This window comes from Vigna umbellata, chromosome 9 (genome assembly GCF_029865625.1).
Source record: "Vigna umbellata cultivar VRB3 chromosome 9, Vumbellata_1.0, whole genome shotgun sequence".
Taxonomy (NCBI): domain Eukaryota; kingdom Viridiplantae; phylum Streptophyta; class Magnoliopsida; order Fabales; family Fabaceae; genus Vigna; species Vigna umbellata.
The window spans coordinates 29,763,425-29,907,603 of NC_142173.1; the positions used below are offsets into that span (position 1 = coordinate 29,763,425).

Consider the following 144,179-nt stretch of genomic DNA (forward strand, 5'->3'; position numbering starts at 1 on the left):
ATTTGAAATAATGGATAAGGAAGAAGCAGTCAAAGCACAGACACCAGAATTAAAAAGATTGCCATCACACCTGAAATATGTTTTTCTAGAAGAAGATGGAACAAAGCCAGTCATCATAAATAACTCTTTATCTCTACAAGAAGAAGAACAGTTGATAGAAATTCTGAAAGCCAACAAAGAAGCAATTGGGTGGTCAATATCAGATCTCAAAGGTATTAGCCCAACTTATTGCATGCACAAGATTTTTATGGAAGAAGATTATAAACCAAGTGCTCAACCACAGAGAAGGTTAAATCCTGTTATGAAAGAGGTGGTCAGAAAAGAAGTGTTGAAACTGCTAGAAGCTGGTATCATCTATCCAATCTCTGACAGTGAATGGGTGAGTCCAGTGCAGGTGGTTCGAAAGAAAGGTGGGATGACAGTAATTTATAATGATAAGAATGAACTAATTCCTACTCGGACAGTTACTGGCTGGCGTATGTGCATTGATTACAGGAAGCTGAATAAAGCTACTAGGAAAGATCATTTTCCTCTTCCTTTCATGGATCAGATGTTAGAAAGGTTATCAGGTCAGGCTTTCTATTGTTTTCTAGATGGATATTCTGGATACAATCAAATTGTGTAGATCCAAAAGATCAGGAGAAGACGGCCTTTACTTGTCCTTTTGGTATCTTTGCATATAGAAAGATGCCATTTGGATTGTGTAATGCCCCAGCTACATTTCAAAGGTGTATGCAGGCAATTTTTGCGGATCTCTTGGAAAAATGCATTGAAGTATTCATGGATGATTTCTCAGTTTTTGGAAATTATTTCCAAAGATGTTTGGCTAATCTGAATATTGTTCTCAAAAGATGTGTTCAGACAAATCTTGTTCTTAACTGGGAGAAATGTCATTTCATGGTAACTGAAGGAATTGTACTGGGGCATAAAATCTCTGCTAAAGGAATTGAGGTGGATAAAGCCAAAGTAGAAGTCATTGAGAAACTGCCTCCACCAACAAATGTAAGGGGGATTAGGAGTTTTCTTGGTCATGCTGGGTTCTATAGAAGATTCATCAAAGATTTCTCAAAAATTGCTAAACCATTGAGTAATCTTTTGATGAAGGATGCTCCTTTTGTGATGAATGAAGATTGTTTGAAAGCTTTTGACACATTGAAGAATAAGCTAGTGTCAGCTCCAATAATTGTAGCGCCAGATTGGACTCAGAATTTTGAATTAATGTGTGATGCAAGTGATTATGCAATAGGAGTTGTCCTTGGCCAGAGAAAAGAACAAAAGTTTCACCCAATTTATTATGCTAGCAAAGTTCTGAATGATGCTCAATTGAATTATGCTACCACAGAGAAAGAATTTCTGGCCATTGTATATGCTCTAGAGAAATTTAGACCTTATCTTATTGGGTCTAAGGTGACTGTCTATACAGATCATGCAGCTATCAAATATTTGTTGACAAAACCAGATTCTAAGCCACGTCTGATTAGATGGGTATTACTGTTGCAAGAATTTGATGTAGAAATCCGTGATAAGAAAGGAAGTGAGAACTTGATTGCTGATCATTTGTCACGGTTAGTCAACAATGAGGTCACTAGCAAGGAGTCTGAAATCTGGGAATCTTTTTCAGATGAATCACTCATGTATATTCAGCAGAGGCCCTGGTTTGCTGATATGGCTAATTTCAAAGCTGCAAGGGTCATGCCGGAAGACTTAACTTGGCAACAAGGAAAGAAATTTTTGCATGATGCCAAGCAGTTTGTTTGGGATGATCCTTATTTGTTCAAGATTGGAGCAGATAATCTTCTGAGGAGATGCGTTACGAATGAAGAAGCAGAAGGAATTCTCTGGCATTGTCATGATTCACCTTATGGAGGACATTTTAATGGAGAAAGAACAGCAGCAAAAGTCCTTCAATTAGGGTTTTATTGGCCAACTTTATTTAAAGATGCCGATAATCATGCTAGAAATCGTGATAAATGTCAAAGAGCAGGGACAATCACTAAACGTCATGAGATGCCTTTACAAGGTATTTTAGAGGTTGAGGTTTTTGATTGTTGGGGTATTGACTTTGTTACACCCTTCCCTCCATCTTTCAACAATGAATATATTCTGGTAGCAGTGGATTATGTGAGTAAATGGGTGGAAGCATTAGCTTGTCCTAAAAATGATGCTAGCACGGTAATTAAATTCCTGAAGAGGCAGATATTCTCACGTTTTGGCACTCCAAGAGTGTTGATCAGTGATGGAGGATCTCATTTTTGCAATTATCAGCTAGAGAAAGTACTCAAACACTATGGAGTAAAACATAAGGTAGCTGCACCTTATCATCCACAAACCAATGGACAAGCTGAGGTATCTAATAGAGAGATAAAAAGAATCCTGGAAAAAACAGTGACTTCATCAAGAAAGGATTGGTCTCTCAAATTAGATGATGCTCTTTGGGCTTATAGGACAGCAATGAAGGCGTCTATGGGATTATCACCATTTCAATTAGTCTATGGGAAAACATGCCATTTGCCAGTGGAATTGGAGCATAGAGCATTATGGGCTTTGAAATTCTTGAATTTTGATCCTTATGAAACTCAATGCACACACAGAAGGCAGATTTTGGAGCTTGAAGAAATGCGGTTACATGCGTATGATTCATCCAAGGCTTACAAAGACAAGATTAAATTTTATCATGACAGGAAGTTGGTGAATAGAGTTTTTAATCCAGGACAACAGGTACTATTGTTCAATTCAAGATTGAAGATATTTCCTGGGAAGCTGAAGTCAAAATGGACAGGACCATTTGTGATAAAAGAAGTGCATCCGCATGGAGCAATTGAAATATTTAATCCATCTGCTGATGATCCACAGAGAAGTTGGGTTGTAAATGGTCAACGTCTCAAGCCCTATCTAGGGGGAGAGGTGCAACAATTTTCCATAATGATGTTGTTGGTTGATCCTTGAAAGTTTGGGTCAGGCTCGTGACGTTAAACAAGCGCTTACTGGGAGGCAACCCAGTATCTTGTAAGTATTTTATGTTTTTAGATTAGGGTTTGATGTACTCTATTGGAAATCTGGTTTGATGATGGTTTGCTATTAACTGTGATTGTTTGATAAGTAATGCTTGATGATGCTTATTGATTGATTGATGTTGAGATGATGTGCATATTAAAATGCTTATAAATGTGATTCACAAGCTTTGTGAACAAATGCAGGATATCATGATTGTGATTGTGAAATTAAGCAGGATGTGTATGACAAATGTGAATGAGCTTATATGTGAGGTTTTGAGCTCCAGAGTTTTTGGTATAATTGAATGCTATTACTTTGAAAGCATGAATGACTTTGCCCACTAAAAGAGAACACTTTGGAACCCTTTTTATTGGCCAAATTCATAAAGTTAGCCCACTAAAAGAGAACACTTTGTGTTCTATCCTTTGAACCCTTAGCCTTGAACATACACTGAAAACCCTTGATTGAAAATCTTTACCTTGAGTTAAGTAGAAGATCTTGTGTGGTATTGTTAAATGTTCAAGTTTGGGGTTGTTGGGAAAACATGAAAAAGGAAAAGCATTGAGCTAAGAGCTAAAAAAGTAAGAATATGCAAAGAAAAAGAGAAAGAAAAGAAAAAAAAAAGAAGCAAAGCTCAATGCAAATGCAAAGGCAAGTTGGGAAGAATAAGAAAAATTGTGTTGTTATGATTCTCTTAACTCAAGGATTTTGTGATCCAGAAAAACCAATTTTCTTGTTAGCCCAACCACATTATAAGCCATTGAAAAGTCCTTGTGATGATGCATGCTTGTGAATGTTTTTGATTGTGGTAAAATGAAAGGCAAAGTTGATTGATGAGAGGGTCGCACCTCCCAACAAAAGTTGTGCATAAAAGAATGCAGTATAGTACTAGGAAGTGACTCCTAGGTCGTCTCTCAAGGACCAAATTTGGTTCAAGTCTCAGGTCAAACACGCAGTGGGGGGGTTTGAAAATGTTTTTGTGATTTGAAATAAACTAAATTAAAAACTGGAAATTAACTTCATCCAAAATAATTGAAAACATTGAAATAAATTAACAAAGCATGAAGACCAAACGATCCTAAAACAAGGTGTGTGGAGTAATTTAAATGCACTAGAGAAATCTAAACACTCATTTAACACTATTGAATTGCAAAGCATCACCCTTTGAAGCCCAATGCAACTGAAATAAGATAGAATGCATATTTATGCGGAAGAAGTACTAGAATAAATGCGTGAACAGTAAGTTGAAGTAAAAATGATGCTTCCAAGCTAAATGCATATAATATAAAAGGACTGAACCAAAGTTTCCCAGTGCAATATGGGCCTCCCCTGAATCAACGTGTGAATGCATCACAATGCAAATCAGCGTGGGCCACCTCTTCCTTCACGTGAATCAACTTTCACGGTTCTCCAAAATGAAGAAAATGAATCAATGATGTGAATGCGTGCTCTCTGCTTCCAATTACCGTGCACACACCTTTCTTCTCAAATGCAAAAGAGTTCATTTTCTTCTTCCAAAATAAAGACCACCGTGTACCTCTTTGACGTGGCTTCCCCCCTTTGCTGGACGTGACTACATCTACCACCTAATCTTCCTCTCAAATAAATAAAAGACTTGCATTTATACTACTGCCAAACGTCCCATCATCCTATACTTTATCCTAATCCACTCTTCTTATCCTCTGAATAAAAATAAAGACACCATCCACCTACCTTTCAATCAGCGTTCCAGCATGGCCCCTACCACCGTGACCAAGTGTTTCTCTTTCTCCCAATTAATCAAAGCCTTCCAGCCGTAACCGTGCACACCGAGACACATCCAACTCAATCAACATTTCCCTAGGCTTAGACCATTACGCGTGCTGTTCCTCCTTCCAGTCGTAACACCACATTCCAGCACCGTTCCCGTACGCTCCCTTCATTCCAACCCTCATCTCAAAATGAAAAGAAAGAACGCTCGTTCACGGAACGAGCACACCATTCCAGCCGTCCGCGTGCATTCTCAAATCCGTGACGCAACCCATCTAATCACCTTGTCACCACTTCGCTGGACACCATGCACACCGCATCTTTGCTACAGCTTTCTCTTGTACTCGGTCCCACAAGCTCGTACACGCTGCCAGCCAGAAGAATTAAAGGCCCTAATATATACCTTGGACGTGACTTCTACCTGCCTTCTTAAATCACCGCATTCTATTCCTTAAAAAAAATGAGATGAAAGCATTGTTCTTTTTCAATTGAAATCAGGACATGTGTCTCTGTGCAAGCATTAAAAAGAAAACGAGAGCTTCTATTCTTCTATGAAAAATGAATGGACAGTGATAGCTTTGGAATCAAGAAAACAAAAGAGTGCTCAATGCAAAAGTGCTCAATCCATTTCTAGAGAAGACAGCGTGAATACACTCTACCGTTCTCACAATCCCCAAAGACGTTCAAAGCAAAAACCAAAAAAACAAAACCAAGAGCTTCTCTGAGTGGCGGCTGGGCTCCCTCTTCTAAGACCGTGTGCCCCTTTTTTTAGGGTAGGGTCCACACACATAAAACCTAGGGTGCCAAGTCATTAATTTCTAATTTTGGGTCTAATCTAATTTACCAAAAATTGACCCAAAATATAAGAGTTGATACAGAAATTCTAAACTACTGAATTACAATTTAATTAATTCTAAAATGTCCGTGTGGAGAGTCTTGAATTTATTTGGCATTCATCCTGATGTCCCAAAATGTATTTCCGAAATTTTTCTGCACTGGAAAAATGCACTTAATCAGCTCAGAAAACCCAAATTAGCGCAATTACAAATTTCCGACCAAATTAAGCACAATTCGGAAAACGGGGAAATAACAAACAATTAAACACAATTCCCTGGTTTATTTAAGTGCAATAAACTAAATATAATTCAAGAATTAACGACTCATCAAAATAGACCACACTTAGTCTTTTGCACTCCTGGGCAAAACCAAAACGAAAACCAGGGAACACTCAAACATCAAGGAGCTGATGCAGACTCAACAGACAGACAACAAAGACTCCAAAACAGAAACACAGTTGCACAATTCTCACAAAATCTGGACGGTAAAAGGTATAGGCAGAATCCCACACAGAGTCAATGAAAGCAAATACTCAAAGAATCATCCAAACAGTTCAGTACAAAGAAAACAGCCAATCAGTTCAAGAGATGAATCAAAAGCAACAGAGCCTCACAGATGCACACAATTAGTGTTTCTCTCAAGTGTTTAAGGTAAATCAATGTCACTCAATGCACTCAAGAAGGCAATCACAAACAGACTTGGCAAGCCTCTAATATCAACACTCAAACACATACGCATGTTCAAATCAAAAGGTCTTTTCATGGTTGTAATGGGGCCAAGGACAAGGGAGGATATATATGGATAAGAAGCTACAAACCATAAGGAACAGAGGAGCAATGGGGAACAAGTGTAAACACATTCAAACACACCCACAACCTCTAATTCCATCCTCTTCTTGACTCCATTATTCACAATTATTCACTATTTTTTTTTATTTTTTTTTCTGCTCTTCTTTTTTTTTCATCTTGTCTCTTTTCTTTTCTCTCTTTTCAAAACAAAACTGTAAAAGACAAGATACACATATATTTACCAAAACAAAACAAGAAGAGGAACCAACTAGCCAACTCATCAGAAACCCCCAAGAGACCACACTTGTTCCCAAAACACTTCCAAAGCTCCAAAATTCCCTAAGGTTAAGGTAATCATTGTTTTTCACTGAGGGCTAGTGTATGAGCTTCAAAACAAGGAAATGGTGGAAAGTATAGGCTAAAAGGGTTTTCAAAGGATTAGAACAAGGTGAGCTTATTTGGCTAGAGAGGCTCAAGAACAAAACTGCCTTTATCACTTCCAAACATGCATATCAATCAAGAATTATCAACAAGAGTCAAGCCAAGGCATATGTGCAAGCAATCAAGAGACATATCACACACAAGAAAGAACATAAAGTGGCTCAAATTCTCACACAGGGCATTTGTGTCACAATCAATTCAACTCTCAAACATCATGATCATCTCCCAAGCAAAGAAAAGCAAGGAATCCAACATCTCAGAGTATCAATGAAGTGAAGGAAAACTGACAACCTAACCACAATCCAGAATTTACGAAAAGCATGCAAAACTGTACACAAGACACAACAAACTACATAAAAACTGAAACATGAACAAAGAAACAACCTCCCCTAATAGACCACACTTAAACGACACAATGTCCTCAGTGTGTCACAATCAGTAGATCAAACAATCAGAACAATCATCAGATATCGACAAAGTGCAATAAAAGTGAGAAGGGAAGGAGAAAAGAAACTCCCTGAGTCAGATGGGAGGATAGGTGGGGTGGACCAAAGACGTCTCCTCCACCACTACATCCACTAAAGAAGGGTTGCTGAGGAAAGGCTTCAATCTATGCCCGTTCACCTTGAAGCTTTTAGCTGTAGATGGACCTTGGATCTCTACTGCACCATAAGGGTAAACATTAGTCACAACAAAAGGTCCAGTCCATTTTGATCTCAACTTACCACCCATGAGGCCGAGTCTAGAGTTATACAACAAAACCTGTTGGCCAACCTCGAAGTCCTTTCTAACAATAGAACTATCATGGAACTTCTTTGTCCTTTCCTTGTAGAACTTCGAGTTTTCATATGCCTCCAATCGGATCTCATCCAATTCATTCAGTTGCAACTTTCTTTCCTCTCCAGCTTGATCCATGGAGAAGTTGCAAATCTTCACAGCCCAATATGCCCGATGCTCAATCTCGACCGGTAGGTGACATGCTTTTCCGAAGACAACCCGGTAGGGAGACATCCCTATCGGTGCTTTGTAAGCTGTCCTGTGAGCCCACAGAGCATCGTCCAACCTAGTGCTCCAATCTTTCCTGTTGGGCTGGACAATCTTCTCCAAAATCCTCTTAATCTCCCTGTTGGAGATCTCAGCCTGCCCATTTGTTTGGGGGTGGTAAGGTGTAGAAACTTTGTGCGTCACCCCATATTTCTTGAGCAAAGCTTGCATGGATCTGTTGCAAAAATGGGTTCCTTGATCACTAACAATTGCTCTAGGTACTCCAACCCTGCAAAAGAGGTGAGATCTAACAAAATCTACAACAACCTGAGCATCATTAGTCCTGGTGGCTCTAGCTTCCACCCATTTTGAAACATAATCCACAGTGATGAGAGGGTCGCACCTCCCAACAAAAGTTGTGCATAAAAGAATGCAGTATAGACTAGGAAGTGACTCCTAGGTCGTCTCTCAAGGACCAATTTGGGTTCAGTCTCAGATCAAACACGTAGTGGGGGGTTTGTGATTTTTTTGGTTGCGGTAAAATTTAAAAGCGTTGAAATAAAATTCAAAACAGTAAAACGAAATTTAAAACAGTAAAATGAAATTGGTACAGTAAAAAAAAACGAAAATACAGAAAAACATAAAATACAGAAAATAGTAAATGCAGAAAACAGTAAAACATCAAAAACAAAAATATGAAATTACAGCAGTAAACAATAACAGTAAGAACAGTGAATACAGAATTTCAAAATCAGTAAAACAGTAAAAGCAAAATACAGAAAACGAAAATACAGAAAACAGTAAATACAGAAAACAGTAAATTTAGAAAACAGTAAAAACAGAATCAAAATCACTGCAGTAAAATACAGAAAATAAAATTATAGTAAATGATCAACATGCAAAAATAAAGAAGAGCAGAAATTAAATTGCAGAAAACAACAACTGAAATTAAATTACAACAGAAATTAAATTGCAGCAGTAACAAGAGACAGTAAAATCTGGAAATTTAGAAACAGAATTTGAAACCAAACTTTGCTTAGAAATTAAATTGTGCATGAAATTATTACAACAAAGAGCAAGAAAGCTAAATTGAAAATTAAACATTACAGCAAAGAAGATGAGTGCATCAACCGTAAACCTCCATTTTCTGTACTGTGATTCTTCTTTCTACAGCCGTGACTATTCAGCACAAATGAAAAGAAATGAAACACTCACTGCCCTCTCTACTCTTCCAGCTCAACCGTAACCCTCCATTTTTCCAGTCCCCCCCTTTTTTCTAAGTGAAAGATGATGCCTTTTAAGGGTGGCGGCTGCTCTTTTTTTTAATGAAGAACGATTGCCCTGCTGGATGCCTTCTTCATGTGGTTGAATGTGCTGGAAGCCAAACCCAATTCAAATTGCTGGAGCTGCTGGATGCACCCTTCTGGACCAGCCCGTGCACACCCCAAGCTGCTGGGTGGAAGCTGCTGCCAAGTGTGGGCCAGGTGATGCTGGAGCGTGGATGGATTTCTGTGTGCACCTCCTAGCTTGCTGGACCGGTGGAAAGGCTCAAAAGCTGCTGGACCGTGTACCTTTTGCTTTTGCTGGAATGTGATTGTTAATTGCCTTTTGCACATGGGCTGCACCTCCTAATCTCTCTCGGTGCCTTTCTTTCTAATCACCATGCACCAAATTTTTACCACTTCTTGTCTTTTTCCCAAAAAGCAATTGGCATTTACTTCTCCTGCAAACCCCTTCCAATTGAACATATAATAAAATATTCCAAAGTTGATCTATCATTCTCGTAACTCATGCAGAAAATGAATTTGGAATTTCTTCTACCATGTAAACCGTGTCTCCTTCTTTTAGGTGTCTAATCCAAAGAAAAATGGGTAGCTTTCTACGTGGCCTTCCCTTTGTCAATCAATACACCTCCTTTCCTTACTTCACTAAAACAAATCCACCTTCTCCACTTGTTTTTTATTCCAGCCGTGGCTTCTCTATAGTGCTGGATGTGCATGTGGCTGCTTTCTTTTTTTTTCTTTGCTATTCAATAAAGCCAAGTTGTTGTATGCCTTGTTTAAGAGTGTTGGGAGGTTTTAGCACTGTCCAATTATCAATTCTAGCCACCACAATTACTAAACAGCAAGCAAACAATGCAAACAGATTAGAAATCACTCAAACAGTAATCACTGGACTGACATATGAGAGTAAAATAAATACTGGGAACAGCACAGAACGAATTTGAACAAAGTAAAAACTATACGTTAAAATAGACATCTAGACGAAACTATGAAAAAAAATTGCATGGAAAACGGATAAGAATTGAACTCAAACGAAGACACACAAGTTGACACAAACAGCAGTAATCACTGGACTGACATATGAGAGTAAAATAAATACTGGGAACAGCACAGAATGAATTTGAACAAAGTAAAAACTATATGTTAAAATAGACATCCAGACGAAACTATGAAAAAAAACTGCATGGAAAACGGATAAGAATTGAACTCAAACGAGGTCACACAAGTTGACACAACATTCACGCGGCAGCCAGCGAAAATAAAAATGGCTAAGATGCATTGGCTCAATTGCCATTTCTCATTTAGCTTTCAAATGTCCCAAAAAGTTATCCAAAATTTTCCCGTAATTAATAATGCAAAATAATAAGCTCAGATAATTCAAATTAGTTAAAATAAGAATTTCCGATCAAATTAAGCACAATTAGGAAAAACAGGAAAATACCGGACGTTTAAGCATAATTCCCCGACTAATTCTAGCACATTAAACTAAGTGAAGTGAGGAAAATATTGGTTCATCACACAGCAAGGAGAATATAACAGAAACCAAAAGAAACAGGAAAAGGACCCATGAAATCTATACCCCATACATCAAATACCTCGCAGAACAACATAGGTTGTTGAGGCATCTCTTGTCTCTGTGAAATTGATCCTCCTGTTCTCTGACAAGGCTCACAAGTGCTGCAGATCTTCTCCGCATCTTTGAAGATGGAAGGCCAATAAAAACCACAGTCCAGCACCCTGCGAGCTGTTCTCTGTATCCCCAGATGACCACCAGGTGAGGAGGCATGACAAAATTGCAGGACCGAGTCAATCTCATGGTCCGGAATCCATCTCCTAGTAACCTGGTCACTGCACAACTTCCACAGATATGGGTCATCCCAAACATAATACTTAGCATCACTCTTAATTTTAGCAATCTGAGCACGTGATGCTAAGGGAGGAAAAACAGAAGCAACCAAATAATTTACAATGTGTTCAAACCAAGGAGTGGGGTGAGAGTAAGAAATCATCAACAAACTCTCGTCAGGAAAGGTATCCTGTATGGGCAACACATCAGCTTCATTCTCAGCTTTTTCAATCCGGCTTAGGTGGTCTGCAACCAAATTTCGTGCTCCACTCCGGTCTTCAATTTGCAAGTCAAACTCTTGGAGCAGTAGCATCCACCTGATCAATCTAGGCTTTGACTCCGCCTTTTTCAACAGAAACTTTAGAGCTGCATGGTCAGTATGACCTAAACTTATCAAGGGCAAAAACAATTGCCAACAACTCTTTTTCAGTGGTGGTATAATTTGCCTGGGCAACATCCAAAGTGCGTGAAGCATAGTAGATCACTCTCGGCAGCTTGTCAATTTTCTGTGTCAAGACAGCCCCTAATGCATAATTAGACGCATCACACATGAGCTCAAATGGGGCTGTCCAATCTGGTGCCTGAATGATAGGGGCGGTAGTCAAAGCTTCCTTCAGGCAATCAAACGCCTGCTTGCATCTTTCATCAAAAGAAAAGTCAATATCTTTCTGCAGCAATCTGGACAAGGGAAGCGCCTTCTTGCTGAAATCTTTGATGAAACGCCTGTAGAAACCTGCATGTCCAAGAAAAGATCGCACCTCTCGCACGCAAGAGGGGTAAGGCAACTGCGAAATCACAGATATCTTAGCAGGGTCAACCTCCATTCCCTTTTCAGAAATGATATGCCCTAGAACCAAACCTTGTTCAACCATGAAGTGACATTTCTCAAAATTGAGAACAAGGTTTGTTTCTATGCATCTTTTCAAAACTTTTTCCAGACTGTCTAAACATGCATCAAAGGAGGATCCATACACAGTAAAATCATCCATAAACACCTCTATGCAATTCTCAAGAAAGTCGCTAAAAATGCTAAGCATGCACCGCTGGAAGGTACCAGGGGCGTTGCAGAGACCAAAGGGCATCCTCCTATAGGCAAAAGTGCCAAAGGGGCAGGTGAATGTGGTTTTTTCTTGATCCTCAGGTGCAATATTTATTTGAAAGTAACCAGAAAAACCATCAAGAAAACAATAATGAGATTTACCTGCCAGGCGCTCCAGCATCTGATCAATGAATGGCAGGGGGAAATGATCTTTCCTGGTTGCTTGGTTGAGCCTCCTATAGTCAATGCAGACTCTCCAACTGTTCTGCACTCTAGCTGGGATAAGCTCATCCCTCTCATTCTTCACCACAGTGAGGCCAGTTTTCTTGGGCACAACATGGATGGGGCTAACCCACTGACTGTCTGAAATAGGGTAGATGATCCCAGCTTGCAAAAGCTTCGTCACCTCCTTCTTGATGACGTCCATGATCACGGGGTTTTGCCTTCTTTGTGGCTGTCTCACTGGCCTTGCCCCATCTTCCAAAAGAATTCTATGCATGCATGTGGATGGGCTAATACCAGGTATGTCAGCCAAACTCCAACCAATGGCCTTCTTGTGCTTCCTCAACACACCAAGCAACTTCTCCTCTTGAACAGAATCAAGGGAGGTGGAAATGATCACCGGTTTCTTCTCATCATCCTCCAAGTACACGTACTTGAGGTTATCTGGGAGCTGTTTCAACTCAAGAGTAGGTGCCTGCAAGTCAGATTCATTTGTGCTTCCTACAAAGTGGTTAGTGCATTCTGACTCCAAAGAATTCACAGGTAAAGGCGGAACACCTATCTCATCACGCTCCAAATCCATATCCATGACAATTACATTATCAACATCATCCATATCAAAAACATCATCAACATCATGGATATCAAAATTCTCTTCAAAATCAACCTCATTCTCAAATTCAGATTCAATGCATGTATGTAGAGAAGATAGAAAAGAATGCTCTTCATTATGCAAAGAATCAAAATCATCAACAACATATCTATCAATAATGTCATCCAATGCATCGATCCTAAACAGAGAATGGTCCTCAGCTGGAAATTTCATTGCATCAAGGATATTAAAATGAACAACAATATCAGCAAATTCCATAGACAAAGTTCCAGCATACACATCAATCTTAGTTCGGGCAGTTTTCAAGAATGGCCTGCCTAAGATAATGGGAGCGGATCCATGAGAGAATCCCTCCTCCATTTCCAAAACATAAAAGTCAGCAGGAAAAATCAATTCACCAACCCTAACCAAGACATCCTCTATGAAACCTGCTGGGTGGGTAACACTCCTATTAGCCAACTGAATGACCACACCCGTGGTTTGCAAAGGACCCAGAGACAAAGATGCATATATAGATAAAGGCATGACATTAACAGAAGCACCCAAATCAAGCATGGCATTTTCAAATTTATTGTTTCCAATCACACAAGGAATGCAAAATATACCTGGGTCCTTGCACTTTTCAGGGATGTGCGGGACCGACTTACCAATAAGCGCAGATACATTCCTTCCCATGCTTATCCTCTCATTTCCCTTCATCTTTCTCTTGTGTGTGCACAGCTCCTTCAAGAATTTGGCATACTTCGGTATCTGCTTGATGGCCTCAAGTAGAGGTATGTTCACCTCTACCTTCCTGAAGGTCTCCAGAATTTCCTTATCTACATCTTCCATCTTTTTGCTAGGAAATGCCCGTGAAGGGAATGGTAGAGGGATAGGTCGGTCAACCAATGGAGAAGGTGCGACAGTGGTGGTGGTGGAAGAGGGAGAAGATCCACCTGAAGAAGAACTACCGGCTGGAGAAGAAGATTCACCCACCTCAAATGCCTTGCTCGGACCGTCATGGTCGTTCTTTCTAGGACAAGTAGCAGGCATGGGTGTAGGTGTAGAAGCTGGCTCTAAAGGCACAAAAATCTGCTTCCCTGATCTAAGGGTTATGGCACTCACATTCCTTGGGTTCTGCACAGTCTGGGATGGTAACTTATCCGAATTCTGAGACTGCGCCTGGTTTATCTGAGTAGCCATCTGACCCATCTGGTTAGTGAGACTCTGTATGGAAGCTCTAGTCTCCTGTTGAAATTGCATGTTATCTTTCTGAAACTACAGGTTTTGCATAGTCATTTATCTCACTAACTCTTCCAATGAAGGTTCAGACGAAGTGGAAGGGTGGGCAGCTGGTTGGGCAGGTGCCTCTTGCTGTTGTTGTTGCCTCTGGTGTTGTTGCATAGGTGGAGGCACATATCTGTTAGGTGCTCCAGCATTCTGGAAAGGTGGTGCCTGCTGTTGATGCTGTGGCGCATTGTTCCATCTCAGATTGGGGTGATTCCTCCACCCTGGGTTGTACCTGTTGCTGGATAAGTCATGATTTTGCTGTTGTTGCTGCCTATTGTTGTAGATGTTCGTAGCATAAGCCTGAGGCGCATCAGAGGCAGCAGATTGATGCAAAGAAGGACAAGCATCTGTATAGTGGTCACTGGAAGGACAAATAGCACATAGCCGTGCAACAGATGCAGATGGAGCTGCAGATCTCTGGTTGGTAGTCAACTGTGTCACCAACTTTGTGAGAGAGTCAATCTTTCCTTCCAACTTGCTTTCAACAGCTGATAAAGACTGGGCAACAACATCATGTACGCCCCTCACCACAATGGTATCATTCCTGGTGCTAAACTGCTGGGAGTTGGAGGCCATCTTCTCAATCAATTGCCTGGCCTCAGCAGGTATGGTGTCTCCAATAGCTCCACCACTGGCAGCATCAATCATACCACGGTCCATGTTGTTCAAACCCTCATAGAAATACTGGACAAGGAGATGCTCAGGTATCTGATGGTGGGGACAACTAGCACAAAGTGTCTTGAATCTCTCCCAATACTCATATAAGTTCTCTCCACCAAGCTGCCTAATCCCAGTTATGTCTTTTCTGATAGCTGTGGTCCGGGTTGCTGGAAAAAATTTATCTAAGAACAGCCTCTTCAGATCATCCCAGCTAGTGACGGATCTAGGCGCCAAACCATACAACCAATCCTTAGCAACATTTTCCAATGAATGAGGGAATGCCTTCAAGAAGAGGTGCTGATAACAGTTGAAAAACTGTTATTTTCATACTTAAAGTTGATACTAAAAGCAACCTTTAGACTTAGAAACTAGCTTGAAATCATGCCTTTTGTGTATATTTTCAGAAATAAGAGAGCTGGACAGGTTTATGCTTGATTTAAGTGTTTTTGTGCAGGTTTTGAGGTGAATTTGGTGCAAGAAGTGAAGAATAAGAGAGAGGACATTAGAAAAGACAAGAAAGAGTGCAAAAAGGAGAAGTCGAAGGCACCGCTCAGCAGCAAACTACCGCTGAGCGGCACTCAAGAGGTGGCGTTGGAACCGCTGAGGGGCAAATGGCCGCTGAGGGGAAGAAAGAAGACGCGTAACCATCGCTGAGCGGTAAATGGCGCTGAGCGGCACTTTTTGGGCTTGGGCTTTTGTAATCTTTTGTAACTCTAGATTAGTATATAAGGGCTTGCACGTCCTTTAGTTAGAGATCTTTGGCAGAAACGAGGCAAACACTCTCTCTTTCACCCCTTTGAAGGAGGATCTTGGATGCTCAGGCTACCTCTTCCACTTTATTGGGTTTATTCTTTCATACTTTCATTGTTATTCATCTAGGTTCACCATGAATATGGTGAACTAAACCTTGTATGTTTGTTGGGGAATCAAAGTAATCTCTTGAAGCTCTCATATATGGATTTGTTGAGTACATCTTTGAATTAAGACATATGCTTTCTTTCATCATTAGTTAGGGTTTTTCCTCTTTGCTCAATGCTTGCATTGTTTAACTCATTCTAATGCATGATTATTGGTTTTGTTGATACGGACACGTACGGGGAAATCTAGATCCGGGGAATTTCTCCCAATATTATACTGACAATATTATATTGGTTGCCTTTAAGCTCCTGCACTCATGAACTAATCATTAGGAATGCTAGGAATTGTATGAACTATTTGATTAGGGAGAAGCCATCTAGAATGGTACATTAGAGAGTGGCATTAACAATGATGATTTGAATGTTGAATTCCTAAAATATATGAGAGTGGATGAGATGAAATTGACCCCCAACAACATATTCATTCATATATTTCCTTGAAAGTGTTTATCTTTTGTCTTTGTCATTGATCAATTCATGCATACATATTTAATTTTCGTCTTTGCATATTAAACTTCAATTATTGTGTTCTTAAGTCTTAGCTAATCAACAAATCACATAACTAAACTAGGCCGTGAGTCCTTTGGGAGAACGATACTTGGTCTTACCAAGTTTATTACTTGAAACGATTCGGTCATACTTGCCGATTGTGAAACAAGTTTGTGACATCATATTTTGGTGCTTACAAATTTGTCCATCAAGTTTTTGGCGCCGTTGCCGGGGACTCATGGTTTAACTGGTTAATTTGTGTGATTATTGATTACCTTTGACTTTAATTTTGAATTTCTGTTTTTATTTTTTCTGTTTTTATTTTTTTTATCTTTTTAGATTTGATTTTTATCTTTTTAGATTAGATTTTATTTTAATTTCGAATTTTTATTTTATTTTTCTGTTTTCTGTTTTTCTGTTTTCTGTTTTTTATTTTTCGGTTTTTATTTGATTTTATTTTATCTTTTTAGATTAGATTTTATTTTATTTTATTAGATTTTATTTTTTTAGGTTAGATTTTATTTTATTTTATTAGATTTTATTTTTTTTATCTTTTTAGGTTAGATTTTATTTTATTCTTATTCTATCTTTTAGGTTAGGTTAGATTTTATTTTATTTTATCTTTTAGATTAGATTTTATTTATTAGATTAGGTTTTATTCTATTTTATTTGATTCTATCTTCTAAATCTTTTATCTTCTTATATCTTTTCAATCTTTATTTTCTTCTATATCTTTTTGTGCTAACAAATCTGTTCTAGGGTTTTGTTTTCTTGTGCATGCAGAAGGCAATTCGAACTAGAAGTAAGAAAACAACAGAACCACTACTTGAAGGGCTAGACGAGAGTAGAAGGAGGAGAAGAATCAGAACGTCCAGAGAACTTTTCCCTTCTCCTGAAACTCTCCTACAATCATCACCACAAGGTTCTGTTCATAGCACAGGGAGTATGGAGAACAATAATAATGCTAGAAGAACTCTTGCAGATTACACTAATCTTGCTGGACCTCAGCACTTCAATAGCATAGCTCGGCCTAGAGTCAATGCAGCCAACATGGAGGTCAAACCAGCATTAATTCAACTGGTAAAGAGTAATCAATTTAATGGGTTATCACATGAAAGCCCATATGAGCACCTTACAACATTTAATGAGATCTGTAACACGGTCAAGATTAATGGGGTGCCAGACGAAGCTATCAAACTTAGCTTGTTTCCTTTCTCATTGGGAGGCAATGCTAAGCTTTGGTTGAACTCTTTTCCAGAAGAAAGTTTCACGGAATGGGAAGCAGTGGTTGCAAAGTTTTTGAATAAATACTTCCCACAATCTAAAGTGACTAAGGGAAAGCAAGGGATATCTTCATTCAAGCAGGGCATGGAAGAATCACTTGGACATGCATGGGATAGGTATAAAAGCTTGTTACGTAAAACTCCCACGCATGGCTTTGAAGATCAAGAAGTAGTCCTAACTTTCCTTGGAGGGCTTGGTTCACAAACCAAGATGATGCTAGATGCCTCAGCTGGAGGCAATATCAAATGGAAGACTCCAGAGGAAGCAACTGAAATCATTGAAAATATGGCTACAAGTGATAATGAGCTGCACAATGAAAGAGGAGCTCCTATGCCACAGAAAGGGGTTCTACAATTACAAACGCATGATGCTCTGCTAGCACAGAATAAAATTCTAACTCAACAGCTAGAGACTCTGACAAAAACTTTGGCTCAATTACCTAAAGAGTTGAAGTCTGCTGCCCAGATACAAACCCAGTTGTGCGAACTATGTGGAGGTGATCACATAAATGGCCAGTGTGCTTTTCCAGTGGAGGCCTTGGAGGATGTTAACTTCATGGCTAATCAGTTTCCATACCGTCAAGGGAATTATAATCAGGGTTGGAAACCACATCCAAGCATTGGCCAAGGACAAACTGGGCAGGCTAATCAGTTTAATAAGCAGCAGCAGCAACCAACCTTGTGGCAACAATTATCTATGCTTAATGACAGATCAACAAAGTTGGAAGAAACTCTTCAGCAATTCATCCAGAAAACTGAATCTTCTCAAAAGAGCACTGAAGCTGCTATAAAGAATCTGGAGATTCAGATGGGTCAGATCACCAAGCAATTGGAAGAAAGACCCAACAGAAACTTTGGGGCTAATACTGAGGTTAACCCCAGAGAAGAGTGCAAAGTGGTCAAGAGTGTAAATGAAGAGATCATTGAGTTGGAAGAAGATGAAACAGAAGAGAGAAGAGAAGAAGAAAGAAAGGACACTTTTCCTTTTCTAACAAATCAGGAGAAACCAATGGATTTCACAGATTTATTCAAAATGGTTGATAATGAAGCTCCTTGGGAACAAATTCTACAGAAAATAGCAGTTTACACCAAATCAGATGAAGGAACCTCTACAAAAAGAAGACGTAGAGAGGATGAGGAAGAAAAGTGTATAACTGTTAAGAAAGAATCATTCCCACCAAAAGCAGCAGATCCAGGCAGTTTTTCTATCCCTTGCATTATAGGGAAGAAAAAGGTAAAGAAAGCTCTCCTTGATTTAGGCTCAAGTGTTAACTTGATGCCTTATTCTCTATTGGAGCAAATTGGCCATGTTGAAATAAAACCTGTAAAGGTTAATCTTGTAATGGCTGATGGATCTTCAAAGGAGCTATGTGGGATTGCAGAAGACATTGTAGTTTGTGTTGGCAAACTTCAGTTCTTGGCAGACTTTGTGGTGATGAAGATGGAAACTGAGAAAATACCTTTCATACTTGGAAGGCCGTTTATGAAAACGGCTAGGGCTATCATTGATGTGAATGAAGGTATAGTGGTTCTCCAAGACAGAGAGGAGAGAGTGGTGGTGGATGTGTTCAAAGATGAGATACAAGCAAAGGAGGAAGAAGCCAGTTATAAAGCTGCATTTCGAGATGCACCCATAACTAGAGGTAAAAATAAAAATCTTAAGGTTTCTGATAACCATTGTTTGTATTTTCAGGCACCCAAGGTAGAAGAATTTGGAAAAGGAGAAGAAGTTCCTAGAGACTGGAAAAAATTAAGACTCCAACTTGGCACACCTGTAAGACTCAAGAACAAGTTGTGGGTTATTAAAGGCTTTAAAGAGAAGGAGATGATAGAGATAGAGTCTCCATATTCTAGAGAGTCCAAAACAGTCCAAAGGAAGCAGTTGAAAGGTTGGTGGAAGGACTACATCAATTATAAAGAAGATGGAACGTGAGCTTTAACAGGGTCAAGCTAGTGACGTTAAAGAAGCGCTTGCTGGGAGGCAACCCAGTAGATTTACAAACTTTTGATTTGGTTTTATAATTTGTAATTTGTGAACATTATTCTGGACATTATTTTGTTGGATTTAGCATCTACTGAAGGATGCTAGGTGGTTAAGTATCTACTGAAGGATACTAAGTTTGTAACACCTACTGATGGGTGTTGGTGAGAATATTTTGCACCTACTGATGGGTGCTGGTAAGTTTGAAACACCTACTGATGGGTGTTGGTGGATTTTGGGTCAGGCTCGTGACGTTAAACAAGCGCTACCTGGGAGGCAACCCAGTTGATTGATTGTTTTCTGTTTGTTTATTTTAGTTAGGGTTTGCATAAGCATTTTTAACATTGAATTGCAGGGAACCAGTGAGGGGTATGTCTAGGAGGCACGTAGGTAAAGAAAAGAAGGAGAAGAGCACATCACGCAAGTACCGCTGAGCGGTATTTTACCGCTGAGCGGTACTCTCGCAGAATGGGCTTTAGTTCCCCTTAGCGGGACCCGAGCCCATTAGGGTATTTTTATACCCTAAGCTGCGCATAAGCTTCTATTTTCAGGCTCTTCTCTGCACACACACTCCCACATACCTTTTCCAAGGTTCTCCACATCTTTTCCCTATTCCCTCTTAAGAAAATCTCCCTTTCACTCACTTTCTCACTAGTTTTCCATCTAAGTTTGGGGTTGGGAGAGAGCATCATTGAAGGGGATGATTTCTTCATTGTGGTTTACTAATGCTTAACAATGTATCTGTTGGTTTTGTGAATTATGTTTGATGCAGGGATGGCCTCCTCATCGGGCAAAAAGAATCAAGACTATAAGATTCAAGAAGAGGAAGATACAGAGAGCTCGGACTGATGAGGAGCTGAGATAGCATTTACTGATGAATGCTATCATATGATTATGCTTTTGTGGTTTAAGTTTTCTGAACTTATTTGTTTTTGTTTTTAGATTAGGGTTCGATGTACTCTATGTGAAACCTGGTTTCTTGTGATGGTTTGCTATTAACTGTGATTGTGTGATAAGTAATGCTGAATGATGCTTATGATTAATTGATGTTGAGATGATGTGCACATTAAAATGCTTATATAGGTGATTCACAAGCTTTGTGAACAAATGTGTAATATCATGATTGTGATTGTGAAATTAAGCAGGATGTGCATGTCAAATGTGAATGAGCTTATATGTGAGGTTTTAAGCTCCAGAGTTGTTATTGTTGAATGCTATTACTTTGAAAGCATGAATGACTTTGCCCAGGTTTTCTATGATTGAATCAATTGCTTGTTTTGCATCATATGATCAAAGGCCGTGTTTTTGAAACCCTTTTTATTGGCCAAATTCATAAAGTTAGCCTTCTAAAAGAGAACACGTTGTGTTCTATCCTTTGAACCCTTAGCCTTAAATATACACTGGACACCCTTGATTGAAAATCTTTACCTTGAGTTAAGTAGAAGATCTTGTGTGGTATTGTTAAATGTTCAAGTTTGGGGTTATTGGGGAAACATGAAAAAGGAAAAAGCATTGAGCTAAGAGCTAAAAAGTAAGAATATGCAAAGAAAAGAAAAGAAAAAGAAGCAAAGCTCAATGCAAATGCAAAAGCAAAGGCAAAAGAAAGTTGGGAATGAATAAGAAGATTGTGTTGTTATTCTCTTAACTCAAGGATTTTGTGATCCAGAAAAACCAATTTTCTTGTTAGCCCAGCCACATTATAAGCCATTGAAAAGTCCTTGTGATGATGCATGCTTGTGAATGTATTTGATTGTGGTTAAATGAAAGGCAAAGTTGATTCAGGTGACATTGTGATAGTGGAGTGAATGAGTGAAACACTTTACCTCTTATACACTTGTGTGTTGAGTGAAACACTTTACCTAGTGAGGAAATATTCCATAAGCACATGAACATCCATGCTTAATTGATTGATCATTCATGAAAAATAGCATTTGTTGGAATTTAAATGACTTTCTGAACACTAAAGCATGTGCACATCTTGATTGAACTCTTGGTCTTAAGTTTGAGTGAAGTTATTACTTATCTTGAAAAGAGGATTTTGAATGAGTAAACCATCATATGAATTGGTTGGAGATGGAGTTACATTTTATTTGCTTGAGGACAAGCAAAGTTCTAAGTTTGGGGTTGTGATAACAGTTGAAAAACTGTTATTTTCATGCTTAAAGTTGATACTAAAAGCAACCTTTAGACTTAGAAACTAGCTTGAAATCATGCCTTTTGTGTATATTTTCAGAAATAAGAGAGCTGGACAGGTTTATGCTTGATTTAAGTGTTTTTGTGCAGGTTTTGAGGTGAATTTGGTGAAAGAAGTGAAGAATAAGAGAGAGGACATTAGAAAAGACAAGAAAGAGTGCAAAAAGGAGAAGTCGAAGGCACCGCTCAGCGGCAAACTACCGCTGAGCGGCACTCAAGAGGTGGCGTTGGAACCGCTGAGGGGCAAATGGCCGCTGAGGGGAAGAAAGAAGACGCGTAACCACCGCTGAGCGGTAAATGGCGCTGAGCGGCACTTTTTGGGCTTGGGCTTTTGTAATCTTTTGTAACTCTAGATTAGTATATAAGGGCTTGCACGTCCTTTAGTTAGAGATCTTTGGCAGAAACGAGGCAAACACTCTCTCTTTCACCCCTTTGAAGGAGGATCTTGGATGCTCAGGCTACCTCTTCCACTTTATTGGGTTTATTCTTTCATACTTTCATTGTTATTCATCTAGGTTCACCATGAATATGGTGAACTAAACCTTGTATGTTTGTTGGGGAATCAAAGTAATCTCTTGAAGCTCTCATATATGGATTTGTTGAGTACATCTTTGAATTAAGACATATGCTTTCTTTCATCATTAGTTAGGGTTTTTCCTCTTTGCTCAATGCTTGCATTGTTTAACTCATTCTAATGCATGATTATTGGTTTTGTTGATACGGACACGTACGGGGAAATCTAGATCCGGGGAATTTCTCCCAATATTATACTGACAATATTATATTGGTTGCCTTTAAGCTCCTGCACTCATGAACTAATCATTAGGAATGCTAGGAATTGTATGAACTATTTGATTAGGGAGAAGCCATCTAGAATGGTACATTAGAGAGTGGCATTAACAATGATGATTTGAATGTTGAATTCCTAAAATATATGAGAGTGGATGAGATGAAATTGACCCCCAACAACATATTCATTCATATATTTCCTTGAAAGTGTTTATCTTTTGTCTTTGTCATTGATCAATTCATGCATACATATTTAATTTTCGTCTTTGCATATTAAACTTCAATTATTGTGTTCTTAAGTCTTAGCTAATCAACAAATCACATAACTAAACTAGGCCGTGAGTCCTTTGGGAGAACGATACTTGGTCTTACCAAGTTTATTACTTGAAACGATTCGGTCATACTTGCCGATTGTGAAACAAGTTTGTGACATCATATTTTGGTGCTTACAAATTTGTCCATCAGGTGCTCTTCAGGAACATCATGTGGTTTCATACTAGAACAGACAATGTGGAATTCCTTCAAATGCTTATGAGGACTCTCACCTGCAAGACCGTGAAACTTGGGCAACAAATGGATCAGTCCAGTCTTGAGAACAAATGGAACGTCCTCATCAGGATATTGGATGCACAAGCTTTCGATATCGAAATCAGGTGCAGCCATCTCCCTAAAGGTCCTCCCACGAGGTGGAGGTTGTGCCATATTGTTCTCAGTGTGAAAAACAACAGAATCAGAATCAGAATCACGTGCAGATGCAACAGATGCAGTAGATGCAGTATGCACAAAGTACTCAGCAGTGGGATGCACAGTATCCGATGGAACAGACTAAAAAACAGACTCTAAAGATAAATTTCTAGAATGCCTAGCTAACCTATGAAAAGTTCTATCAATCTCAGGATCAAAGGGTGGTATAGGCCCAGGATTTCCCCTAGTCATGCACTAAGTCACAACACCCTAAAATCATGAAACGATATCACAAAAATTTTGAACACACAAAACAACCTAATCAAACAAATCACGCACACTCAAACATACAAGACAAAACACAACACACACAAACACAACAAAAACCTAAGACCGAACCATTGGTCCCCGGCAACGGCGCCATTTTGATGAGAGGGTCGCACCTCCCAACAAAAGTTGTGCATAAAAGAATGCAGTATAGTACTAGGAAGTGACTCCTAGGTCGTCTCTCAAGGACCAAATTTGGTTCAAGTCTCAGGTCAAACACGCAGTGGGGGGGTTTGAAAATGTTTTTGTGATTTGAAATAAACTAAATTAAAAACTGGAAATTAACTTCATCCAAAATAATTGAAAACATTGAAATAAATTAACAAAGCATGAAGACCAAACGATCCTAAAACAAGGTGTGTGGAGTAATTTAAATGCACTAGAGAAATCTAAACACTCATTTAACACTATTGAATTGCAAAGCGTCACCCTTTGAAGCCCAATGCAACTGAAATAAGATAGAATGCATATTTATGCGGAAGAAGTACTAGAATAAATGCGTGAACAGTAAGTTGAAGTAAAAATGATGCTTCCAAGCTAAATGCATATAATATAAAAGGACTGAACCAAAGTTTCCCAGTGCAATATGGGCCTCCCCTGAATCAACGTGTGAATGCATCACAATGCAAATCAGCGTGGGCCACCTCTTCCTTCACGTGAATCAACTTTCACGGTTCTCCAAAATGAAGAAAATGAATCAATGATGTGAATGCTTGCTCTCTGCTTCCAATTACCGTGCACACACCTTTCTTCTCAAATGCAAAAGAGTTCATTTTCTTCTTCCAAAATAAAGACCACCGTGTACCTCTTTGACGTGGCTTCCCCCCTTTGCTGGACGTGACTACATCTACCACCTAATCTTCCTCTCAAATAAATAAAAGACTTGCATTTATACTACTGCCAAACGTCCCATCATCCTATACTTTATCCTAATCCACTCTTCTTATCCTCTAAATAAAAATAAAGACACCATCCACCTACCTTTCAATCAGCGTTCCAGCATGGCCCCTACCACCGTGACCAAGTGTTTCTCTTTCTCCCAATTAATCAAAGCCTTCCAGCCGTAACCGTGCACACCGAGACACATCCAACTCAATCAACATTTCCCTAGGCTTAGACCATTACGCGTGTTGTTCCTCCTTCCAGCCGTAACACCACATTCCAGCACCGTTCCCGTACGCTCCCTTCATTCCAACCCTCATCTCAAAATGAAAAGAAAGAACGCTCGTTCACGGAACGAGCACACCATTCCAGCCGTCCGCGTGCATTCTCAAATCCGTGACGCAACCCATCTAATCACCTTGTCACCACTTCGCTGGACACCATGCACACCGCATCTTTGCTACAGCTTTCTCTTGTACTCGGTTCCACAAGCTCGTACACGCTGCCAGCCAGAAGAATTAAAGGCCCTAATATATACCTTGGACGTGACTTCTACCTGCCTTCTTAAATCACCGCATTCTATTCCTTAAAAAAAATGAGATGAAAGCATTGTTCTTTTTCAATTGAAATCAGGACATGTGTCTCTGTGCAAGCATTAAAAAGAAAACGAGAGCTTCTATTCTTCTATGAAAAATGAATGGACAGTGATAGCTTTGGAATCAAGAAAACAAAAGAGTGCTCAATGCAAAAGTGCTCAATCCATTTCTAGAGAAGACAGCGTGAATACACTCTACCGTTCTCACAATCCCCAAAGACATTCAAAGCAAAAACCAAAAAAACAAAACCGAGAGCTTCTCTGAGTGGCGGCTGGGCTCCCTCTTCTAAGACCGTGTGCCCCTTTTTTTAGGGTAGGGTCCACACACATAAAACCTAGGGTGCCAAGTCATTAATTTCTAATTTTGGGTCTAATCTAATTTACCAAAAATTGACCCAAAATATAAGAGTTGATACAGAAATTCTAAACTACTGAATTACAATTTAATTAATTCTAAAATGTCCGTGTGGAGAGTCTTGAATTTATTTGGCATTCATCCTGATGTCCCAAAATGTATTTCCGAAATTTTTCTGCACTGGAAAAATGCACTTAATCAGCTCAGAAAACCCAAATTAGCGCAATTACAAATTTCCGACCAAATTAAGCACAATTCGGAAAACGGGGAAATAACAAACAATTAAACACAATTCCCTGGTTTATTTAAGTGCAATAAACTAAATATAATTCAAGAATTAACGACTCATCATTGATTCATGTAACATTGTGATAGTGGAGTGAATGAGTGAAACACTTTACCTCTTATACACTTGTGTGTTGAGTGAAACACTTTACCTAGTGAGGAAATATTCCATAAGCACATGAACATCCATGCTTAATTGATTGATCATTCATGAAAAATAGCATTTGTTGGAATTTAAATGACTTTGTGAACAATAAAGCATGTGCACATCTTGATTGAACTCTTGGTCATAAGTTTGAGTGAAGTTGTTACTTATCTTGAAAAAGAGGATTTTTGAATGAGTGAACCATCATATGAATTGGTTGAAGATTGAGTTACATCTTGTTTGCTTGAGGACAAGCAAAGTTCTAAGTTTGGGGTTGTGATAACAGTTGAAAAACTGTTATTTTCATGCTTAAAATTGACACAAAAAGCAACCTTTACACTTAGAAACTAGCTTGAAATCATGCTTTCATCCATATTTTCATAAATAAGAGAGCTGGACAGGTTTATGCTTGATTTCAGTGTTTTTGTGCAGATTTTAAGGTGAATTTAGTGAAAGAAGTGAATAAGGAGAGAGTTGAAAGTGAATTTAATGGTTTTGTGCAAGATTCCCTTGATTTTGTAGGCTAATTGAATGATTTGAAAGAAGAATTGAAGTACCGAATGATTGGAATGCTGAAAAGTCAATCAGAAACCAGAAAAGTCAACTACTCAACCAGAAAAGTCAACCAGTCAACCAGAATACGAAAAAGTCAACCAGACGAGTTTTAGGCCAGTTTTATGCGATTTTATGATCTGTTTGGGCCTGGACCCGTTTTCTATTATTTTTATGTCCTATTTAAAGACCTAGATGTCTTAGGGTTGGTATCTTTGGCAAAAACGAAGCAAACACTCTCTCTTCCACCCCTTTGAAGGAGGATCTTGGATGCTCAGGCTACCTCTCCACCTTTCTAGGGTTTTATCCTTCATTCTTTCATTGTTGTTCATCTAGGTTCACCATGAATATGGTGAACTAAACCTTGTATGTTTGTTGGGGAATCAATGTAATCTTTTGAAGCTCTCATATATGGAATTTGTACTTGCATCTTAATCTAAGATTTATGCTTTCTTTCATCATTAGTTAGGGTTTTTCCTCTTTGCTTAATGCTTGCTTTGTTTAACTCATTCAATGCATGATTATTGATTTTGTCGATACGGGAACGTACGGGGAAGTCTAGATCCGGGGAATTACTCCCAATATTATATTGGTTGTCGTTAAGCTCCTGTGCTAAGAGAACTAATTATTAGGAATGCTAGGAATCGTATGGACTCGTAATTAGGGATAGGCCTTCTTGACAAGGTAATTTAGAGAGTGGCATTAACAATGATGATTTGAATGTTGAATTCCTAAAATATATGAGAGTGGATAAGATGAAATTGACCCCCAACAACATATTCATATATATATTTCATTGAAAGTGCTTGTCTTTTGCTTTTGCCATTGATCAAAACCTCATGCATACATGTTTATTTTCGTCTTTGCATAGTATAATCCAATTATTTCGTTTTTAAGTCTTAGCTAATCAACAAACCACACAACTAAACTAGGCCGTGAGTCCTTTGGGAGAACGATACTTGGTCTTACCAAGTTTATTACTTGAACGATTCGGTCATACTTGCCGATTGTAAAACAAGTTTGTGACATCATATTTTGGTGATCATAAATTTGTCCATCAACAAGCAGCAGCAGCAACCAACCTTATGGCAGCAGATTTCTATGCTTAATGAGAGGTCCATGAGGATGGAAGAAACTCTCACTAATTTCATACAGAAAATTGAGTCTACCCAAAAGAGCACTGAAGCTGCTATCAAGAATTTGGAGATTCAGATGGGGCAATCACCAAGCAGGTGGAAGAGAGGCCAAATAGAAATTTTGGGGCTAATACTGAGGTTAACCCTAGAGAAGAATGCAAGGTTGTAGAGAGTGCTAAAGATGAGATAGTTGAGTTAGAAACAGATGATAAAAGAGAAATAGAGAGCAAAAATACTTCTCCTTTTCCAATAAATCAAGGGAAACAACTGAATTTCACAAAATTATTCAAGATGGTGGATAATGATGCACCTTGGGAGCAGATTCTACAAAAAATTACGGTTTACACTAAATCTGATGAAGATGTCTCTGCAAAGAAAAGACGTAGAGATGATGAGGCAAAGGAGTGTAAAACTGTTAAAAAAGAGCCATTCCCTCCAAAAGTGACAGATCCAGGAGGCTTTTCTATCCCTTGTACCATAGGGAAGAAAAGGATTAAAAAAGCTCTTCTTGATTTAGGTTAAAGTGTTAACTTGATACCTTACTCTTTACTGGAGCAGATCGGTAATGTTAATGTGAAACCTGTAAAGGTTAACTTAGTAATGGCTGATGGATCTTCAAAGGAACCATGTGGGATTGCGGAGGACATTATAGTTTGTGTTGCCAAACTCCAGTTCTTGGCAGACTTTGTGGTGATGAAGATGGAGACAGAAAAGATACCTATCATTCTTGGAAGACCGTTTATGAAAACGGCCAAAGTTATCATTGATGTGAATGAAGATATAGTGGTGCTCCAGGACCGAGAGGAGAGAGTTGTTGTAGATGTCTTCAAAGATGAGACGCAAACACAGGAGGAAGAAGCTAGTTATAAAGCTGCATTTCAAGATGCACACATGACTAGCCATCAAGATGAAGAGCCCAAGGTTACAGGTAACCATTATTTGTTATTTCAGGTGCATAAAGGAAAAAAGATTGGAAGAGGAGGAAAAATTCCTGATGATTGGAAGAAAGGAAGACCCCAACTTGGTACACCAGTGAGAATGAAAAACAAGTTGTGGGTTGTGAAAGGCTATAAAGAGAAGGAGATGATAGAGATAGAGTCTCCACATTTTAGAAGAATCAAAACAGTGCACAGGAAACAACTGAGGAGTTGGTGGGATGACAACATCAACTATGAAGAAGGAACTTGAGCTTTACTGGGTTAAGCTAATGACGTTAAAAGAGCGCTTGCTGGGAGGCAACCCAGTGATTTAAAAACTTTTGATTTGGTTTTGTAATTTTTAATTTGTGGACATTATTTTGTAAATATTTTGTTGGATAGAGCATCTACTGAAGGATGCTAGGTGGTTAAGTATCTACTGAAGGATACTAAGTGTGTAACACCTACTGATGGGTGTTGGTGAGAAAATTTTGCACCTACTGATGGGTGTTGGTAAGTTTGTAACACCTACTAATGGGTGTTGGTAAGATTTTAACACCTACAGATGGGTGTTGGTGGATTTTGGGTCAGGCTCGTGACGTTAAACCAGCGCTACCTGGGAGGCAACCCAGTTGATTGATTGTTTTTGTTTGTTCCATTTTAGTTGCATAATAGGGTTTGCATAAGTATTCTAAACATTGAATTGCAGGGAACCAGTGAGGGGCATGTCTAGGAGGCACGTAGGTTAAGAAAAGAAGGAGAAGAGCACTTCACGAATGTGCCGCTGAGCGGCAACTTACCGCTGAGCGGTACTCTCGTAGAATGGGCTTTAGTTCCCCTTAGCGGGACCCGAGCCCATTAGGGTATTTTTATACCCCAAGCTGCGTTTTAGGTTTTCTTTCCAGGCTCTTCTCTGCACAAACACTCCCACATACCTTTTCCAAGGTTTTTCACATCTTTTCCCTCTTCCCTCTTAAGAAAATTTCTCTTCCACTCACTTTTTCACTATTGTGCCATCTAAGTTTGGGGTTCGAAGAGAGCATCTTAGCTTGGAAGCATTCTCATTGCATCTAGTATCTCCACCCAAGTAAGTAAAAAGCATTTGTTCATTCTAGGGTTCTTGATTTTGAATGTGATTGTAAAAGCATGAATATTTAGGGGTTTTGGTTTCTATGCATGATTTGATGATTAAATTGATGATTGAACCGATTAAACTGCATGATTGTGATCTGGAAAACTGAAAATTGCATTTGGGTGGAGTTAGGACAGCTTAAAAAGAGGTTTTTCAAAATTCTGCAGAGTTACCGCGCAGGGGTAAACTGCCGCTGAGCGACATTCTGCCAGACTTGATCTTTTTTGAATTGTTGCGTTCTGGAATGTGGCACTGGTGGCGCTGAGGGGAAATTCTGACCCTCAGCGGTGGTTTAGCTTTGAAAAGAGGTGTGTTCTGTGTTCTACTAATGCTTAACATCATGTTCTGTGGCTTTGTATCTGTGTTGATTGTAGGAATGGCATCCTCTTCAGGAAAAAGATTGAAGACCATGCCAACCAAGAGAAAGGAAAAGGAACCAGAACAACCCCATTCTAGTAGGTTCCTCTCTCGGAAGCATGAGAAGCACTTCAAGGTGGTTCATAACAGCAGACTCCTTATGGAAAGAAAGGTTGGAATGATACCTAACTTTGCTCCTCAATTTGGAGAGCAATTGTTAGGGAATGACTGAGGAAAGCTAGCCACATATCCTGCACCTGCAAACATAGCTGTGGTAAAAGAGTTCTACACCAATGCAAAGAAGATTGGTGATTATCTAGCTGAGAATTACTTGGGGTATGTCAGAGGCCATGCTATCAGGTATGATCCTGATTATATGAATAACTTCCTGGATACTGTGTGGGCTGGTGAGTAGTGCCAGTTTCCTCTTTGCATCGAGGAAGGGGCTGATTTTGAGGATGTAGAGAGAGTACTATGTATATCTGGAGGACACTTCCAAAGGAATAGATCTGGCTCAGTGGTAAACATTAGGAGGACTGATCTGACTCCTCTTGCAAAGTATTAGATGGCATTTTCCCATGCCAACTGATTAGCTAAGACTTAACATCAAAATAATTGGAGTTTAATTTGCAAAACAGAAAATAAACATGTATGCATGAGGTTTTGATCAATGGCAAAAGCAAAAGACAAACACTTTCAATGAAATATATATATGAATATGTTGTTGGGGGTCAATTTCATCTCATCCACTCTCATATATTTTAGGAATTCAACATTCAAATCATCATTGTTAATACCACTCTCTAAATTACCTTGTCAAGAAGGCCTATCCCTAATTACGAGTGATGAGTCGATATTTTCTTCACTTCACCTAGTTTATTGCGCTAGATTTAATTAGGGAATTGTGCATAATTGACCAATATTTTCCTATTTTTACTAATTGTACTTAAATTGACTAGAAATTCAAATTTTAATTAATTTGAATTATTTGAGTTAATTATTTGCATTAGTGATTGCAAGGGAAATTTTTGGAAATATAATTTGGGACATTTGGAGGTAAAATGAGTGAAGAGCTGTGAATTTCATATTTAAGAGTGCACTGGAAGAAGAGGTTGTTGATTTCACGTGGAGTCTTGCCCACACAAATTCAATTTGAATTTTAATAGCATAATGACCATAGTTGTCACATCCAAAAGTTGAATGCTTTTACTATTCAAGCTTTTATTATTGAAATGTGCTTTCACGTATTCCTTTTCTTTCTTTCTTTAAGGAAAATTGACTATTAATTGGTGAATGGAAAAGCACGGCCCACACGCTGAAAAATTGGTGAGCCAACTTTGGAAGCACATTCCATCCTTTTAATTGAAGCTGCACGTGACCAAGCTCAAGGTACGCGTCCAGGGAACACAGAACACGGTACTTGGAAGGATGCAGAATGATTAATGCTGGATGGTCCATGGTGATTAATTTAAAAATAAATTAAAAACAAGGAGGGCTGGTTCACGTAGGCAGCAGTCACCAACATCAGTTCCTATCTCAGATTTTCCAGTCCAACAAAGGTGGTATTTCCAGCAACCACATCCAGCAGCTTGGACTTTGCTTGTACACATTCATTCACCAAGAAGGAACACTTCAGGCACGCAGCAAGGCTTTGTCCAGCAGTCGCACGCCTTGAAGAAGCAAGCATCCAGGAGCAAACATCCAGCCAAGAGGAGTCTCACGGTCCAATCCAGTAGTGCACTTCCAGCAGCCATCCACACGCAGGGAGAGAAAGCTGTGGCGGGAAATGAAGAATGGATGACGTCCCAACTGTTCCAGCAACGTCCAGACAGTAGTGGCTTCTCGGACAGTAGCAAGCTCAGCACATCCAACAAAGAAGGGGGTCTCTCGTGGTTTGCATTCCAGCAGCCACACGGAAAGAGAAGCTCATGGCATGGGGTCCATCCACTACAAAGAAAGTCATCTTCCTCAAGAGAAGCAACTGTCGGCCTGGAGCTGTAACAGCCACGGTCCAGCACGCTCATCTTCCAGGAGGATCACGGCTGGAGCAGCAGCAAACGCTCCAGCTTCAACGAAGTCCAGCAGCAGCTTGAATGAAGGGTGAGGCACACAGCACACATGAAGAATGAAGTTGGAGAAGAAGAAGCCAGCAAGCACACCAGAGAAAGAAAGAAACTCACGATCAATGGAGGAAGCAGAGAGTTACGTTCCAGCACGGTGAAAAACTTAGCAGTAGAGAGCGTGTCTCGGCCTTGAAGAGTACACCAATTTCAAGCAACCTAGAGAAAAGCAAATGTTTCTAAAATGGTGCACTGACAAGTAAAAGTGGGGTGCAACTTTCCCTTATTGAGACTCCCTCCTACATACGGGAGCACAGCACGTGGAAGAGAAGTGTTGAGGTGGCAAAAGAAGAGGTGTCCAGCAACACTTGGGCTTCATGCGGAGAAAAAGAGGTGTGCTGATTCACAGAGAGCAGGGGGTGTCCAAAGAAGAAGCGGCACACGCGGCCTTGGTCCAACAAAGAAGGGGTTAGGAAAAGAAGAAAAGCACACGTGAAAGGTTGCATTGAAATGGCAGCACGTTGATTCACTTGGGCTGGAGACGCTGTCCTGGTCTTGAGGAGGTGGCGTCCAGATTGCTGCATCCAGCAAGGCATATGTGGGAATTAAAGTGTGCTCCAGCCGCCACCGAAAAAGTAGGGTTTTTTGGTTTTAAAAATATGTAGTCACGGAAGGAGCAGCTTGGGGGGCAGCAGAGTTCCAGCCGCCACCTATTAGTTTGGTTTTCTTTGCTTTAAAGAAAGGAAGAAGGGAGACAGTGAGCACACATGGAGGGCTACGGTTGAGGAGAGAAGGTAGTGCACGGGAGGATGATTTTATTCTATTAGAAGGCACACGGTGCATTTCATTTCGGAGAAAGAGGTTAACACGTTTTGCTGGAAGAAGCGGTACTCCAAAGTCTTCATTTCAAAGCATTGTTTTATTTATGGAGCTATACGGTGATTAAGCACGGATGAAGTTTTATTTTCTTTCTTTTAGAGAACTCTCGGTTTTCATTTTCTTAGAGAATAGGATGTTGTTTTAATTAGAAGAAAAGGTGGCCCACGCTGATTTGCATTGTAGCCCCTAAAGAAACTTTTGGTTCAATCCTTTTATATTATATGCATTTAGCTTGGAAGCATCATTTATATTTCAACTTACTGTTCACGCATTTATTCTAGTACTTCTTCCGCATAAATATGCATTCCATCTTATTTCAGTTGCATTGGGCTTCAAAGGGTGACGCTTTGCAATTCAATAGTGTTAAATGAGTGTTCAGATTTCTCTAATGCATTTAAATTAGTTTTGGCGTTAGGAATGTTTAATTTACTGTTATCATGTTGTCTGTTCTGTTCAGTTTATTTATCTTCTTGCATTTCCAATTTCCTCACTTATTTTAGAAACCGTTCGGTATTCACGCTTTGTTAATTCATTTCACTGTTTTCAATTAAGTTTGGTTGTATTTAATTTCCAGTCTTAATTTACATCATTTTCGAATCACAAAAACACTTTCAAAACCCCCCACTTCGTGTTTGACCTAGGTCTCGAATCACATTTGGTCCCTGAGAGACGACCTAGGAGTCACTTCCTAGCACTATACTGCATTCTTTAATGCACAACTTTTGTGGGAGGTGCGACCCTCTCATCAACGAGTTCATACGATTCCTAGCATTCCTAATAATTAGTTCTCTTAGCACAGGAGCTTAACGACAACCAATATAATATTGGGAGTAATTCCCCGGATCTAGACTTCCCCGTACGTTCCCGTATCGACAAAATCAATAATCATGCATTGAATGAGTTAAACAAAGCAAGCCTTAAGCAAAGAGGAAAAACCCTAACTAATGATGAAAGAAAGCATAAGTCTTAGATTAAGATGCAAGCACAAATTCCATATATGAGAGCTTCAAAAGATTACATTGATTCCCCAACAAACATACAAGGTTTAGTTCACCATATTCATGGTGAACCTAGATGAACAACAATGAAAGAATGAAGGATAAAACCCTAGAAAGGTGAAGAGGTAGGCTGAGCATCCAAGATCCTCCTTCAAAGGGGTGGAAGAGAGAGTGTTTGCTTCGTTTTTGCCAAAGATACCAACCCTAAGACATCTAGGTCTTTAAATAGGACATAAAAAAAATAGAAAACGGGTCCAGGCCCAAACAGATCATAAAATCGCATAAAACTGGCCCAAAACTCGTCTGGTTGACTTTTTTCGTATTCTGGTTGACTTGTTGACTTTTTTGGTTGACTGTTGACTTTTCTGGTTGACTGGTTGACTTTTCAGCATTCCAATCATTCGGTACTTCAATTCTTCTTTCAAATCAATTAATTAGCCTACAAAATCAAGGGAATCTTGCACAAAACCATTAAATTCACTTTCAACTCTCTCCTTCTTCACTTCTTTCACTAAATTCACCTTAAAACCTGCACAAAAACACTGAAATCAAGCATAAACATGTCCAGCTCTCTTATTTATGAAAATATGGATAAAAGCATGATTTCAAGCTAGTTTCTAAGTGTAAAGGTTGCTTTTTGTGTCAATTTTAAGCATGAAAATAACAGTTTTTCAACTGTTATCACTTGTTAAGTTGACCAGCTTGCCCAGTTTGCCCTTGACCAATGCTTGGGTGTGGTTTCCACCCTTGATTGTAGTTTCCTTGACGGTATTGATTGGCCATGTAATTCACATCCTCTACGGCTTCTGCTGGAAAGGCACATTGACCATTGATATGGTCGCCTCCACATAATTAGCACAACTGAGATTGTATCTGTGCAGCAGTCTTCAACTCTTTAGGTAATTGTGCAAGTGTTTTAGTAAGAGTCTCCAGCGTTGAGTTAGAATTTTATTTTGTGCTAGCAAGGCATCATGTGTTTGTAATTGGAGAACTCCTTTCTGTTGCATAGGAGCTCCTCTTTCACTGTTAAGCTCATTATCACTAGTAGCCATATTTTCTATAATTTCTGTTGCTTCCTTTGGAGTTTTCCATTTAATGTTTCCTCCTGCTAAGGCATCAAGCATCATCTTGGTTTGTGAACCAAGACCTCCAAGTAAAGTTCAGACTACTTCCTCTTCTTCAAAACCATGCGTGGGAGTTTTTCGTAACAAGCTCTTATATCTGTCCCATGCATGCCCCAGTGATTCTTCCATGCCTTGCCTAAATGAAGAAATCTCTTGCTTGCCTTTAGTCACCTTTGATTGTGGGAAGTACTTGTTTAAAAACTTTGTTACCACTGCTTCCCACTCTGTGAAACTTCCTTCTGGGAAAGAATTTAACCAAAGCTTAGCATTGCCTCCTAATGAGAAAGGAAACAAGCTAAGTTTGATCGCTTCATCTGGCACCCCATTAATTTTTACTGTGTTGCAGATCTCATTAAATGTAGTGAGGTGCTCATATGGGCTTTCATGAGATAACCCATTGAATTGGTTGCTTTTCACCAGTTGGATCAACGTTGGTTTGACCTCCATATTAGCTGCATTGATTCTAGGTCTAGCTATACTGTTAAAGTGCTGAGGTCCAGCTATATTGGTGTAATCAGCAAGAGTTCTTCTGATATTATTGTTCTCCATATTTTCTGTGCTTTGGTCAGAACCTTGTGGTGATGGTTGCAATAGAGTTTCCAGAGGAGGGAAAAGTTCTCTAGATGTTCGGATTCTTCTCCTCCATCTACTTTCGTCTAAACCTTCAAGAAGAGGTTCTGCTGTTTTCTTGCTCCTTGTTCTAATTGCTTCCTGCATACACAAGAAAACAAAACCCTAGAAAATTGGTTAGCACAAAAAGATATAGGAGAAGATATAAGATTCGGAGAATAAAATAAAATAAAATAAAATAAAACAAAAACCGAAAAATAGAAACAGAAAATAAAAACATAAATTCAAAATTAAAGTCAAAGATAATCAATAATCACACAAATTAACCAGTTAAACCACGAGTCCCCGGCAACGGCGCCAAAAACTTGATGACAAATTTATGAACACCGAAATACAGCGCCACAAACTTGTTGAACAATCGGCAAGTGTAACCGAATCGTTTCAAGTAATAAACTCGGTAAGACCAAGTATCGTTCTTCCAAAGGACTCACGGCCTAGTTTAGTTATGTGATTCGTTGATTATTTAAGACTTAAGACCGAAATAAGTGGAGTTTAATAAGCAAAACAGAAAATAAACATGTATGCATGAATTTGATCAATGGCTAAAACAAAATACAAACACTTCAATGGAATATATGGATGAGTATGTTGTTGGGGTTATCAATTTCATCTTATCCACTCTCATATACTTTAGGAATTCAACATTCTATTCATCATTGTTAATGCCACTCTCTAAATCACCTTGACAAGAAGGCCTATGCTTAATTACAAGTTCATACAATTCCTAGCATTCCTAGTAATTAGTTCTTAAGTGCAGGAGCTTAACGACAACCAATATACTATTGGGAGAAATTCCCCGGATCTAGATTTCCCCGTACGGTCCCGTATCGACAAAATCAATAATCATGCATTGAATGAGTTAAACAAAGCATGCATTGAGCAAAGAGGAAAAACCCTAACTAATGATGAAAGAAAGCATAGGTCTTAAAATAAGATGTAAAAACAAATTCCATATATGAGAGTTTCACAAGACTACATTGATTCCCCAACAAACATACAAGGTTTAGTTCACCATATTCATGGTGAAACTAGATGAATAATAATGGAAGAATGAAAGATAAAACCCTAGAAAGGTGAAGAGGTAGCTTGAGCATCCAAGATCCTCCTTCAAATGGGTGGAAGAGAAAGTGTTTGCTTCGTTTCTGCCAAAGATACAAACCCTAGGACGTCCTAAAGCTTATATACTATTCTAAAATTACAGAAAATTTAGGCCCAAGCCCATAAGTGTGCCGCTCAGCGGTAAAGTGCCGCTCAGCGGTAAGTGCGTGAGTTGGTTTCTTCCCCCTCAGCGCCATTTTGCCCCTCAGCGGATCTCCCGTGAACTCCTGAGTGCCGCTCAACGGTAAACTGCCGGTGGTTGCAGCTTCTCCTTTTGCACTTTTTGATGTCTTTTCTGATTCCATCTCTCTCCTTCTTCACTTCTTTCACCAAATTCACCTTAAAACCTGCACAAAAACACTGAAATCAAGCATAAACCTGTCCAGCTCTCTTATTTCTAAAAATATAACGAAAAGCATGATTTCAAGCTAGTTTCTAAGTGTTAAAGGTTGCTTTTAGTATCAATTTTAAGCATGAAATAACAGTTTTTCAACTGTTATCACCCCACTACGTGTCCGACCTATTACCTGAACCACATTTGGTCCTTGAGAGACGACCTAGGAGTCACTTCCTAGCACTATACTGCATTTTTAATGCACATCAAATTTGTATGGGCCGTGATAGCCCCTTTCCTGCACAATAGTTAAAAGGTTTTGACGCTGGTACCCATTTGTACTTGGGTCCTGTCTTATTAGTAGCAGGAGATTGTTCCTTGGGAACCAATTTGTATTTTCCCTTTGGAACACCAACATTTCTAAAACAACAATTTTTAACATTATGACCAATTGTGTTGCAGTAAAAGCATGCATTAGTAGTAGGTTTACTCATATCAATAAATTTCTTTGAGTTTATCCTATTACTTTTAGCCTTATAACCAATACCTTGTCTATAGATAGCTCTTCCAGATGATCTTAACACAACATCAAGATTTTCTTTGCCTTGAGTAAATTTGGCTAATGTGCTGGTTAAATAGTCAATTTTCTTAATGTGTATAAGACAGTTACCACATTCTTTCTCAACAACTTGTATTTCAGTCTTGACTGTCTTTGCAGATTTCAAAGCTTCTTAAAGATCTTTTTTTAGCTTTTCATTATCCTGTACTAGATTATCAATTATGTATTCATAGTCTCTTCTCTCAGACGATAATCGATTCACCTTATATTGAAGTCGCATGGCTTTTGCATGTATCTTCTGAAATGCATCCAATAGCATGTGGTACTTGACCTCTATTGGTTCATTCTCAAATTCACGATCATTGTCATCATCAGATTGTGAAGAGCCTGCCATGAAGCATAAATTTAACTCCTCTTCAGCACTGTAATCATCATCACTTGAAGAGTCTCCATCACTATTTTCCCAAGCAATATAAGCTTTCCTTTGCTTCCTGTTCTTGTCCTGAGGATACTTGGTGAATTCTTTCTGCTTGTTCTTCAAGTCTGGACAGTTAGGCTTGATATGACCATCCTTTACACATTCATAGCATTGTACATCGTTGCTTCTTGAGCTCTTCTTTCCTCCTCTTCAAAAACATGCATTGTTAGTTGCAAAATTTTTATTCTTCATGATTCTGTTAAATTTTCTCACCATTCACTAATCATAATTCATAAGAAAAGAAATATTTATTCACAAGAATTATTCCTACCTCATTCTCACTTGAATCAAAAACATCACTCACATCAATCTAAAACAAAGAAAGAAAGAGTAAACCCAGAAACTGAACTAGTCGCTCCGCGCACACACTCGCTGAGCGAATCCACTGACAATAACCCCAGCCTCCAAACCACTCGCTCAGCGACCCAGTTCGCTGAGCGAATACAACTCCCAGTGATACCAGACCCCAACCTCTCGCTCAGCGACCCCACTTGTTGTGCGAAAATTCAGACAGTGGTCTAGACCCTTAACTCACTCGTTGAGCGAACCCATTCGCTGATCGAATAAAATTGAAAGTGCTCCTAAACCTCAACCACTCGTTCAACGCACCTTGTCTATATGTGAATCATCAAACAGTGAGTCAACCTTCACAACCACTCGTTGAGCGACTCCACTCGCTCAGCGAGTCTGCAATAATTTGCAACACAAATTTGCATAATTCCCCAACCTACCCAAAATTTACCAATTCCAAAGACTTTGTCCAACTTTTAATGCTCCTAAATTATGTTATATACCGAATTAGACTTGAACAAGTGTTTCTAGACCTTACTACCACCATGCTAAAGTGTTTCCTAAGCAATTCACTCTTTAAAACTTACAAATCATCAACCTATGGACCCAATTCATGTCTACCACATTTGACACATTTTTAAGCAATTTAGGGACTCAAACAAGTCAACTTTGACTTACCAAAGTCGTCCCAACAAACCCATTGAGCATCTAACCTCTAATTCTCATTTTCACTACTCCACTTCCTCAAAACTTACTCTAAGCCACTACAATGTGACTCTATTCATAACCAATCAACCTTAATACGAATTTCTAACCTTTTATACACCCAAAAGTAGGACAAACATCATCCAATTAAGTTTCTTATCACAATCCATCAATGTACATTCATAACAATCAAATTTCACACAATATCATTTACTCAAAAACCTAAATTTAGTTCTATCAATACAATAAACGTAGAATTATCATACATACTCACTAAACCACTAAATTAAAGTAATAATCTAACTTTCCTTACCTTAAAGAAATTTGGATAACTCAATAAAACCCCGACAGTTGCTTGCATTGCAAGAAAATTCTAGAAAAACCTACAACTCACTAATTTGTGATAGAAAACCAACCTTAGAACCTAAATTGGGCTAGGATTCAAGAAAGAGAGACACCTATCTCATACAAAGACGGATTTATTTGCATGATTACAGATTCAAGAAAACCTAGAAAAGACGAATGAAACTTACTTGCCCAAATCAAGAAAGTGATTGGTGGAAAAGGTAGCTCTCGACGCCAGGATCACCTAGACACTTCCTGATCGTCGAACAGATGATCCAAGAGTGAGAAAGAGTAGAGAGAAGTGAAAGAAAGCAAGGAGGATAGTGTTTTAGAGAGATAGAGGTATTTTAGATAATGAACCGAGCTTTAGAAAATACTATTTATATTATAAGATTATTTTAAAATAAAATAATTGATCTCATCATTTTAATACATCTATCTACTCTAATACTCTATTTTTTAGGTTCTTACATTATAGAATATTCTAATTATATATATATATATATGAAAGTTTTTATTTTCTTAAACTTTAATTTACTCTTATTTATATGATTATGTTACTTATCAATTACTTATGATATTTCACGCAAGTAGTTAACGTGATGGAGGACAATCTTAACTAAAGTTAATAGAAGATAAAAGAGGATTATATTTTATATATTTCGTTTCAAACATGTGCTTCTTAACATATAATTTTTATTTATTATTAAAAGATAAGTTTTGTTTTTAAAAGTTTATATATATATATATATATATATATATATATATATATATATATATATATATATATATATATATATATTACTATTATAATTATTTGCTGTCTCAAAAAATTAAAAAAAAAAAAAAAGAGGATGAGGCAAGGAGTGGGAGAAAGAGGCCATGGCTTCTGACGATTGATTCATTATTTATAGCTTTGGCGACGCCGAAGGAGGAATATTTTGCAGACAGATAGATGCCTGTGTCGATAACGGTACCGAGTACTCAGCACCGCGTGTTCGCTTCACTCTTTGCCATCGCCAAGGCCAACAAAACCACCATGGCCAGCACCAGCAGTTCTGTTGGAGCCTTCACCACAATCCAAGAGAAGGTTACTTTCGAGAAAGAGATCAAGAAAAGCAAGTTCATTGCCATTGCTGGCCCCATCGCCGATGAAAAATCCGTCATGTCTTTCCTTTCTCAGGTTCATTTCCCTTCACTTTTTTCCGCTTATTTTACTCTCTTTTTTGTTTCACATTGCTTTTAAGTTTTTGGCTTCGTTTATTATTAGGTCCGGGATCCACGTGCCACCCACAATTGCTGGGCTTACAAGGTACAGTAAAGGATTGCTTTCTTACTTTGATGAAACAATCAATAATGTTTGCTTGTATTTTTGCCACTGCATTATGTTTTGGGGGTCTCTGAATATTTAGCATTTTTCTATTGCCTTCCATTTTTGTCAATATTTCACTCAAAAGGTATGGTATGTGTGGGAAATGATTTCTCTGTTGCCTGACTTATAGTTGGAGATTTATACTTTCTGGTCCTAACAGCATGCATTGAGGTATCATTTTTCATTGTGCCAGTTATAGTTCATTCATCAGTTTCAACCTAAAGGTGTCATCATACTTTGCTCATTAGCTAATTGATTTACATACATATTAAGGGTTTTGATTGGACTTTGAGAACATAAAAAAGAAGATCATAAGTGAAGATAGAAACCAAAATGACACATTTGCATAAAGTAGGAGGTAATGTGTTGCTACTCGTCTACACTTTACTATCTTCTGCTCATATGTGTTTTTTTATTTTTATTTTTTGTATGACAGGTGGGAGATCAATGCCGGTCCAATGATGACGGTGAGCCATCAGGAACAGCTGGGAAACCAATACAAACTGCTATTGATTCTTCAGGAATAGACAGAGTAATGGTAGTGGTGATCAGGTTAATCTTTACCTTATAATTCGCATTTGCATATTAATGTCCACAACTTTGAATCAGTTAAATGTTTCGGTTTGCATATATTTGATGTCTACCATCGCCCCCACCCCATTTCGTGAAGAAAAAAGCAAAAGAAAATTGTTTTTTTGACACCTTGATGAAATGTTACAACCTTCAGGTGATCAAAATTAAGGATATTCTTTTCCCTTTACGAAGTTCTTCTATAATTGTGGGGTAATCTGTGTATAAAGGTAAGTTCAAAATATAGAATCCATTTTGTGCTTTAGCCTTCCCAGTCTTCCTCATAGTTCAGTTAATGATAAGATAATCATTAGAAGAAAAAATCAAAGTGCAAGGTAGAGAGGAAGTGAGTTTGTTAACACATTAAAATGGAATAAGTTAAAATTATAAAGAACATTATGAAGAGAGAAAGTAGGGGATAAAATCTCATTACCAGCAAAGTTAGCCATAGAATGTTGACCATTTGGAAGAGAAACATGTATAGGTTGGATTTTTTTTTAAAGGAAAAGAAACATAACGAGGATGTTATATGGTTAGTATATCCTGAGTCTAAAGTTCACTGGGCTAGGAGAGGTATTGGGAATCTAAGTGTGAGTCTAAGTCCCACATTGAATAGAAATGAGAAAGTAGAGCACTCATTATATAAATGTGTAAGACTCATTAACCCATTGCCTTAAAGTTTTTGGTAGAGAGTGATGTCAATCCCTTATATGGTTGGGCTCATATCTCATAGGTGTTTGTATCTCTTTGGTGAACGTCCTCCTTAATAGACCCAACAAGAGGTACCTGAAGGTTGAGGTGAAGTGTTAACACCATGGCTGCTAACCAAGTTGGAAGTAAATATTGTAGGGTCATCAGGAGAAGATATAGTCATGTTAGAGGCAGATTTTGTGGTTCAATAACCTTGGGGAAACCATGCTTAAAGATTCATGTTTTGACGGTATGATTGGTCTTTTTGTAGTGAATGTGTTGCTTCTTTGATTTTTTTTCTTGGAATTGGATCAATCCCTTCCTAAAGAGTTTGATGAAGGTAGAATTTGGGTTGCCAAAAGCTAAAGTTTCATCTAAAATCCCAACATTCAGTTGACATTCTTGTTGGACCACCATAGAAAAATCATTAGTAGCAAAAAGGATTGAGAAGGAAGATTTGAGATTGGACTGTAGAATAGTTGTTATCGAACCCTTGAAGAAAGTACAAAACAAAATCATTGTACCTTTGTTCTTTGACACCATATATGTGTTGTGCAAGAATTAGAGTCACATAGAGTTAGTGGGTGAACGCTAAAGTTGTGATATTGTTCCGGAATGATCTTGCATTTGGTGAAGTAAGTGGTATTAGAGGAATCACCTTATTAGAACAAAAAGAAGTTTAGTTCGGTTCGTCTAAACTAATTTTATATTTAGTTTAGTTCAAACAAACTATTTTTAGTTTAGTGCAATTAATTTTTCCCACTCCTAATTAGAGGCGATATCAATGTACATATACTGTGAGCAATTTTTGGGGAAACTAAATGGAGGAGCCATGATAGAACTAGGGTATTGCAATGTTTCTGCAATGCAAGCTGGAAATAATTTGAAGTGGGTTTTTTGAAAGTTCCACCTACAAAAGAGAATTTGTTTTTCATCTCCAATGTTGTCACCAATAATAGGACCAGTTATGATAATTGGTTTTGTCAAGGACGAGGGAAACAATATTGTGGGATGAGTTTTCATCAAGATGTATGTAGTTTTGGATGGTAGCATAAAGAGAGGCAGTGGTGACTGTCATGTTGCAGAACAACCAATAAGGAGAAGGAGAAGAAAATGAAGAAGGGTAAAAAAGTAGCTTATTAGAAACTCTATTAGTATAAGAGGATTTCTCCAAAAGAGAAACTGAATTGCATTCAAAAGTAGAGGGACATGTATAAAGTTTTGATTACAAGATAAAAGCAAATAAATACACACACACACATATAACAACTATAAAAACTATTAACAAACTTAAAACAGAAAGCTAACTCTTATACATTCACCAAAAACTTTAAGACTATCATTTGCATGTTCTTTTTGATGGTTTTGTACATAAGCATATGTTATGTGTAAAAGCACTAAACTGTTTTATTTTGATGATGGATTTGGAATATAATTTGTATTGTGATCTATATTAAATTTCAGGCATTTTGGGGGTATCAAATTAGGAACTGGGGGATTGGTCAGAGCTTATGGAGGAGTTGCATCAGAATGCTTGAGGAATGCCCCAACTTGCCTTGTGAAAACAAAGGTGGTTTTATTTTTGTCTGCAATGCATCTTTAGTTTTAGTTATACCTAGGTCTCAGCATTTCACTTTCTTTAAGGTTGTCTGAACACATTAAGCTTGTTTATGATGTATTTATTTATGAATAATCTTGTAAAAAATGTAGGTGCCAATGGGTGTAGAGGTTCCCTTCGACCTACTTGGAGTTATCTACCATCAGGTTAGTTCTGGCTACTGATGATTTCCTGATATTGAAGAGTCCTAAGTTAGACTTGGATTTGACTGAAAAAAAATGATAAGTAAGGAACAAGATTTGGATATTCAAGTTTTTCTGTAGCAACAAGTCTAACTTGAGAAATACATTTCAATTTCTACTTATTCACTCCTTGATGTCAGCCTATTATGACATGTTTGGTAATATGGTGAGTTGAACTTCCTGTGATTTTGTAAAGCAAACAACTAGTTAATTTCATGGTGACTTCACCGAGATTTTATCCTCAACTTGGATTCCTACAGTCAGCCATACAAACACATTATATGTATAAACTGCATTTTTAACCTCTCCCTTTTAATGTTTTTGCTGAAAAAGAAAATTACTGGTTCAGAAATCATAGGTTATCTTTGATTTGATGTCGTTAATGCAATGATATCAATCTACTGCTGGCTGGTACTTGTGCTTGAAATGGTAAGAAGTGTATAGAAAAAAAAAAAGCTAGACCCTTGCAATTACAGCAAGTATATTTTTCTTACAGCAAGTGGATTGAGTTGAGTCTAAATGTTTCCGCATCTATTGTTCATTTTCTTTTTATTCTTTTTTCAGGTGCAATCTTTTCATGTGGAAGACATCAAGCAGGATTATAATACCGGTAAAGATGGCATATCTATGGTTACTTTTAAAGTTGATTTTGACCAAGTTGACAAATTGGAGGATGCACTGAAAGCCAATTGTAACAGAGAATTGAAGTTTTATAAGCGGTGAAACATGATCGCATGAAATCAGTCTTAGGATTTTGATTATATTTTTCTTATATATGGAAGATACTTTTTCACCTGAAGATGGGATGAACAGGACATCTCCAGGACCTTGACTAATTTGAAAATGAGGAAACTCATAATAGTTTAAAAACTAGAAGGCATTTGTATACTGATAATGTTGCATAATTTGTAAATTCAGAAGAAGTTACCTAGGGTATAATTTATACAGAAGCTGCACAAAATTGTACTCTTTCTGGACTTATAATTTAAAAGTAACAAAAATTAATCGTGGAATCAAATATAAATAATTACACATTCTATTTAAGAATCATAATTTAAAAGTACACTCTGATTAATTGGGGTTTGTACATTTGAAGATTCAAATGTAATAGTGATATCAAGTTTCAGAGAATGACATTCTAGAAAAAAAAATTAAATAAAATTACTTAACTTGTAATTAGTATAAAGTTAATTTTACTTTTTTCTAAATTAAGTGAATTTCCTCTTAAATAATGCGGAGACTCAGTTTTAGATACAATTACACCATTATTTACTGTGCTTCATTGTTAGTCACCTTTGATTGATCTCAATCACATTTTCCAGCTTTAGATATAATTACACCATTATATATTGTGCTTCATTGTTAATTGATCTCAATCACATTTTTCACACAACTGCCTAATTGTTTGAAGTGGTTATCAATAAAATAGAAGATCTATCTTCCTGCATTTTCATGGTCTCTTTCTGTAATTGAACCTGATCTAATCAGTGTCCTAAGAAAATTTAGTCCATCGTCTATAAAAAAAATCAGATTTTAGTCTATTGATTAATCAAGAAAAACATAAATGGATAAAATTCAAAATGTTCATACGGCTATGCAGATTCAAGCCATTATGGTCCCAAGAACTTTGGGTCTCCACGTGTCAAAGACAAACATTCCAGCTTAGTGAAGCACAGAATATAACATTCCTTCCAAAAAGAAAAAAGCAAAGCAGTCTCCCATCCATAAAGACAGGATACATGTTATACTATTTTTAAGAATTCTAATACAAACTCTAAACAATGAAATGCATTAAAAGGAAAGGAAACAAATTCTCTCTCATAAACTGTGCTTTTTGGATAGTATATAACACATGCTAAAACTACCACAATTATCTTTTCTTCAGTAAGAGAATCATACTTCTTCTGGTCAGCAATTAGAAACACCAAGATTTCTCTTTCTAAATACCACGCAGATAGTCTTTCACAGACAAACTATTACACCCAAAATGAAGAATTCATCATGTATCTGGCAGAAGCAGAATAGAAGCAGTGCATGATGATACCCCTTTTCCTACAAAACCAAGACAACATGATGGACGCCCTACAAAAAGATTCCCCTTTTAAGTTTTCCCAAAATCTGTGACAAGAACCATACATACTGTAAACAGCAATCACTACCAACCCAACCAAGATTTCCCTTTTGAGGATTTTCCAAAATTTGTGGCTAAGAACAACACACTATTTTCCCTCATCTTTCTCCTCCCCATCTGAATCGGAGTCAGCAAGGACATGAACAACCCCTTTCGTTCTAGTCCTATTAGCCACTGTTTTAACCCTCAACCTCTTCCGCATCCCATTCTCCTCGTCAACAAAGCTACGCCGGTCACCAACGGGATACCTGAGCGGAAAACTCACGTGGTAACAGTAGTACTCCTCCTTCCCCGCCACCACCGACTCCGGCGGAGGGGGCTTCACCTCGGTGCCGTGAAACGTCTTCTGGCAATTGGCGCACCTCAAAGAGCAATCCTCGTAATACCTCTGGTATTCGTGGAGGTACCAGCAGTAGGGGCACATTGTCCAAAACGAAGAAACCTCGTCTTTAACCTTTCTGTCAAAACTTGCCTTGAGTGTGGGATCAGAGAGAACACACCAAGCTTCGCGCACGCGCATGAGGGCCTCGTCTGCGAAGGGAAACTTATTCTTGTTAGGGTCCAGGAGGCGCACTAAGATCTTGAACTGTTGTCGTACGAAATCACGGTCAGCAGCAACGTCTCCAGAACTGAGGCGCAGGATGGAGTACCAGTCAAGTGGGTCGTGGCGGCGCTCTGCGGCGGCAAGAACATCGGCAACCGCAAGGATTTGGTCGATTTGCAGAGAGGCGTTGGAGTCGGATCTGACGATCTTGCGAGTGAAATCACGACAGGCGATAAAGCTGCGACGCTTGAGAAGGGAAAGCGCAGGGCGAAACATGGAGAGGGTGTCGGAAGCGGTTCCCTCTGAGGTTCCTTCGTTGTCTTTGTCTTTTTTTTCCTCCATTCTGTCTTTGATAATCTAACACCTCCACACCCGCAAGATAAAGGGAGCGAAAATTTTGTGACTAAACTCCGCCTTTTATACTCTCCTTTTGCCAAGTTCATTTCAAATTGGACTGTCAATTACATCCACTAAATTCTCTCATCTCAAATATTACCCCCTCTTTCAAAATTTCAGTTAATTTAATTATTTACTTTCAATTTTCTTTTTCTAAATTTATTTTGTATGAAGAGACAGGTAAGGAAAAAATGTGAAAACTTTTAAATTCCTAATTTTCAAATTCTGCTATCTCAAACAAATAAATTTATTTTTACAAATTTTAAGAATTGATTTTTTTAATTTCTTTATCACTAAACAATACTTTTTTGTAAAATAAAAGTAATTACTCTTTAAAATATGTTCATCCAGAAGGTAAACCTTTAAAAGATACCGCTTCACTCAAACTAATATCTTCAGTCAAGCAAGTTGAGGTTGTTGAATTGATGTTTTTATTGTATGTGATGATACAAATGAGAATTCATATTATAGTGAGCAGAGACTTGTTCAGACTTATCTAAAATCTTATTTTTTAAAGAAAAAACTAAGGTCAAATTATAAAAAGATGGTGCTTGAAGTAGATAGCTCCATCATCAAATACACTGGAACAAGGTGATGGGAAATACTTTCGAACCAACCATTCCCTACTATTTGGACAACTTCAATTTCCATCTTTTTATATACTCCTTGAAGGTTCTACCACCCAAGTTTTATCATTAGTGAACTATTTTCTCAACTTTCGAATGTTTTTCTCATCCTATGACCTTGTACTCAATTTCTCTTGTAAGTTTGAGTTGAATTGCTATATTGTACGTCTTTTTACCTATTGAGCTTTTTTTGTTGAAGGCACCAGAAATAAAAGAAGTGGTTGAACTGTGTTTATAAATGTCAGAACCGTGAAACGTGAAAGATGTGTTATGCTCAAGAATCTCATAATTTTGATAATATGAAAAGTATATTTAGCTTTGGTAAACTAGTGAAGTCCAACAAGAGGTTGTACAAGAGGCACGTGAACATAGATATTATCTTTCTTACCTTAGATGCTCAGCAGCCAAAATTGGACTTACACGCATAGTAAATCATGCTATAAAAAGGACAACATATGTTTGTTTCTTTTCACAGGCTCTAAAAAACAAGAAGGTTTCTATAGCTTCTCACTCCCTATAACAGATAATCTTTTCAAGTTAATATATGTTTTGGGTAAGAGGTTGAGTCACTTCTAACACTTACACAATTTCTGTTCTGAAACCGTCCGGTCTTCAACTTGAGTCCTCGTCTTCACTCTACCATTTGGAGGTATACCTGTCAAAGGTTCTCCGATGCTAAAGTCAGTAAACTGTCTGTTCGTTAGCTTAATGTAATAGTAATAAATGCACAATAAATGTGATCACTTACTACTTATATTTGACTTGTATTTATAGTTTTCGACATAGGTTTCAGTAGTGAGATTTTAATCACGTCCTACTTATGATCGTTCAGTCATATACACTAATTTTGCCTCACTCAATTGCCTTAGAGTGTTCTTGTGTGTTGACGTCCGGTTTGCAACATTGGTGTGTCCGTGTGATCATTGATGTCATACACACTTTTGGCTCGGACCGGGGTATGTTTGTTTGTAGGATTATGTTGTGGCCGATGAGCCCATAGAAGTCGTGTATTGTGCAATTAATGTGCAATTATAAAGAGATGAAGATAAATGGTAATATGATTTTGAACCTCAAATGTACGTTCTTATGTTCTTATTCTGAGACTAAACTTGTATCCAAGAAAACTTCCTGAAGTCGTGTATTGTGCAATTAAGCTTTAATGCTCACTCTCAGTTTGTAATTTTTAGAACACTTTTAAAAGTAAAAATAAGTTAGTAATCTTGAGTTTATTGATGTGTGAACAATAACACAACCAATAATAAAAAATGTGCCGCAGAAGTAATTTTTCTAAACATATGAGAAGCAATAATAATAAAAAATAATAATAAACACAAAAATAAAAATATTAATATTATTAACCTTGAAAACCTTATGTTAAAGTAACAATTTTCGGACAAGTAAATCAAAAACTCAAATTCATAAATCCAACCTTAGTAAAAGTTGTCATCACATATGATTCAAAACAAGATATCCTTATATGTTGTGAACTTTTTCATCTTTATTTAATATAAGAGTAAGACTTTTATATTTGAAATTTTATCCATTATAAAGAGTGGTATTGAAAAGTACTTGGGGTAGTCAAGAATAATAACTAAAAATGCTTATTTGTATTTATTTCTTCACATTCGCTCATGTAATGAAATTTCAGTTATTTCTTCTCTTCGATGTAAAATTTGTCAGACAAGATTTCTCGTTTATTTTTGTGATCAGATCAAACAACTTTACATAGACATAGATCCGGAGAAGTTCATTGACTACTGCCAGAAGTTCATTACAACTACAATGGTTGGAAAACGAGTAAAAGATGGCAGGGGGGTAGACAATGACTGTTATATTTTAAAACCGGATAATGTCAATCGAATCTGATGCTGCAACGTGTATAACAGTTTCAACTGAACCAAAAACTGCGTTTTAAGCTACTTGCATTAACTAACTGAATCAAAACTGCAGGCTAAGAATACTAAATAATTACTGCTACATACAAACATAACGTGCAAGCAAACTGAGAAATGCAATACCACTGTAAACCCTACCTAAGAGCATTAGCGAACTTAGCACAAGCACCTCAGAACATGGAGTAAAGAATAATGTTGCCATCCAAAGGTCAAGTTCTAACATCTTTGAGTGCCCCCCCTTTTTCGAGCTCGCTGACCAAATCCTTAAGAGACGGAACCTTTGTAGCCAAGGTCCTATATAATCTAGAATAACGTGCCCGTGTGCCATCTGCAGTCCTAGCTAGAGCGAGCAAGCTTAGAGCCTCCGGTAGTTCATTAAAAACTTGTTTCATTTCCTCCAAGTTCATATTTTCCAAAACGGAGGGTCTAGGGGCCACCCTCACAATTTCACCACCTTTAGGTTCCTGAACTCGTGCATCAGCTTTAATGACCAGTTCCGACTTAGAGTTAGCACCACATTTTATTATAAAGGGTAATGTCGAGCCAGTGTTAAATTGTAGTACATTCCATTGTGCTACGTCAGTTTCAGATCCAGAGCTCAGATCTGTTGATGACTTGCGACCATGAGATATATCTTGAATGGGGTCATCTTCTTCAGGAATTGACTGTATCATGACAAAAATCAATCCAACTTAACTTTCATCAGTTCAGCTCTTTTAGCAAATAACTAAGCTATTGACCCAAACAACACAGTAAAAACTGTTTTATTTCAGTATTGATTATAATTTGAAAACTGTAACTAAGACAGAAGAAAGAAGTAGGTATACAATACAATACACAACATTTTGCATACCTCAACAATGTAGCGGGCATCTGCAATGTGCCTCTGAGCACATGGATGATCAATTTGGAGAAGTGAAGGCATCTGTTCTTTTAATTCATCAAGAGATGCAAGCATAGTCTTTTTCTTACTTTTGCTCAAGATGTTCACAGAAGAAAGTCTTGTCATATCCTGTTTAATAATGCCTTCAATTATTAATAACTATCCAATCAGTACACTAACTTTTGAAAATAGATTTGAGAAATAATGTTAGTTTAGAACCTTGATTTGCTTTAATATGCTATCAAGCGAAATAAGAGATGCTAATCGTGCATCTTCAGCTGCAGTAGAAGGATTTTGAATAAGGGAGCCACTATTTTCTAATGTTAATAAGGCTGTATCGCTTTTCATTTGTTGCAGAATCTGATAAAAGGAAATTGAAAAAATCAATGTCAGTGTATGATGAACAAATTCAAGACAACAGAGAAGTAAGATCCTTCATCAAAGCCAATGCAATTACCCAATTAGTGAACGTCATATTACCGATTTATCTTTACCAGAAATAACATCATAAACCATGAAAAAAACATAATCAATTATTGACATCTTTTTCTTCTAAAATACTAAAATTTCTTTTCCAAAACATACAAAACTTGTCTTCTCATTTAAAATTAGAAGAATAAATGAATAAAATTTAGTATAAGCAAATAAATGGAAAATAAATTAAAAAAATATTTGAGGCTCTTAAATTTCTATACAAGAAAATGAACAAAATAGACGTAAGTGTTTTTATGTTATACCATCACATTCTATCTTTTACAAGTGAATATTATTTAGACTCGGTTTTGTCTCCCTATGTCATCTAAAACCCCAAAATTGCAAAAGTTATCTAGGATAATCACTTTGGAATAGTTTAAATTTCATTGCTTTATTTATTTCCTTTTGAATTTGATTAGCATGAGGAGTCAAAGAATGCTATAAACAAGGGTTTAATACTTTGTCTTCTGCAACACATCATTACACGTCATATATCAATACCATATTTTATTTCCCAAGTGTTTTTCTTACCTAAATTCCTATAATTTCAACATTCATGATATCCAACCTTCACCATCCTTTGTAAACCAATCGAATCACTACAACAATGCCAACTTTCTATAAGTTTGAATTTTTTTCTTTTTAATTTTATCATAATTTTCAATGATTGTATTGTCTTTGCTCTCTTCCCAGCATTGATTGGGAGAGTAAGAATGATGAAATTAAAATGTTAACTCCAACAGTTCCACTGATAGTGGCTAATATTAGTAGAGTCGTGAGCCCTGTCCTTTTCCTCCACAATATCAAATGCACCTGATTTAATTTCTTTGTTCTATACCCACTTGGCCTGTATAGGTTGAAACGAGCTATTTATACAATTAGAATTTGTTAGAGATACTTGGTTAACAGGCACCAACCTTGTCATTACAACAACTCTCAGCCTCTAGGGTCAAATTAAAAATGGTGTTGCCTTATAATTAGAGGCTATATCAGCATTTACCGTGCAATTTTTATCTGGCAACACTAACACATGACAAACATGAACTCATGCAGCAACTAAAGATATATATGTTGATATAACACACCTTTGGCATGCATAAGATTTAACTGTTTGAAAAAAAAAAACACCTTTCTTCTTTTATGATCAACTGATTCTAGAGCTGAACGTAGTTTAGCTACTTGTGCTGCATCTTCAGCCTCCTCTGTTGCCAAGGTACCAGCAATATCCTGTCAATCAAATGTCAGAAAACAGAAATCCAACATAATGGAAAAAGATTTCATTAATTTCTTTTGATCTAAAGTATACATCCACAGCACAAAATGTAATCAAACAAATCACATAAATGTAACATCCCAGGAAAGGAAACGTAGATCTGCACCTAAATATATGGTCGTTATGCTAGTTGCATGTATGAATTCAAAATGCATGTAAAAATCTTGGAAAAATGATATGGTGAAATTCTAAGCAGAAATCCTTTTTCTTTTGTCAAACTAACACTAGACTTAGATCTTGAATTTGGTATGACGGGTAAAGAAAAAAGAAGACCAAAGTTTAATCTAGATTGATAGAAGCTACAAAATTACTCCATTCAGTAAAACATGCCAAAATGAAGTAGCTGGGACTTGGTCTACTATGTATAGAACAATTGTTATATTTGAATGTGACAGCTATATGAGTGTCATCTCTCCCAACAAAGTCCTTGTTGAAAGTCTCACATAAATTAGAGATAAGATTAATTTAGAGCATATATGTGAGTGCAAACCTCATCTTACAAACTGGTTTTGTGAGATTGAATTAAGTTTAAAGTTCACTTTTTAAGTGTCCTAAAGCAAACAAGCTTCTTCTAATAATGAACTTATGAGGGGTACATTTAGAATTCATTCCACACATAGAGCTAACGTGTGCCATACCTTCAAGTGTTGTAGTTGAGAAGTATAGACACGTTTTGAATATTCAAACAATAGCTGGCCAAGGGCATCAGTATGGGGAGGAAGAGCCGCACCAAGGCCAGCCATCCAACCATCCATAATTGCAGTTGAAAGAAGTTCCAACTGACCAGTTGAGCCCCCCAATGCATCATCCCCAGCTACTGATAGAAATTCAAAATTCTCGGCAAGCCAGGATCTAATTTGGCGCTGCAACTCACCAGCAGGTGTATGTACAAAGAGTGCAGCAAGGGCTTTGTTCCCCATTGCAAAACTTTTGGCCTCCTCGGTAATTTCCCTAAGCTTTCCACCAGTTACCTGCTGTCTCCAGATATCCTGTGCAGTTCATTTCAAAATCAAAACAGAATCATGTAACATAGGTTCAAACAAAGTAAGCTTTTTTTTTCAGGTATGTAGCAGAGAAGAAAGAAAAACACAAAACCAACACAAACTAAAAGAACAAGTGGCAGCCTTCACCCCTCAACCAGTTGTCAACAATTTAGCAGATAACATAAGATAGGATACCAATAAATGGTAAGAAGACATATATAATATTCAAGGATCTAAAAGAAATTTCAGGAGAAATAAAGATACAAAATTAGTGTGAGCAGCAGTAATAAAGATAGAAAATTAATAGGTATTGGTAGCTACCTCATCAATCCCACGTATCTTCAACACAACAGATGAAAATTTTGATTTCTTTTCTGGCTTTAGATTCACTTTAAATCCCTGGATCTGCTCGTCAACATATAGCACAGGAGACCTACCAGGACTACTTCCTCTGCTGGAACTTCTACTGCGCCCAGTATTATTAGTCTTCTCAAGAAAGCAATCTACTGGCAAAACCTTCCAATTCAATGTGCAAGACAAACAAAATTAACAAATCCCATGCCACTAGACTCAGTAAAACATCACAAAATACAAAGCACAGCCTTGTTGGAAACACTTTTTTCTTTTGAAATGGAAATTCCATAGCCTTTTCTGCTATTACCTTAATTGATTGCAACTCTGGGGATCTTGCAAGCAAAGATCTTATATACAGAATCCTAACACGGGAAACAAGCATGGTGTCCATCACACGTTTAGGTTCCATCTTTCTAATAAAAGAGAAAACAGAATCCTTAATCTCAGCAAGAATTTCATGTTCCCTAGAGGCACCAGCTTTGATGACAGCAGCCAGAACCTGAAATCATTTTGAGATATGCTCACATAAATTACCCTGGATTTGGTGCAATCAACCTCATTTGTTTTCGATAAAATTGTATGCACAACCACTTTTTGATGTTCAATACATTTTCATTTCAAGTTGCTATAGTATGAGAGCAATTCCAGCTGTACATATTCTCGTAGTAAATGTACAAATTAAAATAGAAAAATATAAGAATTGGCAGTTTGTATTATAAACACACAAGTATATATATATTATGTAGAGTGCTTATGAATAGAACAAATTCGTTTTCCAGTACACTATGTTGTCTGCCATTGCTAACAATATATGTTAACATATCAAGTGTTTGTCAAAATTTTCCTTCACTTTTTTAGTGAACTTAGGTCTCACTGCTCAGTATAGGAGATTCAGGATGCTCCAATTGGCCTATCCTAAAACTCTGGCAGTGATGCATTCTGCTATAACAGGCTTGTCTACGGGTTTCAGTCCTCTCTCATGTCTCAGCATGTGACAGCGCAAGGAGTCAGTTGTCCTTTGGTTTCTTTCACTGGCAAAGACCTGCCATGTCCAGTGTATTTTTCTGGTTGCTTGCCTCCCTAATGGCTGACGTTGAAATTCAGATGGTGACAAAGACAGTTGAATGTTGAAGCAAACTTTTCTTTGCAGATACGAAATTCAATGGAAGTTGAGCTAATTGGCTTAACCAATCACTGAATATGCGTTTATTAAGGAATGGAATAAGTATTCAAATTTCTTATTCAAGTAAAGGTCTCCTGTATCTATGAATCATGTAAAGCCCTTTGATAGGTATCAGCAAAAATTAGGAGAAAAAAAGAATGAAATTCGTATATTATTGCTCACTCTGTCAAAACAATACAGAGGAGAAGACAACTCACTGATGTGATACAATGGCCTCAGTCCCAAGTCCCAGATCCACTCGCCCCACCCCCAAAATACATGCTCACCTCCCCTCTATATTCTCCCATTCTCTTTTCCTCATCCGATTCCTCCTCCAGCTCACCTGCTAACTCAGCAATTCTGTTAAGATCCCAATCATTGGGTGGGTGTGTACTTGTGGACCCCATGAAATGGCCTTCCACTTCTTCCTTTCATACACCTTACTAAGCTTCCCAATTTTCCTTTTCTTCTCTAAACTCATACTCGAATCACCATTTATTAGGTAGAAGAACAGGTTACGCTACTCAGCCTATTTTATGAGCTTAATATAACTTGATGTGCTGCTACCTTTCAGTCATGATGTCAAATTTATAAGGCTTGATATGAGAAAATGACAGTTAAGAACTTCCTATACATCCTCCAGATTTGATATTTCTTTTCTGTAAGATACTGATAAAAACCTTGGGAGAATCATATAGCACAAAAGCCAGCCATTGCAGTTGGATAGCACAAGGCTTTATAAATATTGGGAAGTACCAGATTACCTACCTCATTTATTGGAATGCAGTTTATATATGTGTTAAGGCAAGTTCACTTATTGTCAATTGATTTTAAAGTGAAATCTGACATGCTGTTAAAGCCTACAGCTCATCTTGGTAATTGCCTATTGTGGTAAGCTCATCTAGTTTGGCAAGTAGATACGGATAGGGGTGTTGGAAAGTACATCACCTGAAATTAATTATTGAAGTCCGTCTTATATATTTGTTGGAAAACTTCACTCAATGTCAATTGGTTTTAAGATGAAATTTGACATAGTATCAGAGTCTATAGCTCATCCAAGTAAATAACCTATTCTAAAAGACTTGTTAGAATATTTACCCCATTTATCATCATTATATTGCGACTAGGGTTACCTTATTTATCATGTACTCTTATAACAGTTTATTCTTATAAATAAAAGATTATGAGAGGGATAATTAAGCCTTCAAGAATTATTTCACAGTTTCAATCTTAATTTGGTATCAGAGCAAGTTGTCTGAGTCTCTTCTTATTTTGTCTTTGTTGTAGTTGGTAGCCGGTGGCCGTTGCCACCGGCGGCCTTAAAAGTTTCATCTTTTCTGAAATACCTTAATAGGTAGTCCCGTTCTCCTAATGATATCACAAATTTACAGTGTTCCCCTCACTGTTTTTCCGTTGTGAACCGTCGCTCTCTATTGTCGGCCTCCGTACGCCGTGGGCCACCATTCGCCACTGGCCACTGTCACAGTTTCGACCGGTGACCAGCAGATCTGGATTGCCTCCTCGAGCAACGACAAACCCCACTGGTGCAATGGGCTACTTCTCATCCACACCCCACCAAGAGCACAACATATATCCGATGTTCAATGCTGTCCTTTTCTTCGACGAAGACAAGGGTTAGGTGCACCTCAATGAGCGCGACTCATCCCCGTCGGCTTCATATGTCCGATGTTCAATGCAGACGTCCTTTGGAACCCTATGTCTTCAGATCTCTTATGTTTCATCGCTTCTTACAACATTCTCATGCCATTTACCCTATCAGGGGTTCAAAAACCCCACACCAGTTAGAGTATGGCTATTAAAATCCTTCTCAACGTTGTTTCATTATTGTCTGTCTCGCCACATCACGCCGAGTCCATATTTAGCCGTGGTTTCTAATTTGTAGTCATTTGGTTGGTATTTTTGAAGAGTCATAGATTTCGTGGTGAATGAAAGTGAAGATGGCATAAAAAAAGTCTTCCCAAGGAATATTAAAAAAAAAAGTGCCTCTGTTTAGCATTGTATATTTGTTCCTTAGCACTTTCCATGATGTGTGTTTAGCTTTGCATGATCATTTATAGTGTTGTTAAAATGGGTTGTAACCCGCGAGCCAACCCGGCTCACCACGTGTTTGAAAAAAGTGTAATTCTTTTATGTGAGCTAGTTTTCAACCCAGCTCACCGTGTTGAACCCGTGGTGAGCCGGGTTGGCTCACAAACCCACCTAATTTAAATTAATTATTTATTATTTTGTGTTTCAATATTATTAGTTAACATTTTTTTATTATATTATAGATGGTGATAAAGAAGATGTTTCAAGAAAGAAAAATATTATAAATTTATTTATTCAAGACTCTAATATTATAAATGGACAAATCATACAAAAATTATCAATCTTTAAAACTTATTTGTTCGCCTTTTATACAAGTTTTTGGATTATGCTTGGATTGTATGATATTTTTTTTTTATTTTGAATTGTCTTTGGAGTTTAACATCAATTTAGTGTGACGATTATTTAGATTTAAATTAAAAAAATTGTAATGTTTAGATTTTAAAAAAAAATTATAATTAAATGAGTCAATGAGTCAACTCGTTTAACCCACCAACCCGTGGTGGGTTGGACCGGGTTCGCATTTTTTCAGCTTGCTAAAAGTGAGCCAAGTTGGGTTGGCTCACTAAGTGACCAACCCGTGGTGAGCCGGGCCGGGTCGAGCTAGGTTAGCGTTTTGACAGCTCTAGTCATTTATTTACCAGTCTCCAAGGGTAGTCGGTGGTTAACACCAAGGAATTTCAACACCAAATTCATGGGTTGAACGTTGCTCATGGAATGAGCGAAGTCTATTTCTGGCGAGATTCAAAATCTTAGTCAACAATTTCACCAACCCTTTGTCAGATCTATTTTTGGGTCCTTTGATGAATAAAGGAGACTATTATGATCTTCCACTTTCACGATTTGTCATCGGCGCGCCGTCATTTATGCCATTTGCCATGAGGGGGAGTATGTTTCCAACCACTACAGGCCCCACTAGTCAGATATGGAAGTCCTTGCAGTTTTGTCACTTTTAGCAATTGCAGACCCCATACTTAGTTGATGGCAATCCAGTCCTTGCAGTTTGTCAATGTCCTCCTTTGTCAAAGTCATTCTACTTGAGGTTTCATGGTGCTAGTTGAAGTTTCGTAGTTGTCGACCACTGTCCAATCCATAAGCTGTTAGTTTTTCGTCGACATTTGATTGAACATCTGTTTGTCGCACATTCTTGAAGACAGATCATATATTTCAAATTGAGTTTATTTATTCCAAGCTTGGTTTATACAATCTGTATGCTCCAGCTTGAGGGGGAGTGTTAGAATATTTACCCTATTTATCATCATTATATTGTGTCTAAGGTTATCCTATTTATCATCATTATATTGTGTATAGGGATACGCTATTTATCATGTACTCCTATAACAGTTTATTCTTATAAATAGAAGATTATGAGAGGGATCAATTAAGCTCTCGAGAATTATTTCATAGTTTCAATCTTAAGTAGACTCACTGATTCCACAAGAATTTCTGAAGAGGGGTGTTGGAAAATCCCACATCACCTATCTCAATTCTTGGAGTGGCTTATATCTATTGGACAACTTTGCTTAATGTGAATTGGTTTTAAAATGAAAGCGGACTACAAATTCCTCAAACTAGAATACCTACTCCCAATCTGGGACTCATGTTGCATACCTTGCAATTTGTGCTCCACATTCCCACCACATGCTTCACAACCCCAACATCAATGCAAGTTGGCTATGCACTAGCACTTTGATTGGTCTTGAGAAATTAATAAAATGCCAGCATCACCACACCCATACCATTCACTAGAAAGCTAAGAGCCTAAGACATGTCAAAAAGCTACGAAACCAATTGGTAAGACCCTCAGATTTACGTGGGTGCAGCAAAGACATATATGAGAAAACAATGTTTAGGGCTCTCCAATATCAATTGGCAAATCATTTGGTATCGATCACTTATGTGTTTTGTCATAATAAAAAATGGATACAAAATTTATTTGTGTAGGGTGCTTAAAGGTTTAACAATGTTACCAATTTTTTAATGATTTGGATGAACAAATATGTGACAGCCAAGAAGTTGGAGCAACCAGGTGTAGGCAGAGGATGGGACCGAGCGTCAAAAGCTTTGTTCCATTTCTCTTATACAACTATCTCTCCAAAATCTCTACTTTCTTCTCTCTCCTCCTTCTCTCTAGATTTCTTCCATCTCATCTCATCTATTTTACAATCAGACGGTGCCTAAGCAATCTTGGTGTCAAGAGCTTCCATTCCTACCATCAGATTATTGTTTAGAGCTGGTAAGTCTTGTTTGCTTGAGTTCTTGTGAATTTTCGAAAATTTGTGACACATGCAAGCCATGTTTATGTTTGCATGTGTTCATCGGTCTTCTTCCTCCCTCCTGACTTCATTTTTGGTCTTTTGGTTGGTTTGTTCTCACAAATCTGTGAGTTATAGGTTCTTAGGATTTTCTGGTGTTGAGAGCAAAATTTTTGAAGTTCTTGAGTTGTCTAGTTCCGTCAAAGAGGTAAGGGAAGCTAGTTAATTTAATTATTTGGTTGATGATGTATGAAAATGATGTTTGATGGCTTTGCATGTGTGAAACTGAATGATTGTGTGTTGGTATTGTTATTGAATACTCTTGAGTGTTGTATTCATGTTGATTGTGATTCTGTATAATTTTGGGAGGAAGTGTGATAGTGAAGATGGAGAATTTGTGTTAGGTGTGAGTTTGGTCTGTATAATATAAATTGGGAGGATTAGAAGTTGGGAAGAACAAAGGAAATTGGTAAAGATTTTGGTGTTGATCATAATTCTGAAGTCATTCTACAAAATTATGCAGTTCGCTAAGGGTCCTTTGTCGACCGTTCGGCTTTCTCCTTGTGCTTGGTCTTAACTAAGTTCTGCTTATGTGGGACTTCAGTTAATGATCGATCGGTCTTGTACAGGTAGTTGATTTTATAAAGTGGTCGGTGCTATCTGAGTATTTTGTCCAAGTCTAGAGCGATCGGTGTTAGTGGGATGTGTAGCATCATAGTAGCGATCGGTCATAGTGGGATGTGTAGCCTCGTAGTAGCGATCGATCTTAGTGGGATGTGTAGCCTCGTAGTAGCGATCGGTCTTAGTGGTAATTTTTGTTCAGCCTACATTTATATTATTTCCTGTGTGCTATTTTAATTAATCGTTCCAATTACTTTGATGGTTTATGTATGCATTATCATAATGGTGTAAAAATGAAAGTATGGTATGATGATTGTAATATGGATGTGAAAGAGAATTCCAAGGAGGAATGTCTCAGTGATTTGGTATTAAGGTGGTGGTAAAGTATGAATATGGTTAGCGAAATCCACGACGTTCATCCTGACATTCTAATGATTACCAAGTCTCAAGTAGAGATGGGTAAGTCATGTCGTGAGAATAGCAGGAGGTCCTAGCCTATAGGGTATCGTAGGTGAGTTATAACGGACTAAACCCGGGTGGCAGCGGAGGGTGTTCAAGTTAATACACCCCCAGGCACAGAAATGGCCTTAAGCTATATTTTCATACTTGTCCAGACTGCAAAGTAAAGTGGTCAATCAATATGTGTATATATGTTTTATGCATGTGCATGAGTGTTTTATCTGATTATTGAATTTTATGTTAACATGATTATTAAATTACACTAGCTTACCCTGCTTTTCTATTTTTGCCATGTTTACCCGTTCAGTTTATCCTTTGCAATGATCATCCTGTGGTGTGAGCAGAGGGAGATGACGTCTCTGTGGAGCAAGCTCTGGAGGGAGAGGATCCACCCGTTTGAGTATAAGACCGTTCGGTCTTGTACATAGTTTTGTGTTAGACTAAGGTAGTGTATAAAGTTTTAATTTTATAGTTATTTTGGGATAATTGTACTGTTAACACTTTAATACTAGGTGGATGACTGTTTTATCCAAGGTTATCAAACTCGCGAGTTAACTCGTTAACTCGGTCGAGTTTACGAGTTCACATGGTGCTTTCGAGTTAACTCGTAAGCAAACTCGCTTTTGGTGTAGAATCGGTGGAATCGGTGGTAGACTCGCTAAACTCACCTGAAATCGCGAGTCTGGTTCCGATTTTGCGAGTTTGGGATCTTCGTTTTCACTATTCATCTTCGCTCACTGTTCATCTTCGTTCTCAAGCTCTCGTGTTCGATCACGCCCTCCGCCGCGCCCTCGTTCATCAGGCTCGCCCTCCGTTGCGTCGTCCATCTCGGCGTTCGAACTCGTCGTCCGTTGCACCACCTTCGTTCTGGTCGTTCGATCTCGCCTTCGTTCCCATCATTCGCGTCGTCTATCGATCTTGCCATCGATCTCGCCATCGACCTCACCGTTGATCTCGCCGTCGACTTCGCTGCCGACCTCGCCGTCAACCTTGCTGTATCGTCTTTGAACTTGCGGGTTGCGTGTAAACCCTCAATGGTTAACTTGGTTTTATGTTTTAAGAGCAAGTACTATAACGAGTAAACTTTACAGCACTGCAGCATATATTTTAATAATTTATGTTTTACAGTAGCATATATTTTAATAATCTTATGTCATTGCAGCATTCATTTTATTTTTAAAAATTAAAATACACTGTAGGGTTGAAAAAACTTTGCTGCCACAATATTTTAAGCTCCTGGGCATTTTATTTATTTTTATGTTTGTAGCAAAGAAGCTTATTGAATTTATATAATTTTATTATTTTATTTGAATTAAAATTTTATTTATATTTTTTTTCAGACAAAGTAAACTCTTACGAGTTTACGAGTCGAGTTTACGAGTCGAGTTTATTAGACTCTCACGAGTTTACGTAAACTCTCGAGTTTGACAACCTTGGTTTTATCATATCATTTCATGTGATGATGATATTATGTAGTTTATTCTATATTTTGGGATGTTACAAAATACACCAGATCATGGGTTAGCAATGACGTCTCTGTGGAGCAAGCTCTGGAAGGAGAGGATCCACCCGTTTGAGTATAAGACCGTTCGGTCTTGTACATAGTTTTGTGTTAGACTAAGGTAGTGTATAAAGTTTTAATTTTATAGTTATTTTGGGATAATTGTACTGTTAACACTTTAATACTAGGTGGATGACTGTTTTATCATATCATTTCATGTGATGATTCTATTATGTAGTTTATTCTATATTTTGGGATGTTACAAAATACACCAGATCATGGGTTAGCAAGGATTATGTATTTGATTATGGTATCATGCCATTTTTAAATGTGAGGATGAAGATGGAAATTTGTGTTTTCAATCACAAGGAAGGCAAGCCTGAACAGGAAGTTTAGACATTTTACTGGTAAATTATACATCAGCCGACACCTTACAATCAACAAAGACCGCCTTTGTAGCCTAGACAAGAGAAGTGACATAGTGTAATGAGATCCTTTGGGATGTAATCAAAGTTGTCGTGTTGTTCAGTGAGTGACTAGAGCCTTATATGCATACCAAAATGTTCAAAATAACATGTAAGATCAGGATTTGGACATTACTCCCAGACTCAGTTTAACATAACAGAAAATAACATAAACATTTGCACATATTACAATAAATCTGTTCTCAGCAAACTGAGTCATAAAAATAGATAATTGATGCATACCAGCATCAAAAGCTTGTTTGCACCGTCAGAAATGGCAGCATGCCCTTCATATTGGTCTGGATCAAAGTCATTCAAAGCAGCAGTAAGATATTCACCTGCAGGGGTACTCTTAACTATTTCAGAGCCAGTTTTAACTAGAGCAACTGTGCCATCCTTTTTATCAGTGGCCAAAGGTGAAGTGGCCACAGAACGAGAACTTGTAGTGTTGCCAGAGCCATTTCTGTATCAAGCCAACCACAATATGATCGATAATCATATGCAAGGAAACAAAAACAAAACTTACAAGGAGTAGAATAAATTGTACCTTCCCATATCCAGAGGCTGAACATTAGCTGGCCCACGAGCTAATGGACTAGACAACTGAAAGAAAGGCATGAATTTTAGGGAGCCAAAGGTACCCCACACAAAGCAACACAAAAAAAAGAAAAAAAACATGACATTGATATAAAATAATTGTTACATTACTCTTTGGATGCTATTCGGGATTATATATTACCATGTGTTGCTGAAATCCTAATTTATCAAAATAAAATAAATAATGGTAGGAAAAATGATAGAACATTAAAGGTATATGAGAGGAAGAAAAGGAGAGGAGGGTAGGGTAGGGAGAAATAAGAGCGGGAAAAAAGTAGTGTCATAGTTAGTTTGAAGGAAGGGGCATACTATAAATAGGAGTTAGTTTGTAAATGGGAGTACATTTGATTTTGACTAGAAACTTGTTCAAGTGGGAGGGAGATAGGCTTCCTTGAGGGTGACTATTCTATACAAAATTATTTCATTCATCTAAATAAAAATACATACTATTCAGACTGAAAAAGAGAGGGTTGATCGACTTCTTGACTAAAGAAGTCTATCAAGTTTGGTCTAACCTGTCGGATCCCAAATAGAGGTGAGGCATGCGATGGAGGAAAGGATGAACACCTTGGAGGGACGGTTCAACGTGATTGAAACAAAGATGGAGCAGTTCAAAGCGGAGATGTGAGGGATAGCCCAAGAATTGGGTCGTGTTCTTCGGAGAAGAGGGGAGAACCAGGAAAGGAGTTCTGAGGGCAGTCGCAACTCTATCAATGGAGGTCAGGAGAGACGAAGGGAAGGTTCTAACAAGGACTTGGAGGACGATAGAGGGAATGTTCAGAGGAGTTGGATGAAACGTGTGGAGTTACCGACTTTTGAAGGTTCGAATCCCATGGGTTAGATTGCGAGAGCGGAGAAGTTCTTCGAACTGCAAAACGTGTCGGAGACAGAAGATGAAATTGGCTTACATTTGTGCAGAAGGGGGAGCGAACTACTGGTTTCGGTTCTGGCGAAAGAAGACCAAGAACCCCTCTTAAGGGGCATTGACAAAAGCTATGTTGTTGAGGTTTAGTGGCAGGTATCAGGGAACCATATTTAAGAAGTTAGCGACGGTGCAGCAGAGGGAACTGTGAAGGAATACGTGTAAGAATTCGAGATTCTGGTGGCACAAACAACAAGGGTGACAGAGGAGCAGCTTCTTGGGTATTTTTTCGTGGGATTACACGAAGGGCTGAGAAATCTTATTAGACCTTTTGACAACAATGGAGACAGCGCGCAATGTGGAGTAGGTTGGGCTTCTTCCGCAAGTGAATAATGTTGGAACGACGAGTAAAGGAGGGCAATCGTGGGGGCGATACCCGACCGATATGGGTACAGTAGCAAGGAGTGAAACTTACAAGGGGGCTTCAAAAGGTCTTGGGAATACTGGCGGAGGAAATGGCTTGAAGAAAGAAGGGGTTTCTAATACCGCGAGTTCCAAAGTAGGCAATAATGCAGGCAACAGAGCGTAGAGTCGAGGAGTGCAAACATTGCCCTACCCAGAATACATAAAGAGGAGGGAAGAGGGACGTTGTTTTCATTGTGGTGGGCCCTATAGTCCAGGGCACAGATGCGGAAAAAGGAGTTTGAGAGTAATAATCATGGCAGAAGGGGATGAGGAGGAGGAGGTCGAGGAAAACGAGAAGGTAGAACAGAGGTGCATGGAGCCATCCGTGTTCTCTACAGGGGAATTAATATAATCCAATACCACAAAGCTGTAAAGCTTGGTGCGGGGGAGAAAGATCCTTGTCTTGATCGATAGTGGGGCAAGCCATACCTTCATCTCGTCGAGATTGGTGGACGAACTGGGTTTAGAGAAAGAGGAGACTCCAGCTTACCAGGTATGTTTGGGGGATGGACAAAAAAGGAAGACTCAGGGATGTTGTGTGGAGGTCCCTTTAATGCTGGAAGGGGCAGAGATAAATGAGAAATTATATCTCTTTGAATTAAGATGGGTGGACATTATCCTTGGGGTGGCATGGTTGGCAACGTTGGAAGAGATTAAGGTGGATCGGAAGAAGATGACTATGGAATACGGGTCAGCAGAGAAGGAGATAGTGATCAAAGGAGATCCTACGTTGACGCGTAGACTGGTTACTCTAGAAGCACTTCTAAAGGAAACGGAGATTGAGACGATGACCTAGGTTTGGAGTCTTAGTCGAGCAGAGGTTACAGTTAGATCCGAGGACGTTGAGGTTAACAACTAGGAAGGAGGCAGGGTTGGATGGGATTTTGAAGGGGTGTTTCAGGAGCCTCACGGGCTTCGACTTGCTAGGAGGATAGATCACTGAATACCAATCAAAGATGAAGACTAAAATATCATTACCCACACTTGATGAAGACTGAAATAGAAAAGCAAGTAGAGGAGATGCTAGGCTTGGGTATCATTAGACCCAGCAACTGCCTTACTCGAGTCCAGTGATCCTAGTTAAGAAAAAGGATGGGAGTTGGAGATTTTGTGTGGATCACCGAGCACTAAATCATATCACTATTCCTGATAAGTGCCCTATCCCTATCATTCAAGAATTACTAGATGAATTACAAGGAGCACTCTATTTTTCTAAGGCAGATCTAAAGGCTGGGTACCATCAAATAAGAATGAAGGAGGAGGACATTCCCAAGACTGCTTTCAGTACCCATCAAGGGACTATGAGTTTCTGGTAATGCCCTTTGGGCTAACAAACTTCCATCTTGAGACCTTTCTTAAGGAGTTGTTTATTGGTGTTCTTTGATGATATATTAGTGTATAGCAAGACCTGGGGAGAACATGAACAACACCTCTGACAAGTATTAGAGGTATTAGCCCAGCAAAATTTGTTTACCAACAAAAAGTAGTGTGAATTTGGAAGAAAACAAATCAAATATCTTGAACATATGATATTAGAGAGAGGGGTGGAAATGGATGGGGATGAAGTGTCAACGAAGACAGACTGGCCAGAGCCCAGTAGCATTAAGGAACTAAGGGTTTTCTTGGGGCTCACAAGGTATTATAGGAGGTCCATAGGAGATTATGGGAAGATAGCAAGACCCCTCACAGATCTGTTGAAGAAAGGGAAGTCTTAGTGGTCCCAAACCAAGGCTGAAGCAATGCAGGCTCTCAAGAAGGCAGTGACCATTGCTCTAGTTCTGGCTTTGCCAGATTTTTCACAAACATTCCGAGTGGAATGTGATGCTTCCAGAAGGGGGATAGGGGTTGTGTTATCGCAGAGTAAGAGGCTGATTGCCTACTTTAGCAAAGCATTGTCAGAAGCATCCCTCCCCAAATCAGTTAATAAGAAAGAATTGATGGCTCTTGTGTTGGCCATTCAACATTGGCACCATATCTGTTGGGCCAGTGCAGAGGTTCATAGTTTATACGGATCATATGAGTTTGAAATATTTGTTGGAGTACAATATCACCATGCAAAACCAACAAATTTGGCTGGCCAAGTTAATGGGGTACGAGTTTGACATCTACTACACGACAGGGGCATATAATCGTGTAGCGGATGGGTTATCCAAGATAGGGGAAGAATTGGAAGAAGGGGATAAAGTGTTACAGGTGATCACCAAGCCAAATTGACCAAATTTTCAGGAAGTAGTGGAGGAGGTGGAGCGTGATGCTAGCTTGAAGAAAAATATGGATGAAGCGGAAGCATATCCAAATTCACAACCTGCATACAGATTGGAGAATGGGAGGCTGCATTATAAGGGAAGGCTAGTACTCTCAGCCAAGTCTGGATGGATACCGAAGCTATTGGTAGAATTTTCATATACTTCTACAAGGGGGCATTTTAGGGTGTATCAGACATATAGAAGGATTGCACAATCCCTTCACTAGGTGGGCATGAAGAAGATGGTGACAGACTATGTAGCTGCATGTTTGGTCTGCCAACAACATAAGTACCTAGCTTGCTCTCCTAGGGATTCCTTCAACCGTTACCTATTCCCAAGGCAATAATATGGGAAGAAGTGAGTATGGATTTCGTGGTGAAGCTACCAAAATCCCAAGATTACGAGGTGATATTAGTGGTGGCGGATAGACTGAGTAAGTACAGGCATTTCATACTCGTTACCCCCATATACAACCAAGACAATAGTAGAAATATTTGTCAAGGAGGTGGTTAGGCTTCATGGGATACTCGTGTCAATTGAGTGACAGGGATCCCACTTTTCTCAATATCTTTTGGAAAGAAATATTCAGGATGCAAGGGACCCAGCTCCGAATGAGCACCACTTACCATCCAGAAACATATGGACAAACAGAGGTATTGAATATGATATTGGAGACATATTTGAGGTGCTTTAGTTCAGAATAACCAAAGGTGTGGAGTATAGTGTTTCCATGGGCGGAATACTAGTACAATACAAGTTATCAGGGGGCCTCCAAATGCACCTGTTAGGGAGTTGATTGTATATAGGAGGAGGGGTAAAGTCACAGAGCCTAACTGCCAAGGCAGTTAGGAATAGTTCTGTTAAGTGCTGTTAGTAAGTGATATAAAAGGGGGATTAGTGGTTGGTTGGGATTAGTTTTGAGTGTTATTGTTTGGCGGGAACTCTGGTAGTTCTTTGGAGGGAGGTTAAGCTCTCGGGTTACGTTGTATCACCATTCTTGTGATTCTTTTCAATAAAAGGAGGGCTGTATAATTCAGATAAATTGTCTTTGTGTGTTCTTGAGTGTCTTTCCATAGGTTCTTGATCCCAAGAACCTATCATTTGGTCCGACCTGCCGGATCACGAAGGGGAGGAGCCAGCTATGGGGAGCGAGACGGAGGGAAGGTTAGATAACTTGGAGATCACGGTTGAGGGAATCAAAGATGAGACCGCGGCAATCAGACGCGACGTGCAGCAATTGATGAGAATGATGGGGGGAGGTTCGAACCATCAAGGGGGTGGTTCTGAAGGGAGCAGTAGCTCGGTGAACGAGAACCCAGGGAGGGGCGATACTGGGGGAATCGGGGTCAATTGGCGGAAGAAGGTGGAACTGCCATCATTCGAAGGCGGAGATCCATACATTTGGATTAATCGGGCTGAAAGATTTTTTGACATTCAGAAGGTAGCAGAGGGGGATAAGGTCGAACTCGCTTACATTAGTATGGAGGGAAGCGCGAGTTATTGGTTCAAGTATTGGCGGGATAAAACCAGGAATCGGACGTGGATGGGTTTGAAGGATGGGTTGATTAATCGATTCGGTGGTGGGTTCCGGGGAACGGTTTACGAACAGATGGCCACCTTGAGGCAAGAAGGAGCATTGGAAGAGTTTGTAAAGAGTTTTGAGATGTTACTAGGTCAGACCCAGGGCCTATCGGAGGAGCTGATTTTGGGTTTCTTTCTGGCGGGGTTACGTGAAGATATTAAAGGCCAGGTGAGAATTCAGAATCCTTCTGATTTGATGGTCGCAATCAGAGTTGCGAGAGACGTGGAGGACGCCATAAACCGTGCATGCGGAGGAGGTTGGAACGGGCTCAAGATGACCCACGTGGGTAATCGAACTGCGACGGCGATAGTGAGGGCTGATGGAGATCGCAGTATAGCGACGAGGGTTGGTGGTTTAGAAGGAGCGGGTACGGCCAGGAGAGAAGGTACGACGGTGGCTAATAGCACCAATGCGAGGGCCAATGGCTCGGCCGGAGGAGAAAATAAGAATCGAATGGTCAGAAACTTACCTTATCCAGAGTATCTGAAGAGGAGGGAAGAAGGGAGGTGCTTCCGATGCGGAGGGCCGTTCGCACCGGGTCACCGGTGTGCGGAGAAGGGCTTGAGAGTGTTGCTTCTGGCGGAGGATGAGGAGGGTGAGTTGGAGGAAAACGCTGACTTTGAGACGAAACCTATGGAGCTCTCGGCTTGTTCGGCGGAGGGTCTAACGCCGCCCAAAACCATGAAACTGACCGGTCTGATAGGAGAAAAACAAGTGGTAGTCTTGATCGATAGCGGAGCCAACCATAATTTCATCAGCCGGAAGGTGGTGGAGGAACTGAGGCTTCCGGTAACAGAAACGGCCACATACGCGGTGAGTTTGGGTGACGGGTGTAAGAAGTGGACCAGGGGGCGATGTGAAAAGGTGGGATTGATGCTGGGAAATGTGAAGGTAGAGGAGGACATGCATGTGTTTGCTCTCGGTGGAGTGGATTTAATATTGGGTATTGCATGGTTGGCAAAACTGGGTGAGGTGGTTATTAACTGGAAAGAGATGTCTATGCAGTATGTGGTGGATGGAGAGAAGAAGAAAATCTGCGGTGACCCAGCTTTGGCAAGACAGCTGGTGGAACCGGGTGCACTTACAAAAATCACAGACGCTGAGTCATGGTTCTTGGTGTGGGAATTGTGCATAGTGGAGGCCAGGGGAAACGGTGACGTGAAGGATGATTTGACGAAGCAACAGAAGACAGACCTCATAAAAGTCTTGCGGGCCCACTGCAAGGTGTTTATGGAGAGAGAAGGACTACCTCCTTCACGTGATTCACAGCACCGAATAGTGCTTAAGGAAGGTAAGGATCCTATAAATGTAAGGCCTTATAGGTATCCTTTCTTCGTGAAAGAGGAGCTCGAGAAACAGGTTGCAGATATGCTTCGAGCTGGTATTATTCGACCCAGTCAAAGCCCGTTTTCCAGCCCGGTAATTTTAGTGAAAAAGAAAGATGGGAGCTGGAGATTTTGTGTGGATTATCGGGCATTGAACAAGGCTACGGTACCGGATAAATTCCCTATTCCGGTAATTAAAGAACTATTGGATGAGCTCAAGGGTGCTAGATATTTCTCTAAGCTGGACTTGAAGGCGGGTTACCACCAGATACGAATGAGAGAGGAGGACATTCACAAGACTGCATTCAGAACCCACCAAGGCTTGTTCGAATTTATGGTGATGCCTTTTGGGTTAATGAATGCCCCGGCCACGTTTCAAAGTGCCATGAACAGATTAATGGCACCTTATTTGAGGAAATGGGTACTGGTTTTTTTTTATGACATATTGGTGTACAGCCCATCCTGGGAAGAGCATCTCCACCACTTAACAGCGGTACTGCAGCTGCTGGAAGAGAAGGAGTGGGTAGCAAATCAAAAGAAATGTGAGTTTGGGAAAAGGAGGATTCAATATTTGGGGCACCAGATTTCGGAGCAAGGAGTGGAGATGGATCGGGATAAGATAAGGGCCATGATGGAGTGGGAAGAACCCCAGAATTTGAAGGCATTGCGAGGTTTTTTGGGCTTAACGGGGTATTATAGGAGGTTTGTGCCGAAGTATGGGGAGCTAGCTAAACCTCTCACGGAGTTGTTGAAAAAGGGAAAGTTTGAGTGGTCTGAGGAAGCCCGGGCAGCTATGGGATCTCTAAAGAGGGCAATGACAACGGCACCGGTGCTAACACTGCCCGACTTTACACAGGAATTTCATGTGGAGTGTGATGCTTCTGGGAGTGGAGTGGGCGCTGTATTGATGCAACATAAGAAGCCCATTGCTTTCTTCAGCAGGGCATTGTCTGAGGGGTCTCAGTCTAAGTCAATTTATGAGAAGGAGTTAATGGCGTTGGTTATGGCCATCCAGCATTGGAGACCCTATCTATTGGGGAGGAGGTTTGTGGTTTATACGGATCAGCGCAGCCTCAAATATTTGTTGGAGCAAAGAATAACGACGCATAGCCAGCAGAATTGGATAGCCAAGTTGATGGGGTATGATTTCGAAATAGTTTATAAATTAGGAAGTTCCAACAAGGTAGCAGACGCCTTGTCTCGTAAAGAAGAAAGGGGTACAGAGGAGGGAGAACTACGGGCACTTTCTAGGCCTTATTGGCATGACTTTCAAGAGGTTTTAAAAGAAGTAGAAGAAGATGACATGCTGCGAAAGATTATGGATGATCTCAAGGAGGACCCAACGAGCCATGAAGCATACACGATGGAGAATGATCGCCTTCACTATAAAGGACGATTGGTTTTATCAGCTAAATCGAGTTGGATTCCCAAGCTTCTTGCGGAGTTTCATGTGACGAGTACAGGAGGCCATTCGGGTGTGTTTCGTACTTACCGGAAAATTGCCCAATCACTATATTGGCCAGGAATGAAGAGAACGGTGACAGATTTTGTCGCGGGGTGCGTAATTTGTCAACAGCACAAGTACCTGGCTGCCTCTCCTCAGGGTCTTTTGCAGCCATTACCGATCCCACAAGCTATTTGGGAAGAAATAAGCCTTGATTTCATTGTTAAGCTACCCAAGTCACACGGGTTTGACGCAATACTGGTGGTAGTTGACAGGCTGAGTAAGTATAGCCACTTTATTGCTTTGAAACATCCTTATTCGGCTCGCACGGTTGCAGAGAAGTTCGTTCAAGAAATAGTAAGGTTACATGGGATCCCTATGTCAGTAGTCAGTGATAGAGACCCCCTGTTTTTAAGTGTATTTTGGAAAGAGCTCTTCAGGATGCAGGGTACTCAGCTCAGTATGAGCACCGCATACCATCCTGAGTCGGATGGCCAGACTGAAGTGGTGAACAGAATTTTGGAGGGATATTTGAGGTGTTTTTGCTCAGAGCAGCCGAGGAGTTGGAAGTTGATGCTTCCTTAGGGCTGAGTACTGGTATAATACCAGTTATCAAAGTGCAGCCAGGTGTTCCCCTTTTGAAATAGTTTATGGAAGAGCACCTCCAGCTTTGAGTCGGTTTATTCCTGGGGAGACAGCGGTGGAGTCGGTTGTTCAAGATTTGATGACAAGGGATGAAGCTTTGAAACAGCTTAAAATGCATTTAAGGCAAGCACAAGAGGCGATGAGTAATCAGGCAAATAAAAAAAGGAAAGAATCAGACATTAAGATAGGCGATTGGGTCTATTTAAAGATTAGACCCCATAGACAATCATCCATGCCAACTCGCTTACATCCGAAGCTATCGGCAAGGTATTATGGACCCTTTGAGGTATTACAGCAGATAGGGAAAGTTGCGTTTAGGTTGCAATTACCAGAGGCAGCCAGAATCCATCCCATATTCCACGTTTCCCAACTGAAGAAAGCTGTGGGGGAGAAGAAAGTGGAAAAAGAGCTTCCAGCTGAGTTACAAGCAGATGGACCAATGTTTAGACCAGCCAAGGTGCTGGACAGGAGAACTCGACAACTGGGAGCAGAGGAAATACCACAAGTTTTGATAGAATGGCAAGAAGGGGGACAAGAGAGTGCTACATGGGAAGATGAGGTGACTATACAAGAGCAATACCCGGAGTTCAACCTTGGGGACAAGGTTGTTGGAGGAGAGGGGAGTAATGTTAGGGAGTTGATTGTATATAGGAGGAGGGGTAAAGTCACAGAGCCTAACTGCCAAGGCAGTTAGGAATAGTTCTGTTAAGTGATGTTAGTAAGTGATATAAAAGGGGGATTAGTGGTTGGTTGGGATTAGTTTTGAGTGTTATTGTTTGGCGGGAACTCTGGTAGTTCTTTGGAGGGAGGTTAAGCTCTCGGGTTACGTTGTATCACCATTCTTGTGATTCTTTTCAATAAAAGGAGGGCTGTATAATTCAGATAAATTGTCTTTGTGTGTTCTTGAGTGTCTTTCCATAGGTTCTTGATCCCAAGAACCTATCAGCACCCCTTTTGAGACTGTTTATGGGAGGTTGCCGCCCACTCTTACGAAGCAGTGGCTCAAGACCTACAAGCCAAGGATGAGACTCTAAAACAGTTGTAACACCATTTAGCTAGGACTCAGTACCAAATGACACAGTATGCCAACAAGAAGAGAAAGGCGTCAAGGATAAAGGAGGGGGATTGGGTTTTCCTCAACATCAGACCTCCTAGGCAAGTTTCTATGCCTACCAAGTTGCACCCTAAGCTTTCTGCGAGATAATATGGACCTTTTTTGGTAGAAAAACAAGTGGGACCAGTGGTTTTTAGATTGTAGGTGCCAAAAACTACTAGAATACATCCAATATTCCATGTTTCGCAATTAAAGATAGCTATTGGGGCACATTAGGTGGAAGGGCCCCTATGTAGACCATTAAAAGTGTTGCAAAGAAGAAACAAGCAGCAACAAGGAGAGGAGATACCCCAGGTGTTGATACAATGGTAGGAGGGAGGAATGGAGGGTGCTACGTAGGAAGATGAGATTAATACTAGGCAACAGTTTCTTGACTTCAACCATGAGGACAAGGTTGATTTTGAGGAGGGTAATGATAGAAAATTAAAGGTATATAAGAGGAAGAAAAGGAGAGGAGCACAAACTAAGGAGAAATAAGAGCGGGAAAAAAAGTAGTGTCAGTTAGTAGTTAGTTTGAAGGAAGGGGAATACTATAAATAGGAGTTAGTTTGTAAAGGGAAGGGTAGCCTTCTTTGTACATTTGATTTTGACTGGAAACTTGTTCCAATGGGAGGGAGATGGGCTTCCTTGAGGGTGACTCTTGTATGCAGAATTCTTTCCCTCATCTAAATAAAAATACGTAATATTTAGACTGTTTGTGTGAGTTCTTGAGGAAAGACAGGGTTGATCGGCTTCTTGACTAAAGAAGTTGATCAAAAAATGACATCTATGGTTGCAGCCCATAGAATAGAACTAGATTTTGAATTAAAAGTTCTTCACACTCAAACATTACTCCTATGCAAGATAAAAAGCACTTAGTTCTTTGAGACAACCATTAATCAAAAGAAAGAGGGCCATATTATACAATGTAATTTATTCAAACAAATGATCACAATTTGATATACAAACATTAAAATAGTTAGTGTCAAATTTTAAAGTGCTAATAAGATGATAGGTTTCTGAATAGGTAACCTATCTCAATTCCACTCAACACACACCAAACAAGTAGACAGACAGTAAACTGAGTAATTGTGTATTGAATTGGGTAAACTGTACAGCCAAAACCTCTAAGAGAGCCAAGTTCTCCCTCCACAAGATAAGAATGATCTTGTCTATACAAAGTAAACAATTCTAAAAACTAACTAATACAAGATACATCAGCTCTTTTATATGAGCTCTATTTCCCGCCACAAAACAGTTACAACTCATTAACGCCTCTCCCCCTCATTATTCCCTCTTCTCTTTCTTTCATAAACTCTCCATATCCTATCATTACCCACCGCCTATGTGCAACCTTGTTCTCAAGGTTGAAGTCTGGGAATTCTTCTTGGATGGTCACACATCCTCCCATGTTGCTCCCTCCTTCCCACCTTCTTGCCATTCAACCAAAATTTGCAGTATCATCTCATCATCCCACTGTTTTTGCCTTCTGTCAAGAATTCTGAGAGGCCAGAATGGTTGATCATCCGCTTGCAATTCATTCGGCAAATCCCTCTCAACTTGTTTGGTTCCCACTACCACCTTCAATTGAGACACGTGGAATACAGGATGTATTCTTGGTTTGTTTGGCATCTGCTGTATCACTTTAAAAGGCCCAAAATATCATGCTGATAGTTTGGGATGCAACCGTGTTGGCTTGCATGCTTGTTTGTGGGGTCTAATTTTCATATACACCCAATCATTGACCTTAACCTTTGCTGGTTTCCTTTTGTGGTTAGCATACTTGGTCATCAAATCATGTGCCCTTGTTAAATGAAATCTAAGCTGCTTGAGCACCTCATCTCTTGTCAGGAGCTCTTGAGCCACTGCTTCTACTGCAGTTTCCCCTGGTATGTAACAAGTAAGGGCAAGAGGAGCCTTCCATAAACTGTCTCAAATGGGCTACACTTAGTCATGCCCTAATAACTCAGCCCATGGGAGAACTGTATTCCAGCTCTTAGGTTCAACAAATCATTCACTGTACTCTGGAAAGTGGCTGGCGCATTAGTGAGGCCAAAAGGCATAACAAGGAACTCATAATGGAATTGGTGTGTCCTAAAGGCTGTCTTCTAGACATCATCCTCCCCCATGCAAATCTGGTGATACCTCGCCTTCAAATCCACCTTCGAGAAGTATCTCGCCCCCCTTAACTCATCCAGCAACTCCTCTGTGACGGGGATGGAAAATTTATTTGGTATGGTGGCGCGATTCAACGCTCTGTAATCAATACAAAAACGCCAGCTGCCATCCTTTTTCTTAACCAATAGCACAGGACTCGAGTAACGACTCGTGCTATGTTGTATTATCCCTACCTTCAACATCTCAGCAACCTAATTCTCAATCTCTTCTTTCATCACGTGAGATTATCTCTAGGGCGGACATTAACGGGATCAATCCCTTCTTTGAGAATGATCTGGTGAACCACGTTGCGGGTTGCGGGTAGGTCCCTAGGTTCTCCAAACATCTCTTCAAAGTGTGTTAAAATCTGATGCAACTCCTCTGCCTAGCTCCATGATAGCCCCTTATTGGTTTCTTCTTCCTCTAGATTTATCTCTATCTTCCCCAAACTCCAGACCAACGTAACCGCTTCCACCTCTTTCATTCTCAACAAAGCTTTTGGCTTCACTATTCTTCTCGCCAACATGGGGTCCCCTTTGATCGTTACTACTTTCTCTCCTTACTTATAGACCATCGTTAATTCTCCCCAGTTTAGCCAACCATTCCACCCGCAAAATAAGGTCTACTCCTCCCAATTCAAACGAGTAAAAAGGCTCTACCACCTCCATTTCACCTATATTCACGAAGTCTTCCCTACAGCACCCTTCCGTCTACTTCTTTCGGTCGTCTCCCATACTCACCCGATACGGCGGGGTATCCTCCACAGTCAAACCCAGTTCCTCCAACTCTTTTCCTAAAAAGTTGTTACTAGTGCCACTGTCAATGAGGATCATCACTCTCCTCCCTCTGAGCCAACCTTATAACTTCATGGTCTTGGGTTGAGTGAGTCCTCCCGCGAAAAACGATGACAATTCAATCAGTTTCTGCCCCGCATATTCTTCCCCCATGATCACCACCCTCAAGCCTCTCTCTGTGGGCTATAAGGGCCGCCACAATGGAAACACCGCCCCTCTTCCCTCCTTTTGATGTACTATAGGTGGGGTAGATTTCTCACCCCTCTACTGCGAGCGTCGCTCACCGTGTTGCTTCCCGCTTTGGACGTCGTCATTCCCAGAGACCCTCCTTCCTTTTCGCTCTTGCGTTCTCCGCAACTCCTTGTCGTCCTTGAGCATTTTTGAACGGTTCCAACCTCACTACTATTTATGTCCCTCCTTGATATCACCCCTAGGACTGGCCGCCCTTGGTCACGGTTCCTCCAATCATTCTCGCGCCTCGACTCGTCTCCTCCACATCTCGCGCGACTTCTATAGTCGTGAACAAATCCCTTGGGTTATGAGGGTGAATTTGACTCCTTATTTCCCCTTGCCAGCCCGAATACCAGGAGTTGGTCCTCTCACGCTCTTCGTCTGCGCCACTAACATCTTAAACTCCTGCATGTATTCATCCACGGTGTCGTTCGGCTTGATCGCTGCTAACCTCTCGAATATCGTACCCTTGTCTCAACCCCCAAATCTCCTCACCAGGGCTTCCCTCAATCCTTCCCACGATGGATTCTTGGCCTTATCTTTCCAGAAGCGGAACCAGTAACTCGCGGTTCCCTCCATGCAAACATAAGCCAGCCGGAGTTTTTCCCTCTCCGTCACATTCTGAATCTCAAAATTTTTTCACTCGGGAAACCCATCCTAATGGGTTGATACCTTCGAAGGTGGGTAAATCGATCCTCTTCACCCAATTGGGTTGTGCGTCGCTCCGATCGTGGCCCAATTCTTCGTTGGTGCCCTCTCTTCTTCCTCCTTTAGTTTAGTTCATTGAGTCTTGACTTCCCTCCTGATTGCTATCAACGTTTTACATTTGCCCTCCCAGAATTCGAGTGAGTTCTTTGATTTCTTGGCGTAACCCCATTGTCTCCACTTTCAACCCACCCATCGTCGTCTCCATTGCCTCCATTCGGCCCTCCAACGGGTTCATCATTCCCTCCATTCTTCCTTCTTGCATACTCAATTTTCCCTCCGTTGCGCTCCTTTCTCCCGATCATCCATCAGGTCGGACCAAATTGATAACTTTCTGAATATGAAACCTTTCTCAGTTCCACTCAACACACACCAAACAAGCAGAAAAGACAATAAACTGAGTAATTGTGTATTGAATTGGGTAAATTGTACAGCCAAAACCTCCAAGAGAGCCAAGTTCTCCCTCCATAGGATAAGAGTGATCCTGTATATACAAAGTAAACAATTCTAATAACTAACTAATACAAGATACATCATCTCCTTTATATGAGCTTTGTTTCCTGCCACACTGTTATTACAGTCACAACTCATTAATGCCTCTCCCCCTCATTATTCCCTCTTCTCTTCCTTTCATAAGCTCTCCATATCGTATCATAAGAAATACAGATAGTGATAGTATACAGTTATTCTAGAGAGTTGTGAAACTTCCCTACCTTGGGTGATCCAGCCGTAGATGCTTTCTGCGTTAATCTATCAAACAATTTCTCATTTTCTTCATGCAACCTCTGCAGACCATCAAATATCAAATTTAGCCTGATATACAATTATAGTAGGCCTATAAATATTCAATACAGCTGAAGAATTAAACAAAAAGAAATATCTAGAAATTTTTAGACGGAGTATATATTCTAAAAACTAAAAGGTCAGAAAAAACAAAACAAAATTTTAAGCTGTGTTTTCTAGGCTGCAGGTTTAGCTTTTATATTTTTTGCCCTTTCATCATATATATTAACAATGCCAAACTAACTATATCCCCATTTGAGTTCTAGAATTAATTATTACTTAAACAAGATCGTCCACCCACTCCATGCCCTCGTATGTATACTATTTAGCATCTAGAAGGTCATCGGAAAATAGAAACCAAAATTTTAAGCTGTCTTTTCTAGACTGCAGGCTCTTGTCTTTTTTTCCCTTTTATCATATATATTAAAAATGCCACCATATTAACCATATCACCGTTTCAGTTTTAGACTAAATTGTTGCTTTCAAAGATGATGGTTCAACCATTCCATGTACTTGTATGCATACCGTTTTGCATCTATAAGATGTACGGAGTGCTGTGGCCAGTAATATTTCTTATGAAAATTTTGGTTTAAGGTGAAAGCAATAACCATATAATAATAGGAAAAAATAAATAAAAGACTGACATTCAGACACAATTGCCAACCATAACAGACCTCAATTAGTGCATCACGTTTCTTGAGTTCCTCTTCTAGTTTTCTGGTTACTGCAGAAGAATCTATGCCATCTCCAGTAAATTTTGAATTGGATAGATCAGCAGACTCTGGCTCTGATACAGATATTGAACTAGATTGAGCTTTAATAGTTTCATTGAGTTGAGTTTCGAGGGTCCTAATTTTAGCCTGCGTCAGATAGACAGAAAAATAAAACACGTGAATTATCTTGCAAGCATGAAGATAACACATCATTACACCGATATAAGGATTAACTTCACTTATTTGTATTTTTAATAAAAGAATTCAGGAAAAGGTATATTGATACTGCTAAACCAGCGATCTTAAAATCATACTGGCCAGTTCGACCAATCCAGTTACTGGTTCAATCAACTACACAAAAACTCAGCTCTATCCAAAACTGGTTAAACTAGTTTGAAGCAAGTATTATTAAAAAAACAATAATATAAAACATCTTTAAGGTAAATTAAACCACATTTAATAAGTGTTGACAGGGGGAGCCAACGTCTACCTTACATACCCTTGTTTTTTATGATGAACAAGAAAATAGTTTTATGGTTTCTTGCACAACAAATGGTATAACAATTGCTTTATCCTTATTGTGTTTGTGCTTGAGATGCTTGATATATGTATTCATTGGTTGTGAATGAATCATGCTTTAAAATAGATTGTATATTTCATTTCTGGAAAACATAATCGATTAAACAATGTATCTAATCTGTTAGATTTCTCCATAACACTTGTATGCTTAACAAGCGCAAATAGTTGTGACGATTACATTAGTTGTATAATCGTTTAAAACATGTTATTCCAATACGTGTTTGATAAGTGCATTGAACTGTTTAGAATGGAAATTGATTTGAAAAATTTGCTTAAGTGTTGAACATAAGCGATTACCTAATTTTCCTAATAGGTTAAATAAGTTTCTCTTGTGACAATCAATTTCATTTAAAGCTTTAACTACTTCTAACGGTCATATGAGTTTCTTGTTGGCTTGTATGAATTGCATAATTGATTGCATGTGCCGTATAATCTGTTAAATCTTAAACAGAAGCAAATATGTTAAGGCAGGAAGAAAAGCTTAACATATTACATAAATTACGTAATTGATTAATGTGTGTTAGGATTCAAAAATCCTATAAATAATTGTCTTGCGCGTTGTTTCAAACTAATCTTTTGATCTATCAATTTCATAACTAATATTTTAATTGTGTATTGATTGCAGGAGCGTCTAAGAACAGTCTTGAAGAATCAAAGATCAAATTTGGGTTTATACATCAAGATTCTATCAAGAAAGTGAGCTTAAAGTGTCCTGATCATATCTACACTACTAGAGTGTTGTTGTGAGGGTCAGTATCATCGTTTTCAATTAGTAGATTTAGTTCCTATGCGGCGGTGCCAGGGGGAGAACTGTGATTGTTCTCATTAACAGCTGAGATTGTTCTCAAGGTGTTTAAAGAGTTGTGAGTGTTCTCTGGTTGGTAAGATTGTAAGGGTGTTCACATCTTGTATTTCTATAAGAGATATTGAGTGGTTAGGAGAGTGCATTGAGAGGGGATATCACTGTATTCTTGTATACTCTATCATTATAGTGGAATCCCTTCAACTAAGGTTGATTGAATGAAGACTAGATGTAAGCTTGGCCGAACCCGTATATATTGTTGTGCTGATCTTTCTCTCGTGTCTCTTTTATTGTTGATTCATTATACTTGCTTTATTGGTTTCAAGAAAACCAAAAATTTTGCTAAGTTTTTGAAAAGAACATTTTTAAGGAAAAATCCAACTCACCCCCCTCTTGGCTTGATAAATAAGGCATCACTTTTCTACAATTGGCACCAGAGCTAGGAATTCGAAAGTTACTCGAATTTTAATCCATTAGGTTTTTTGTATAATCGATTAAAATGTTCCTAATGGCCAACATATGCCAGACGTTTGGAGAAGGGGCATCCACAAATAGACAACCACTATATGTGGGTGAGAACTACCCTTTTTGGAAAATCAATATGAAGATTTTCTTGGAATTAGTAGACAAGGGTGTATGGGATGTTGTTATAAATGGTCCCTTTGAACCAACAAAAATGGAGAATGGTAAGATAAAGGTGAAGGACTTTTCGGAATGAACTTTAGACGAGAACAGAAGAGCTCACTACGATGTAAAGTCCAAGAACATCATCTCCTCAACACTCACTATATTAATGAATTCTACATAATCTCTATGTGTGCAATGGCAAAAAAAATGTGGTATGTTCTAGAGGTCACCCATGAAGGAACAAATGAGGTTAAAAGAGTAAGAAAGAATTTTCTCATCCAGGAATGAAGGCTGGTGAGACTATCTATGATGTACAGAAAAGATTCACTCATATTGTCAATCACCTTCTTGCCTTGGGAAAGACTTTTGAAAAGGAAGAAATCAACATCAATATCTTGAAGAGTCTAAACAGAAGTTGGCAGCCAAAGGTCACTGCCGTTTCAGAATCAAGAGAATTGACATCTATGAACTTGGCTACACTGTTTAGAAAATTGAGGGAACATGAGCTTGAGCTAGGCAGATTGAGAGAGGAGGAAGAAAGTGAACAAAAGCACACCATAGCCCTCAAGACTCAAACAAAACAACTTCAAGAAAACACTCTAAAGGGGCTGATTCAGAATCTGAGAATCCATAGCTGGATCCAATGAATTTTATGGTAAAATGATTCTCAAGATTTATGAAATCTAAGAATAAATTTAGTTCTGATTTTGCAGGCAACTTTAGAGCAAACAGGAAGAAAAGAAAAGTTGTTGTACCAACATGCTATGAATGTGGCAAAGCAGGCCATATCAAACCTGAATGCCCTGTCTTGAAAATGAAGCAAAAGCTGGATGACAGGACCAGCCAAGACAGCAGAAAGAACAGGCAGAAGAAAGCCTATGTAGCCTGGGAAGATAATGACTCAAACTGCTCTACAAGTGACTCTATGAAAGCTTGGAAAAGGAAACCAATCTGTGTTTGATGGCTGGTTCAGTGTGTTCAGACAACAGTGAAGACAGCTTTGATGAAGAGCCTATTGAGGACAGGTATTATCAATTGCTTGATGCTTTTCAAGAGCTGCATGGTGAGGCTACAAAAATGTAGTATCAAATTAATAGATTAAAGAGTGAAAAGAGAGATCTAGAGAATAGAATTGAAAATCTTGTGAAAGATAATGACAGCCTGAAAACTGAACTAGAAACTGTTATACAATCATCTAAGAAGGCTAAAACTGAGAATAAAATAAAAACTCAAGAATGTTCAAATTGTCCTGGTCATCTAGAGAAAATTGATTACTTGATGAATCCTCTATCTAAATTCACTCTAGGTAGAAAAAACCTTGAAGCTGTGCTAAGTTCTCAAAGTAGAGTGATAAATAAGCAAGAAATAGGATGCACTTGTAAAAGTAATAAAATCAATGTTAGGAAGGTTTCTGATCTTAGCAAACCTTCCTCTATATCCTGCTTTTATTTCAACAATATTGGTCATTTATCCAAAGCATGCTATTATAGAAAGGTTGGTGTTGCAAAAGGGAAATTCAAGGGCATCCCGAAGGGACCAACACAAGCTACTAACAGTAAAGGTCCCAAGTTCATTTGGGTACCTGCAACCAAAGCTTTAAACTGCTTGCAGGAAACTGAAATGGATTGAAAACAGTGACCCAAGGAGCGCTCAAAAAGTGAATCATATACCCCTTGAGATCTTCAAGTGTGGTAACAAGCTTTATTTTTAGCAAAACATGCATCATTCATACTCTGTGCAATCATTTGCATGTGTGTATTGAATGTTGATTGATTTGATTGAAAGTATTGTGTGAAAAACCATGTTTGCGTGTTTTAATCGATTATATAAATAATATAATTGATTAGTTTTTTCTCAATGTTTTCTCTGTTTTCCTGAATCTGATTTAATTTGTTAGGAAATTAATGTAATCGATTAGACTTTTCCATTGTTTTCTCTACTTGCTGAATCTGTGAAATACAATGAAGCTAATCGGTTAAGTAAAAGGGTTAACGGATTAGATCCAGTTATGTTTGGGCTTTCAAGTTTTAAAATGAGCTTCCCACTAGACTTAATCTATTAGAAGGGAACCCTAATTCGTTAAAGTGTTCATCCACTCTCTTCTAAAACTACTTTCAAATCTTGACCTCCCTCAAAATCTCTCCATCAAGCTCTCCGTCTAATTCTCTCACATGGCTTCATCTTCTCAACCTAAACGCATGAAAAGAATGGCACAAAGATCTCGGGCTCGTACTTTAGACGGTTGGATAAGCGATGAAGATGCTCAAACCAACTTTATAAATCACTAGAGATTGAGGAAAATAATTCCTCATAAATACACCAATTTAAGCTTCTTTAGAAGAGAATGGTTCATTTTTCAAGATTCGCTGGAACATCAGGGGCTAAAAACGTTTGTGGAAATGGCTGACCCCTGGCACCCAAACCTTGTGAGAGTCTTCTACTCCAATCTGAAGATTAGTGAAGGGATTTTATGGTCCTCCATTGCTGCATTTCACCTAGGAGGTGAAAAGACTCATCTTGGAATTGAAGGTCTACACAAATTCTCGGTGTATCAAGGCTGTCTAAGAGATCCAAGTCAACCACGAGACTATTCTCTGTACAAAACCAATGGTATGAAGAGGGATGACCATCTCTGTACGTTTGTGATTGCTTGGATTCTGCTTCTAAGAGGAAGCAATCATGCTCAATTAACTACAGAAGACATATGCATCATTCATGCTCTAAAAGAGAACATTCAAACTGCTTCAGCCGCTGCAATTGCTGACAATATGAGCAAGGTAACAAGGCAAGATGTTGCTAGCTTACCTTATGTTGTCTTCATTTCAAAGGTTCTTCCCCACTATCATGTTGACTGTGTTGAGGAATCTTGTGAATCTTATGGTAAGCGGAATCTGGTTGATAAAAATGCCTCGCACCATATGGGACTTAGGCCCAGTGAAGATGGTTGGGTTCAAAGATGAAAATCAAAATGAAGAAGATGCACCTGCCACTCACAATGTTGGTTCATAATCTGATGTCTTCATACCAAAAACAGAGTTTGAGAAATTCATGGTCAAACAAATGCATTCACTGTCTAATCTCCACCAATATCGGTTTGACAAGCTTGACAAGGACATTGCAGCTATCCAAGAGAAACTGGGAATTCAGAGCTTAAACGATGATGATGAGGTTGAAGAGAATGAGGAAGATGAAGAGGCCATGGAAGAAGATGGCAATGGAGATGATGGAAATGATGATGAAGAGGAGAATGAAGCAGAAGAAAGTGATGATAACATTTTACTTAAGCATATGATTTAGCTTTGATTTCTGCTTTGGTTTAAATGTTTTGTAATCAAGCCATAAGACTTTGTCCTTTGAACAATTTATCTTCTGTTTGGTTTAAAGTTGTTTGAAAGCTTATTCTGGTTTTGTGAACAATTTCCTATAACTACTTGTTAAATACAATCTTGATGTTTGAGTTAATATATTTGCAATATCTGAAAGGATGTGACTGATTGCACACATTTAATGAATAGATGAATCTATTCTGAACGGATGAAAACTGAATATCATTCTATTATATGATAAATTGCTCATTTTCATTCATGGGTCATGCATTGATACACAGATCGTATTCTTATCATGTTTATTATGATTCTAACATGTTACAATGTTGAGAAAGTTGTGTTTGTAGGTTGCAATATAATCAAAACAGGTTGACTGATCAAAAATATTAGTTTGATCATTACTGCAAAATTTAACAGATTAAACAGTTAACTGCAGTTTTCTTAATCTGTTACATAAGTAATGTAATCGATTAGGTTATAAAATCTGGTTTTATATGCTTATAACTCTATTATGAGTTGCTAAACAAGTTTTAACAGTTCTTATATACATGTTTGGCACAAAACATACATCATATGTTGCCTTTTGCTCAAATTGGTTTTGAAATCCATCATATATGCATCATTATGAGATGGTAACTCTGTTGCAGATATGCTAATACATTTATCACATTTTTCTGCTGCATCATAGCTTATATCATACATTTAAACTGCAATAATACTCTATGCTTTATCACCATTGCATACATTATCTTGAGTATTAGGAATTCCACATGATATTATATGCTATCATTATTTGAATTCAGTATAAATACTCTTATATGTATTTGTTATATATATATATATATATATATATATATCTAGTATACTGCTTCAAATTGATGAAATTGAGCTTTGATATACACTCTGATGATCAATAACATACTGCTCACTTTCTGGTAGAGTGCTACATCTCTTTTTGATAGGGGAGCATCAAACTCTGTAATGGTCTTTAAGGATTATTTTCTTGACGTTTCTTTTAGCACTTAGTCCATGTTACCTATTTTGTCATTTTTTTCTAATGCTCAAAGGGGAAGAGTAACTGCAAAACATGTTTCTTATTGTGCATCATAAAAAAAGGAGATTGTTGATAGGAGGAGCCAATGTCTACCTTACATACCCATGTTTTTAATTATGAACAAGAAAATGGTTTTATGGTTTCTTGCACAACAAATGGCATAACAATTGCTTTATCCTTATTTTGTTTGTGTTTGAGATGCTTGATATATGTATTCAATGGTCGTTAATGAATCATGGTTTAAAACACATTGTGTATTTCATTTCTGGAAGAAATAATCGATTAAACAATGTATATAATCTGTTAGATTTCTCCATAACACTTGTATGCTAAAACAGAGGCAAACAATTGTGTAGTAATCGATTACATTAGTTGTATAATCGATTAAAACACGTTGCTATGCCAATATGTGTTTGATAAGTGTATTGATCTGTTTAGAATTGAAACGATTTGAAAATTTTCTTAAGTGTTGAACATAACCGATTACATAAGTTTCCTAATCGATTAAATATGTTTCTCTTATGAAAATCAATTTCATTTAAAGCCTTGACTGCTTCTAACAGTCATATGATTTTAGTGTTGGCTTGTATGTGCATAATCAATTGCATGCGTCGTATAATCTATTAAATCTTAAACAGAATCAAATCTATTAAAGCAGGAAGAAAAGCTTAACAGATTACATAAATTACGTAATCGATTAATGTGCGTCAGGATTCAAAAATCCTATAAATAATTGTCTTGCGCGTTGTTTCAAACTAATCTTTTGAGCTATCAATTTCATAACTAATATTTTAATTGTGTATTGATTGCAGGAGCGTCTAAGATCAGTCTTGAACAGTCAAAGACCAAATTTGGGTTTATACATCAAGATTCTAACAAGAAAGTGAGCTTAAAGTGTTATGATCATATCAACACTACTAGAGTGTTGTTGTGAAGATCAGTTTCATCATTTTCAATATGTAGATTGAGTTCCTTTATGGTTGTGCCAAGGGGAGAACTGTGATTGTTCTCATTGAGAGCTAGGATTGTTCTCAAGGTGTTTAGAGAGTTGTGAATGTTCTCTGGTTGTGTAGATTGTAAGGGTGTTCACATCTTGTATTTCTATAAGTGATATTTAGTGGGTAGGAGAGTGCATTGAGACGGGATATCTATGTATTCTTGTATACTTTGTCATAGTGGAATCCCTTCAACTCAGGTTGATTGAAGGAAGAATGGATGTAGGTTTGACCGAACCAGTATATATTGTTGTATTGATCGCTCTCTCCTTTTTCTCTTTTATTGTTGATTCATTATATTTGCTTTATTGATTTCAAGAAAACCAAAGATTTTGCTAAGTTTTTGAAAAGAACATTTTTGAAACAAAATCCAATCACCCCCTCTTGAGATATAAGGCATCACTTTTCTATAATAAGTATAAAACATACAAATAAATTAATTTAGAAATTATTATTTGTTTTTTATGTTACAGAAAACATAATTTGGTCACTTATATTAATTTAGAAAATTGTTTATCTTGATTTACTATATTTTATATTACATCAATTTGCCATTTTCTTTTTGTTTTCTACACATGAACTTGTATTGTTGATGGATAATATTTTGTTTTGTAAAAAACATAAAGTATTAAGTTTTGATTTAGTCTCTTTTCATGTTTTCTTTGTGTTAAGAACCTAAAATATGGTGCTTTTTTTTCATTGTTATATAATTATTCGAAATTAATATCATCTACTTATGGCTATTTTATTAATACTGTTTCAAACACATTTGAACCTCGAAACCTTGAATCAGTATTTTCCCCGATTCAATGACTTATTTGGTTTTAAAAACATTCGTTCAAACTACTCAATCATGACATTATCGTTGGTACAGCCTTGTGTTAGAAATGTCACCTGTACACATAAATTTGATAATATAAATAGCAGTTGTTAGCATGAAGAAAGCACAGCACAAGCAGAGCATTGAACCAGATGTATAAAGTCCAAAACTCAAACGGAAGAGTGAATGAAAAAAAAAAAGGAAATAAGAATTTAAGAAACAGAAGCAATTGCAAAGAATTTAAAGTTCAATTATAAGTTATGTATACAAGTAACATAAGGCTTCCTGGCAAACAAAACTGATGAACATCCATTAATTAGAAAAGTTATGTTAGACCATTGTAACCTTTTATCGAGAAACTGTTGTTAAAGTACTTAGAAATTGGACTTCTGTATCATTCAAGAAGTTCCCATAAATAAGTAATGCAAGCTAGTATAACATAGGACCAACCTGCAAACTTTGGATGGTTGAATCTTGCTCTTGAATCCGCAATTTCTGATCTTGCTCTAAATGTAGAAGTTGAGCAACTTGATTTCTAAGCTGAGTATTTTGTTCTTTCTCTATATTTTGTTTGTCTGACAGCAAAACATGTTCCAACTACAACATACAAAAACAATAATGCAGGTTACAGGCAAGTCAGATGACTATGTTAAAAACATATCAACTTAGAGTTGCTAATAAAGGATAGACATTCTCGCGGAATTAGGCCAATTTTGCAGCCCAAAATATTGAATCGTGCTAACTAAAGTAATATGTTGTTAAAGAACAATTCATGAAATTAGAAAAAGCAAAAAAACACTGTAAATATAGATTGGGATAAGATAAAAAATGTCAATTAGTTATTGTAACTTCATGGATCAGAAATCAACACAAAATGTTTAAAATATTTAACAGAAAAACCACCTCAGCAAACCAAAATCAAGAATACATCAGAAGATGCACAATGTTGGATTTGATAGAATACTTGACAGTGAGTATGCAGTTAAAAGACTGATTTAAAACTTAAATGCATACATGCTCTTTAACATGTTGTAGCACAAATAATAAAGAATTGCTTAATGAATTGACATAACCCAAGCATATCACATTTTCACAAGTCACCAAATAACCACTCACTGCATAAAGAACTGGAAAACTGTTAGCTAATTCAAATACCAAACCTTTAAATCAGTCTGCAATGCGGAAGAAACTTTCCATGCCTTATGCACTTCATTAAAGAGTAAAACACACTGATCATTTACATCCTTAAGTGCCTGCTTGAGCTCCAAACCCTCTTGCTTCAGATCATTGATTTCTTTTTCTTTCTCATAGAGCTCCTTTCGTGCATCATTTGCCTAATAAAAAATATGACAAATACAATACATGGTATAAATACAAAATTTGTAACCATTGACACCCTAGTTTGCACTCAACATCATCAATCCACATACAATCTTATCAGATGTAATATGTACTAATAACTTTAAAAATAATCTAAAAGAAATTCACACTGACGAGTAAAAAGATCAAAACGGAGAACTGAGAATGGAAACTTACAACATCTCTCCACTTTTTAATTGTGTCTCGATTTCCCAGGCTTAACATAGAATTTCGAGCTCTGGCAGAGAAATTGAGAGATGACAATGTCTCAGATAAAATTGAAACACTTGGACACACATTCACAATCACCAGAGTTTTTGAACTCCCACCTGCACATATTAAATAGCACTAACTGCAAAAATTAGATCATGTGCCTGAACCGGTCATAAAGAACTGATCCAAATCAGGATGAATCATGAAAAAGTCTATAATTGCATGTAGAATCAATTTACATAACAAAAAGAGTGAAAAGCAAGAATGACTATACTTATAAATGAAGGTAAACCTTATACAGAAAATGCAGGTAATTAGTAAATGTTGCTTCATTTACCAATGTCTTTGTCTATCCATCATGGGATAAGGTATCTTTTGGTGGAATACAAGACATCAATGTAGCAAAGCCACCCAAACCCTCAACAAAAGAAAAATAGGCAATGAATGAATACAAGGGCAATTATATTATCTTCTTCCGAACCCTACCACCATTGCCTCCTTCAGTCCTGTCCACGTTCGGTTATCTGTTTGCTCCCTCCAGAATCTGAACCAGAATCTGGCACTACCTTCCATACTGATGTAGGCCAAACACAACTTTTCTTCCTCGGACACCCCTTGTAACTCAGAATTTATCCGCCCTATTGATCCAATTCAGCACTTAAGATTGAAACTGTAAAATAATTCTAGAGGGCTTAATTGATCCCTCTCACAATCTCCTATTTATAAGAATAAATTGATACACAAGTACATGATAAATAGGGTAACCCTAGACACAATATAATCATGATAAATAGGGTAATCCTAGACACAATATAATCCTGATAAATAGGGTAACCCTTGACACACTATAATGATGATAAAATATGATAAATATTCTAACACTCCCCCAAGAGCATACAAATTGTATGTACCAAGCTTGGAAAAAATAAACTCAATTCGAGGACCCCTTAATGACTTGGTCAATACATCTGCGAGTTGATCGTTTGACCCAATAAACTCAGTACATATTTCTTTGGTCAACAACTTTTCACGAACAAAATGACAATCAATTTCTATATGTTTAGTCCTCTCGTGAAACACTGGATTTGATGCAATGTGGAGAGCAGCTTGATTGTCGCAATACATCTTCATAGTATGGATGTCACAAAATTTAACTTCTTGAAGGAATTGTTTCACCCATATAAGTTCACATGTTAGTGATGCCATTGCCCTATACTCGGCTTTCGCGGTTAATCGAGCTACTACATTCTGTTTCTTAGTTTTCCATGAAATAATGTTTCCTCCCAGAAAAACAGAATATCCTGTAGTAGACCGTCTATCAATAGGTGAACCTGCCCAATCTGCATCACAATACCCAGAGACCTGAATGCTTCCTTTATCTTCATATAACAATCCTTGCCCGGGAGCCTTCTTTACATACCTTAGAATGCGAATGAGAGCATTCCAATGGTCAACACATGGAGCCTGCATGAACTGACTAACCACTCCAACTGCAAAGGATAGATCTAGCCTTGTGATAGTGAGATAAATCAGTTTGCCAACCAGCCTCCTATACCTCTCTGGATCGGAGAATAATTCACCTTCTTCTGTCCTCAATTTCTGGTTTGGGTCCATGGGACTGTCTACCGGTCTACAATCAATCATGCCTGTTTCTTGTAATATATCAAGAGCATACTTCCTTTGGGAGATTACAACTCCATCTTTTGATTGTGCTACTTCAATGCCTAAGAAGTATTTCAGACTTCCAAGATCCTTGGTTTGAAAATGTCTACACAAGTACTCTTTTAGTTGAGATATTCCAACAGCATCATTTCCTGTAATGACAATATCATCAACATATACTATTAAGTAAACACACTTCCCGAGAGAAGAATGACAATAAAAAACTGAATGGTCTGCTTCACTGCGTTTTAGCCCAAATTTTTGAACAATGGAGCTAAACTTTCCAAACCAAGCACGTGGCGATTGCTTGAGGCCATACAGAGATCGATGCAATTTGCATACCATACCAGACTCCCCCTGAGCAACAAACCCAGGAGGTTGCTCCATATAAACTTCTTCCTCAAGATCACCATGTAGGAAGGCATTCTTGATATCCAATTGATGAAGTGGCCAGTGACGAATGGCTGCCATGGCAAAGAAGAGACGAATAGTAGTCATCTTGGCTACAGGAGAGAAAGTGTCACAATAATCAAGACCATAAACCTGAGTGTAACCTTTTGCAACAAGCCGAGCTTTGAGCCGATCAATTTCACCATCAGGGCCAACTTAAACTGCATACACCCATCGACAACCAACTGCCTTTTTGCCTGGGGGAAGGGGCACCAGCTCCCACGTATTACTGTGGTCAAGAGCCTGCATTTCTGCAATCATAGCTTGTCGCCATCCAGGATGATCAAGTGCTTCTTTCACATTCTTGGGTATAACAACAGAGGACACTGAGGATAAAAGAGAAAAATAGGAGGGCGACAATCAATGATACCTTAGAAAATTATAAATGGGATGAGGGTTCCGAGTGGAACGAGTACCTTTTTCTAAGGGCAATAGGCCATGCTGAATCATTTGCACCAGGAGGCGTGGGAGGAGGTGACGAGGGAGAAGAATCTGAAGTAGGAGATTCACCATTGTCTTGGGGAGGTGGACTATCCATTGGGGCCATGTGTGGGATGATCTCAGTATGTGGAGGAACAGGTGTAGAAGGATTGTGATCAAGAGTTGGAATGACAAAGACAGTAGAGCTATTTGACTCAGCCATTGGAATAGGAAGGACCTGCTGGAGGAAAGAAACATCCTGAACAGATGGAGAGAAGTAAGGAGTCTGTTCAAAGAATGTGACATTGGCAGACATGTAATACTTCTTAGTTTCAGGAGAGTAACACTGATATCCTTTTTGAAGTCGAGAATAGCCTAAGAAGACACATTTGAGAGCGCGAGCGGAGAGTTTGTCTAGACCTGGAGACATGTCATGAACAAAACATACACAGCCAAACACTCGGGGAGATGTATGAAAGAGAGGATTATTAGGAAACAAAATGGTGAAAGGGACTTTATTATCAAGAGAGGAGGAGGGCATCCTATTAATAAGATAACATGCAGTTAAGATGGCATCCCCCAGTGATGGACAGGAATATGGGCACCAAGCAAAAGGGTACGAGCAGTTTCAACCAAGTGTCTATTTTTTCGTTCTGCTATACCATTTTGTTGTGGTGTATGAGGACAAGTAGACTGATGTAAGATACCATGGGAACTCAAGATGGCAGAAAAGGAGGATGAGAAATACTCTTTTGCATTATCACTTCTTAATATTTTGATTACTTGACCAAATTGATTCTTGATTTCATTTAAAAAGGATGTAAAGATAGCTAACAATTCAGAACAATTTTTCATAAGATAAACCCAAGTACATCTTGAATATTCATCAATAAAGGTAACAAAATATTTAAAACCAAAGGACGAGATACGACTAGGTCCCCATATATCAGAATGGATGATGGAAAAATTAGAATTACATATTGATTGAGACCTTTTAGGAAAGGAAGATCTAACATGTTTTCCCAATTGACATGACTCACATTCTAAGGTTTGGAGACCACTAAGTTCAGGACACATCTTTTTTAATTTGGACAAATGAGGATGGCCAAGTCGATCATGTAGCACTTTAGGATTAGGAGTAGCAACACAAGACACCCTTGGACGAGATCCAAAATGGTATAATCCGCCAGCTTCATATCCTTCTCCAATCTGTCTCCCCGAACCACGCTCCTGTATAACAAAAGATTTATGATCAAAGGTTATTGAACAATTTAACGTTTTAGTCAACTGGCTTAAGGAAATTAAATTAAAAAGACAATTAGGGACAAAAAGGACTGAGTTGAGATTAAGGGAGGGAGACAAAGAAACATGACCGACTCCTTTGGAAGAAGTTTTAGATCCATTTGCAAGGGTTATGAAATGAGGTTTTTCTCGAAAGGAAATAGATGAGAACAAAGAAGTATTACCAGAAATGTGATCAGAAGCACCTGAGTCAATTACCCATGAATTTTGAAATTCCATAGATTGAGAAACGCAGGCTGTTGATGTATTGAGAGATTGAGATGGTTGTGCCAAGCTGTTAGACTTTAACCTTAAATACTCTTGATATTCATCCTCAGAAAACATAGAAGTGGAGGACCATGATAGATAATTTTTTCCATTTAGCTTCTCGGAGGTAATTGATGGACTTCCAAAGAAGGAAAGAGTACTGTCAAATGCCATTTCTGAAGAAGACGAATAGTACTAATGAGGAACAAGAAAACCCTAAGGGTTTAGACGAAGGAAACTATGACAGTGATGGACGACGGTGGCCGACAACGGCGGGCGGTGGCCGACAGCGACGGTGGCCGGACGACGACGGCGGTGACGGTGGTCGGACGGTGGCCGGACGGTGGTCGACGACGGACGGCGGTGGCCGACGATTGACGGTAGCCGGCGGCGGGCAACGGCGAACAGTGGCGGGCGACGAAGAACTGTGGCGCCGGACAGATATATATTACGAGATAGAAACCAGAGCGGGATCGACCCGCTCTGATACCAACTTAAGATTGAAACTGCAAAATAATTCTAGGGGGCTTAATTGATCCCTCTCACAATCTTCTATTTATAAGAATAAATTGATACACAAGTACATGATAAATAGGTAACCCTAGACACAATATAATCATGATAAATAGGGTAATCCTAGACATAATATAATCATGATAAATAGGGTAACCCTTGACACACTATAATGATGATAAAATAGGATAAATATCCTAACAAGAATAATGAAAGAATAGAATTGAACGAATAAATATCTTTTATTGATGGTAATATCTGAATAAACAAAAGTAAACAATAATTGGGAGCATAACCTCCATCAATTATTTGGGAGCATAACCTCCCTCACAAGACAATAATGTCTGTCACAAAACTCAATAATAAAAAGCATACCCTTAACCCTAGACTCTAGCTTTATTTATACTAATTATTTCCCGCCCCATCTCTTACTAAATATTTCCCTAGAATATATTTGCATTTAATATAAATATCTCTATATTTAATATAAATATCCCCATATATTACCCTAGCATACATCCTTAATTATAAATATCTTATATTGAATATTTCTGTAGGATATATATTTATTTACTCTAATTAACTTATACTGAATATTCTCTCCTATTGTGGCTCATTTTACTGTAATTAGCTCTCGCCCCCCCTAACCGCTACGCAGTTAAGATGGTGATTCTTCAACTGTTCGGCTCAAGTCCTTCCCTGCTTCCCCACCGTTCGGCCTGGTCGCTCCCCATTGTCCACCGTTCAGCCTGGTCGCTCCCCTTTGTCCAATGTTCGGCCTTACCTCTCCATGTCTTCCACCATTCAGCCTTTACGGTCAATACCATTTGGTCTCACTTCCCTCCTACCTTTCTTCTCCTTCTCATTACCTCCCACCTTAAACCCTAACAACAGTCATAGCAACAGAAGAGTGCATATGCAGCAATATATTTCTGAATAAGCAACAAGACCATAAGAATATCAAATGAAGACAAAATCAGACAACAGCTTCATGATTACCCAGACAGCAGCATATGTGATGTGACTATTGTGACAGGACAGGTAACTGCAGCTGCTATCACTTTGTTTCCAAGTTAAAGTTAGAGGGGGAGATTGAGAGAGAAACAGAACAGTGTCTCTTTGGAGAGAATTAGAGAATGAAAAGCTTTTTATTCTTTTAGAACGTGGTACAAAGGTTGAGCATGTCATCCAGATATAAGGAATGGAGAATATTCCCTAGAATTATAAAAATTGATGTTTGCTAAACAATAATACACATAAACAAAAAATTCGGTAGCATGCAATATATGGCCACAGACTTCTAACAATGAAAAAACCACACCAAAGTTGTAAACGCACATTGGCATTTTAATAAGCAGAGACATCAAAGATAATAAGAGGGAAGAAAAAATCAATACCAAGTGAATCTGCAAGCAGTTTTGTTAGCACTGAATTTTCATAAGGTATTATATCCTTCTTTGATGTTAAAGAAGACAAAACATCTCCCAACCTGCATATTCATTTTAAAAAAGTAACAAATCAGAAATTTAATTTTTTTCACTGCACCACATTCTTTCAACTAAACTTGCTTAAATTTCTATATAAATAGAAAATAAAATCTATATATAAAACAAGAAAATAGCTGGCACATATTAGGAGTTACAAAGAATCAAATTACATTTCATTTTTGTAGATACATAGAATTGTTATCCAAGCATGGTTCAATACAGTATACAAATCAGAACCAGGTTCAAGTACTATTGTTGTTCCTCCTTCCTTGCAGAGCAAGTTTAATCAGAAACCCACATCTAAACTTGATTGTAAAGATGATGTATTGGAGCTTTAAAATCCATTTCATCATTGATAGGGAACTTCCAAATAAGCTCATGCTAGGCATTGATAGGGGACTTAAGGAATTAAGTAAATGTAGCATAAAAGTATAGCCAAATGTAAGTATAGTGCTCTAACACCATAAGTGAAAGCAAACCCGAATCAATTATTAGGAGATTAAATATTGAAACTTTCGTTCCCTAAGCAGAAGCAGAACTAAAAATATGGTTAGCTTCCGTGGTAACATTTGCAACAAGTAATGAAAGCTGATAAAGTAACACATATAGGACAACAGAAAATACTTTAAGTGCATTGCCACCTAAAGACATGGATGGACAAAAACTTAATCAACTAATATAAGCAAATACTGACAAATTTACTAATGGAGAAAAATAATGCATTAAGTTACATACGCTGAAAGAGACTTCATAACATGCAGCAAATCTGTGACACGGTCCCCACTGTCATCTTCTGTTATTAAACCTTCACTTCCAGCTAAATCAACCATATAGAGTTTACTATATGAGTTTTCACCCGTGATCAAATTGTTATAAAATATGTGTACTGTGACAATCCTGACAAAAAAAAAAAAAAAAAACATGAAATCCAGAGGTGATTTAGTCTACAGCAGTCAGAAAATATGGCAACAAATGCACAGAAATATCAAAATAGAAACAACTACAAAAGAAGAACCTTTGACAATCTTCTTTCTGATAATACAATGTCACAAATGATACATTTAATAGAAAATGTTATTTATGCTGTTTCCAGTACAAATATTCGAAAATAGAAAACAATGTAAAAAAAGGGAGGAGGCCCTTTTATAATTATTTGTGAAAACATCAAATTAAAATAGCAATGTCTTCTCAAACCACCAATACAACACACACACATACACACATGTGTGTGTATGTGTGTATTTTATGGGACATTTCTAGTGAGAGGGTGAGAGGAGTAAATCCTGATCACACAACCATATACTAATGGTCAAGGCTTGATGGAAACCCAAGCTAGGCTTGCTTGGATGCGTAAATCTTTCCACTCAAGCTTCAAGGAAGAACTCCTGGTTGGATCTTGGATAAAATCTTGGAAGGAATCTTAGATGAGTTCTGATCTTGGTTTTGTTGAAGCAATGAAAAAGGAAGAGAATAAAAGATTATAATTCAAAAAAGAAATACAACGAATTAGGAAGAACCTTACACCACCTAAACTTCATAAGATAAGCAAGAATGGTGATTCACCATTTGAGACAAGACTCTCAACATAAAAACCCTAAAGAGAAATTTGAATCACACCATTTTGCCACAGAAGAGATAAGCTATGAATCAAATACCACCCAAGAAAAAAGACAAGGAATTTCACAAGAACACCCAAAAAGTATTATGATTCATGTTATATTACACGAAAGCGATTAGCTCCCTATATAGAAACTAAGGCCATGGATTGTCTTTGACCCAACACGGATGGTCATGAGAGACACGTTATTCCTAAGGTAGCTAGCTTATTCCTATCTCCAATCAAACATACTCAAATTGAAGCTATGCTAAAAATATGAGTAGATGTTATTAATATTCCTCTTTTACAATCACATCAAGATTGCTTTAATTATTTTTAATATAAACATCCATTGTTGAGATTTGCTCCTTTTACACTCTCACCTATTTTGATGTGTTTCCTACACACACACACATCCCAAGGAGCAATATTCAATATATACATTTGATCTCAACAGATAAATTAGTAAATGCATGCTAGGTAAAGTCGATCAAAAAGGTATATCGTGCAACTCAAAATAACATAAACGACCACACTTTCAACACAATATAATGTAGGAAGAGAATTTAGACCGTACAAATGAGAAACATTATTCTTTGCCAAATCATTTTCCCGAGTCTGCAATGCAGCTTTTAATACTGCAGAAAACTCAACAGGATTGTCAACCTTTTCCTGTGCCAGTTCCACAAAACATTCAGGTGACCCCAAGCTGAGTTTAGGAGTGTTTTTCCCTGCCTCCAAAAGTAGATCCCTAGTCTGAAAACACAAAAGAATATAAAAAAACTACTCACCCTAAATGAACAGAAAATCAGGAAGTACACCAGAAACACAATAGGAAGGGGGCATGCAATAAGTGAAAATAGAAAGAGACCTCTTCATTATATAGCTCACAAACTGTAACACAGAATTTATATTGAGAAGTAGAAGTTGAATCTAAATTGGATAAATCAAACAACTCCTCAGAACAACGAGCATATAAACCTCGATCATAGCTTGATCCTTCCTGAGAGTAACAAATGAATGTCAAAGAAGCAATTGATTAGGCCAATAGTCATTGACTCAAGACAAAAGAACACGTTAAAGTAATTCACCCATAGGGCAGCCATTTCATTTTCAATATTAGACAACATTGAACTTAAAACACCTTTTATTTTATAGTAATTTATTTGAGAGGAATTGTTTTGTGAATGCACACACATAAACAGCAAGAGAAAGAAAGCAACCATAGTGTGTGTCTTTCCAGAATGTGTTTGTCCATATGCAAATATGGAAACATTATATCCATCCAAAGCTGATTGTACCAGTGGTTGAACATCACTAAATAACTCAGCTGCAAACAGAAAATCAAGGGTGAGAAGTGGTCTATAGAGTACATATCGAAGATGGTGCTTAAACTCAAAAAAGATGGTAAGAAAGGATAAAATCCTTTTACCTTGACCCACATGAGGTCCATAAACTCGGTCAAATTCAAAGTCTTTCTTGGCATTGGACAAGGATTCATCACCAGTATTTACACTAATGGTATAGTCATTTGGAAATTCAACAACTGAAGCACCTTCATTTTCAAATAATGGCCTTGCTCGGCAGAATACTCGTATGTTTCCTGCAAATAATATTAATTGCTGCAGTTTTCAGCTCAGAAAAGCTTATACATGAGTATGCTTCAATAAGAGGAACATTGAGTACTTAACTAGCTTCACTTCCGGTTACTATAAAAATAGAAAACAGGAGACCAAAAAAGAGTGAATGTAAAGAAACTGCCCAACACTTCAGGTAAATTTATGCATAAGCTACCTTTAGATGTTAATAAATCATTGAATAGTCTTCTTTTCTCATTGATCAGCGGAGCTATTTTTGCTTCAGTTTCAAGGGCTACATGATCTGAAATTCAAAGTAGAAATTTTCAAAATTTAGTGACAGAAAACCAACAGTACAATTTCACACACAAAATAAGAAAAAAAAATGTATCAAAGTTTTAAACAGAGAACTTCCCTTCCCCCAAAGTTTCTTGGTTACTAGAAACAAAAGATAAAATCGTGCTTAACTTCATTTATTTCGAGAAACTAAATGCTAAAAATGTCAAATCTATTATTATATGTTAACATAGATCAGACCTTGTAACTGTGTGAAAAACCAAGACTCTCATTTCCCTAAAAGGTTAAAGAATGAATCTCATGTTGTCCTGAAATTATGTATTTCATTCAAGCAAAAGAATTTACAGGAGAAATGTCAATATTTCAAAACCTTTGGTCCATTTAAGCCGCATGATCCAAGAGTCAAGAAAAATTAATTGCTTACCTAGCTTGCGGATTTTCTCTGCAAGAACACCTAGATATCGTGTAACTCGATCAAGTTTTGCATTTGAATATTCTTGAAGTTCATTTGCCTCTTGTCTTAATTGCACATAGTCTTCTCTAGCAAGCTGTGCAAAATATCTGATGTGATTGTTAACACATGACGAAACCAAAATCACATTATCCAAAACAATTGGCAAGGATGCCACATGAAAAACAATAACCCAAACCAGATAGAAGACGGACCAGTAAAATTATCAGTACTTTAAAAGTTTAAATAGTATTAAAAGCATTACATCTTCTAACCCTCTTATTTTTTTCTTGATAAATGGTTGCATGGAGATTTTAACTACACCCAAACTACCCAAAAATCCCTTATTAGCATATTCCATTACAGAAAGTGATTTTCAATACGGAACGTTATATACTAGAATATTATAATCATTCGATAACATATGAAACTAATCATTTAGCTTATACTTGTCAAATAGAATACATAAACAAACAAAAATAGTCCGCTCTACAATTTTTAAAAACGGGTACAATCGGTACTCTGTTCTTTTTTACAACTAGAATTCAAATTATAAGCATACACCAGCACATTTCTAGCCTCCATGCTTTGATCCAAAACTCTTCCTACGCCGAATTCTTCTTGCTCATATCGTAATATTCAGAACAGCGTCTTCTAAAACACCCTAAGCCTGAATTCAAATATTGATACCGCAAGAGTAGCCTCTTTGTAGTCGTCATCACAGAATCACTAAGTACTACAAACAATATAAGTTGCAATAGCCATCCAATAATTAATCGAAGTTCACAAAAAGGACAATGGTGAACACAAAAATCTGCAGTCATTCATTAAAAAAATCAACGCACTCATGTTAAGTGAAAACACCCTTCAACACACAACCCCGAAACAAATCCTATACACTCTTCGATGTCACTCCAGCTTAGTACGTCGAAATTTTACAGAGCCTTCAAACCCCGCAAGCATTGCACCTTCCCTTTCTTCGCAAGCTGAAACTACTCGTAGAAACCACAACGCAGCTCTTAAAGTGGAAACACGACCTAAAACGTCGTCGTTGCAAGCACTAGCTACGAGGCAGAAGCTAAAACCATTGGAACACTTTCCAAATCAAGAAGAGAAAGGAAGGGCCAAAACGTCGACGTTGCGAAGAAGAAGAAAAAGTAACAGCACAGTCATAAGCGGAGACGAAAACGCATTACCTTGACTTTGTCTTTCAACCGTTGAAGCTTCAAGGCCACGGACTGCCTGGGTTGCGGAAGAACCGACGTAGCAGAAATGGAGTAACGCCGCACCAATGGCGCAGTAGGTTTCCGATCAGCGTGCTCCAGGGGAGGCGGCGGAGATTGCGACGGCGGAGATGATTTCCACGGGTCGAAGCCGGCGACGTCCCAGCTCCAACGGTTCCTCTGCTCCGCCATTTTGAATCAAATTTGCGATTGCGTGGGTTCGAATTTGAAATGAAAAGGAGAGGAGGAAGGGAATACAAATTTAATAAATAGAAATAAATAATAAATGGGAGGACCTTTAAGGTTTTTATGATACAATTTGTGGCTTTTTGGTTTGGGTTTTAGGTGTGATAATGAATGGAGGGAGATGGTGATTTTGGTTGAGAGAGTGTGGACGGCGTCGTTTTAGGTGTGTTGTTGGGCTTTTCTCGCTCACATAATATTTTGTGCCTCTAGCTTGTTTAACTTTCGCTCTCACCTTACTTATTGCTCTCTCCTTCTCTCTCTTTCTTCAAAGTTTGGTTTTTTCATAGGATAAGGCAAAGCACGTGAAGGTTAGTAGTTCCTGTTTGGCTTCGCCACGTAAAATTCTGCTTCCCAAAGTTTTTGCCTATTTTTTCTACTTTTCTAAATTACTGTATTATTTCTTTCTCCTTTAAAATATCTAAAAGCAGACTTAAATCATTACAAAGGACATCTTTTATTTAAGGTCCCATTAATTTTTACATAAAAAAAAGTATATATTCTTGAAAACCATTTATTGTTAATTAAAGCTAAAAGGTTATGACATTTTATTCTTATTCTTATTGAATGAATTTCTTGACTTATTAGCAAGTGAAAATTTAATGTTTCAATAATACCATTAAATCATCATTTTCTTCTTAAGTGACTTTATCCCTCATGGATATATGATGAGTGCATATTTATGTCCCCATTTATGGTTTAAAATTAAATTTTTGATGAAATTCATGTGCTTGGATGATTGATTTAAAGAGGATTTGTGATGATTGGAATTGTTAGATTTGGGAATTAAAGAGACGTAAAAAGTGAGTTTTAGCGCATAAAATATTCTTGGATGTTTTTACGTTTATTTGTGCAGCTGAAATTATAAGTTCTATTTATCCAAATGGCAATTCAAGGCCCAAAATCAGGTTTTATTTGGAAAATAATGTACAGATAGGCCAAACATTCAGACTTTACCCTTGCACCTCCTAAAATCCCTACATACACTCTTATTTCTGAAACAGGCCAACAACCAAGCCTAAACATTAAGCCATTTTCTACTAAAGCTCCCTAAGTTTCTAATTCATACCCCTCCTAAGCCAAACTTCACCAGATTATGCCACGTGTCCAAATCCTCTACACGTAGATCTAACCATTAAGAAACTGCCACGTCATTAATCCTCTGCATACCAAATAGTCTAACCACATGTTGCCACATCATCATCTTCTTTCCAAAAACCCTAATTCCCAAATCCAACCCTAGCCGCCACGGACGCGCCAGTCAACTACCGCCTCCGCCGCTTCGTCCTCCACCGACAATCAACCTCGTCGAACCACTACAAGACGCGTCACCACCTTGAAACCGCCGCGCCGCTCCGCCACCAACCTTCAACGCACATCACCATCTTCCTCGCTCTACCAAAATCGCGCCTCAACACTCCAGGCCGCTGCCACTGCCTTCCTTCCGTTGTCAACCTTCAAACCGCCGTACCATCCTCACCGTCGGCCAACTTCTTTTTCTTTCTTGCAAGATCCCGATAGTCGTCGTGGATACCAGTCAGGCCACCACCGTGAAGCCACCACCATCAACACGCATCTTGCGAGAACCGAGTCGCATCTTCTACAACCACTGTCATCTTCCTCGCGTGCCAATCTTGCCGGTCACTACCTTGCCGCAACCATGCTCCGCAAGAGAGCCACCGTAGGCCGAAGCCTCCACGCATCAGACCATCACCGGATCTGCAACCGCGAAACCGCCGCGTTCCCCACCATCCTCCTCACATGGGCGTCTTCTCCATTCGCGACTTGCAAGGAAAGATCATCAAACCAGAATCAAAACCTGTAAAACCCAATCTGATCCGAAAATCCTTTGAACCCTAAACGCCCAAATCGAACTCTAAGCTAGAATCCCAATTGATTTCGCCACCATCTCCTTCACGCAAACCCTTGCCTGACCGCGACTCCCTCCTCCGCATCGTCGCCATGAAAAGCCACCTGCAATTCAAAACTAGAAAAAGGCAAAAACGAAACCCAATGTCATGAAAAACTTGATGACAAATTTATGAACACCGAAAAACGACACCACAAACTTGTTTAACAATCAGCAAGTGTGACCGAATCGTTTCAAGTAATAAAACTCGGTAAGACCAAGTATCGTTCTCCCAAAGGACTCACGGCCTAGTTTAGTTATGTGATTTGTTGATTATTTAAGACTTAAGAACAAATTGATTGTAGGTTTAAATGCAAAAGACAGTAAATAAACATGTATGCATGAATTTGATCAATGGAAAAGACAGAATGCAAACACTTTAATGAATTATATGGATGAGTATGTTGTTGGGGTTATCAATTTCATCTTATCCACTCTCATATATTTTAGGAATTCAACATTCTTTTCATCAATTGTTAATGCCACTCTCTAAATCACCTTGCAAGAAGGCCTATCCTTAATTACGAGTTCATACAATTCATAGCATTCCTAGTAATTAGTTCTGAAGTGCAGGAGCTTAAAGGCAACCAATTTCATGAATGATCAATCAACTAAGCATGGATGTTCATGTGCACAATGAATATTTCCTCACTAGGTAAAGTGTTTCACTCAAACACAAGTGTATAAGAGGTAATCACTCATTCACTCCACTATCACAATGTCACATGAATCAACTTTTCCTTTCATTTAACCACAATAAAAAACATTCACAAGCATGCATCATCACAAGGACTTTTTCAATGGCTTATAACGTGGCTGGGCTAACAAGAAAATTGGTTTTTCTGGATCACAAAACCCTTGAGTTAAGAGAATCATATCAACACAATCATTCTTACTTTTCCCAACTTTCCTTTTGCATTGAGCTTTGCCTTTTCTTTTCTTTTCTTTTCTTTTTCTTTTCACATTCTTATTTCTTAGCTCTTAGCTCAATACTTTCCTTTTTCTTTTTCATACTTTCTGATGAGTCTTTATTTCTTGAATTATATTTAGTTTATTGCACTTAAATAAATCAGGGAATTGTGTTTAATTGTTTGTTATTTCCCCGTTTTCTGAATTTTGCTTAATTTGGTTGGAAATTTGTAATTGTGCTAATTTGGGTTTTCTGAGCTGATTAAGTGCATTTTTGAAGTGCAGGAAAATTTTGGAAATACATTTTGGGACATCAGGAAGAATGCCAAATAAATTCAAGACTCTCCACACAGACATTTTAGAATTAATTAAATTGTAATTCAGTAGTTTAAAATTTCTGTATCAACTCTTACATTTTGGGTCAATTTTTTGTAAACTAAATTAGACACAAAAATTAGAAGTTAGTGACTTGGCACCCTAGGGTTTTATTGTGTGGACCCCATCCTTAAAAGGATAACTCACGGTCTTTAGGGCAGAGCTTAGGTCCAAGGGTTTTTTTTTTTGGAGAGAGGAGATGGGGAATGAAGAGGAAGGACGAGTTCCAGCCGCCACCTAGGGAGAGCACACGAGAAGAATGTTTTCTTTCTTAGCTTTTCTGTGAACCATGTTTACCTTCTTGGATTTTGGATGAATGAGAATGGAAAGCTTTATGTTAATTTCATTTTGCTGATTTACTCATTGCCTTCTTTTTATTTTTGGTTCTTACACTTTCTATTGAAGCTTAAATCTATGATTATATTGTCTAATGGTGCACGGTGATTGAGATGGTGATTCACGGTGCAGCACATCATAGGATGGAACGTTGGCAAAAAGTGATTAGGCTTGGAGTAGGTGCTGATTTGAGTTGCATGGTGAGTGAAATGAAGAAGCGTTGCTGGAATGAAGAGCTGGGACGTGTTGGCTGCTGCAATGGAGAGCTGGAACGTGTTGGAGTTCCACGCTAATTTCAATTTTGTTTTACTCCTTGCCCCTTTTTCATTTTTGTTCATGTAATTTTTAAATTAAATGTTTCAATCCATTAATGTCACGGCTGGAAGGAGAAATCACCACTCACATTTAATTTTCTTTTGAAAAGCACGTTTAATTTTCAATTGCCTTGCTGGAGATTAAGCACACAGCTGCACATTTAAGTGCCTTGGTTTTGGGCAGATTTCGTTTTTTTTGTTTTGGAAGCACACAGAGTTGAGATGAAAGCTGTTGCTGCCACGTTGGAGTTGGAGAGGATGTGCATTGCTTGCTTGCTGGAGAGGTGCGGATGCTGAAATGGTGAAGCACGAAATTCAAAGAAGAGTAGCGCACGTACTGGGAGGTGATAACAGTTGAAAAACTATTATTTTCATGCTTAAAATTGACACTAAAAGCAACCTTTACACTTAGAAACTAGCTTGAAATCATGCTTTTCTGCATATTTTCATAAATAAGAGAGCTGGACAGGTTTATGCTTGATTTCAGTGTTTTTGTGCAGGTTTTAAGGTGAATTTGGTGAAAGAAGTGAAGAAGGAGAGAGATGAAATCAGAAAAGACATCAAAAAGTGCAAAAGGAGAAGCCGAAGTCACCGCTCAGCGGCAGTTTACCGCTGAGCGGCACTCAGGAGCTTACGAGAGATCCGCTGAGGGGCAAAATGGCCGCTGAGGGGAGAAAACAAGACACGCACTTACCGCTGAGCGGTATTTTACCGCTGAGCGGCACTTTAATGGGCTTGGACCTAATTTTTTGTAATTTACGAATGGTATTTAAGCTTTAAGGTTTCCTAGGGTTAGGTATCTTTGGCTGGAACGAAGTAAACTCTCTCTCTTCCACCCCTTTGAAGGAGGATCTTGGATGCTGAGGCTTCCTCTTCACCTTTTTAGGGTTTTATCTTTCATTCTTTCATTGTTATTCATCTAGGTTCACCATGAATATGGTGAACTAAACTCTGTATGTTTGTTGGGGAATCAATGTAATCTTTTGAAGCTCTCATATATGGAATCTGTTTTTACATCTTTTAATTAAGACTTATGCTTTCTTTCATCATTAGTTAGGGTTTTTCCTCTTTGCTTAATGCTTGCATTGTTTAACTCATTCGATGCATGATTATTGGTTTTGTCGATACGGGCGCGTACGGGGAAGTCTAGATCCGGGGAATTTCTCCCAATATTATATTGGTTGTCGTTAAGCTCCTGCACTTATGAACTGATCATTAGGAATGCTAGGAATTGTATGAACTCGTGATTAGGGAGAAGTCTTCTTGAAAGGTACTTTAGAGAGTGGCATTAACAATGATGATTTGAATGTTGAATTCCTAAAATATATGAGAGTGGATAAGATGAAATTGACCCCCAACAACATATTCATACATCTATTTCATTGAAAGTGTTTATCTTTTGCTTTTGCCATTGATCAAAACTTCATGCATACATATTTAATTTTCGTCTTTTGCATATATAAAAATCCAAATATTTTGTCTTTAAGTCTTAACTAATCAAGAAACCACACAACTAAACTAGGCCGTGAGTCCTTTGGGAAGAACGATACTTGGTCTTACCAAGTTTATTACTTGAACGATTCGGTCACACTTGCCGATTGAAAAACAAGTTTGTGACATCATAATTTGGTGTTCATAAATTTGTCCATCAGTAGGTCAAAAGGGTTTTTGTTTTTTCTTCATTCACACTTGCATCGAGAATGCTTAATATTATATATATTGGAATGCATTCAGCTTGGAAGGAGCTTACTAAGTCATTTTATTTTCACTTTTCAAACGTTTTTAATACCGTTTCCGTGATGAATGTTGCATTTCATTTTCCTGTTGTGCGTTTTCCAATAGTTGCTGCAATGTTTAATTAATTTATTAGTTAAGCATTACTCTCTTAATTGAAGTTTTATTCCAGCTATGTGCATTTGATTGTTGGTATTTTGATAGCTTTAATTGTGTTTGGATATTTACCTATTGCATTGTTTACTTTAATGTTTTCATGCACTTTGATGCTTTTAGTTATATTCGGTTTTGTTTAATTTTCGATTTCAATTTAGTTTAATTGCATTCACAAAGCACTTTCACAAACCCCCCCACTACGTGTTTGACCTAAGACTCAAACCCAATTTGGTCCTTGAGAGACGACCTAGGAGTCACTTCCTAGTACTATACTGCATTCTTTTATGCACAACTTTTGTGGGAGGTGCGACCCTCTCAACCAAATGGCGCCGCTGCCGGGGACCAATGGTTCGGTCTTAAGTTTTGTGTTGTGTTTGTGTGTGTTGTGTTTTGTCTTGTGTTGTGATGTGATGTTCTGTTTTGTGTGTGCGTGTTGCATGTATAAATGTGTTGTGTTTTATTTGTTTCGTGATTTTTAGTATTCTTCTTTTTCCATGTCTACCTATTTTGATTTTGTGAATACTGCTTATTTTGCTAGTGCCTCTGATTATGATTCTCCTTCTGCATGTTACTCTGATTGTAATTCATATTCTGCTGATTTCTATGTTGAGAACAATATGACTCATCCTCTAACTTCTGAGAGTGCTCTTTGTGAGTCGGTTTCACTTAATGAGGATGATATTCATTGCGATCTCACCTCTGGACTGATACATTTGCTGCCTAAGTTTCATGGTTTTGCAGGAGAATGCCCACACAGACATTTGGAGGAGTTCCACATCATGTGCTCTTCAATGAAGCCTCCAGATGTCCCTCTTGATCACATTTTCTTGAGCGCATTTCCACATTCATTACAAGGAGCAGCTAAGGATTGGAAAGACTCTCTTCCTCTGAGATCCGTTACCGATTGGGGATATCTTGAGCATCAGTTTCTGAGCAAATTTTCCCCTGTGCAATATGCTTACAGCAACGGTCTTGGATGGAATGACCCTACCTTGGGATGGTATAATGCTCCACAGCATCAATATCAAGAACCACCATTCTAGAGTACTTTTATGCCTCCACCAGTCCAGCAATACGAGAGTCAGCAGTATAGTGCTCCTGCCGAAATAGCTCCTCAATTTGGCAAGCAAGAGAAAGGAAAAGGAACCAGAGCAACCCCACTCTAGCAGGTTCCTCTCTAGGAAACATGAGAAGCACTTTAAAGTGGTTCAGGACAGGAGACTTCTAATGGAGAGAAAGGTTGGAATGATACCTAACTTTGCTCCTCAATTTGGAGAGCAAGTATTAGGGAATGATTGGGGAAAGCTAGCCACTTATCCTGCACCTGCCAACATAGCTGTGGTAAAGGAATTTTACACCAATGCAAAGAAGATGGGTGATTATCCAGCTGAGAATTATTTGGGCTATGTCAGAGGCCATGCTATCAGGTATGATCCTGATTCTATTAATAACTTCCTGGACACTGTATGGGCTGGTGAAGTGCTAGTTTGCTCTTTGCATGGAGGAAGGTGCTGATTATGAGGATGTGGAGAGAGTATTGTGTATACCTGGAGGACACTTCCAAAGGAATAGATCTGGCTCAGTGGTTAACATTAGGAGGACGGATTTGACTCCTCTTGCAAAGTATTGGATGGCGTTTTCTCATGCCAACATTCAGCCATGTTCACATGTGTCAGATATTACTCTCAGCAGGGCATTCTTCATTTACTATGCTATCAGAAACTTGAATGTTAATATTGGGCAGGTGATAGCTGACGAGATTAGTGTGTGCGCCAATACTTCAAACAACAAAGCACCACTAGGACATCCTTCTTTGATCACGCACCTTTGCAAGATAGCCGGGGTGGACACTTCTGCTCCACCATTTGAGAGGCCAAGAAAAGCTATTGATGAGGCCTATTACAGACAGTACTGTGGAGGTGAGGATGCAGCTCAGCCAGTTCCACCACGCCGTGCTCGTAGAGAGAGAGGGCCAGCACAGAGTCAGACATCTGCTGATACACATGAAGCAGAACCATTCCAGATGAGGGACATGTATATGTCTCTTATAGGTGCTCAGTTGCAGTCCATTCACAGAGGGCAGGTGGCTACGGCTGAGATGATTGTGGGGATGTATGATACACCTCCAGCCCACAGGTGGACTATGGATGAATTCCATAATGTGGTAGCTTGGCCAGAGGAACCAGTGCATGGAGGAGGAGCTGGAGCAGCTGAAGCTTCAGCTAGAGAGATGGAAGAAGATGAAGCTGATGATGATGATGCATTTGAAGATGAAGAAGATGAGGAGGAAGAGGAAGATACAGAGGACAGCTCAGACTGATGATGAACTGGGATAGCATTTACTGATAAATGCTATCATATGATTATGCTTTTGTGGTTTAAGTTTTCTGAACTTACTTGTTTTTGTTTTTAGATTAGGGTTTGATGTACTCTATTGAACACCTGGTTTGTTATGATGGTTTGTTATTAACTGTGATTGTGTGATAAGTAATGCTGAATGATGCTTATGATTGATTGATGTTGAGATGATGTGCACATTAAAATGCTTATACAGGTGATTCACAAGCTTTGTGAACAAATGCAGGATATCATGATTGTGATTGTTAATTTAAGTAGGATGTGTATGTCAAATGTGAATGAGCTTATATGTGAGATTTTGAGCTCCAGAGTTGTCATTGTTGAATGCTATTACTTTGAAAGCATGAATGATTTTGCCCAGGTTTTCTATGATTGAATCAATTGCTTGTTTTGCATCATATGATCAAGGCCGTTTGTTGGAAACCTTTTTATTGGCCAAATTCGTAAAAATTAGCCCACTAAAAGAGAACACTTTGTGTTCTATCCTTTGAACCCTTAGCCTTGAACATACACTGAAACCCTTGATTGAAAATCTTTACCTTGAGTTAAGTAGAAGATCTTGTGTGGTATTGTTAAATGTTCAAGTTTGGGGTTGTTAGGAAAACATGAAAAAGGAAAAGCATTGAGCTAAGAGCCAAAAAGGAAGTATAGGCAAAGAAAAAGAAAAGAAAAGAAAAAGAAGTAAAGCTCAATGCAAATGCAAAGGCAAGTTGGGAAGAATAAGAAAAATTGTGTTGTTATGATTCTCTTAACTCAAGGATTTTGTGATCCAGAAAAACCAATTTTCTTGTTAGCCCAACCACATTATAAGCCATTGAAAAGTCCTTGTGATGATGCATGCTTGTGAATGTTTTTGATTGTGGTAAAATGGAAGGCAAAGTTGATTCATGTGACATTGTGATAGTAGAGTGAATGAGTGATTACCTCTTATACACTTGTGTGTTGAGTGAAACACTTTACTTAGTGAGGAAATATTCCATTAGCACATGAACATCCATACTTAATTGATTGGTCATTCATGAAAAAGAGCATTTGTTGGGTATTAACTGACTTTGTGAAACACTAAAGCATGTGCACATCTTGATTGAACTTTTGGTCATAAGTTTGATTGAAGTTTTTACTTATCTAAAAAGAGGATTTTGAATGAGTGAACCATCATATGAATTGGTTGAAGATTGAGTTACATCTTGTTTGCTTGAGGACAAGCAAAGTTCTAAGTTTGGGGTTGTGATAACAGTTGAAAAACTGTTATTTTCATGCTTAAAATTGACACTAAAAGCAACCTTTACACTTAGAAACTAGCTTGAAATCATGCTTTTCTGCATATTTTCATAAATAAGAGAGCTGGACAGGTTTATGCTTGATTTCAGTGTTTTTGTGCAGGTTTTAAGGTGAATTTGGTGAAAGAAGTGAAGAAGGAGAGAGATGAAATCAGAAAAGACATCAAAAAGTGCAAAAGGAGAAGCCGAAGTCACCGCTCAACGGCAGCTTACCGCTGAGCGGCACTCAGGAGCTTACGAGAGATCCGCTGAGGGGCAAAATGGCCGCTGAGGGGAGAAAACAAGGCACGCACTTACCGCTGAGCGGTATTTTACCGCTGAGCGGCACTTTAATGGGCTTGGACCTAATTTTTTGTAATTTACGAATGGTATTTAAGCTTTAGGGTTTCCTAGGGTTAGGTATCTGATGGACAAATTTATGAACACCAAATTATGATGTCACAAACTTGTTTTCAATTGGCAAGTATGACCGAATCGTTCAAGTAATAAAACTTGGTAAGACCAAGTATCGTTCTTCCCAAAGGACTCACGGCCTAGTTTAGTTATGTGATTTCTTAATTAACTAAGACTTACAAACGAATTAATTGGGGTTTAAAATGCAAGACAGAAAATAAACATGTATGCATGAATTGTGATCAATGGCAAAAAGCAAAAGATAAACACTTTCAATGAAATTTATGTATGGATATGTTGTTGGGGTTTAATTTCATCTTATCCACTCTCATATATTTTAGGAATTCAACGATCAAATCACCATTGTTAATGCCACTCTCTAATGTACCTTTCCAGAAGGCTTCTCCCTAATCACGAGTTCATACAATTCCTAGCATTCCTAATGATCAGTTCATAAGTACAAGAGCTTAACGACAACCAATATAAAATTGGGAGAAATTCCCCGGATCTAGACTTCCCCGTACGTTCCCGTATCGACAAAACCAATAATCATGCATCGAATGAGTTAAACCATGCAAGCATTAAACAAAGAGGAAAAACCCTAACTAATGATGAAAGAAAGCATAAGTCTTAATTAAAAGATGTAAAAACAGATTCCATATATGAGAGTTTCACAAGACTACATTGATTCCCCAACAAACATAAAGAGGTTAGTTCACCATATTCATGGTGAACCTAGATGAATTACAATGAAAGAATGAAAGAATAAACCCTAAAAAGGTGAAGCGGAAGCCTCAGCATCCAAGATCCTCCTTCAAAGGGGTGGTAGAGAGAGTGTTTGCCTCGTTCCAGCCAGAGATGCCTAACCCTAGGAAACCCTAAAGCTTATGTATCATTCGTAAATTACAAAAAGTCAAGTCCAAGCCCATTTAAGTGTCGCTCAGCGGTAAACTACCGCTCAGCGGTGATTGCGTGACTTGTTTTCTCCCCTCAGCGGCCATTTTGCCCCTCAGCGGCCATTTTTCCCCTCACCGGATCTCCTGTGACTTCCAGAGTACCGCTCAGCGGTAAAATACCGCTCAGCGGTGAGTGCGTGACTTGTTTTCTCCCCTCAGCGGCCATTTTGCCCCTTAGCGGACCTCCCGCAAACTCCTGAGTGCCGCTCAGCGGTAAACTGCCGCTGAGCGGTGACTTCGGCTTCTCCTTTTGCACTTTTTATTGTCTTTTCTGATTTCATCTCTCTCCTTCTTCACTTCTTTTACCAAATTCACCTTAAAACCTGCACAAAAACACTGAAATCAAGCATAAACCTGTCCAGCTCTCTTATTTCTAAAAATATAAAGAAAAACATGATTTCAAGCTAATTTCTAAGTGTGAAGGTTGCTTTTAGTGTCAATTTTAATCATGAAAATAACAGTTTTTCAACTGTTATCACAACCCCAAACTTAGAACTTTGCTTGTCCTCAAGCAAATAAGATGTAACTCTATCTTTAAACCAATTCATATGATGATTCACTTTATTCAAAAATCTTCTTTTCAAGATAAGCAAAAACTTCACTCAAACTTATGACCAAGAGTTCAATCAAGATGTGCACATGCTTTAGTGTTCACAAAGTCATTTAAATTCCAACAAATGCTATTTTCATGAATGATCAATCAATTAAGCATGGATGTTCATGTGTGCATGTGATATTTCCTCACTAAGTCAAGTGTTTCACTCACACTCAAGTGTATAAGAGATGATCACTCATTCACTCTACTATCACAATGTTACATGAATTAGCTTTGCCTTTCATTTTACCACAATCAAAAACATTCACAAGCATGCATCATCACAAGGACTTTTCTATGGCTTATAATGTGGCTGGGCTAACAAGAAAATTGGTTTTTCTAGATCACAAAATCCTTGAGTTAAGAGAATTATACAACACAATCATCTTATTCTTTCCCAACTTTCTTTTGCCTTTGCATTGAGCTTTGCTTCTTTTTCTTTTCTTTTCTTTTTCTTTGCATATTCTTACTTTTTTAACTCTTAGCTCAATGCTTTTCATGTTTTTCCCAACAACCCCAAACTTGAACATTTAACAATACCACACAAGATCTTCTACTTAACTCAAGGTAAAGATTTTTCAATCAAAGGTTTCAGTGTATGTTCAAGGCTAAGGGTTCAAAGGATAGAACACAAAGTGTTCTCTTTTAGTGGGCTAATTGTATGAATTTGGCCAATAAAAAGGTTTTCAACAAATGGCCTTGATCATGTGATGCAAAACAAGCAATTAATTCAATCATAGAAAACCTGGGCAAAACCATTCATGCTTTCAAAGTAATAGCATTCAACAATAACAACTCTGAAGCTCAAAATCTCACATATAAGCTCATTCACATTCGACATACACATCCTGCTTAATTTCACAATCACAATCATGATATCATGCATTTGTTCACAAAACTTGTGAATCACCTGTATAAGCATTTTAATGTGCACATCATCTCAACATCAGTTAATCATAAGCATCATTCAGTATTACTTATCACAACATCACAGTTAATAGCAAACCATCACAACAAACCAGGTTTCAAATAGAGTACATCAGCCCTAATCTAAAAACAAAAACAAATAAGTTTAGAAAACTTAAACCACAAAGCATAAGCACATGATAGCATTCATCAGTAAATGCTATCTCAGCTCCTCATCAATCTGAGCTGTCCTCTGTATCTTCCTCTTCCTCCTCATCTGCATCATCTTCAAATGCATCATCCTCATCAGCTTCATCTTCTTCCATATCTCTAGCTGAAGCTTCAGCTGCTCCAGCTCCTCCTCCATGCACTGGCTCCTCTGGCCAAGCTACCACATTATGGAATTCATCCATAGTCCACCTGTGGGCTGGAGGTGTATCATACATCCCCACAATCATCTCAGCAGTGGCCACCTGCCCTCTGTGAATGGACTGCAACTGAGCCCCTATAAGAGACATATACATGTCCCTCATCTGGAATGGCTCTGCTTCATGTGTCTCAGCAGATGTCTGGCTCTGTGCTGGCCCTCTCTCTCTACGAGCACGGCGTGGTGGAACTGGCTGAGCTGCATCATCACCTCCACAGTACTGTCTATAGTAGGCCTCATCAATAGCTTTTCTTGGCCTCTCAAAAGGTGGAGCAGAAGTGTCCACCCTAGCTATCTTGCAAAGGTGCGTGATCAAAGAAGGATGTCCTAGTGGTGCTTTGTTGTTTGAAGTATTGGCGCACACACTAATCTCATCAGCTATCACCTGCCCAATATTAACATTCAAGTTTCTGATAGCACAGTAGATGAAGAATGCCCTGCTGAGAGTAATATCTGACACATGTGAACATGGCTGAATGTTGGCATGAGAAAACGCCATCCAATACTTTGCAAGAGGAGTCAAATCTGTCCTCCTAATGTTAACCACTGAGCCAGATCGATTCCTTTGGAAGTGTCCTCCAGGTATACACAGTACTCTCTCCACATCCTCATAATCAGCACCTTCCTCCATGCAAAGAGCAAACTGGCACTGCTCACCAGCCCATACAGTGTCCAGAAAGTTATTAATTGAATCAGGATCATACCTGATAGCATGGCCTTTGACATAGCCCAAATAATTCTCAGCTGGATAATCACCAATCTTCTTTGCATTGGTGTAAAATTCCTTAACCACAGCTATATTGGCAGGTGCAGCATAAGTGGCTAGCTTTCCCCAATCATTCCCTAACACTTGCTCTCCAAATTGAGGAGCAAAGTTAGGTATCATTCCAACCTTTCTCTCCATCAGAAGTCTCTTGTCCTGAACCACTTTAAAGTGCTTCACATGTTTCCTAGAGAGGAACCTGCTAGAATGGGGTTGCTCTGGTTCCTTTTCCTTTCTCTTGTTTGCCATGGTTTTCAATCTTTTTCCGGATGAGGATGCCATTCCTACATTCAAAACACAAAACCAAACCACAGAACATGATGTTAATCATTAGTAAAACACAGAACACAACTCCTTTCGAAGCTAAACCACCGCTGAGGGCCAGAATATCTCATCAACTATCACCTGCCCAATATTAACATTCAAGTTTCTGATAGCACATGTAGATGAAGAATGCCCTGCTGAGAGTAATATCTGACACATGTGAACATGGCTGAATGTTGGCATGAGAAAACGCCATCCAATACTTTGCAAGAGGAGTCAAATCTGTCCTCCTAATGTTAACCACTGAGCCAGATCGATTCCTTTGGAAGTGTCCTCCAGGTATACACAATACTCTCTCCACATCCTCATAATCAGCACCTTCCTCCATGCAAAGAGCAAACTGGCACTGCTCACCAGCCCATACAGTGTCCAGAAAGTTATTAATTGAATCAGGATCATACCTGATAGCATGGCCTCTAACATAGCCCAAATAATTCTCAGCTGGATAATCACCAATCTTCTTTGCATTGGTGTAAAATTCCTTAACCACAGCTATATTGGCAGGTGCAGGATAAGTGGCTAGCTTTCCCCAATCATTCCCTAACACTTGCTCTCCAAATTGAGGAGCAAAGTTAGGTATCATTCCAACCTTTCTCTCCATCAGAAGTCTCCTGTCCTGAACCACTTTAAAGTGCTTCTCATGTTTCCTAGAGAGGAACCTGCTAGAATGGGGTTGCTCTGGTTCCTTTTCCTTTCTCTTGTTTGCCATGGTTTTCAATCTTTTTCCGGATGAGGATGCCATTCCTACATTCAAAACACAAAACCAAACCACAGAACATGATGTTAATCATTAGTAAAACACAGAACACAACTCCTTTCGAAGCTAAACCACCGCTGAGGGCCAGAATTCCCCCTCAGCGCCACCAGTACCACATTCCAGATCACACAAAACCAGAAAAATCAAATCTGGCAGAGTGCCGCTCAGCGACAGTTTACCCCTCAGCGGTAACTCTGCAGATTTTTGAAAAACCTGTTTTAAAGCTTTCCTAACTCCACCCAAATGCAATTTTCAGTTTTCCAGTTCATAATCATGCAGTTTAATCGGTTCAAACATCAAATATATCATCAAATCATGCAAAGAAATCAAAACCCCTAAATCTTCATGTTTTGATAATCATATTCAAAATCAAAAACCATAGAATGAACAAAATGCATTTTACTTACTTGGGTGGAGATACTAGATGCAATGAGAATGCTTCCAAGCTAGAATGCTCTCTTCCAACCCCAAACTTTGATGGCACTATAAGATTCAGAAAATAAAGACAGAAAACAGAAAAAAAATAAAATAAAATAAAAATTCGAAATTTAAAAATAAAATATAAAAAATAAGTCAAAGATAATTAATAATCACACAAATTAACCAGTTAAACCACGAGTCCCCGGCAGCGGCGCCAAAAACTTGATGGACAAATTTATGAACACCAAATTATGATGTCACAAACTTGTTTTCAATTGGCAAGTATGACCGAATCGTTCAAGTAATAAAACTTGGTAAGACCAAGTATCGTTCTTCCCAAAGGACTCACGACCTAGTTTAGTTATGTGATTTCTTAGTTAACCAAGACTTACAAACGAATTAATTGGGGTTTAAAATGCAAGACAGAAAATAAACATGTATGCATGAATTGTGATCAATGGCAAAAAGCAAAAGATAAACACTTTCAATGAAATTTATGTATGGATATGTTGTTGGGGTTCAATTTCATCTTATCCACTCTCATATATTTTAGGAATTCAACGATCAAATCACCATTGTTAATGCCACTCTCTAATGTACCTTTCCAGAAGGCTTCTCCCTAATCACGAGTTCATACAATTCCTAGCATTCCTAATGATCAGTTCATAAGTACAGGAGCTTAACGACAACCAATATAAAATTGGGAGAAATTCCCCGGATCTAGACTTCCCCGTACGTTCCCGTATCGACAAAACCAATAATCATGCATCGAATGAGTTAAACCATGCAAGCATTAAACAAAGAGGAAAAACCCTAACTAATGATGAAAGAAAGCATAAGTCTTAATTAAAAGATGTAAAAACAGATTCCATATATGAGAGTTTCACAAGACTACATTGATTCCCCAACAAACATAAAGAGGTTAGTTCACCATATTCATGGTGAACCTAGATGAATTACAATGAAAGAATGAAAGAATAAACCCTAAAAAGGTGAAGCGGAAGCCTCAGCATCCAAGATCCTCCTTCAAAGGGGTGGTAGAGAGAGTGTTTACCTCGTTCCAGCCAGAGATGCTTAACCCTAGGAAACCCTAAAGCTTATGTATCATTCGTAAATTACAAAAAGTCAAGTCCAAGCCCATTTAAGTGCCGCTCAGCGGTAAACTACCGCTCAGCAGTGAGTGCGTGACTTGTTTTCTCCCCTCAGCGGCCATTTTGCCCCTCAGCGGACCTCCCGCAAACTCCTGAGTGCCGCTCAGCGGTAAACTGCCGCTGAGCGGTGACTTCGGCTTCTCCTTTTGCACTTTTTATTGTCTTTTCTGATTTCATCTCTCTCCTTCTTCACTTCTTTTACCAAATTCACCTTAAAACCTGCACAAAAACACTGAAATCAAGCATAAACCTGTCCAACTCTCTTATTTCTAAAAATATAAAGAAAAACATGATTTCAAGCTAATTTCTAAGTGTGAAGGTTGCTTTTAGTGTCAATTTTAATCATGAAAATAACAGTTTTTCAACTGTTATCAGTATCTTTGGCTGGAACGAAGTAAACACTCTTTCTTCCACCCCTTTGAAGGAGGATCTTGGATGCTGAGGCTTCCTGTTCACCTTTTTAGGGTTTTATCTTTCATTCTTTCATTGTTATTCATCTAGGTTCACCATGAATATGGTGAACTAAACTCTGTATGTTTGTTGGGGAATCAATGTAATCTTTTGAAGCTCTCATATATGGAATCTGTTTTTACATCTTTTAATTAAGACTTATGCTTTCTTTCATCATTAGTTAGGGTTTTTCCTCTTTGCTTAATGCTTGCATTGTTTAACTCATTCGATGCATGATTATTGGTTTTGTCGATACGGGCGCGTACGGGGAAGTTTAGATCCGGGGAATTTCTCCCAATATTATATTGGTTGTCGTTAAGCTCCTGCACTTATGAACTGATCATTAGGAATGCTAGGAATTGTATGAACTCGTGATTAGGGAGAAGCCTTCTTGAAAGGTACTTTAGAGAGTGGCATTAACAATGATGATTTGAATGTTGAATTCCTAAAATATATGAGAGTGGATAAGATGAAATTGACCCCCAACAATATATTCATACATCTATTTCATTGAAAGTGTTTATCTTTTGCTTTTGCCATTGATCAAAACTTCATGCATACATATTTAATTATCGTCTTTTGCATATATAAAAATCCAAATATTTTGTCTTTAAGTCTTAACTAATCAAGAAACCACACAACTAAACTAGGCCGTGAGTCCTTTGGGAAGAACGATACTTGGTCTTACCAAGTTTATTACTTGAACGATTCGGTCACACTTGCCGATCGAAAAACAAGTTTGTGACATCATAATTTGGTGTTCATAAATTTGTCCATCAGGAGGTCAAAAGGGTTTTTGTTTTTTCTTCATTCACACTTGCACCGAGAATGCTTGATATTATATATATTGGAATGCATTGAGCTTGGAAGGAGCTTACTAAGTCATTTTATTTTCACTTTTCAAACGTTTTTAATACCGTTTCCGTGATGAATGTTGCATTTCATTTTCCTGTTGTGCGTTTTCCAATAGTTGCTGCAATGTTTAATTAATTTATTAGTTAAGCATTACTCACTTAATTGAAGTTTTATTCCAGCTATGTGCATTTGATTGTTGGTATTTTGATAGCTTTAATTGTGTTTGGATATTTACCTATTGCATTGTTTACTTTAATGTTTTCATGCACTTTGATGCTTTCAGTTATATTCGGTTTTGTTTAATTTTCGGTTTCAATTTAGTTTAATTGCATTCACAAAACACTTTCACAAACCCCCCCACTACGTGTTTGACCTAAGACTCAAACCCAATTTGGTCCTTGAGAGACGACCTAGGAGTCACTTCCTAGTACTATACTGCATTCTTTTATGCACAACTTTTGTGGGAGGTGCGACCCTCTCAACCAAATGGCGCCGCTGCCGGGGACCAATGGTTCGGTCGTAAGTTTTGTGTTGTGTTTGTGTGTGTTGTGTTTTGTCTTGTGTTGTGATGTGATGTTCTATTTTGTGTGTGCGTGTTGCATGTATAAATGTGTTGTGTTTTATTTGTTTCGTGATTTTTAGTATTCTTCTTTTTCCATGTCTACCTATTTTGATTTTGTGAATACTGCTTATTTTGCTAGTGCCTCTGATTATGATTCTCCTTCTGCATGTTACTCTGATTGTAATTCATATTCTGCTGATTTCTATGTTGAGAACAATATGACTCATCCTCTAACTTCTGAGAGTGCTCTTTGTGAGCCGGTTTCACTTAATGAGGATGATATTCATTGCGATCTCACCTCTGGACTGATACATTTGCTGCCTAAGTTTCATGGTTTTGCAGGAGAATGCCCACACAGACATTTGGAGGAGTTCCACATCATGTGCTCTTCAATGAAGCCTCCAGATGTCCCTCTTGATCACATTTTCTTGAGCGCATTTCCACATTCATTACAAGGAGCAGCTAAGGATTGGAAAGACTCTCTTCCTCTGAGATCCGTTACCGATTGGGGATATCTTGAGCATCAGTTTCTGAGCAAATTTTCCCCTGTGCAATATGCTTACAGCAACGGTCTTGGATGGAATGACCCTACCTTGGGATGGTATAATGCTCCACAACATCAATATCAAGAACCACCATTCCAGAGTACTTTTATGCCTCCACCAGTCCAGCAATACGAGAGTCAGCAGTATAGTGCTCCTGCCGAAATAGCTCCTCAGCCTTCTACTTCTGAGCCTACATTGAAGGAGTTGTTGGAGCAGATGACCATGCAGAACTTTCAGTTCCACCAAGAGAACATGCAGTTCCAGCAAGAAATAGGAGCTGCCATTCAGAGTATGACTGATCAGATAGGGCAGATGGCCACTCAACTCACTGAGGAACAGTCTCAAGATTCAGAGTTACCATTTCAGACTGTTCAGATTCCAGATGATGATGATAGTGGCATCAACATAGAAGATAGGGGGAAGAGTCATGAGCTTACTACTGTGCCATCTACTTTCCCATCATCCTATGTCCCTACCCTTGCACCTGAGGAGAGTGATGAATATTTTGAGGAGCAGGCAGAAATAAGCAGTAATCCTGAACTAGGTAGACCACCTTCATCTTCCCACACTTTAGCAATCTTCAAGGAAGAGGAGGTAAGCATACCTCAATTTGATTATATTGATGATTATGTTGTTGAGAGGTATGCTGATGATTATATTGTTGTTGAGTCTGATTTTAATTTTCCCTCTATGCATGATGAGAACCAATTTTTGTTGTCGCATCCGAATGTTTATTCTCCATGCATTGAACATGAATATGAGTCTGTAGTTGATATTGCTTGTGATTTTGAAATTGATTCATGTTCTGAGGATGTATATGAGGTTCAGTCTGATAAATTGGGATTGGGTGTTATACCTCTGCATGTCATTTCTTTGGAGCCACATTGCACTAACCCTATTGCAGGAGGTACAAATGAATTTGACCAACATGCACCCATGCTGGAAGACAAAGGTGCCAGCATTCACGAAAGTTTCAACATCAACAGGCACCTGCTGAACCTGCTCATCAACAATCACTGCATAGATCCAACTGTGGAAAACATTTCACTGCTAGATCAGATTTGGAGGATGAAGCAGTTCGTCCTCAAAACCTCCTTGCTGGATACTATGGTGGAAAACATCTCCCTGAAAGTCCAAAATTGGCAACTGCCACCATGATCAGGGGAGTTTTCCTTTTCTCTTCTCCCCCTTTCCCTACTTTTATTGCACTTGTCCATGATCTGTTGACTGTTTTGATTTCTGATCTTATGCTTATGACACATTGAGGACACTGTGTAGTTTAAGTGTGGTCTATTGGGGGAGATTCTGATTTTTCTTTGTTAATTTTTGTTTTCCGTGTTAAATTTTTTTCTTTTCTAGGTAGTTTTTGTTGTGTCTTGTGTACAGTTTTGCATGCTTTTCGTGAATTCTGGATTGTGGTTAGGTTGTCAGTTTTTCTTCACTTCATTGATACTCTGAGATGTTGGATTCCTTGCTTTTCTTTGCTTGGAAGATGATCATGATGTTTGAGAGTTGAATTGATTGTGACACAAATGCCCTGTGTGAGAATTTGAGCCACTTTATGTTCTTTCTTGTGTGTGATATGTCTCTTGATTGCTTGCACATATGCCTTGGCTTGACTCTTGTTGATAATTCTTGATTGATATGCATGTTTGGAAGTGATAAAGGCAGTTTTGTTCTTGAGCCTCTCTAGCCAAATAAGCTTACCTTGTTCTAATCCTTTGATAACCCCCTTTGAGCCTATACTTTCCTCATTTCTTGGTTTTGAAGCTCATACACTAGCCCTAAGTGAAAAACCATGATTACGTTAACATTAGGGAATTTTGGAGCTTTGGAAGTGTCTTGGGAACAAGTGTGGTCTCCCTGGGGATTCTGATAAATTGGCTAGTGAGTCCTCTTCTTATCGTGTTTTTGTAAATATGTGGTGTATCTTCTCTCTTGAAATTGAGTGCTGAATAGAGTAAAGAAAAGAGACAGGATGAAAAAAAAAAGGAGCAGAAAAATAGTGAAAAATGAAAAAAATAATGGAGTCAAGAAGAGGATGGAATTAGAGGTTGTGGGTGTGTTTGAATGTGTTTACACTTGTTCCCCATTGCTCCTCTGTTCCTTATGGTTTGTAGCTTCTTATCCAGATATATCCTCCCTTGTCCTTGGCCCCATTACAACCATGAAAAGACCTTTTGATTTGAACATGCGTATGTGCTTGAGTGTTGATATTAGAGGCTTGCCAAGTCTATTTGTGATTGCTTTCTTGAGTGCATTGAGTGACATTGATTTACCTTAAACACTTGAGAGAAACACTGATTCTGTGCATGTGTGAGGCTCTGTTGCTTCTGATTCATCTCTTGAACTGATTGACTGTTTTCCTTGTACTGAACTGTTTGGATGATTATTTGAGTATTTGCTTTCATTGACTCTGTGTGGGATTCTGCCTATACCTTTTACCGTCCAGATTTTGTGAGAATTGTGCAACTGTGTTTTTGTTTTGGAGTCTTTGTTGTCTGTCTGTCGAGTCTGTGTCAGCTCCCTGATGTTTGAGTAGTTCCCTGGTTTTCGTCTTGGTTTTGCCCAGGAGTGCAAAAGACTAAGTGTGGTCTATTTTGATGAGTCTTTATTTCTTGAATTATATTTAGTTTATTGCACTTAAATAAATCAGGGAATTGTGTTTAATTGTTTGTTATTTCCCCGTTTTCCGAATTCTGCGTAATTTGGTTGGAAATTTGTAATTGTGCTAATTTGGGTTTTCTGAGCTGATTAAGTGCATTTTTGAAGTGCAGGAAAATTTTGGAAATACGTTTTGGGACATCAGGAAGAATGCCAAATAAATTCAAGACTCTCCACACAGACATTTTAGAATTAATTAAATTGTAATTCAGTAGTTTAAAATTTCTGTATCAACTCTTACATTTTGGGTCAATTTTTGGTAAACTAAATTAGACACAAAAATTAGAAGTTAGTGACTTGGCACCCTAGGGTTTTATTGTGTGGACCCCATCCTTAAAAGGATAACTCACGGTCTTTAGGGCAGAGCTTAGGTCCAAGGGTTTTTTTTTTTGGAGAGAGGAGATGGGGAATGAAGAGGAAGGACGAGTTCTAGCCGCCACCTAGGGAGAGCACACGAGAAGAATGTTTTCTTTCTTAGCTTTTCTGTGAACCATGTTTACCTTCTTGGATTTTGGATGAATGAGAATGGAAAGCTTTATGTTAATTTCATTTTGCTGATTTACTCATTGCCTTCTTTTTATTTTTGGTTCTTACACTTTCTATTGAAGCTTAAATCTATGATTATATTGTCTAATGGTGGACGGTGATTGAGATGGTGATTCACGGTGCAGCACATCATAGGATGGAACGGTGGCAAAAAGTGATTAGGCTTGGAGTAGGTGCTGATTTGAGTTGCATGGTGAGTGAAATGAAGAAGCGTTGCTGGAATGAAGAGCTGGGACGTGTTGGCTGCTGCAATGGAGAGCTGAAACGTGTTGGAGTTCCACGCTAATTTCAATTTTGTTTTACTCCTTGCCCCTTTTTCATTTTTGTTCATGCAATTTTTAAATTAAATGTTTCAATCCATCAATGTCACGGCTGGAAGGAGAAATCACCACTCACATTTAATTTTCTTTTGAAAAGCACGTTTAATTTTCAATTGCCTTGCTGGAGATTAAGCACACAGCTGCACATTTAAGTGCCTTGGTTTTGAGGAGATTTCGTTTTTTTTTTGGTTTTGGAAGCACACAGAGTTGAGATGAAAGCTGCTGCTGCCACGTTGGAGTTGGAGAGGATGTGCATTGCTTGCTTGCTGGAGAGGTGCGGATGCTGAAATGGTGAAGCACGAAATTCAAAGAAGAGTAGCGCACGTACTGGGAGGTCAAAAGGGTTTTTGTTTTTTCTTCATTCACACTTGCACCGAGAATGCTTGATATTATATATATTGGAATGCATTCAGCTTGGAAGGAGCTTACTAAGTCATTTTATTTTCACTTTTCAAACGTTTTTAATACCGTTTCCGTGATGAATGTTGCATTTCATTTTCCTGTTGTGCGTTTTCCAATAGCTGCTGCAATGTTTAATTAATTTATTAGTTAAGCATTACTCTCTTATTTGAAGTTTTATTCCACCTGTGTGCATTTGATTGTTGGTATTTTGATAGCTTTAATTGCGTTTGGATATTTACCTATTGCATTGTTTACTTTAATGTTTTCATGCACTTTGATGCTTTCAGTTATATTCGGTTTTGTTTAATTTTCGGTTTCAATTTAGTTTAATTGCATTCACAAAACACTTTCACAAACCCCTCCACTACTTGTTTGACCTAAGACTCAAACCCAATTTGGTCCTTGAGAGACGACCTAGGAGTCACTTCCTAGTACTATATTGCATTCTTTTATGCACAACTTTTGTGGGAGGTGCGACCCTCTCAACACTTTCCCAACAACCCCAAACTTGAACATTTATCAATACCACAGAAGATTTTCTACTTAACTCAAGGTAAAGTTTTTCAACAAGGGTTTTCAAATTATGTTCAAGGCTAAGGGTTCAAAGGATAGAACACAAAGTGTTCTCTTTTAGTGGGCTAACTTCATGAATTTGGCCAATATAAGGGTTACCAACAAATGGCCTTGATCATATGATGCAAAACAAGCAATTGATTCAATCATAGAAAACCTGGGCAAAATCATTCATGCTTTCAAAGTAATAGCATTCAATCAATAAAAACTCTGGAGCTCAAAACCTTACATATAAGCTCATTCACATTTGACATACACATCCTGCTTAATCTCACAATCACAATCACAACCTCATGGATTTGTTCACAAAGCTTGTGAATCACCTGTATAAGCATTTAATGTGCACATCTCAACATCGATCAATCTCAAAGCGTCATCAAGCATTACTTATCAAACCATCACAATCATAAGCAAACCATCATAACAGACAAAGGTTTCCATTGAGTACATCAAACCCTATTCTAAAACAAAAATACTTAAGTTTAGAACACTAAACCAAACAAAAGCATAAGTCCGGCTCTAATTATGATAGCATTCATCAGTAAATGCTATCTCAGCTCCTCATCAATCGGAGCTGTCATTTGTATCCTCCTCTTCTTCTTCATCTTCAACATCCTCAAATGCATCATCATCATCATCATCAGCTTCATCTTCATCCATCTCCCTAACTGAAGCTTCAACTGCTTCAGCTCCTTGTACCGGCTCCTCTGGCCAAGCTACTACATTATGAAACTCCTCCATAGTCCACCTGTGAGCTAAAGGTGTATCATACATTCCAACAATCATTTCTGCAGTAGCCACCTGCCCTCTGTGGATAGACTGTAACTGTGCACCTATAAGAGACATGTACATGTCCCTCATTTGGAACGGTTCTGCTTCATGTGTCTCAGCAAATGCCTGACTCTGTGCTTGCCCTCTCTCTCTGCGAGTACGGCGTGGTGGAACTGGTTGAGCTGTTTCCTCACCTCCACAGTATTGTCTATAATAGGCCTCATCAATTGCTTTCCTTGGCCTTTCAAATGGTGGAGCAGAAGTATCCACCCCAACTATCTTGCAGAGGTGTGTGATTAAAGAAGGATGTTCTAAGGGTGCTTTATTGTTTGTTGTGTTAGCACACACCCTGATCTCATCAGCTATTACCTGCCCAATATTAACATTCAAATTCCTGACTGCACAGTAAAGGAGGAGTGCCCTGCTAAGAGTGATGTCTAACACATGAGAACATGGCGGAATGTTGGTGATGAGTCAATATTTTGTTCACTTCACTTAGTTTATTGTGCTAGAATTAATCGGGGAATTGTGCTTAATTGTCCAGTATTTTCCCATTTTTTACTAATTGTGCTTAATTTGACCAAAAATTCTAATTTTAATTAATTTGGATTATTTGAGCAAATTATTTGTATTATTGATTTCAGGGAAAATTTTGGAAATATAATTTGGGACATTTAGAGGGCCATCACATGATTCAAGACTCTCCATAAAAGAAGTGTGTACAAGAAAGAGGACACTAGGGTGATTTTACTGTTTGGTTCTTTGAAAAAGGGGTGCTTCAATTGAAAAAGGGGGTGCATCCAGCAGCAGCACTCACGCATTTGGGCTGGAAAGAAGCACCAGGAACAACAACTTCCGTTCTTCATTCATCACGGTTTGCACCCATTTATTTCTTCATCCAATAATCTAGCACGTGGAGAAAGAAGTAGCAGCCCAGTAGCACAATCACGCACGTCACGGCCTAAAAGCAACGTCCAACACCTGGGTTTGGCTTCCAGCGGGACCTCTCGGGTTTTATCCAGCGTGAACGTGCACAAAAAGGGGGCTCCAGCAGTGTGCAGGGGGGGTGGTGTCTCGGCCTGGAGCTGTTCCAGCCGCCACTTGCATTTGGCCATTTTTACTCTCTCATTTTATTTGTTTTGGAGGTTCTTGTAATGGGGGAATATATTTTTCTTTGACTCCGAGTTTTCGGGAAGCGGGGGAGGAGGTTTTTCTTTTTGCTGAGCCGCCACCGAGAGGAAAGTGGGAAAAAGAAAGCATGGAGGGTTATGGTTGAGTGGTGCTTTTCATTTCATCATGCTGGAAGCAGCCGCCACTTGCCACTCGTTACTAGTTTGATATTCTAGGATTCTGCTTTTGTTTTATTTATTTATTTTTTTTTCAGAACGTTGTTATTGAAGGAAGAATGGGCAGCACAGGCTGTGGTTACGTCCAGCGTCGGTGTGGGGGTGATCATTTTCCTTTCCATTTGCTTTGGAGTTCTGCATTTACTTTTTGTTATTAAAAAAATGTTGATTCACGTTGTTGAGCTGGAAGAGAAGTGGAAGGTGATTTCATTAGGTGTTACGACTAGCAAGGTGTGCGTGGAAACGTGAGCTCTCGGTTTTTAATTATTGCACGAGTATAGATGTTGTCATTTGGCTTTTTAAAGAAGATAATGCAGTTATTAATGGAAGCAACTCTCAGTTTTAATTGCAAGCGCTGATTTAATCTTGTGAAGCAAGCATGGTTCATTTTGTTGTTTTGGAGAAAAGTGGTCCACGCTTCCAACCTTTATCACTTTAATTGGTTTTATTATTTTATACATTAGAATGCAAAGCAGCTGATTTGTTCCTTTTACTGATTAACGTTTATTCTTAGTGTAATTTCCGTTTTGAATTCCATTAAAATGCTTGGTTTACTTGTTTTTTTTTTATTTATTTTACTCCAGCCTTTTTGCATTGAATGTTTGATTCCAACTCCATGGTGTTTGTATTGGCGTGTTGCATCTCCACAACATTAATGTGCATTTCCTTATTTGCCAAGAGTTTAAGTGTTTATTTATTTTCCTGCATTTTCAATTTCCGCACTTGTTTAGAGGCGGTTCGATTTTCGGTCATCTGTAGGGTCGTTCGGTCTTTATGCTTTGTTTATTTATTTCAATGTTTTCACTAATGTTTGGCTGTATTTAATTTCCAGTTTTAATTTAGTTCATTTCGAATCACAAAAACACTTTCAACCCCCCGTTCGTGTTTGACCTGAGACTCGAACCACATTTGGTCCTTGAGAGACGACCTAGGAGTCACTTCCTAGTAACTATACTGCATTCTTTTATGCACAACTTTTGTGGGAGGCGCGACCCTCTCATCAAAATGGCGCCGTTGCCGGGGACCAATGGTTCGGTCTTAGGTTTTTGTTGTGTTTGTGTGTGTTGTGTTTTGTCTTGTGTTGTGATGTGATGTGATGTGATGTTCTGTTTTGTGTGTGCGTGTTGCATGTATAAATGTGTTGTGTTTTATTTGTTTCGTAATTTGTAGTATTTTTCTTTTTCCATGTCTACCTATTCTGATTTCGTGAATACTGCTTGTTTTGCTAGTGCCTCTGATTATGATTCTCCTTCTGGATGTTACTCTGATTGTAATTCATATTCTGCTGATTTCTATGTTGAGAACAATATGACTCATCCTCTAATTTCTGAGAGTGCTCTTTGTGAGCCGGTTTCACTTAAGGAGGATGATCTTCATTGCGATCTCACCTCTGGACTGATACATTTGCTACCTAAGTTTCATGGTTTTGCAGGAGAATGCCCACACAGACATTTGGAGGAGCTCCACATCATGTGCTCTTCAATGAAGCCTCCCGATGTCCCTCTTGATTACATTTTCTTGAGCGCATTTCCGCATTCATTACAAGGAGCAACTAAGGATTGGGAAGACTCTCTTCCTCTGAGATCCGTTACCGATTGGGGATATCTTGAGCATCAGTTTCTGAGCAAATTTTCCCTTGTGCAATATGTTTACAGCAACGGTCTTGGATGGAATGACCCTACCTTGGAATGGTATAATGCTCCACAACATCATTATCAAGAACCACCATTCCAGAGTACTTGTATGCCTCCACCAGTCCAGCAATACCAAAGTCAACAATATGATGCTCCTGCCCAAATAGCTCCTCAGCCTTCTACTTCTGAGCCTACATTGCAGGAGTTGTTGGAGCAGATGACCATGCAGAACCTTCAGTTTCAGCAAGAGAACATGCAGTTCCAGCAAGAAATAGGAGCTGCCATTCAGAGTATGACTGATCAGATAGGGCAGATGGCCACTCAACTCACTGAGGAACAGTCTCAAGATTCAGAGTTACCATTTCAGACTGTTCAGATTCCAGATGATGATGATAGTGGCATCAACATAGAAGATGGGGAGAAGAGTCATGAGCTTACTACTGCGCCACATACTTTCCCACCTTCAGTTGGTCCCACTCTTGCACCTGAGGAGACCGAGAAAGATTTCGAGGACCAGGCATATATGAGAAACATTTTTGAGAAAGGTAGACCATCATCAGCTTCCACCACTCTTCCAATCTTCAGGGAAGTGGAGGTAAGCATACCTCAGTATGATTATGTCAGTGATGATTATGTTGTTCATGATTATGCTGTTGAGAGGTATGTTGATGATCATATTGTTGTTGAGCATGTTTTTATTTCTCCCTCTGTGCATGATGAGAACCACTTTTTGATATCACATCCAGATGTTTATTCTCAATGCACTGAACATGAATCTGAGTCTGTTATTGATATTACTTTTAATTTGGAAATTGATTCATGTTTTGAGGATGTATCTGAGGTTCAGCCTGTTACACTGGGATTGGGTGTTATACCCCTGCATGAAATTTCTGTAGAGCCACATTGCACTAACCCTATTGCAGGAGGTACAAATGAATTTGATCAACAAACACCCACAGTGGACAACAAAGGTGCTCACAATGACAAAAGCTTCAAGATCAATAAGCACCTGGTGAACCCGCTCATCAACAATCACTTCTTCTTAGATCCAGCTGTGGAAGACATTTCCCTGCTTGATCAAATATGGAGGATGAAGCAGTTCGTCCTCAAAACTTCCTGGCTGGGTCCAATGGTGGAAGACATCTCCCTGTAAGTCCAAAATTGGCAACTGCCACCATGATCAGGGGAGTTTTCCTTTTCTCTTCTCACCTTTCCCTACTTTTATTGCACTTGTCCATGATCTGTTGACTGTTATGATTTCTGATCTTATGCTTATGACACATTGAGGACACTGTGTAGTTTAAGTGTGGTCTATTGGGGGAGATTCTGATTTTTCTGTTAGCTTTTGTTTTCTTGGTTAAATTTTTTCTTTTCTAGGTTATTTTTGTTTTGTCTTGTGTACAGTTTTACATGATTATCTTCATTTCTGGACTTTGTTTAAGTTGTAGAGTGGTCTTTCACTTCACTTCATTGATACTTTGATTAGTTTGAAATTCTTGCTTTTCTTTGCTTGGAAGATGATCATGATGATTGAGAGTTGAATTGATTGTGACACAAATGCCCTGTGTGAGAATTTGAGCCACTTTATGTTCTTTCTTGTGTGTGATATGTCTCTTGATTGCTTGCACATATGCCTTGGCTTGACTCTTGTTGATAATTCTTGATTGATATGCATGTTTGGAAGTGATAAAGGCAGTTTTGTTCTTGAGCCTCTCTAGCCAAATAAGCTCACCTTGTTCTAATCCTTTGAAAACCCTTTTTGAGCCTATACTTTCCCCCATTTCTTTATTTCGAATGCTCATACACTAGCCCTAAGTGAAAAACCATGATTACCTTAACCTTAGGGAATTTTGGAGCTTTGGAAGTGTTTTGGGAACAAGTGTGGTCTCTTGGGGGTTTCTGATGAGTTGGCTAGTTGGTTCCTCTTCTTGTTTTGTTTTGGTAAATATATGTGTATCTTGTATTTTACAGTTTTGTTTTGAAAAGAGAAGAAAAGAAAAGAGACAGGAAAAAAAAAGAGAGCAGAAAAATAGAAAAAAAAATGTGAATAATTGTGAATAATGGAGTCAAGAAGAGGATGGAATTAGAGGTTGTGGGTGTGTTTGAATGTGTTTACACTTGTTCCCCATTGCTCCTCTGTTCCTTATGGTTTGTAGCTTCTTATCCAGATATATCCTCCCTTGTCCTTGGCCTTATTACAACCATGAAAAGACCTTTTGATTTGAACATGCGTATATGCTTGAGTGTTGATATTAGAGGCTTGCCAAGTCTATTTGTGATTGCTTTCTTGAGTGCATTGAGTGACATTGATTTACCTTAAACACTTGAGAGAAACACTGATTGTGTGCATCTGTGAGGCTCTATTGCTTTTGATTCATCTCTTGAACTGATTGACTGCTTTCCTTGTACTGAATTGTTTGGATGATTCTTTGAGTATCTACTTTCGTTGACTCTGTGTTGGATTCTGCCTATACCTTTTACTGTCCAGATTTCGTGAGAATTGTGCAACTGTGGTTCTGTTTTGGAGTCTTTGTTGTCTGTCTGTCGAGTCTGTGTCAACTCCCTGATGTTTGAGTAGTTCCCTGGTTTTCGTTTTGGTTTTGCCCAGGAGTGCAAAAGACTAAGTGTGGTCTATTTTGATGAGTCAATATTTTATTCACTTCACTTAGTTTATTGTACTAGAATTAATCGGGGAATTGTGCTTAAATGTCCGGTATTTTTCCATTTTTCCTAATTGTGCTTAATTTGATCAGAAATTCTTATTTTAATTAATTTGAATGATTTGAGCTAGTTATTTGCATTATTAATTGTAGGGAAAATTTTGGAAATACAATTTGGGACATTTAGAGGCTAAATGAGAGAGGAGGTGTGGATTTCAATTTTGGGGGTGCATCCAGCACATGGTCCAGCCGAGCAATTTAAATGTGAAGTGCTGCCACGTCCATGAGCAGCTGGAATACTTGAACTTTGGAGGTGGCATGGAGAAAAAAATGAAAGCACAGAAGTGGCCCAGCAGCTGCCACGTTCATGGTCCAGCACGTTCTTCATCTTAGGCGGTTCACACAACAACTTTGGAGGGCAGCGGTCCAGCACACGTCCACGCTCATTCTTCACGGTCAAGGGGTGCGTCCAGCAAAGAAGGAGCCCACGGCTGGAAGCAGAAATAAGCACACGGTCCAGAGAAATGGTGGGCTGCACGGAGTAAGTAAAAACTCACCTGATGGAGAGGGAGCTGTTCCAGCCGTCACGGAGTGAGAAAATGAAGAATTGATTTTGGCCTGTTATTGGAGGGGTGCACACGGTCTGCAGCACTCATGGTCTAGGAAGAAGAGAGGAAGAAGCGAGAGCTCTCGGCCTAGGGCAGAAAAAAGGAGGGAACCAGCCGCCACTTGGCCTGGGCAACTCATTACTTCTTTGTTTTGTCTCTCGGTTTTTGAACAGGAGGGGAAAAATGGTGCGTTCGGTGGATGATGGGATTTTAGACGAGCATCTTTCTTTTTAGAAGAGGCGGACATTCATCTTCGCTTGGAGAAAAGAAACACGCGTGCTTCAGCATTGAGAGAGGAGATTTATTTTCATGAGGCACACATGGTGATTTTTCGGGAGGTGCATAAAAATTTTCTTTTACATATTGTAATCATGCTTGGATGATAATGAGTTTTACATTCTAGTTGTTGAAATACAAAAAGTGAAGGAGCTGCTGGTTTGGAAGTTAAATTCAATGAAATATCATTCACGTTTTTCAATGAGCATTAATTTTCTTTAGCTAAATATTGTATTTATCATTTGCCATTGAGCTTTGTCCCAGCTGCACGGTGCTTGCTGCCACATACTATATTATATTATGTTTACTCTTCTGGGAGAAAAGACCAATTGTTCACTGAATGAAGAAGTGGTGCAGCACCGTGATTTCTTTCTTTTAAATTTGGTGCACGGTGATTATCCTGGAAAAAAGAGGAAAGGAATGCATCCGCCACCTACTTAGGAATTCATTTTACTTTTTCTTGCTCTTAGGAAAAGAGAAACGCTAGTTTTCATTTAGCAATGTTGAACGATGATGGATTCTTTTTTATTTTAAATTTCTTTTCTTAGAGAGAAGTGTGCAAGCTGGGAACATTGATTTATGATTGAAGAGACAAACGAATTGAATATTTCTTTTAGGGTGTATAAGGTGATTAAATTTGGAGGGGTGTTTCAACTTTTCACTTTTTAGCCCAACATTGCATTTTAATTTGGTTCAAGATTTTTTTTTCAGATTTTCTTTTATTTCTCATTGGTTTGTGTATTTAATGTTTCAGCGAAAGTCTTGCATTTGAATAGCACCACCAAATGTTTCTTTGTTATTTGCTGCATTTTAATTAGTTCACACATTTTTTTAGGACTGTTTAATTTACTGTTTTCGTTCACTATGTTGTCTATTATGTTCGGTGTTTTTATCTTCGTGCATTTCCAATTTCCTCACTTGCTTTAGAGACCGTTCGGTCTTAATGTAGAACCGTTCGGTCATCTGTAGGACCGTTCGGTCTTCACGCTTTGTTAATTCATTTCACTGTTTTCAATTATGTTTAGTTGTATTTAATTTCAAGTTTTAATTTAGTTCATTTAAAATCACAAAAACACTTTCAAAACCCCCCACTACTTGTTTGACCTGAGACTCGAACCACAATTGGTCCTTGAGAGACGACCTAGGAGTCACTTCCTAGCACTATACTGCATTCTTTAATGCACAACTTTTGTGGGAGGTGCGACCCTCTCATCAAAATGCTGATTGATCATTTTGCCATGTCTTGAATTGCTTGGATGATTACATGAGTATCTGCTTTCTTCGATTTAGTGTTGGATATTGTCTACTGCTTTTCTTTGTCCAGGTTCTTGAGAACTGTGTAATTCTGTTTCTGTCCTTGTTAGTCTTTATTTTCTGTGTGCTGAGTTTGTGTCACTTCCCTGATGTCCTTTGAACTATTCCCTGATTTGCGTCTTGATTTTGCCCAGGAGTGCAAAAGACTAAGTGTGGTCTATTTTGATGAGTCAATATTTTGTTCACTTCACTTAGTTTATTGTGCTAGAATTAATCGGGGAATTGTGCTTAATTGTCCAATATTTTCCCATTTTTTACTAATTGTGCTTAATTTGACCAAAAATTCTAATTTTAATTAATTTGGATTATTTGAGCAAATTATTTGTATTATTGATTTCAGGGAAAATTTTGGAAATATAATTTGGGACATTTAGAGGGCCATCACATGATTCAAGACTCTCCATAAAAGAAGTGTGTACAAGAAAGAGGACACTATGGTGATTTTACTGTTTGGTTCTTTGGAAAAGGGGTGCTTCAATTGAAAAAGGGGGTGCATCCAGCAGCAGCACTCACACATTTGGGCTGGAAAGAAGCACCAGGAACAACAACTTCCGTTCTTCATTCATCACGGTTTGCACCCATTTATTTCTTCATCCAACAATCTAGCACGTGGAGAAAGAAGTAGCAGCCCAGTAGCACAATCACGCACGTCACGACCCAAAAGCAACGTCCAACACCTGGGTTTGGCTTCCAGCGGGACCTCTCGGGTTTTATCTAGCGTGAACGTGCACAAAAAGGGGGCTCCAGCAGTGTGCAGGGGGGGTGGTGTCTCGGCCTGGAGCTGTTCCAGCAGCCACTTGCATTTGGCCATTTTTACTCTCTCATTTTATTTGTTTTGGAGGTTCTTGTAATGGGGGAATATATTTTTCTTTGACTCCGAGTTTTCGGGAAGCGGGGGAGGAGGTTTTTCTTTTTGCTGAGCCGCCACCGAGAGGAAAGTGGGAAAAAGAAAGCATGGAGGGTTATGGTTGAGTGGTGCTTTTCATTTCATCATGCTGGAAGCAGCCGCCACTTGCCACTCGTTACTAGTTTGATATTCTAGGATTCTGCTCTTGTTTTATTTATTTATTTTTTTTTCAGAACGTTGTTATTGAATGATGAATGGGCAGCACAGGCTGTGGTTACGTCCAGCGTCGGTGTGGGGGTGATCATTTTCCTTTCCATTTGCTTTGGAGTTCTGCATTTACTTTTTGTTATTAAAAAAATGTTGATTCACGTTGTTGAGCTGGAAGAGAAGTGGAAGGTGATTTCATTAGGTGTTACGACTAGCAAGGTGTGCGTGGAAACGTGAGCTCTCGGTTTTTAATTATTGCACGAGTATAGATGTTGTCATTTGGCTTTTTAAAGAAGATAATGCAGTTATTAATGGAAGCAACTCTCAGTTTTAATTGCAAGCGCTGATTTAATCTTGTGAAGCAAGCATGGTTCATTTTGTTGTTCTGGAGAAAAGTGGTCCACGCTTCCAACCTTTATCACTTTAATTGGTTTTATTATTTTATACATTAGAATGCAAAGCAGCTGATTTGTTCCTTTTACTGATTAACGTTTATTCTTAGTGTAATTTCCGTTTTGAATTCCATTAAAATGCTTGGTTTACTTGTTTTTTTTTTATTTATTTTACTCCAGCCTTTTTGCATTGAATGTTTGATTCCAACTCCATGGTGTTTGTATTGGCGTGTTGCATCTCCACAACATTAATGTGCATTTCCTTATTTGCCAAGAGTTTAAGTGTTTATTTATTTTCCTGCATTTTCAATTTCCGCACTTGTTTAGAGGCGGTTCGATCTTCGGTCATCCGTAGGGTCGTTCGGTCTTTATGCTTTGTTTATTTATTTCAATGTTTTCACTAATGTTTGGCTGTATTTAATTTCCAGTTTTAATTTAGTTCATTTCGAATCACAAAAACACTTTCAACCCCCCGTTCGTGTTTGACCTGAGACTCGAACCACATTTGGTCCTTGAGAGACGACCTAGGAGTCACTTCCTAGTAACTATACTGCATTCTTTTATGCACAACTTTTGTGGGAGGCGCGACCCTCTCATTAGTTGGCATGAGAAAACGCCATCCAATACTTTGCAAGAGGAGTCAAGTCAGTCCTCCTAATATTCACCACAGCACCAGTTCTATTCCTTTGAAAATGTCCTCCGGGTACACATAGAACTCTCTCCACATCATCAAAATCAGCACCTTCTTCCATACAAAGAGCAAACTGGCACTGCTCACTAGCCCACACAGTATCCAAGAAGTTGTTGATGGAATCAGGATCATACCTGATAGCATGGCCTCTGACATAGCCTAGGTAGTTCTCAGCTGGATAATCACCAATCTTCCTTGCATTGGTGTAGAATTCTTTTACCACAACTATATTGGAAGGTGTAGGGTATGTGGCTAGCTTCCCCCAATCATTCCCTAACAATTGCTCTCCAAATTGAGGAGCAAAGTTAGGTATCATTCCAACCTTTCTCTCCATAAGGAGTCTCCTATCTTGGACCACCTTGAAGTGCTTCTCATGTTTGCGAGATAGGAACCTACTAGAATGGGGTTGTTTTGGTTCCTTTTCTTTTCTTTTAGATGCCATGGACTTCAACCTTTTTCCTGAAGAGGATGTCATTCCTATAATCAAACACAGATACAAAACCAATAAATATGTTGTTAATCATTAGTAAAACACAGAACACTCCTCATTTCGAAGCTAAACCACCGCTGAGGGTCAAAATCACCCCTCAGCGCCACCAGTGCAGCAATCCAGAACACAATGCATCAAAAATTTCAAGTCTGGCAGAGTGTCGCTCAGCGGCAATTTACCCTTGACCGGTGACTCTGCAGATTTTTGAAAAATCCTTTTTAACCTATCCTAACTCCACCAACATGCAATTTTCAGTTTTCTAGATTAAAATCATTAAGTTCATTCGGTTCAAACATCAATTTAATCATCAAATCATGCATAGAAATCAAACCCCTAAATATTCATGCTTTAACAATCACATTCAAACTCAAGAACCCTAGAATGAACAAAATGCTTGACTTACTTGGGTGGAGATGCTAGATGAAATGAGAATGCTTCCAAGCTTAGATGCTCTCTTCCAACACCAAACTTAGATGGAACACTAGTGAGAAAGTGAGTGAAAGAGAGATTTTCTCAAGAGGGAAGAGGGAAAAGATGTGAAGAACCTTGGAAAAGGTATGTAGGAGTGTGTGTGCAGAGAAAAGTGTGAAAAGAGGAGCTAATGCGCAGCTTAGGATATAAAAATACCCTAATGGGCTTGGGTTCCGCTAAGGGGCAACCTAAGCCCGTTCTGCGATAGTACCGCTCAACGACACTTTCGTGAAGTGCTCTTCTTCTTCCTTGCTTAACCTAAGTGCCTCCTAAACATGCCCCTCACTGGTTCCCTGCAATTAAATTTTCAGATTACTCATGCAAAACCCTATTATGCTACTACAACAAAACAAACAGAAACAATATAATCAATCAACTGGGTTGCCTCCCAAGTAGCGCTTGTTTAACGTCACGAGCCTGACCCAGAATCCTCCAGCACCCATCAGTAGGTGCAAAACTTTCTTACCAACACCCATCAGTAGGTGTTACAAACCTAGTATCCTTCAGTAGATACTTAACCACCTAGCATCCTTCAGTAGATGCTATATCCAACAAAATATTTAAAAAAATAATGTCTAACTGATTAAAAATTACAAAACCAAAATAAAATCAAAAGTTCTTAAATCACTGGGTTGCCTCCCAGCAAGCGCTCTTTTAATGTCATTAGCTTGACCCAATAAAGTTCAAGTTCCTTCTTCATAGTTGATGTCCGTGTCCCACCAACTCCTCAACTGTTTCCTGTGTACTGTTTTGACTCTTCTAGAATATGGAGATTATATATCTATCATCTCCTTTTCTTTGTAGCCTTTCACAACCCACAACTTGTTTTTGAATCTCTCAGGTGCACCAAGTTGGGGTCTTCCTTTCATTCAGTCATCAGGAACTTTTCTTCCTCTTCCAATCTTTTCTCCTTTCTGTACCTGAAACAATAAACAATGTTTACCTTTAAGCTTGGGCTTTTCATCTTCAGGACTAGTCATGTGTACATCTTGAAATGCAACTCTATTACTAGCTTCTTCTTCCTGTATCTGCCTCTCATTTTTGAAGACATCTACAACAACTCTCTCCTCTCGGTCTTGGAGCACCACTATACTTTCGTTCACATCAATGATAGCTTTGGCCGTTTTCATAAACGGTCTTCCAAGAATAATGGGTATCTTTTCAGTTTCCATCTCCATCTCCACAAAGTCTACCAAGAACTGGAGTTTGCGTACACAAACTATAATATCTCTATCTCTCTTTTCTCTCTTTTGTGTTCTTTTTCTTTTTCTCTCTTTTCTCTCTTTTCTTTTTATGTCTCTCCTTTCTCTAACTCAACTATCTCATCTTTAGTACTCTCTAACACTTTACATTCTTCTCTAGGGTTAACCTCAGTATTAGCCCCAAAATTTTTATCTGGCCTCTCTTCCACCTGCTTAGTGATCTGACCCATCTGAATCTCCAAATTCTTGATAACAGCTTCAGTGCTCTTTTGAGTAGACTCAGTTTTCTGTATGAACTGATTAAGAGTTTCTTTCATCCTTATTGACCTTTCATTAAGTATAGAAATCTGCTGCCATAAGGTTGGTTGCTGCTGTTGCTTGTTAAATTGCCCAACTTGCCCAGTTTGTCCTTGACCAATGCTTGGGTGTGGTTTCCACCCTTGATTGAAATTCCCTTGACGGTATTGATTGGCCATATAATTAACATCCTCTACGGCTTCTGCTGGAAAGGCGCATTGACCATTGATATGGTCACCCCCACATAATTCACACAACTGTGATTGAACCTGTGCAACAGTCTTTAACTCTTTAGGCAATTGTGCAAGTGTTTTTGTAAGAGTCTCCAGTTGTTGAGTTAGTATTTTATTCTGTGCTAGCAAGGCATCATTTGTTTGTAATTGTAGAACTCCTTTTTGTTGGATAGGAGCTCCTCTTTCACTGTTTAGCTCGTTGTCACTAGTAGCCATATTTTCAATGATTTATGTAGCTTCCTCTAGAGTTTTCCATTTGATGTTTCCTCCTGCTGAGGCGTCAAGCATCATCTTGGTTTGTGAACCAAGACCTCCAAGGAAAGTTAGGACTACTTCCTCTTCTTCAAATCCATGCGTGGGAGTTTTTCGTAACAAGCTTTTATATCTATCCCATGCATGACCCAGTGATTCCTCCATGCCTTCCCTGAATGATGAAATCTCTTGCTTTCCTTTAATCACCTTTGATTGTGGAAAGTATTTATTTAGGAACTTTGTCACCACTGCTTCCCACCCTGTAAAGCTTCCCTCTGGAAAAGAATTCAACCAAAGCTTAGCATTGCCGCCTAATGAGAATGGAAACAAGCTAAGTTTGATTGCTTCGTCCGATACCCCATTTATTTTCACCGTGTTGTAGATCTCATTAAATGTTGTGAGGTGCTCATATGGGCTTTCGTGAGACAACCCATTGAATTGATTACTTTTTACCAGTTGGATCAACGCTGGTTTGACCTCCATGTTAGCTGCATTGACTCTTGGTCTTGCTATGCTGTTAAAATGATGAGGTCCAGCTATATTTGTGTAATCTGCAAGAGTTCTTCTGATATTATTATTTTCCATGTTCTTAGTGCTACGGTCAGAACCTTGTGGTGATGGTTGCAACAGAGTTTCCGAAGGAGGGAAAAGTTCTCTAGATGTACAGATTCTTCTCCTCCGTCTACTCTCGTCTAAACCTTCAAGAAGAGGTTCTGCAGTTTTCTTGCTCCTAGTTCGAATTGCCTCCTGCATACATGTTGCACAAATTTATGATCACCAAAATATGATGTCACAAACTTGTTTTACAATCGGCAAGTATGACCGAATCGTTTCAAGTAATAAACTCGGTAAGACCAAGTATCGTTCTCCCAAAGGACTCACGGCCTAGTTTAGTTATGTGATTCATTGATTAGCTAAGACTTAAGAACAAAATAATTGGATTATACTATGCAAAAGACGAAAATAAACATGTATACATGAGGTTGATCAATGGCTAAAACAAAATACACACACTTTCAATGGAATATATGGATGAATATGTTGTTGGGGGTCAATTTCATCTTATCCACTCTCATATATTTTAGGAATTCAACATTCAAGTCATCATTGTTAATGCCACTCTCTAAATTACCTTGTCAAGAAGGCCTATCCCTAATTACGAGTTCATACAATTCCTAGCATTCCTAATAATTAGTTCTTTGAGCACAGGAGCTTAACGACAACCAATATACTATTTGGAGTAATTCCCCGGATCTAGACTTCCCCGTAAGTTCCCGTATCGACAAAACCAATAATCATGCATTGAATGAGTTAAACAAAGCAAGCATTGAGCAAAGAGGAAAAACCCTAACTAATGATGAAAGAAAGCATAAGTCTTAGATTAAGATGCAAGCACAAATTCCATATATGAGAGCTTCAAAAGATTACATTGATTCCCCAACAAACATACAAGGTTTAGTTCACCATATTTATGGTGAACCTAGATGAACAAAAATGAAAGAATGAAGGATAAAACCCAAGAAAGGTGAAGAGGTAGCCTGAGCATCCAAGATCCTCCTTCAAAGGGGTGGAAGAGAGAGTGTTTGCTTCGTTTTTGCCAAAGATACAAACCCTAGGACGTCCTAAAGCTTATATACTAATCTAAAATTATAGAAAATCTAGGCCCAAGCCCATAAGTATGCCGCTCAGCGGTAAAGTACCGCTCAACGGTAAGTGCGTGAATTGGTTTCTTCCCCTGAGGGGCCATTTTGGCCCTCAACGGATCTCCCATGACTTCCTGAGTGCCGCTCAGCGGTAAACTGCCGCTGAGCGGTACATGCGGCTTCTCCTTTTGCACTTTTTGGTGTTGATAACAATTGAAAAACTGTTATTTTCATGCTCAAAATTGATACTAAAAGCAACCTTTATACTTAGAAACTAGCTTGAAATCATGTTTTTATTTATATTTTCATAAATAAGAGAGCTGGACAGGTTTATGCTTGATTTCAGTGTTTTTGTGCAGGTTTTAAGGTGAATTTAGTGAAAGAAGTGAAGAAGGAGAGAGATGAATGATGCACAAATTTATGATCACCAAAATATGATGTCACAAACTTGTTTTACAATCGGCAAGTATGACCAAATCGTTTCAAGTAATAAACTCGGTAAGACCAAGTATCGTTCTCCCAAAGGACTCACGGCCTAGTTTAGTTATGTGATTCATTGATTAGCTAAGACTTAAGAACAAAATAATTGGATTATACTATGCAAAAGACGAAAATAAAAATGTATGCATGAGGTTGATCAATGGCTAAAACAAAATACAAACACTTTCAATGGAATATATGGATGAATATGTTGTTGGGGGTCAATTTCATCTTATCCACTCTCATATATTTTAGGAATTCAACATTCAAGTCATCATTGTTAATGCCACTCTCTAAATTACCTTGTCAAGAAGGCCTATCCCTAATTACGAGTTCATAAAATTCCTAGCATTCCTAATAATTAGTTCTTTGAGCACAGGAGCTTAACGACAACCAATATACTATTGGGAGTAATTCCCCGGATCTAGACTTCCCCGTACGTTCTCGTATCGACAAAACCAATAATCATGCATTGAATGAGTTAAACATTGCAAGCATTGAGCAAAGAGGAAAAACCCTAACTAATGATGAAAGAAAGCATAAGTCTTAGATTAAGATGCAAGCACAAATTCCATATATGAGAGCTTCAAAAGATTACATTGATTCCCCAACAAACATACAAGGTTTAGTTCACCATATTTATGGTGAACCTAGATGAACAAAAATGAAAGAATGAAGGATAAAACCCTAGAAAGGTGAAGAGGTAGCCTGAGCATCCAAGATCCTCCTTCAAAGGGGTGGAAGAGAGAGTGTTTGCTTCGTTTCTGCCAAAGATACAAATCCTAGGACGTCCTAAAGCTTATATACTAATCTAAAATTACATAAAATCTAGGCCCAAGCCCATAAGTATGCCGCTCAGCGGTAAAGTACCGCTTAGCGGTAAGTGCGTGAGTTGGTTTCTTCCCCTGAGGGGCCATTTTGGCCCTCAGCGGATCTCCCGTGACTTCCTGAGTGCCGCTCAGCGGTAAACTGCCGCTGAGCGGTACTTGCGGCTTCTCCTTTTGCACTTTTTGGTGTTGATAACAATTGAAAAACTGTTATTTTCATGTTTAAAATTGATACTACAAGCAACCTTTATACTTAGAAACTAGCTTGAAATCATGGTTTTATTTATATTTTCATAAATAAGAGAGCTGGACAGGTTTATGCTTGATTTCAGTGTTTTTGTGCAGGTTTTAAGGTGAATTTAGTGAAAGAAGTGAAGAAGGAGAGAGATGAATGATGCACAAATTTATGATCACCAAAATATGATGTCACAAACTTGTTTTACAATCGGCAAGTATGACCGAATCGTTTCAAGTAATAAACTCGGTAAGACCAAGTATCGTTCTCCCAAAGGACTCACGGCCTAGTTTAGTTATGTGATTCATTGATTAGCTAAGACTTAAGAACAAAATAATTGGATTATACTATGCAAAAGACGAAAATAAACATGTATGCATGAGGTTGATCAATGGCTAAAACAAAATACAAACACTTTCAATGGAATATATGGATGAATATGTTGTTGGGGGTCAATTTCATCTTATCCACTCTCATATATTTTAGGAATTCAACATTCAAGTCATCATTGTTAATGCCACTCTCTAAATTACCTTGTCAAGAAGGCCTATCCCTAATTACGAGTTCATACAATTCCTAGCATTCCTAATAATTAGTTCTTTGAGCACAGGAGCATAACGACAACCAATATACTATTGGGAGTAATTCCCCGGATCTAGACTTCCCCGTACGTTCCCGTATCGACAAAACCAATAATCATGCATTGAATGAGTTAAACAAAGCAAGCATTGAGCAAAGAGGAAAAACCCTAACTAATGATGAAAGAAAGCATAAGTCTTAGATTAAGATGCAAGCACAAATTCCATATATGAGAGCTTCAAAAGATTACATTGATTCCCCAACAAACATACAAGGTTTAGTTCACCATATTTATGGTGAACCTAGATGAACAAAAATGAAAGAATGAAGGATAAAACCCTAGAAAGGTGAAGAGGTAGCCTGAGCATCCAAGATCCTCCTTCAAAGGGGTGGAAGAGAGAGTGTTTGCTTCGTTTCTGCCAAAGATACAAACCCTAAGATGTCCTAAAGCTTATATACTAATCTAAAATTACAGAAAATCTAGGCCCAAGCCCATAAGTGTGCCGCTCAGCGGTAAAGTACCGCTTAGCGGTAAGTGCGTGAGTTGGTTTCTTCCCCTGAGGGGCCATTTTGGCCCTCAGCGGATCTCCCGTGACTTCCTGAGTGCCGCTCAGCGGTAAACTGCCGCTGAGCGGTACTTGCGGCTTCTCCTTTTGCACTTTTTGGTGTTGATAACAGTTGAAAAACTGTTATTTTCATGCTTAAAATTGATACTAAAAGCAACCTTTATACTTAGAAACTAGCTTGAAATCATGTTTTTATTTATATTTTCATAAATAAGAGAGCTGGACAGGTTTATGCTTGATTTCAGTGTTTTTGTGCAGGTTTTAAGGTGAATTTAGTGAAAGAAGTGAAGAAGGAGAGAGATGAATGATGCACAAATTTATGATCACCAAAATATGATGTCACAAACTTGTTGAACAATCGGCAAGTATGACCGAATCGTTTCAAGTAATAAACTTGGTAAGACCAAGTATCGTTCTCCCAAAGGACTCACGGCCTAGTTTAGTTATGTGATTCGTTGATTTGCTAAGACTTAAGGACGAAATAATTGGATTGTACTATGCAAAAGACGAAAATAAACATGTATGCATGAGGTTTTGATCAATGGCAAAAGAAAAAGACAAGCACTTTCAATGAAATATATATATATATATATATATATATATATATATATATATATATATATATATATATATATATATATATATGAATATGTTGTTGGGGGTCAATTTCATCTTATCCACTCTCATATATTTTAGGAACTCAACATTCAAATCATCATTGTTAATGCCACTCTCTAAATTACCTTGTCAAGAAGGCCTATCCCTAATTACGAGTTCATACGATTCTTGGCATTCCTAATAATTAGTTCTCTTAGCACAGGAGCTTAACGACAACCAATATAATATTGGGAGTAATTCCCCGGATCTAGACTTCCCCGTACGTTCCCGTATCGACAAAATCAATAATCATGCATTGAATGAGTTAAACAAAGCAAGCATTAGGCAAAGAGGAAAAACCCTAACTAATGATGAAGGAAAGCATAAATCTTAGATTAAGATGCAAGCACAAATTCCATATATGACAGCTTCAAAAGATTACATTGATTCCCCAACAAACATACAAGGTTTAGTTCACCATATTCATGGTGAACCTAGATGAACAATAATGAAAGAATGAAAGATAAAACCCTAGAAAGGTGAAGAGTTAGCCTGAGCATCCAAGATCCTCCTTCAAAGGGGTGGAAGAGAGTGTTTGCTTTGTTTCTGCCAAAGATACCAACCCTAAGACATGTAGGTCTTTAAATAGGACATAAAAATAATAGAAAACGGGTCCAGGCCCAAGCAGATCATAAAATCGCATAAAACTGGCCCAAAACTCGTCTGGTTGACTTTTTTCGTATTCTGGTTGACTGGTTGACTTTTTGGTTGACTAGTTGACTGATTGACTTTTCTGGTTTCTGGTTGACTTTTCTGATTCCATCTCTCTCCTTCTTCACTTCTTTCACTAAATTCACCTTAAAACCTGCACAAAAACACTGAAATCAAGCATAAACCTGTCCAACTCTCTTATTTCTGAAAATATGGATAAAAGCATGATTTCAAGCTAGTTTCTATGTGTAAAGGTTGCTTTTTGTGTCAATTTTAAGCATGAAAATAACAGTTTTTCAACTGTTATCATAACCCCAAACTTAGAATTTTGCTTGTCCTCAAGCAAACAAGATGTAACTCAATTTTCAACCAATTCATATGATGGTTCAATCATTCAAAAATCCTCTTCTTCAAGATAAGTAACAACTTCACTCAAACTTATGACCAAGAGTTCAATCAAGATGTGCACATGCTTTAGTGTTCACAAAGTCATTTAAATTCCAACAAATGCTATTTTTCATGAATGATCAATCAATTAAGCATGGATGTTCATGTGCTTATGGAATATTTCCTCACTAGGTAAAGTGTTTCACTCAACACACAAGTGTATAAGAGGTAAAGTGTTTCACTCATTCACTCCACTATCACAATGTTACATGAATCAACTTTTCCTTTCATTTTACCACAATCAAAAACATTCACAAGCATGCATCATCACAAGGACTTTTCAATGGCTTATAATGTGGCTGGGCTAACAAGAAAATTGGTTTTTCTGGATCACAAAATCCTTGAGTTAAGAGAATCATAACAACACAATTTTTCTTATTCTTCCCAACTTGCCTTTGCATTTGCATTGAGCTTTGCTTCTTTTTCTTTTCTTTTCTTTTTCTTTTTTTTTTCTTTGCATATTCTTACTTTTTAGCTCTTAGCTCAATGCTTTTACTTTTTCATGTTTTCCCAACAACCCCAAACTTGAACATTTAACAATACTACACAAGGTCTTCTACTTAACTCAAGGTAAAGATTTTCAATCAAGGGTTTCAGTGTATGTTCAAGGCTAAGGGTTCAAAGGATAGAACACAAAGTGTTCTCTTTTAGTGGGCTAACTTTATGAATTTGGCCAATAAAAAGGGTTCCAACAAACGGCCTTGATCACATGATGCAAAACAAGCAATTGATTCAATAATAGAAAACTTTGGCAAAGTCATTCATGCTTTCAAAGTAATAGCATTCAATCATACCAAAAACTCTTGAGCTCAAAACCTCACATATAAGCTCATTCACATTTGACATACACATCCTGCTTAATTTCACAATCACAATCATGATATCCTGCATTTGTTCACAAAGCTTGTGAATCACCTGTATAAGCATTTTATGTGCACATCTATCTCAACATCAATCAATCACTAATCATCATCAAGCATTACTTATCACACAATCACAGTTAATAGCAAACCATCATAACAAACCATGTTTCCAATAGAGTACATCAAACCCTAATCTAAAACAAAAAATAAATAAGTTTAGAAATCTTAAACCAACAAAAACATAAGGATATGATAGCATTCATCCGTAAATGCTATCTCAGCTCCTCATCAACCTGAGCTGTCCTCTGTATCTTCCTCTTCTTGGATCTTCTAGTCTTGATTCTTTTTGCCCGATGAGGAGGCCATCCCTGCATCAAACATAATTCACAAAACCAAAAGATACATTGTTAAGCATTAGTAAACCACAATGAAGAAATCAGCCCCTTCAATGATGCTTTCTCCCAACCCCAAACTTAGATGGAAAACTAGTGAGCAAGTGAGTGGAAGGGAGATTTTCTAAAAAGGGATGAGGGAAAAGTTGTAGAGAACCATTGAAAAGGTATGTAGGAGTGTGTGTGCAGAGAAGAGTCTGAAAAGAGAAACCAAAACGCAGCTTAGGGTATAAAAATACCCTAATGGGCTCGGGTCCCGCTAAGGGGCAACCAAAGCCAATCTGCGATAGTACCGCTCAGCGGTTGTTTTACCGCTCAGCGGCACTTTCGTGAAGTGCTCTTCTCCTTCTTTTCTTAACCTAAGTGCCTCCTAAACATGCCCCTCACTGGTTCCCTGCAATTCAATGTTTAGAATACTTATGCAAACCCTATTATGCAACTAAAATGAAACAAACAAAAACAATCAATCAACTGGGTTGCCTCCCAGGTAGCGCTTGTTTAACGTCACGAGCCTGACCCAAAGTCCACCAACACCCATCAGTAGGTGTTTAAAACTTACCAATACCCATTAGTAGGTGCAAAATTTTCTCATCAACACCCATTAGTAGGTGTTACACACTTAGTATCCTTCAGTAGATACTTAACCACCTAGCATCCAACAGTAGATGCTATGTTCAGCAAAATATTCACAAAATCATGTTCAACAGATTAAAAATTACAAACCAAAATAAAATTAAAAGTTTTTTAAATCACTGGGTTGCCTCCCAGCAAGCGCTCTTTTAACGTCATTAGCTTGACCCAGTAAAGCTCAAGTTCCTTCTTTATAGTTGATGTTGTCATTCCACCAACTCCTCAGTTGTTTCCTGTGAACTGTTTTGGTCCTTCTAGAATGTGGAGACTCTATCTCTATCATCTCCTTCTCTTTAAAGCCCTTCCCAACCCACAACTTGTTCTTGATTCTTACAGGTGTGCCAAGTTGGAGTCTTCTTTTCTCCCAGTCACCAAGAATTTCTCCTCCTCTTCCAATCTTTTATTCCTTGTGTACCTGAAACAACAAACAATGGTTACCTGCAACCTTGGGCTTTTCATCTTTATGACTAGTCATGTGTGCATCTTGAAATGCAGCTTTATGACTAGCTTCTTCCTCCTGTGCTTGCGTCTCATCTTTGAAGACGTCTACAACCACTCTCTCCTCTCGGTCCTGGAGCACCACTATACCTTCATTTACATCAATGATAGCTCTGGCCGTTTTCATAAACGGTCTTCCAAGTATGATAGGTATCTTCTCTGTCTCCATCTTCATCACCACAAAGTCTGCCAAGAACTGAAGTTTGCCAATGATGGACAAATTTGTAAGCACCAAAATATGATGTCACAAACTTGTTTCACAATCGGCAAGTATGACCGAATCGTTCAAGTAATAAAACTTGGTAAGACCAAGTATCGTTCTTCCCAAAGGACTCACGGCCTAGTTTAGTT

General features: G+C 38.5%; 3 protein-coding genes across 3 annotated transcripts; 1 reads left to right on the forward strand and 2 right to left on the reverse strand.

Moving 5' to 3' along the window:
• The first annotated feature begins 40,066 nt into the window (after positions 1-40,066).
• LOC124838047 (ribosomal protein S5 domain protein) lies at positions 40,067-44,645 on the forward strand. The gene is made up of 6 exons (XM_047313552.2): positions 40,067-40,428; positions 40,516-40,557; positions 41,054-41,169; positions 43,342-43,447; positions 43,588-43,641; positions 44,242-44,645. Exons 1-6 carry the CDS (start codon positions 40,201-40,203, stop codon positions 44,398-44,400), a joined length of 705 nt encoding a protein of 234 aa, XP_047169508.1. The 5' UTR covers positions 40,067-40,200; the 3' UTR covers positions 44,401-44,645.
• Positions 44,646-45,322: 677 nt separating this feature from the next.
• LOC124838046 (uncharacterized protein At4g38065-like) lies at positions 45,323-46,864 on the reverse strand. The gene has a single exon (XM_047313551.2). It carries the CDS (start codon positions 46,692-46,694, stop codon positions 45,897-45,899), a length of 798 nt encoding a protein of 265 aa, XP_047169507.1. The 5' UTR covers positions 46,695-46,864; the 3' UTR covers positions 45,323-45,896.
• Positions 46,865-49,100: 2,236 nt separating this feature from the next.
• Positions 49,101-98,827, reverse strand: LOC124836175 (kinesin-like protein KIN-14B). Its single transcript, XM_088099583.1, has 23 exons — positions 98,420-98,827; positions 97,197-97,320; positions 96,693-96,779; positions 96,331-96,501; positions 96,122-96,228; positions 95,770-95,901; positions 95,476-95,654; positions 94,037-94,198; positions 93,212-93,303; positions 87,186-87,337; positions 86,810-86,983; positions 86,100-86,246; positions 77,408-77,593; positions 76,664-76,735; positions 62,352-62,407; positions 62,048-62,267; positions 53,544-53,735; positions 53,204-53,398; positions 52,538-52,888; positions 51,755-51,853; positions 50,372-50,512; positions 50,123-50,281; positions 49,101-49,934 (listed from the first exon to the last, which is right to left on the reverse strand). Exons 1-23 carry the CDS (start codon positions 98,636-98,638, stop codon positions 49,479-49,481), a joined length of 3,873 nt encoding a protein of 1,290 aa, XP_087955709.1. The 5' UTR covers positions 98,639-98,827; the 3' UTR covers positions 49,101-49,478.
• Positions 98,828-144,179: the final 45,352 nt, after the last annotated feature.

Excerpts from the sequence above, each read along its gene's own strand:
- LOC124838047 (XM_047313552.2), top strand. The coding sequence starts at position 40,201 with ATGCCTGTGTCGATAACGGTACCGAGTACTCAGCACCGCGTGTTCGCT. Across the intron at positions 41,170-43,341 it reads GTAATGGTAGTGGTGATCAG|GCATTTTGGGGGTATCAAAT; the intron begins GTTAATCTTTAC and ends ATTAAATTTCAG. Across the intron at positions 43,448-43,587 it reads CTTGCCTTGTGAAAACAAAG|GTGCCAATGGGTGTAGAGGT; the intron begins GTGGTTTTATTT and ends TAAAAAATGTAG.
- LOC124838046 (XM_047313551.2), bottom strand. The coding sequence starts at position 46,694 with ATGGAGGAAAAAAAAGACAAAGACAACGAAGGAACCTCAGAGGGAACC.
- LOC124836175 (XM_088099583.1), bottom strand. The coding sequence starts at position 98,638 with ATGGCGGAGCAGAGGAACCGTTGGAGCTGGGACGTCGCCGGCTTCGAC. Across the intron at positions 96,229-96,330 it reads TGGACCTCATGTGGGTCAAG|CTGAGTTATTTAGTGATGTT; the intron begins GTAAAAGGATTT and ends TTCTGTTTGCAG. Across the intron at positions 62,408-76,663 it reads CTACGGCTGGATCACCCAAG|TTGTCTAGTCCATTAGCTCG; the intron begins GTAGGGAAGTTT and ends CCTTTCTTTCAG.